Consider the following 121,184-nt stretch of genomic DNA (forward strand, 5'->3'; position numbering starts at 1 on the left):
ATTTTCGCAGGCGCGTAGCTACGTTTATGTCAAAACGCCCGGGCGTGCACGTTAGTTTTAGAGGCAAACATATTTTGATCCAAATAAATTAAAGTACGTTTTAAAGCACAAGAGCCATTGTAATGCCTTCTTCGATGAAAAGTGATTAAAGCCATAATGCTTGAGAAAGACTATTTAACTTCCAGGGGGAGAGTTATGTGTTTTGTAATTTTTAGACGGTGGAAGACCAGGATGCTCCATACTTTATATATAGATGCCTTATGTTTTGAATTTTCCGTCTGTCACATGTCCATTGTCCTAGGCCTGATTTTCATGGTTCAGTCATTACTTGATTAAAATTTGTAACGTAAATTTCTCTCTTATTATGAGTAATAGGATAACTATATTTGGCATGTCTGTACCTCACAAGGTCCTCATACCCGTCAGACAGTTTTCACTTGAACTCGCCCTCATTTCATGGATCAGTGAACAAGGTTAAGTTTTGGTGGTCAAGTCCATATCTCAGGGTACTATGATCAATAGGTCTAGTATATTAGGTGTAAGGAATGATTGAAAGGTGTACATGTCAAATTGGCAGGTGTCATCTAACCATGGCCTCATTTTCATGGTTCAGAACTAAAGGTAAATTTGAGTTTTTGTCTCTTTTTTCAATACTATATGCAATAGGTCAACTACGTTTGGTGAATGGAAATATTTTATGATGTATATGTCATTCCTACAGGTTTTATTTGACCTTGACCTCATTTTCACGTTCATTGCTTGGTGTTAAGTTTTTGTGAATTGGTCTGTTTTTCTTAAACTATAAGCAATAGGTATTGTATGGAATGATTGTAAGCTGTACATGTCTGCCTTGTTATGGTTAAACTGACCTTGGCCTCATTTGCATGGTTCATTGGTCAATATTCCTTTTTCTTGGTTAAACATTAGGTCAACTATATTAAGTGTATTTAATGATTGTAAGGTGTACATATATTTCTTGTTAATTTCATATGACCTTGACCCCATTTTCTTTGATCATGTTAAGTTTATGTGATGGTTGTAGTAAAGCTTTATATTTTGACTATCAACATAACATTAATGGTTAGTAAAGAAGTGAGACATTTTTGCGTGTGCACTCTTGTTTAAATAGAGACAGATTTTTTTTTCTCGTTTTCTGTTTTAGGCAAATCCGACGAATAATACAACTTATGATTCTGCTTCAACCCCTGTGATCAAAAGCAATAATGGTGAAATAAGTAGCAAAGAATCTTACACACAACACGGTGGTGTAACAGTTACGATAGATAACACAGAGGATGTGTCAAATACTAGTGATACATTAGAAAAAGACTATTCTCCAGATAATTCAAATAGAACTAAAGATGGACGCTTTTCCGAGTACCAATACCTTGAAAATAACAGTTTACAGACATTGTGCGTTGCGGAATTAAAATCCAAATGTTATGGACTTCAACCAAGAACAGACTTGGTCAGCAACCATGAAAGCATAACAGTTTTAGACATTGAAAATGGCACTTTTTTAAATCCAGAGAGAGTAATCATACAAAATATAGATAATATGATTGTGAAAGGAAACCCAACAATAAGTGTAGGACATGTTATTGGTATATCGGTTTCAGATTAAAGTGAAACGATTATAAATGGCATTTTTTTTTAGGAGGGGGGGGATTAAATAGATAACAAGAAAAGGTATGAGATTTGATTATAGTTCACGACATTAAATATATGTGTTTATTAGAGATTTTGGGTTCCTTATAAACGTAAGGAAAATTTGGCATGATTCAGTTGCAAAGCGCAAAAGATAATAACTTTTTAACTGTGCTAAACAAAGGACTGTAATGATGTATTATGGACTTGGAACATTCTACTGTTATGTGAAAGAATGTTCAAATTATCGAAATGAATTTTTATCGTACGAAAACCGAATTTAAGGAACACTTTATAATAAACTGTTGTGTTTTTCTGTAGAAATTAGGTTAGCTGTGTAACAAACCTTGAGAATTGTTTGATAAACATTAGACTCGATTGTTTTTGGTATAACCAGGATAATTTGGTTTTTGATTAAAGTCCATTGTATTTTGTGAAAAATCGAAATATTTACCAAGCAAACATGCCATGCAGAATGACATTCAGGTGAAGATGAAAAACTCCAGCAAATGAATATCAAAGTTATAGATATATCGTGTATCAAATATATTCAATTACATAAAGTTTATTTAACGATATAATTGGACAAAACAATCTACGTCGAAAGTAGATGAACTTTTGAGTGTTGGAATAGTAAAAAAGTTTTCAAATACATATTTTAAAAAAACTTTTAGTTAAACATGTTAAATATAGTAGATATATATATAGAATTATAGGTAGTTTCGTTTTTGATACTGACTATATCATGTGGAATATCTAGACGAGCCCGTTAGGAGTTTCGTTTTTGATACTGACTATTCTACATGATATAGTCAGTATCAAAAACGAAACTACCTATTATTCTGTTTATCGGTAATAATGACGTCACACAATGTATTGCCTAATATTTTCAGTGATACAGTCAGTACGTTGATACTCGAATATATTAGGCAGTAAGATCAAAGGGAAAATATACGAATTACCGATAATTGTAATTACTAGTCTGCAACATAACATAATGTTGTATCGCCGATAAACAGTGTATCAAGATTATAAAGAATCTGAATTTGATTGCGAATTAGACCGACAGTTACCCACCGTAATCCAAATGAAAATGATATTAACTACTATTGTAAAAGCACACTATAGGTAGCACGGTAGTATTTCCTGGCCCATAAAGGGATAGTGATAGCCTATTTAGAATTTTCACCACTTTCTAACCAAAAATTCTACATACACAGTTAAATGAAGTACTTTCATTATACTATTCAGAACTGAATTTGAATATGTATCATGACCTTTTACTTTTTGTGCTATCTTTAAAAACCTACGACCACTGGTGCTTTTAGATCTTTTATCATGCTATGAATACAATATTTAAAACAAATCTCAAAAATTCATTTTCACCTGTATCTAAATTATTTCATATTTTTCTACATCTGATTCATCCCTCAGTTTGGGAAAGTATGTTCAGTTGATACTGTATTTTTTGTCCAATCGCACTTTTCAGATATATTGACTTGAGTATGGTAAACAAAAGAGCAGCCTAAATTCTGAAACGCAAATACTAATTTTACCATGCTACCTATACGACATTTAGAAACAATACCGTGAAGACAGATATGAAAAGTCAGGAATGACAAGGTTGACACATTATGAAAAAAAAATGAAAGCAAAAAAACTTATTTTAAAAGTAATACAAGAAAAACAGTTATAGCAGACGGCAACAAATGACAACCACCAGACCACAGTTGCTGGCTTGGGACAGGCACAACTAGTTTTACTGCAACACATGCACATTTCAACAATTACTCTTTGACAATTACTCTTCTTCAATGAAGCTCAAGACCATTTTTTTTCAAAATCCGAAAAGGACATCAATTTAAAAATAAAGAGATTTGGCATGATTGCCAATGAGATAAATATCCACCAACGCTAAAATGAAGTGGATGTAAGCATTTTAAATTAAAGGAATCCATACGACAATCAACAATGTGAAAAACTCATTTCATATAGTCGGCTTAAAATGGCCTCACCATTTAAAAAAAGAAACAATTCAATTTATAAAAATAATGGCCTAATTTATTACAAAACAATTTATGAAAAACAAATATGGCAGACTTGAAACAATGACAACCACTGAAAAACAAGCTAAGTATAGCACAATCTGAACAAAACATCAGAGTTTTGCACGAGGAAGTTACATTTTTAAGTTTATTATTACTTAATTTCAAGAATTTTGGGCCTTCTTTTACTTTAGGGGTCCCAACCCATAAGGAGCTATACTAAACTTTTCTTAACCTCAAACCTAACCCATATCTAAACATAACACTAGCCCTAACCCTAGCTAAAACCCACCCAACCTAACACATCCCCTAACCCAACCATAACCATGAATGACACTAAACTCTTTAAGTATAGGGACCCTTAAAGTAAAAGAAGGCCGAATTATGTAACCGCAAAGTTCAGTCGAACAACATCCGTTTTCCATGCCAGTTCTAAAGTACCGACTAATGGAATAGTGGTGCTATTTTTTTTTATTTTGGTTAATTTGTATGTTTTGCTGAAATAGTATACATTATTGTTAAGGGGCCAATTGAATTCTGCCTTAGAGTGCTAGATTTTCTCGCTGCATTGAAGACCAATTGGTGGCCTTGTGATATTTTCTGCTCTTTGGTCGGATTAATATCTCGTTGACACATTCCCAGTTTCCATTTTCTGTTTTAATTATTAGATACATGATATTTTTATTAGTTGCTTGGTTTTGAACTAGCTATCAGTAAACTTGAGTACTCACATTTTTTGTGGCTTTTTTTGTGCTTTGTATCAATTAAATGAGTTTGGGGTAATTTAACCAAAGAAAATAATAAAAAATAAAACATGAAATATAGGTCAGAATCCGACTAAATTTCTCTGCTTATTTGCATTCTATCAGCTGATTTATGGCTACTTGAATTCAAGCTGCGAATATTAATTTCATATTCAGGATGCTCAGTAAGATGTAAATATAAAACAAGTATATTCTGTTTTGTTCAATCAAGGACGTATAACTTACATATCTGATATACTAGCTACCTCAATGGTTGATACCTTTTTTTTTAGCTCCCTGGTTATCAGTCAAGATGAAGTATTATTAATAAAACATTCTTCACCATTTTGTCAATTTGTGATTCTCACAAATGCATCAAATTAATCTATCAGGTTGAGCTAATACAGAGAGACAGTAAACATGTTATCAATGAATTTAGTTATAGTCAAATAGATAATTAAATTATTTAAATTGTTATACATTTGTCATTTGGGGTCCTTTTATAGCTGACTATGATATGTGGGTTTTGCTTATTGTTGAAGGCAATACAGTGACCTATAGCTATAATTGTCAACTTCTATGTCATATATGAGGGTTTGGATGGGGTTAAATGATTAAAGAATAATGCCCTTAAAAATTAAGATTAGAGAATACGGGCAAAAAAAATGAAGATAAGAGAAAAAAGGGGTTAATTTTTTGAAGATTAGAGAGAAAAAAGGGGTGAAAATTAAATGTTTACAGAATAACAGACATCCCGCCCCCCCCCCCCCCCCCCATCCAGACGCTCATATATTCTTATTTTATACTAACTCCTCCAAAAATGAATAACTATAAAGGAAAGGATAATCAAACTTTATAAAATTAACTGGAGGTTTGTAGATACATCTGTATAAAGTTGATATAAAAATAATATTTCTTTTACATATCGATGGAGATTTTATGTGCATGACAACATTTCTTTAATACTACAACTGTTGTTGCATCTTTACTTTCAAATTTTTTCCATTAATCATTAACCATATTTTTCTTTTTTATTATGTTTAACGGAAGATGAACTAATGAGTCCTTCTTCTTTTTTGAACTGCATAAATCTTGATTTCTTCTTTACTCAACGATTCATATACTTTTTTATAGTCACTAAAATAGCAATAGAAGATATTTTCTAGTGCAAGATAAATGACTTTTTAATATATAATCACTGACATTGCTACACATTTATCTGTAACCTTGGAAAGAAATGATGAATTCAATTACTAAATTATTTTTTAAAAATACAATATAAGGATCAGTTTCCATGAACTGTCCAAAATGTCCATTTTGTAAATGTTACAATCGTGCTCAATTATCTTGAGTTGTTCCATATTAGGATGTTTGGTGTAACAATTGATGGTAACTCCATTTGTCCCATCAACTTTGTCAGATTGGCACCTTAAGCCCAAGACACATAAAAAATGAACTTGCTGTAATGCTTTAATAAAGCCTTTGGGAATCATCTTCAAATTATAACTTTTCTTTCACATTCCAATACATTAAAGTCAAATATAAATAACCAATTAGCAACAAAAGGAAACATTTGTAATCTTTTTCTTTATTCATAACACTACACAATTCATCTTCATTTATGCAATATCTAATTGTAGCCTATCTGTTCTTATAAAATCAAACTAGTTATCATTTGCAACTATAAAAGTGTTTTTTCCTTTATAACATATTCATGACTTTTAACAAACCATTGAATCTGGGGAAAACCCATTATCCTTACAGAAAAATTCATGTATCCTCCCCCCTTCTTTGTTTAATAACAAATCAGGTAACAATGCAGATGTATATATTTTACTGTGGTAATTTTAGCAATATTCAGATGATATTTTTAAAATGTGCATTCAATTCAGATGTGTTTGGTTTGTTCAGAGTGCTAAGTATATTTGAGTTCATCAATAAATATTTCATTAAACAGGTATGGGGGGTCTAAAAAAAAGTGCCCCAGTGCCCCTAAATAATTAATTGAAAAATAGCCCTTAACAAAACAACATGACATACTAACATAACCAATCAATTTCAGATCAAAATAGTTATACTAAATGTGTAGTATAAAACCAATTTACAATGCCAGCATATAATCTTAGCTACCAAAGAATACTGTATGATTAATCTACTAGCTTGCTCTTTTTGTTTGAAAATCACAGATTCACAATGCATATAAATCTATCTAATAAGTCCTCACGATCTTAAAATAACATTAGTTTGTCTGACAGATACCAGTATTAATATGTTTAAATTTCTTCTCAAATGTTTGCTGCAAGTCTTCAAACTTCTGACATTGGAGAATAAAATAATAAAAGAAAACTTAAAGATTGAGGTGAGGCTCTAGTAATAAGTGTTATACCGTACTCATATATCATCATACCTCTTTTATTCCTATTTTGTATATATATATTTTAAAAAATCCATAAAAGAAAGAATACAACACAAAAAATGTGATGATTACTGATATCTTAGTGCCCAGTGGCATGTATTGTAAGATTATTTTGATGACATAGTATAATATGATGAATGTAACAACTTTCAGAAAATAATTTACTTTGTTCTGAAGGTAAAAAGCACTGATAAAATACACATATAAAAATTATAACTCACACCACTCATTATTTGATCCTTCATATAAACTAGCAATGAAAACATAAGAATCGAGACTCTATTACTTTATTGTTAGTTTTTTTCATCTTTGTAATTAATATAGCATCTCTTTTTCACATAAATAAGGGATAATTAGAAAAAAACCTTTCACCTTCACCTCACTAAATCACCTAGTTTGTGCAAGACATTGTAATTTGCAAAAATACTTTCAATGCCCAATACACTCCTTAGGATATTCAACTTGTGAGGTTTTTTGGTAATATGAAAATAACAAAAATATCATGTTAATAAAATTCAGAAAATGAACATATTTTAAAAGTAAAAATATTAAATATGTATTTTGTCATTTTATATAAATATCAAATTGGCAAAACATTGAAAAAAAAAAAACATGGTTATAAAAAGCAAAATAAAATGAGATTCAAACATATGCAATATTATATCATTAAAATACTGTAAAATTAATAAACAAACCATCAAAAATAACTAGTGACTCTCTTCAGAAACTTAACAGTAACAAATAAAACTTTAACAATTAAATACTTGTGATTATTATACAATGGCATAAATTATCATTTCTTCTGATTAAATATAAAAGTGTCTTCAGTTCTCCAGGAATTGTTTTAACCTTTTAAAAACTTTAGCCACTGATGATTCATTACTTTCTTTTGGTCCCAAACTTATAAATTGGGGCAGCATCTGGACTTGGAGTCTGAAATAGAAACAATATGTAATAAAAATAAACTATTTAAGTTGCATGGAGTAATATTGGATGGTATCTATACTTAAAATTTATAAGTTATAATCTTATAAAGGAGAAGGGGCTATAAGGGGCAAAATTGGCCCCACTTCAGAATCTATTGATATTTCTTTCAATTGATCTCTATGATATGGAGCTTATAAAACACCAAAAATTTTATAGTTATCTCTTGCGGTTTTCTTGTTATGACGTCGTAAAAATGGTAGGCCGACTAAGCTTAAATATCAGATTTTTACGTATTTTATCCTTTTTTTATGTATTGTGTACATTTTACAATAGATTACACCTTAAATAATCAACGTGAATACATTATTACTAGTGAACCATTGTATTAATACAATGAAGAACAAAATTGATATAAAGTGTAACTATTTAATATCACTACAATTCCAACGAGAAAACTAACGGCCTTATTTATTTTTCTTTTAACTTGAATAACCAAAAATGAGTTTGTGTGTACTTTAATGTACTCGGCTGATAAAAACACAAGAAGGTGGGACATATTACGTACTAGTATACATATAATATATGACTAAAGATCGCAATTTCATAAACTATACATTTCAACAATTACCGGCTCAACCTTAATAAAACTGAAATATTGTTAGCACATTTTTTATTTTTTGTTGTTAAGGTGTCTTTACAATATCATGATAATGTGATTTAAAAAGACAAATGTAAAAAATTACGAAACGATGAAAAAACAATTGGATTTGATGGGACTCGAACGTACACCATCATGCCCAATGCGCAGCGTGTAGGCGATTTGACCACATTGACACAACTATTTGAAGTTAATAACTCATATTGATCATTTTGATTCATAAACGGTAGGAACATTTTTTTTTTCATTTCTTTACTTCTTATTCAACTAAATTGTTTATATCAATGATATGGCCATTTCATCATTGTTGATTATGTCGTGGTCTAAATCATTTTTGTTTTACCAAACAGACGGTAATAGTGCAAAATGGAAACTGAGAATTTCGTTTGGGGTGTGTTTTATTGGTCTCTTCTGCACATCTCCAACATGGCTTCTGGTGAAGAGTAAAATAAAAATTAATTTTAACGTCTAATATAGCAGATTTTTGTTATGTTGGATGACATAAATCAAGTTTTCGATGACCTTTTTTTTTTTTTTTTTAGACATGCATGACTGTAAAAGTGTGCTCTGTTCGTTACAATTTTCTTTGTGCTTTCCTATATCTCAATTTTTCTAAACAAACCAGGCTTAATCTCCCGCTATTTGATTTTAAAGAATAATCATAAACTGCACAAAAAATCGTCAATGTTTGTCAATATGGCTGATCAAAAAGTACATCTTAGTCTATACATTTTTTTTAAAAGTAACCGAACTGGATTTTTTTGTATAAAGCTAAGATATCTGAAAGTTCTAGCTATATATCGTTTTTCTATGGTGCTCCTTGAAAAACATCTTCTGGTCCTAACTATTATTTCTAATGCACAATTTTGATGGTCAAAACCTTCGGACTACCATTTTTTCTACAACCTTCATTGTATATGGATCTATATGTAAGTATACAAGGTATACCAGACGTTTCTTAATAAATAAATCAGTTGGCCCGAGAACATAGTTATTTCGTAGTGCATTTCTTTTAGACATTAAATTCAAATTTAAAAAATCGCACCTGCTCTTTCTCAAAAAGATTTTTACAGTGTAGTGTACTACCAGTGAGACAAATAATATCAAAATTATAGAAACTTCTACCGGCTCTAACTCAAAATATTGACAATTCTGTGTTAAGGGGATGTAAAATTCATTTATCTTAGTTTGACAGCTTCAGACGTGATAAAATTTGACCTTTTTGAACTGGACCAAATCACTACTTAACATAAAGATTCAGCACCCAATTTTTTTTAACATGTAAATACATCCCCCTACTTAATATTTCATGCATTTAATATTAAGAAATAAATTGGGAAAGTGTATCAAATAAAACATGCAAGTTATACACTGTTTACACTAGGGACTATAGACAACGAAAACTAAAGGACCATAACTGTGTCCTTGGACCAGTTGGTTGTGTACTGACTGATACTTCATTCTGGGAGAACAAGATTTATCTCAGTACTAGTTGCAACTAGTTTTGAACACATTACCAGTAATTGCAAATACTCTTAGTTCAATACTCTATTGTCTTAATTCTAGTTTGCTGTTTTTTTTTTGTGTTTGTCTCGTACCGATATTTTGAGTTAATCTAATTGCAACTGATTTGTGCAGGTTGTTTTTATATTGTACTGCTACGCTACTGTTTCAGCTTCGGGGAGGGTTGAGCGCTCACAAACATGCTGTTGTGCTGTTAAACCACTGTACTAGGTTAGGGGATGGTTGGGATCCGCGGCTTACATGTTTATCCCCGCCAAATTATGTATGTAAAAAACTATATGCTTGTCCCAAGTCAGGAGCCTGTAAGTCAGTGGTTGTTGTGTGTTGCTGTGTTACTTAGGCCAAATAAAAATATATGTGTGGTTCCAGTAACCCTACCGTCCCTACTTTTTCGGCTTAAAAATAGCCTACCCTAAAGATTTTATTGTCATTTTTCATTAAGCACTGTTGAAGTCAGAATGTTGCTCCCATAGACTCAATGTAAAAAAAAAACATAAAATAAAAAAAAAATCCCTAACTTTTTTTCAGATGTAACTGGAACCATACATACTTTTTTATTTGGCCTTACTTGTTTTTCGTTCATTATTTTGTATATTAATTAGGCTGTTAGTTTTCTTCTAAAGATTTCGGGGCCTTTTATAGCTGAGTATGTGAAATGTTGTCTCTTTGACACATTCCCCATGTCCTTTCTCAATTTTATTATGCTTATTGTTGAAGAGCATATGGTGATATATGGCTGTTAATTTCTGCGTCATTTAGTCTCTTGTGAGAAATTGTCTCATTGGCAATCATACCACATCTTCGTTTTAATATCAACCCCTGCCATATTCTTTTTGAACCTGTCCCAAGTCAGGAGCCTGCAGTTTAGTGGTTATCGTTGGTTCATGTCTCAACTCATTTTTGATATTTTTTAAATTGATTTGTTATGTATAATTAAACCGTTAGTTTATTCGTTTAAATTGTTTCGCACTTTTCATGGACTTTTATAAACGGCTTAACAGTATCGGATTTTGTCATTATTGAAGGCCTTACGGTTGCCTGTAATTGCTTACATCCACTTCATATTTGAACTCCGGTGGATAGTTGCCATATTATCAATAATAACACATCTCTTCGTTTTTATATTATATATATCTGACGTTTAATCTCGTTTTTCCTGAATATGCATGAAATATGTGTCACTGTGCGTTAAAAATTAGCATCAATTTAAAGTTGTGTTAAATAAGAGAAAACCATCTGATATTTAATAACTTCGGTTGGAGTGGGGACAGGAGTATATCGTATATGAATATGGTTGCCTGCTAAGAGTTGCAAAATAGGCATGTTTAGCGACATATTAAAATGATCAATAATACACTCTTTCCTTCTTCATTCCTCATCTAATGATTTAAACTGACCACTAGCCAAATCATGAGTGTTGAAAGTAGAGTTTAACACCAATAAATCAAAATTCCTTCCCTAGAATATCAAATAGTTGGCCCTTAACTGTTATTGTCCGTGTAGTTCTTATATTCATCTAGCTTATCATCCTACAGAGATGTCCCACTAAAGCTGTCGTACCATAAAAACATGTATAACACAGCTCACATTCTAATACAATTATCTACATTCATAATAACATTGAGAAAGGAGATGGGGAATGTGTCAAAGCGACAACAACCCGACCATAGAGCAGACAACAGCCTCTTCTGGCTCACAACCAAAGAACAAAAAAAAAAAACACTCCCCTGCTATGCTGTGGAATTTTTTACGTGTTAAGTTATATATTGAAAGTTTTTTTTAATTCTGTCTGTTAATATCAAGTATTTAACGAATGATAAACTGATTTCTATTCCGCTATAAAAAGCTTCTTAACAACAGAAACCAGTAAAATTCCGTGTGTCAGTTCCGTAATCACTTACAATAAATATAGACGACAAGGGCAAGGCTGTACTTGAGAGGCTATGTTATACTTTAATATGAAGAAAAACACTTTATAATTTACTTTCTATAATGAAACTGTATTATTATCAACCATTGACAAATAACATGTTAAAAAAATACAACTGTTCCTGGTCAACCTTAGTCCGATAACGATATATATGAAAAACGGACAAAAAATTTTGGAACTTTGATGCCGGTTTTGAGCAAGTTTTTAATTAAAATTTAGTATGAGCGCAGCTTTGCCCCACTGAAATATTTCAACATAAGATGCTTTATGTTGGTATTATTGCTCTGACAAAATATTTCGTTGGGGCAAGAATGCGCTGGTACTTTTTTCGTAAAAAAAGTTGGTGAAAATGTGTAAAAAATGTGAAAAGCCAACAAATATGCACGCGAAGTGCTGTCAAAACACGGCATTATGACGTCATAACTACAAAAAAACATTTTTTTCTTAAAATGAATATGTCTAATGGAAAAAGAAAGCCATACACATACGAATAAGTAGAATTTGAAAAATTCTCGAAGTTGAGGCCAATTTTGCCCCTTATAGCCCCTTCTCCTTTGTTCTTTTGAATGCAAATTCACATTAGTTATCAGCATTCCTGTATTGAATTTTGCTAACTTGATTGAAAATCTGGACCTTAGATTCTCTGTCTTTTATCCAAGATGGCGAAAGGCACTCATACCACCTTAAATCAGACAAGATCTTAATGTAAATTAATCTCTATTTCAGTCATGTAAACTCCTGATTTGATCTTACCTCTATCCTTAGTGCTAAACGCTGTTCATTATCCTGATCTTCTAACAGTTCTGATTCCCAGTCAGCATCTTCATTTGGGTCAAAACTATACATAGGCATTAAATGGTGTCTCAACTTATCCATTCTACAAAAGTCAATAAAGTCAATATTACTGTCAATTCTGATGTAAACAATTTAAACCAGAGAAGATTTTTTTTTCAAAAGCATAAGGTATAAATGTATGTTTCATTGGCAGAAAAATATGACCATGATGACTAAAAGAATGTATATCTAAATGTCACCATTCCTCTTCTAACCCAGAGGTGGGGGTCCAGGATTGACATTTCCCATCATTTTTAGTATTTATGTTGTTTATTTTAATACATTGTAGTTGTCTTTTTGGCATTTATACAAGGTTATCTTAAAAAATTTATTAACAGTATATACATGTACATATGAATACATTGTAGTATAACTGTGAAAAAGCCTAATGTGTTTTTTTGCTTTTTATAATTATAGGCTCATGTAAAAGTCTTAAGGAGGTTCGAGGGTACAAAAATTTGAGCAAAATTTAAACATATTCTTTGTCATTACAAAGTTTATTCATTACACTATTAGTTGTTACTTTATGATATGGTACAAAAAGTAACCAAAAAATCGATTCTATTTGGTCCCAAATGAATTTTAAAATGTATATATCATTGAAAAAAATCCAAATTATCTCCCTTTGGTGCAAACATGCCTTTGACTTTGGTGGATAGTTGTCTCATTGCCCGTCATACCACATCTCCTTATATTAAATAGTTTACCAATACAGTTTGCTATAGATATGATAGAAAAATAACTGACTTTGACAACCCTAAATATCATTTTAAAATCAAAAGCAACTTTTTAAAATGCAGGTATTTTCAATACTGTTGAGTGTTGAGTCATCATTTCATAAAGCATATTACTAAGTATGTTTGTAGTACTAGTATACATTCTTTCTAATTGTAATCTTTACTAAAGATGATCAGATTATTTTTTCACAAGTTTGAATCTTGGCCACAAAATGCATTCATAATAAAAAAAAAAAATTCAAAGAAGAGTGCGACTTCATTTTATGAAAAACTTCAGCCATTTTAGTCCCTGTGTCATGTTCATACTGCATGCAGAACAGTACATAAAATACAAGAGTTTATTGTAGACTAAATAGTTTCTTTTTCTTAAAAGTTTTTGTGACTTCATATGATTACATATATATATCATGTACATACCTGTTTTTCCTGAAAATTATAACTGCCTGAAATATATAAAAAATCAATTTGTTCATTTTTTAATTAAACAAAGTTGTCTCATTTGTAATTGTTTATTAAAATAGTTGTAATTCAAAAGAGAATACATTTATTTTGAAATAAGACTGTAGAATTATACTTAAAAAAAGATTCAAACGCAACAAGTCAAACACCAATTCTTAAATGTTTAGTGCTTCATGTAAATTCTAACATAAAAACCAATTCTTTAAATTTTACTGCTTCAAGTAAATTATAACAAAAAAATCATGTCCCTCAATTTTTGAGTTATCTGTGTAATGTTTTGTTATTGTTGTTTGTCAATTCATTACTTTGCCATGTTGTTGTTGTTTATTTTTTTGCCAAAGCATCCTCTTGTTTTTGTATGACTTGTGAAAATGGTGTATATAACAATGACTTGTACTTACAATGAGAGCTAACAGTGCAACAAGGATCACAGATCCTACAGGAACTAGAACATAAGCTAAGACATGACTAGATGATGTGGAATGAGGCTCTGTAAATACTGTGGTGTGTTCCGTTATATTTTCTGTCACTATATGATATGGCACATTGTTAGAACTAGTACTACTCATCTTCAATGTTATTTACTGACCAACTAAATCTGGTCAGTTATAATTTCTAAATTCTCATCCTTCTTTTCTAATTATACGTGTATATCAACCATGCAGACAGTTGAATTTGCTTTGTCATTTACCTGTAAAAACATTTAAACATGTATAGTTTTTTACTAGAAATTGGCATGGCAGTTGATTTAAGTGTGAGGGAAACCTTACTTTCCCTATGAAAAAGTATACTCATGAGTTACATATAGAAAAGAAGTCTAACTAGAGGCTCTTAAAAGCCTGTGTGGCTCACCTTGGTCTATGTGCATATTAAACAAAGGACACAGATGGGTTCATGACAAAATTGTGTTTTGGTGATGGTGATGTGTTCGTAGATCTTACTTTACTGAACACTCTTGCTACTTACAATTTTCTCTATCTATAATAAACTTGGCACTGTATTTCCAGAGGAAAATATTTTGTAAATTTTTTTAAAAATTTACCAATTTAATGAAAATTGTTAAAAATTGACTATAAAGGGCAATAGCTTTCTACGGGATCAATTGACCATTTTGCTCATCATGACTTATTTGTAGATCTTACTTTGCTGAATATTATTGCTGTTTACAGTTTATCTCTATCTATTATAGTATTCAAGATAATAATCTTTTTTAAAAAGCGATATCACAACTATCCAGGACATTTGGAATTTAGAAAATACAGATTTCATAAGCTGTAATGAAATTTATAGGAAGCTGATTGATTGGCGAAATTGTATTTCCGAATTTTCAAAAATAAAACAGGCAATTCCTAAAGATTTCGTGCAAATTTTGAAATTTTGCGGAAACCAGAATTTGCTTTATGAAAGTAAATTAAAGATATCAAATGACCTTGAGATCATAAACTTATACAACATGTACAACCAAAAAGTCAAACCATCAAAGTTAAAACTCAATTTTATTTGTACGGTTTTAAATAAAGATATATCTCCAAAATGTCAAATTAAGTGGAACGAAATATTAGGAACAAATATACTTTGGGAAAATATGTGGTCGGGATTAAAATATTTGAAAATTGAAAATAAAGTAAAAGAATTCCAATGGAGATCCTTGCACAATATTTTATATACTGAAGAAAGATTAAAAAAAATGAAGATATCAAATGGAAAATGCCACATTTGTCATAACGACAGAAATATAGAAACTCTGCAACACTTATTTTTCAGTTGTAGTACATCACAGTTAATTTTAAAAACCCTCCAAGAAATACTTATCAAATCAAACATAGGAATAAACAATCCTTTTGGTGAAAAGGACAATTTATTGGGAACAAAGACGGGAGAACTAAAATATGATAATTTTTTAAACATTATTATCATATATTTTAAATGGACACTATGGAAAATTAGGAATTCAATAAAATTTAACAAAACGCCTAAAACACCTCAAGATATTTATAAAATCTGGAAACAAAACTTGAGTATTAATCTTAAATTTGTTGTTCTTTTGAAAGGCGCTGATATCATTGATAAGACAATATTGGAGTATGTAATAAAAAAAAAATAGACATTTAATATAGCTTGAGTCAAAGTACATTTTTTTATGGTTTATAGTATTAGAATATCGATTGTATCAATTTATATAAACATAAAAAAAGTGATAAAAAAGTGTTAGTCTATCATGTTTATTGTAGTAAATGCACATCTCTTATGTGGGTATCTTATACTTATTTACTTACTATTTTGTATTAAATTATAGAACTGTTAGATGCTTCTAACATTATATCGATATATTTTTTACACTAATTGTAAATCCAAGGTAAAAAGAGGACTATTTTTTTTTGCCTTCTATTTCCCCTGGAAAGAAGGTTTCACTTTGTAAACAGGGACCCTTAGCCTGATCCTGGACAACTAAGGTAATTGTACACAGGAAATATTTAGGAATAAAACGTTTATATGTCTTAAAAAAAAAAAAAGAAAAAAAGACAATAACCAACCAGATGCTCCGCAGGGCGTAGCTTTATACGACCACAGAGGTTGAACCCTGAACGGTTGGGGCAAGTATGGACACAACATTCAAGCTGGATTCAGCTCTAAATTTGGATTGTGATTAAATAGTTGACACAGCATAGGTTTCTGACACAGAATGAATGTGTTCTAATGAACTTAAAATTTTTGTTTTCTCTTAGAGCAATTCACTATGCTGTTGAATATTAATCCTCTCAAAAAAATGTTTGAAGAAATTTTCTTTTTTATTTATGAAATTTCAAATGAGAAAAATTGAACCCAATTTTTTTAATCACATCCCCCTTTCCCTTATTCCAAAACTAATCTCAATTAAAATTTCTAATGGAGTTTGCAACAATAACTACTCATTTAAATACATCATAAAATATTAAGATGTAAAAAAACTGCTTGTTATCACTGAATGGTAAAGATTATTTTAATTTATCAGTTGGTAGTAAAAAGTGAATATACATTGTATATTGTATATAACAAAGATTTAAGTTGTTTCTGGACAAAGAAAGATAACTCCAATTAAAAAAAAATCTTGCTATTGCACAATATTTTGCAATTAGATATTTCTTGCTTACTATTCTGGACAAAGAAAGATAACTCTAATTAAAAAAAAATTTGCTATTTCACAATATTGTGCAATTAGATATTTCTTGCCATTGCGCAATACTGTGCAATTGAAAAGACTTGCTATTGCACAATACTTAATATAATAATTTTAGATCCTGATTTGGACCAACTTGAAAACTGGGCCCATAATAAAAAATCTAAGTACATTTTTGGATTCAGCATATCAAAGAACCCCAAGATTTCAATTTTTGTTAAAATCAGACTAAGTTTAATTTTGGACCCTTTGGACTTTAGTGTAGACCAATTTGAAAACAGGACCAAAAATGAAGAATCTACATACACAGTTAGATTTGGTATATCAAAGAACCCCATTTATTCAATTTTTGATGAAATCAAACAAAGTTTAATTTTGGACCCCGATTTGGACCAACTTGAAAACTGGGCCAATAATCAAGAATCTAAGTACATTTTTAGATTCAGCATATCAAAGAACCTAACTGATTCATTTTTTGTCAAAATCAAACTAAGTTTAATTTTGGACTCTTTGGACCTTAATGTAGACCAATTTGAAAACGGGACCAAAAGTTAAGAATCTACATACACAGTCATGACAGTTAGATTCGGCATATCAAAAAACCCCAATTATTCAATTTTGATGAAATCAAACAAAGTTTAATTTTGGACCCTTTGGGCCCCTTATTCTGTTGGGACCAAAACTTCCAAAATCAATACCAACCTTCCTCTTATGGTCATAAACCTTGTGTTTAAATTTCATAGATTTCTATTTACTTATACTAACGTTATGGTGCGAAAACCAAGAAAAATGCTTATTTGGGTCCCTTTTTGGCCCCTAATTTCTAAACTGTTGGGACCTAAACTCCCAAAATCAATACCAACCTTCCTTTTGTAGTCATTAACATTGTGTTTAAATTTCATTGATTTCTATTTACTTAAACTAAAGTTATTGTGCGAAAACCAAGAATAATGCTTATTTGGGCCCTTTTTTGGCCCCTAATTCCTAAACTGTTGAAACCAAAACTCCCAAAATCAATCCCAACCGTTCTTTTGTGGTCATAAACCTTGTGTCAAAATTTCATAGATTTCTATTAACTTAAACTAAAGTTATAGTGCGAAAACCAAGAAAATGCTTATTTGGGCCCTTTTTGGCCCCTAATTCCTAAAATGTTGGGACCAAAACTCCCAAAATCAATACCAACCTTCCTTTTGTGGTCATAAACCTTGTGTTAAAATTTCATAGATTTCCATTCACTTTTACTAAAGTTAGAGTGCGAAAACTAAAAGTATTCAGACGACGACGACGACGACGACGCCAACGACGCCAACATGATAGCAATATACGACGAAAAATTTTTCAAATTTTGCGGTCGTATAAAAACGGCAAAATTTCTATAAAAATTACCAATTGGGGGCAGCAACCCAACAACCAGTTGTCGAATTCATCTGAAAATTTCACGGCAGATATATGTTAACTTGATAAACAATTCAATCCCTTTACAGATTTGCTCTAAATGCTTTGGTTCCAGAGTTATAAGCCAAAATCTACATTTTCCCCTATGTTATATTTTTAGCCATGGATCAGTGGAATATATAACCTGTCAGATTTAACTTGAATAATTTTAAGTATGCATTAATGGCGAAAATTGGAACCCATATAAATTCATATGCACACACCTTAGTCCAAGATTACTCTGAAATCCAATGGCTGTTTTGTCATACAAGTTGGGGCTGTCCCACTGTCCTAAGCTTGTCTGGCTAAACAGCCGTTGGACGTCAGAGAAATCTCAGACTACACACACCTAAATAAGTATTTTTGATATAAATATATTATCATGATTATTATGAGATGAGAAATCACATTGCAACAATCCAAGATGAGGGGTCAATAGTGAAAGCCAAAACTTGGCTTATGTAACAACCCGAAGATAAAGGTATAAAGGAATAAAGTAACACTAATAGTCAAATGACAGTGGGTTTTTTAACAGGTTGGGAACAAACCCCCTGTATGGTGATTATACCTGTATATAGGGATAAAATAATCCCTCTATAGAGGGGTATTTTTGTTTGCACTGGATTTAAAACTAATTAAGGCAGAATGACATTTTTCTAGTTATATTGGCTATAATCTCTAGCATTATATGCATCAAAATATGCTCTTTACTGAAAAATGGTAAACCAGTTTTCTGCTAAAGTGACAAAACTTGCAATCTATTGTATACCTATCTGAACACCTGGAGTCGGTTTCACAAAAAAACTTGTGATTGAGATCGATCGTAAGGCATGAACAATTCAGTATACATTTTTGTACTTACATGTACGACCAATCTTAGTCGTAAGTATTTTTGTGAAACCGACTCCTGATCAACAACAAAAGGAATAGTTGACCTTTAAATTTCATGTGAAATCTAACATCGGCAAGCGGGTATGAATAGTCAAATTGCCATTCGTAGGCTAAGTGTACCCACATCCGGTTTTATAATAGAATGCCATCAGATCGGGAATAAGACCTAAATTATATACTGAATTTGTCGCAATTAATGAATAAATTGATTAAAACTACTCATAAGTTTTATAAATATTTATATATAGGTAAGTGAACAGTTTTTCTCAGATAGTATATATTCTTAAAATGGAAGAGAGTGATCTACATGTGGTGAAGACATTTTACATGTATACAAGTTATCATGTTATAATGAATTTAATTTAACTTGCAAAGTTTTTTATGTATCATTATCTAAAATTTAAAAACATTTTGAAAATATTATTTTTCATGTTTTTCATACTCTTTACTCGTTTTACATGAAATCCTCATATTATCGATTATTTCAGTATATATATCACGTTTTATTCCCGATCTGAAGGCATCTACATTTTAAATATAAAACCGGATACTGGATGTGGGTACGCTTAGCCTACGAATGCCAATTTGACTATTCGTACTAGCATGGGGGTACGCGCAGACACTGCCTTTTATATTTGGTCAGATAAGCAGCAAACTGGACATGTGCATATTAAATTAAGTACATAAATTGGTGCATCAACTGTTCCAGGTTACTGCCATAATAAGTAGAGAATGCATTTCAGCCCTATTTTGATTTAAATCAAGTCTAAACAAAAATACCCCTCTATAGAAGGATTATCCCTCTATACAGGTATGATCACCATACAGGGGGTTTGTTCCCAACCTGTTTAACAAGTGTATATCATTTTGTATAGTGTTTTAAAACAAGTGTATATCATTTTGTATAGTGCGTAGGTAACTTTATATTTTCATTCAACTGTTCAAGGCTAATAGTTTTTTTTAAATGAGTTAAAATTCGTTTCTTCTTCTAGCAACTTGCATTTTTAAATACCAAGTTAGAACACTGTGATTTCATACATTGTTGACTTTTAAAATGCAAAATTGACTTTTCCTAATTTACCGGAAGTTGTCAAGTATATAGTAAACGGATTACAAAGCGGACAAAACGTTTATTCCGGAATTTACTAGCCTTAATTTATATCTGTTGTCCATTCGTTTCAACTTTGTTGTGTTTTATCATTTAATTTTGCCATTTGATAAGAGACTATCCGTTTTGAATTTTCCTCGGAACTCAAAAATCAAAAGCAAACAAGAATGTGTCGATAGTACACAGATGCTCCATCCGCACTATCCTTTTCTATGTTCAGTGGACCGCGAAAATGGCCCACGGTGTAAAAACTTGACATTAAAGTTAGAAAGATCATATCATAGGGAACATATGTACTAAGTTTCAAGTTGATTGGACTTCAACTTCATCAAAACTACATCGACCATACTCTTTAACCTGAAGACGGACAGACATAAGGACGAACGGACACACAGGCCAGAAAACATAATGCCCATAAATGGGACATAAAACACATCAAATGAATGGATAACCACTGTCATATTCCTGACTTAGTACATGCATTTCTCATGTAGAAAATGGTGGATTAAACCTGGTTTTTAAGCTAGCTAAACCTCTCACTAGTATGACAGTGGCGAAATGTTTAACAAAATTTTATTCTGTATTGATCTTTATATTATCTTAAAATGATAGGTATAGACAATCGGAAAGCACAACTCGTGAAATAAAATTTGTACTGGGAAATGTAACTCTACTACTAGGTTGATTCCACGGCTGAAAGAAAGTAATTTCCCGATATTGTCACAGTCCAGGATGCAGTATTTTGGTCAGGGAATGACTAAAACGGAATTTGTTTTATTTAATTTTCCTTTAATAAAACCTCAAATGATTTGAAATTCAGGAGGACATCTACCTCATGCAAAGCTCTGATTCTTCATCTTAGGTCCATGCTTTTTTTATTGGCCTATCTTGGTGTCTGCAGTACTGGTATTTGTTTTTGTTTTTTTTTTTATTGTTTTAACAATCACTGAGTCGTTGGTTTCTCGTATGGATGGTTATATATTTTGTCATACCGTGCCATTTGCGTAATAAAACTTGGCATCGAGCATCACTGAAGAGACATTAAAAGGGAGGCTAAATATATCTAAAGGATTTTGAAACACATAACTCGAAAACAAACAGACAATGCCATGGAATAAAAATTACGAATAGATAAACAACTTTATAAACAGAACACAAAACATAACATAAAAACTAAAGACTGATCAACAAAATCTGCTCCCCAAGTGGCATCCCTCGTGTTGTTCATGCCAGTCCAAAACCAGTGATACGTTTGATTCGGTAGACCTCATTTGAGGAAACAGCACTGCATTGTGGTTACGCCAATTTGAATGTACCCGTCGTCATCTATGAAATAGATGTTCCATAACAATAAACCAACTCGTGATGGGACCGGTAAAGTTTTCAAAAGGATGAAGTCAACTTCACCTCGTGAAACTCTTCGTTCAATAGCTTTCTTGTAATTATAAGTAGAAACCGTTTAAAAACATCAAGATAGGAAATGCATGTTCTGGAATATCGTATCAACTGTGAGATATACTACATACTAGTATGCAAGACGCTTGCCGGAATGGGGCTACGTAGAAATGGAAATTTCACAATTGGGAAGCTGAACTTATCTTCTTTTTGTCGGAAAGTTTTGTTCTTATCTGGCCTTAATTGTCGATTTCAAGATGCAAGTCTAGATGTAAGGCAGACTTAAATGTATTATGCAGTTGTATCCTTTATTTCAAATACGATGGGATAGATGAGTTCAAGATACAAGCAGTCACCAAACTTTGAATAATTTAGTGATCTATATAGCAGACCGTGAAGTAAAAGGATAATGTTAGCTTCTTTACATTCTTTCTAATAAGCTCCTGTCTGAAGTCAGACTCATGAGTCATATGAATAAATGAACAAGTATACAAAAGGAGCACAGTTAGTTCCCATCGGAATGTCGATTATTTGTTGAACAAATGCTTCATTTGAAGCGGAGTGATTTTTAACTAATTTAGATTTATCCCTCCCTAGGACGATATACTCGCATCTTCATTGGCCATTTTTTTCTGAAACAAGGCAGGACCAGTTCTTTTAATATGTCTTTTAATTTGGTATGATGTATACTTTTGTAACTGGTGGAAAAGTCGTTGATTTTTTGATATTTTTGAAAAGTGAAAGAGATTAAGATTGACTATGTATAGTCCATAGTTTAACAGATCTTTTGATTTTCAAATTTCCACATTTCATTCACTCGACTTCTGAGAGTAGGTACTTTCAAGAATAATTGAATGGCCATCTGACGTTGTCAAATTGGTTAAACCATTGAGTGTTAGTATCAATAGTGATCAATAGTTGGTTATTGACCATGAAAATATATATTCGACGTGATTCTCAGTTATTCAAGGTACTTTGATACATATAGCAATTACACTTTGGCTAATATATTTACTTTCTTTCGATACAGTGATATGAAGTGAAGTTTAGCGTTTGATAATTCATTGGTAACATTCTGGCGTATCATAAACAAACAACTTGTAACGTATCATTTCATTGGCCGAAAGATTCAAATACAACAGCAATGTAGTCAGTGTGCACGTGAATTGACACAGGTGACCGACAATGGAATTTACTATGTTACTACGAACGTAACACAATGATTTGTATAGTTTACAAACCTTTGGTCAAAAGAATTAAATAAATGTTTTGTTAACTTTAAATAGTGGGGTCGAAATATTATACTGAAATTTTGTATTAAGTAATATTCTAAGTTCTTTATGCATGCAGCAATTCAATTATCTTGTACCCGGCATGATGAGAAATATAAGGATAAAATAAAATACTTGTGCCGCTTTTATACGGATGAATATATGAACCACTTTTAATTTCTTTCATACTGACGATAGGTGATAATCATAACAATGTCGTAGTCACTTATAATAAGTATCTCATAATACTGATCCATTACAATAATTAATGATGGGTACGTTGCACTGACATTCCTCTTTTATTATTTTCATGCTATAAAACATACACACAGTAGCTATAATCGTACCATAAATGGAGGAGATTGTCCCCCAAAGATAGAAACAAAATAACTTTAATCGTATCATTTGTGCACCTGAATGAATTCAGTCAAGGCATGTTGTTGTAATAAACTGAAATGTTACATCGGGCAACGAAGATTATTTCTTTTGCATATATGTTGAACTAAATAATAAATTAATTCTTGTGAGAACTGTCGTAGTATATAAGGAACAATTCTCGTTTGAATTGTTTTACATTGTCATTTCGGAGCCTTTTATAGCCGACTATGCGATATGGGCTTTGCTCATTATTGAAAGCCGTACGGTGACCTATAGTTGTTAATTTCTGTGTCATTTTGGTCTCTTGTGGAGAGTTGTCTCATTGGCAATCATACCACATCTTCTTTTTTAAATATAAATGTACTCTTTTCGATTTTAAATGGATGAACATTTATCTTTTAATTTTATACTGTAAGAATAGAGCTGCATAACATTGTTGAACTATCCGCTAAAGTATATGTAGTATGCATTCGTATTTAAAATGAAATACAAAACAAAACGTGTATGATAAACTGATAAACAAAAAATTAAGGATGACTAAATGCATGTACAAAAAGAAACTCACCTTTTTATCAATACATTTAAATGATTTAATGAATAAACAGTTTTTTAAACAGTTTCTTAAAACTGTTTGTTTCTATTTACATAGATTAAGGAAGATGTGGTGTGAGTGCCAATGAGACAACTCTCCATCCAAATAATAATTTATAAAAGTAAATCATTATAGGTCAGTGTACGGCCTTCAACACGGAGCCTAAGCTCACACTGTAAAACAAGCTATAAAGGGCCCCAAAATTACTAGTGTAAAACCATTCAAACGGGAAAACCAACAATATACAATTTACAATATATAATTTACGTTCGTTTTTCAACCGAGAATAGCAAAACCTCATGAAGTATATCGTTTGAGTTTATGAACTACATTTAATCATCCCCTGTGCCATGATTGGCCATCTCCGTTTTTTCTTAACAAAGCATGGTTGGTTACATGTTATGAATTTACTTACAATTTCGGGATTTTTTTTTCTTCAAGTAAACAGAATCAGAAAAAAAATCACTATCCTATGTCGAATACCTAAAACTTGGCAAAGAATATCGGAAAAGAGTTTGTAGTAAAGTACGATTTCAATTTTCAAGTACAACATTAATTCATCGAGTCCATTGAGTAGAAGAAAAGGCATGATAAGCAACTCGGGGGGAGTCAATGAAAACAATATGTGAATTGAGTTTTTTTTTTTATCCTACATTGAACTTTAATTTGATGTCGTCCCTTGATCTAGAGGAGACCTTTAAATTGAATATTTAGATGTGAAAACTGTTAAGATTTTAAACTTTAAACTTTACTACCAATTGAAGAAAATTATAAATCCAATGAATTTCACATGCACATTTATAAAAGATAGAATTGTGATTGGAATCATTATATGCGAGTACGACAATGGAAGCTTTAACGACCTTGACCAGCTACGTGAATATTAATCAGTCCATTCAACGTTATAGTACGTGTGTTCTATTTTCGCAGGTGTGAGGTCGAAGGTTTGAATTGACCCAATGAAAACGATCGTTCCTTAGAGAGTGAATCTAATAAAGTTTGTTTGTTTGACTGATTATGTCGCACGACCTTTCGCTAAGCTTAGCCGCAATTAGGTGTAATTCTTACTCAACACATAAAATGTTTTAACGGGTAGAATTTAATAATAATTAAAAAAAGCCATGGTAAAGCATTTTTTTTTTTATTGCTATGCTCTTTTTCCCTTTGGCAGCTGAGTTAAAACATCGTTATTTGTGGGGTACATTTAGCTGTCTTACTTTTTCTCTCAGAAAGTTCAAACAATAAACAAAGAATAAACAGGATCATATTAACAGTTAGTTAGAATATAGTTTACCTAGTTAATATAAGTTGATCTGTCTAAATTTCTCGTTCCATATCATATACAGTTTTCCGAGTGCTTAATTTGGTTAAATATCTAGCTGTTAATGATGGTATTGCAAACATTAAAATAATGAAAATGTTTTAAACTATGTTCCGTCTTTAATTAAATGAGTATAAACAATGGAATCTAAATGAGTATGATTGCAATGATTTCAAACAATATAATAAATAATATTGATGTCTATATATACGGCGATACTTCAGTAAATAGTAAGTAAATCAATATCAATATACATAAACATAAAACATGTTTATCGGCATATACATATGTTCACCGTTGCAGTATGACCCAAAGATACTGTCAAATTATTGCACGGATAATTGTACCAATATCTGAATAAAGAAGTGGAGTAAAACATTTTTACAGTCTTTATCATTGAGTATCATCTTTTGATTCTGTATAGTTCATATTGAATATTTCTACTGGAGGTAACTTTCTTTTCTTTGACAAAATTATAATAAGTCCTCCACCAACTATCACTCCTACCAACAATAATCCTAATCCTATTCCAGCAGCAGCACCTAAGACAAATACATCAATATATTTATTCGTTTATTTTTGCACTTGTCCTGATTAAAAAAATCTAAATTATATAACCTAAGTAGAACTACATACTTAGTTTGTTTAAGAGTTGAGTTTCTTCTTTTTGTAACTTTATTGTGGTGGAAAAGTCTTCAACGAAGTACGTATACATTTTGTATGAAGCGGCCAAGACTTATTCTGCATTTCTAGTATTTACTGCCTAGTATTTTTTGTCCGCTGCCAATCCAAATTACTGATTTTGATTAAATAAACATGTTATGTAATATACTAGGATGACGACTTTATTATTCTGCGCGTGTACCATACATATAAAGCAAACATTTATAAATATTTATTCAGAATGTTTCAAAACTATTAACTTGCGCCTTAGTTTTATCAATAATTTGTCGTGGTTATTCACATGAATAAAGACATCAGTAGTATACGTTCAATTTTGATTAAGGAATTAGTAATCATAGCTTTAACGTAATAAAAGTTGCGAAATACGAAAAGAAAAATGACAATAAATCAACATGATAATTATTCAGATTAGATGTGATGATTGCAGAACAAAAAGATTTTTGTTCTGATATCAAATATAACATCAATGATACGAACCCGAGGAAACACCTTTGGTGCTTGACTGTGACTGTTTTTGTTTGGCAGGAGCATTTGAGTAATAAGTTCCTGAAATCGATAAGAAACTATTTTGATTGATTGCCAAGGTTTTAATGTATTTTTTTCATATAAAAATTCTAAAAAGGGAATAAAAGATTCGATTCCATGATCCATATTGGGAGAGTTTTAATTACGAATTAGTTTAAACTTTATTTGCAATTTGTGCCCAAGGGACAGGTTAGAGGGGTAGATATTTGATTTATAATTTAGATATGTTTGACTATTTTAAATATGTTTATATTTATATATGAACCAACGTATCGGATGTATTGTTTCTATAATATATTTGTATTCTGTTAAACTGTTATTACAAATGTCACCATAAACATAATTTTCTTACTTACTTTATTATATACATGAATGACGTTCATATTCATACGGTTACGAAAGTATACAAAACATATTGGTAGTATCAATTTCTAGAGTGGTATTTCAATATATCTATATTGTTGCTTTTGGGATTTAACATCACGTAATTATCAAAGCTTTTTTAAACGAAACAAGTCCAAAAAATGTTATCAGTAGTATATAAATATTAGTCTGAAACGGTCATTTTGGTTCTAAATTGCAGTCAGTTTAGTTCTGTTCAATACCTTTCAGAAAATGCAGTATTACCTTGATTTGTACATGCAAAAACATCAGACTGAGCAACGTCTGAATACAACTTAATTGACTGCAAGCCAATTGTTTGAATACAATTATTTTAAAGCTGACCCATAATGATCGCTGTAGATAAAACTGTTTACTAGTTTAAAAAATAGAAAAAAAAACAACAAATATTCGACAGTTTTTTACAATTTACTAGGATTTAAGATGAATTTTTATTGTTTGGCTCAGATAGATTATCTGCATTACAATTCAATTTCCTTCAAATATGGGAGAAATTTATCATAGGAAGCAATCGATTTACAACTGCAGCTTTGTACAATACGTATCTTACATTTACGGAGTTAGAGATGATTGCCAATGAGATCACTTAGCCATCATCACTATCCACAAAGTTCAAATGAAGTGGATGTAAAAAATTATAGGCAACCATACGGCTTTCAACAAGGAAAAAAACTAATACCGTATAGTTGGCTATACAAGGTCCAGACAAGCCAAGATACATTCTTTTATTACTAAACACCTAATTGTATTATTTTTATAATGCCAGCGGAATGGGTTAACACTTTAGTATCATTATTTTTGCTAAAATATACTTACTTGTATAAAGGTCACAATAGTCTGTTGCTATGACTCTAAGTCCTGTGACAGGATGAGCCGGGGTTAATCTACATGTTGTATCATTGCCACAGAAAGAAAATGAGTTACAAGTAAATGACTCCGTCTGGATACATAGTTGGGCACACTGGTCAACAGAAACTGCTTGTATGTCGAGCATTTGTGGAGTTACCTTTACCGTTGACCTAGATTTACGCTTAAAGTCATTTAAATAGCTTCCTTAAATGAAAACAAAAGAAATATTTCTAACACTTATCAATAAATGTGTCACATCAGTTAAAGATAACATTTGATAAACCAGATTATAAAACAGAGATAAACAAAGAATATTCTATCTATTAGTTGGAACACAAATAGTAAGTCCTCTCAAAATTGGAGCAATTTATGAATCACTTTGTCATAAAACATTTATTAATTCGTTTTTGCATAAGTGTTTATCTCTGAATTTTATTCGTCTTAACTAAAAGATGAATAGGCAGTTTACCAATTTGACTGGCATTACTCTGAAATTAATTATGTAGAAAGAAGAACATACAAGGAATGGTATAACGGTGAAAACACCTTTATTCCTAGTAACGGGAGTATATGTATTGGTAAAACTGAATGGAAATAACAATGATTAAAACTATTGTTTCACATAACTTAGTTCTTTTATTATAAGGCTATAAGGAATCTTTATTAAAGTATTCAATTACTCACGACTATAAAATGAACACATTGAATCAATATTGCTGCCGTTCTTTGGAATATTAAGATGATGTGCCTGCAGTAGAGAACACGACTGAGAAATCATACAGTAAACGAAGGATTTGCAGGTTGATGAGAAAATGCATTTCTGAGCACAAGCCTCTGCTGTGGCTGTTATTGTTGTTTGTGTAGAAGAAATAGTAGATGTCTGTCCGGGTATGGCGGTGAATTTGTCCAAATAAGACCCTACAAACAGAAATGTAGAGTTTGGGCCACAACGAATTTACTAAGAAAAGGAAATACAGACAATGATAATTACTATGTTCATATATATATGCAGGAATTTCATTTTTTTTATTCTTAAAAGTTAGATTCCGTACAAGGATCACTGAAACTGTATTTAATTTTTGTCCATTATATATAAATCATTAGCAAGCAAACATCCAAAATGTATAAGCAATGTGGTAGAGCTAGTAACAGTGAATTGTACATAAAACTTTGAATTATTTATCATTATGGTACAATTTACATTCAAGTGAAATGAAAATCATGACGACAGTAAACATATTTTGTTCTTTTCTAGTGAAATTATTATCATCAGAGGTAAATAGAATTACATGAAACAAAAGCAACTTTTATAGCTCTTCTAATGAAAATATCTGATTCCTTTGATTATGTCTTAACATCTTACTATAATATAGATCACACTTGGGTCTATCATATATCAAATCTGTCCTGTTCTGTGCATATGTGCTAGCCAACAAACACACGCCCGTTTTATAACAGTAAACAAATGAGAAGCAATCAAATTCCAATTCAGTTAAACAAGATTCCGCACAATCATCTACCGAGATTCCAGTAAGAAAACCAGTCAAACCTTTCTGGGATTTATCTTTCATTGCCTTGAAATGACTTAATGTTTTGCCTGAAAAACAAGAAAATATATATTGCAGCATTTTATACTACAAAAACACCTGGCTAAATATGCATAGTTTTTGAGAAACGAAATGAGAACCCTTTACGGTGACTTTTGTGTAACCCTCCCAGTATGAACAAATGGAAATTTTTGTTTGCTGTTTGCTAATCTAATTTGGAGGTCAATGCCAATAATGAATTCGTTTACAAACAAAACAAATTCCAGTCTTAATTGAATTGTGAAATACATTTTTATAAGGAACTACGATTTAAGATAAGTATTTACAAAAGTAAATCAACAAGTTTGTTTTAAAACAAATGATCCTTTAAAATTCACCAAAAACTAATATGCTTACGACGAAGTCGTTAAGACATCCCTTGCATGATTAATATCAATTGGTTCAATTGCAAAATACAATACCGTTCTAAATCTAACTATTTATGATTTGTGATTTTCTAAACCGCGTAATGTTTTGATTGTACTTATAGGCCAACAGTTATATTTAATGGTACCAATTTGACTAAATGTAATTTGGACAAATAATCTTTCTTCAATGAAGACTGGAAATATTTGTAAATTAAAAACCTAATAAAACGGCAAAAAGCCGATATGATTGAAAACTAACTTACGCAAGCGATCGCGAAAAATTGGAAACATCTTATAATGGCTTAAATTAACATTGTGTATCTTTTAACAAACACTTTGTGTATACAATTACCCAACAATTGCTGTTCACCTATATGCCTCTTCATCAACAATTTAAATCATGAAATTCATTTATTTGCACCATATAAGACATAAGATACTTACTTGACAATGGTTTTCCATCGTTTCTTAATATATTGTCATTGATTGCTGTAGCATTAAACATATATATCTGAAAAACACAGTTTGGAAGTTTATACAACACAATCATTATCCAATATCAACAGCATGACTGCTGACAAATAGGTTATTTGACAAGCAAAATATAATTAACTTTGGAATATTAGATTATCACTTACTATACAAATAATCATAAATAAGTTTTTTTAATTTGCTGTTATCTTTTTTTAGTAATTTCAAATTAAGGAAAGAAATTTACCCTATGCATACATGTACATATTTTTCCTAGAACGATGAAGATTTATTTTTGATCCTTCATGGTTTATTACCATTCCAACGTTTGTTTTAGGGTTTTTATCTCAAACATGAATGTCCGTTGATGACATTAGAACTAATAAATGCCCTTTTGGATTTGTATTTCTAAATTTAAAGCCACAAGATTGCATGACAATTTTCTTTTCGACAACTATTACTGGATGTTCAAATCTTAAGAAAGACAAAACTTATTGTTTTCATATAACTTGAACTTAGAATATGTATTTGTTCCAATGAAGTTATTGTGGAATATTGTAATCAAATAAGGACTAAAAACAAAACCAATATGAAATTATTTATTTAAGAATTACTAGTGTTACAAGATAGACTGTCAATATGTGCAAGCAAATAATTGTCAGAATATTTTCAGAGACAAATGAAATTTAGATTAGAAATAGATAGGAAGGAAATTTCTCTTTCTCACGAACTGCATAATTTCAAAGTTCAATGCTCTAAGAAGATGGCTTGTTTATAAGAGAAAAGAGTTTGAGAATGTTTACTTACTGATCCGTCAGTCTGTGGAACTGTTATTTTCAATAATCCTCCGTAAACATTATCATTGATTGTCTCTATAATAGTATCTATGTCGGGTTCTTGGCGATAAGCTGTCAAAAATAACGAACATGCTAGCATGGGAAAGAGAAGAATTACATTTCCTAAATACTGTATACTTGTGTACTTTTAAATACGAGCTGAATTATCAAAGAATATATTTATAAACTGTAGTTTTGATTTTTGTGAAGCAATTATTTCCCCATGATTGTCATGTTCTAGTCGTAAAATTGATATGTATTGTAATATGTTGTGCAATATATTTAGCTTACGATATCTATAGATTATGCAATCATATGTATGCATATATCGCAAAGTATCAGTATGTACGAACCATTTTGAAGCGAACCTTTTTGGACAAAATGAGATGAACAAACAACAGAACAATTGATTGATTGATTTGTTAGGTTTTTGACCACTTTCAGTACTAGTTTTTTTGTAGCGGTCGGAAGCCGGTTTGATTGGAGAGGACCACTTACCTTCGATGGGAAAAGTGTTGACAGGCTAGTGATACAGTATTTTGTCTAATTAAACCCCCGAGCCCGAGGCCCATACAAAAGATACATTTTGCGTTATATGGATTATAAATAAAATATGTAAGTATTAAACAAGTAAACTATGTGGACCTGGTTTTCCATTTGCATCTGCACAGCCAAAAAAGAAAAAAAAATCAGTTATACAATGTAAGTGAAAAAGGACATAACATTGGTTGACAAAGAAATGAAGTAATTTGAGAAAATGAGAAAATGTCTATCAAATGAGATGTTGGCTATTTTCAGTGTTGATACATCTAAAATAAAATTCCTAATATCTTTCTGGTAATAAAAGAGTTCGTATCTAACAGCCAAACGGATAAAAACTGTTCAAGTTATCGGCAGTTAGTGACACAGTGGATTATTTCTTTCCTTGACAAAAGTGTGAAAATTATAGTGCGGAACAAAACATGATCTTACCCATTACTATTTTACTAAGTTTTTCGCCGATAAGGCTCAACTTGTCATCATAACGATATGAAACAAATCTGAGATATCATGCAATATACCAAAGAAACAAATGGAAGGCAATATTTTCGAGTATTTCATTGTCCATTAACAACATTAAAGTAATATGATCTAATATTCATGTTCATATGATTTTTTTGGAGAGTAGTTGACCAATTACTTTTCAATTTTCGTGGAATCGTATTTTGTAGGTATTTGATTTCATTCTTTCGAAAACGGCCACAAACATGCCAATAGAGAATCCCTTCTTCTGTGAACATTTACATCCTTGATTTACCTATACTCGCCAAATCAACGAACACCTCGTTTATCCTACAAATAAATCAATTGCTTGGTTTACACGGAATTTTTATTTTATATTGTCCTCGAAAAAATATTGTGCTATCCATGTTTCATTATCATTTGACTAAGTTAATAAAGCATGTTCTCTAATACATACTAAAGCGTAATTTTACCTCCATCATATTGTTGAGCTGCATCTACTATTGTCATGATGACATAAACACGAGTGAGACCGTAATCAATCTCAAGTTGCTGGAATCGGATGAGTGATGCATTGGTCATCTGTCCTAATTGATTGAGAACCTTTAGCTTGAATAGTTTACTGTTGGAGACAAGATATGGAAAGTATTGTCCTACAAATAAATGTTATAGTTTGATTATACTTCGTTATATTGTTTCCAACTTACCTTGACAGACTTTACTTAAAAAATGCTACCTGCTACCTGCATTATTCATAAAGGACCAGCAGTTCTTGAATGGATCACTCTTTTCCCAATACCGGTGTCATGGGTTTCTAAACCCCATGGAACATTATTACGAATGTTTCGTCGGCATATATATATCTTTCATTCATTATACGTATTGCAGCATCATTTCTCGTAAATGTAGCTAGAACGCTGATTTAAAATGAAATTCTGACATTAAATGACAGGAGAGGATGAATTGACCATCATAAAGAAAAAAGACATATAACTAACTTTAAATTATGTTTTAAGGATGCTTTTAAGAATCTCCTTTTTTGTCATTGTATTTTTAGGCTGTAATGGTTAGTCCGTTCTTGATAATATCCCTTTAGCGTGGCTCGACATTTATACCTGCCGCCATTGTGTTATTGTGATTAAGATTTTAACACAATGTTGACTGCTTATCCCTATTTTTGTCTTTTTTCCTATAATGTCTGTTTGTTTTTCTCACACATGCTTGTTGATATAATGGTATTATATGTAACTGTCATACAAGCAGGAAGTAAGCTAGCTATAAAACCCAGTTTTATCCACCATTTTCTACATAGGGAAATGCCCGTATCAAGTCAGAAATATGACAGTTGTTTTCCATTCGATTGATATGTTTTGAGTTTTTTTTCATTTTTGCTTTCAATAAGGGAAAAAAGTTATTTTAGAAGTTTTAATTGTGCATGGTATTTTACCTCCAAGCATAGCATGGTAATTTACCTCTAAGCATAAGCAGTATACCCCCTTATAAGACGTAATTTTTACAAATTTGCTCCCATCAGTAGAATAAACCTTGTTTGCACAATTAGTTGAGCACTTTAATTTATCCATATTATTTGACCCTCCTACAAAAACATTATCCGGTTATCGAGGTGGGAGGGGTGGGTGATAGTTTTATAAACTTTAAGTATAACCCTCAGTGTCATTTTAAAACAACATGCTCTACTTTAAACATATCAAAAACAACCAATTTACTTATTTGCGACTTTGTTTTTAAACTGATAACGAAACTATACTTTCACGATCAGTGAGTACTAAAATTGTAATTAATCGAATAATAATTGTTGTCTGATATTCAAGCATATGAAATAAGCCTTTGAAATGCAGAACGTTATTTAAAAGCACAACAACAGTAATTCAATCTACAGTTACAATACACATAATTTTACTGGCACGCAAATTTTATTTACTGGTGAATTGGGGTTGTTGATGTGATTGACAATTTCAACTACCAACCTGAAAAAACGATGACAACATGTTTTTGTTGATCGCCAGTATAACATGGTACAATATTGAAATTGTTTAGATCAGGATCATTGTCATTCCAATCGAAATAGTTGTATGTCAAATATAATCCTTTCTGAAAGAAAACCAAACTTGTAGGCATGACACACATTTGTAATTTCGGTACATTTATGAAAGGACTAATATGACATCCCATTTTGATTTTCTGTTTTCATTCATCACTTTTAATTTATAGGAAAAAACTGATTCTTCTGTTGTTAGCTTGATGGAAACAATTTGACAGTTGCAGTTTGCAAACCATCTACTAGTACTTCAATTTTGAACTTGCACTTACTTGAATTGCATATATTTGATATTTGGTTTGACGTTAAGCGTGACTATTATTGTTAAGGAATTTATGGTGTTCAGTTTATTGTTATCTTCGAATACTTGCCGTTGTTAATGCTGGCCTTCAGAGTGTATTACCAAGCATTCATAGTGAAATACATTTGTTTATTTAAGCACTATTTGCTAGTTAAAAATATCTTACGGTGACAGAAAAAATATCCAGTCTTATTGGCTGAGCATGAGTCAGTTCCGATCCTGAATCAGAATTCGAAGACCAATTATCCTGAAATGTGATTGCAACATATTAAAGGCTAATAAACTTTAGGATTTGTATCGCTCTATTTTTGGTGTTCTGTGTAGCGTAAACTTTGTTTGTTTATCAATTGTCTAACATACAATCTTGTTGTTGTCACAAAGTCTTGATTTCTTTTTTCAGTGCTATAGTATTGACATCTTTGCTTATTTAAAATCAATGCACAAGGGATGTATGGATTGACTTTGCTTTACTAAGATGTTCGATGAATATTAAATTCTATCGTACATTGAATATTTTCATTCTATCTTTCAATGAATATTTTCATTCGATCTTACTGAAAATTGCAACACACGAAGAGGCAATGTTTACAATGTCACAGAATTAAAATTAATTTGCACCATCTTGATGAGTGCCATAAATTTCAAATATTGCTCTGTTTTTTTTTCCATTTTGTTTATGGCATTGTTATGCATATACTTTGTGTGGTAATGTGGTATGCTACTCTTTGGAAGCTTCACTCAAACAGTAATAATATTTTGAAAGACGTATGCTAATCAGTTACTTGAAAATTCAACTAAGACAGATTCTTTTATTGAAACAGTTTTTTTTAATTTTCAGTCCATCATTTTCCATTTTCATGCATATGTTATGCAGTTATTGACTATTTTGCTATGCATTTTCATCGAGATCGATCAACAAACGACTTACTTTCAGGAAGTAATATTGAAATGTACTGTCGAACTGTTGTGGGTCTGCTAAATCTAACTTAAAATCACTGACAGTAGCTTCAAATATATTACAAGTCATTCCACGCACAGTTTTCTGTAAAACAAACAAATACAAATAAGGGACAAAATTAAGGTCGAAAGCACAATCACTGTCTTAAACGATGATCAGAAGTAAACTTATAAACTCTAGTATGTATGATTAAAACAAATAATAAAACAAAGCTTTCATGTTCAAATCCAAATATCTTACTTTCTCATTGTTTTTTTTCTTTCTCTAGGGGATATAAAATTGAAACGACTAACAAGTTATTCATTTAGAAACTACTCTAGGTATATACTGCATTATTATAGTTTTGAATAAAATAAGAATGATAAAGATCATTCTGATCATTTCAATGTTCGAATCGCAAAAACAAAAAATACAAATACCTGCCCAATAAACTTGTATGTCTTGTTCATATGAAAGAGATCCAGAGGATTAAGCATATGGTAAGATCCATTTTTCTTTTTGTCAATGAAATTCTTTGATATAGGTTTGATTGTACAATTTTGCATCCCTGTATCAATTACATAAGCTACACCTGTAAATAAAACGAAATTAGAATCAAGATGCAAACCATTGCTATCTTACTAGTGGAGTGAAGTTAGGCAACACGTTTAATTTTTTATGCACGCCCCTAAATCACGACGAAATCATATATTATTCGAAAACAATTTTATCTTTACTATTATGCACATCGTAAAAACATTCTTACGTTTCAGTTTTTGTCAAATCTACATCAATTGTTTAGAACAGAATATCTCACTATTAAACAAATCAGGATTACTTAATATATTTTCTGAATAATGAAATATGCATAAAACGAATAAAACTTTCAGAACATGTATGAAAAGTCATTATTTTTTTTTATGCAAGCAGAACATTTTTCAAAATAATCCAATTAAAATGATAGAAATAAGTAAAACCAAAATAACTCGTTTTGATACAACTGTCCCTAAAAGTGAAAAACTTGCTATTGCTATTAATTTGTCACACATAAACGTCACTATTTCTTTTGTCATAATTAGCTGTCGTTATTGTTTGTGCGTTACTCTCTGCTGAGAGATCGTGTGTTTGTTTGTACTGTTTTCCATTAAAACAGTGTTGCCATTTTAGCGATATTAATTTACATTGCCATATAAGCAGGCCTTGAAGTCGGAAAATTTTCGAATCATTTTTTTGTACTCATACTCCAAATCCAACCAATCGAAATGCTTGATTTCAAGTTTCGAGCAAGATTTTCGTGCTCCGAGCACTGAGGAAAATTTTATGACTTCAACCCCAGGAGGTGTTGCTAGCCATAAAACCTGGTTCGAGCCATAATCTTTTCTTCAAATTTCTTGTACCAAGACAGGTATATGGCAGTAAAATACTTCGTTTCTATGTTTGTTTGTGATTGTTTTTGTTGCACTTCGGTCTTCATGTTGTTTCATTTGTTTTCCTACTATAGTTGTTTTTCCTAGGGTTTGGTTTGAAATCCGAATTTGTCTTTTTTCTCGCAATCGATTTCTGACTTTTGAATACCAATTCCCTACTGATATTCACCTTTCGTTGATTTAAAGCATATAACATGTAACTTTTTTTTATGTGTTCACCTACCTGCATTATAATCATGGATGTGTTTCAAAGGGCTATTGCTGTAATACGGTGCCCCTGTTTGTACAATGTCATACCGGACAAGATTGAAGTTAGTGTCATACCATATCTGAATTATATTATAATATAAAAATATAGAGATGCGGTATAATTAATGGGATATCTTTCCCAATACATTTCGCCGTTGATCTATAAGTATAATTTTCATAACACATTTACCTATGGATCAATGTATATAAATAAACTCATCATAGATACAAGGACTAAATTTTGTATATACGCCTGACGCGTTTCGTCTACAAAAGACTCATCAGTGACGCTCGAATCCAAAAAAGTTAAAAAGCCAAATAAAGTACAAAGTTGAAGAGCATTTACTCATTTCGCTTGACCGGGTTTTGTTTGAGTTGTAGAGTTTGATTTGTGTTTTTGTCTTGTGTCTTATGGTCATGGTGTTTTGTGAGTTTTCTTTACTGACGATATTTTGTCTTGCGATTTTGATTGTCATTTTGAATGGTCTCGTTGTTTAAAAAAAACCAAGTTATATAAAAATACAAATAAATTATTAAGCACAATACAAAAGGCGCTTTTAGCAAGATGTAATCTTTCATGATTATAAGTTATGCCGTCATCAGCATAAAAAAGAAAACACATTCTTTTATAAGCTTTCTTTATTATTAATATCTTACAAATGCACGAACTATTTATCTAGTTTTTTGTTCTTTTATTCTTTATGACACTTTCCTAATACTTACATCACTTCCATATGTATGTTTGGATCCTGGAAAGGTTACTTCATCTCGGTAAGAAAAGTGACCACTCATTGATGGCATATCGTCATATTCAAGCAATCCTTTGAAATAAGAGGATCATATCAAACGACACGACACATAACAATAACTTTTACTGCACCATATGCGCATTACGGTAATTAATGTCAAAATAGGAATTAGAACACCAAAGTCATTTCATATTTGATAATTGATAACAACAAAAACAAAGTATGAGAGAGAAAACTGCCGAAACGCATTAATTCTAGTATGTCAAGTTAAAAAAATGTTTGTTTTTTTTCCTTTGTGAAGTTTCTTTTGCCATTAATTATCTGTTTCCTACAGGTGAATAGAAAAATGCTAAGGCTGCAATGACTTATGAACCAGTGCCTTTAAAGCAGGAATGTAAATACATGTTTAGTAAATTATCTTGATTTGGATTTTTTTTCTATTTCTTTCACATATGGAGCCCATTTTTGAACAATAACATACCTGAAACTATACGTGTTGAAACGCCGTAGTAGTCTGTAACCTGTGGATAAAATTTTAAAACAACATAAATTATTTCCTATCGGAAGGAGTAAACCATTACTTTTTCGTATGGGAAACAACATAACAGTGTACGTACACAAAAAAATTAGTAACAATCGTCGTACTCGGTCTGGCATGTAAGTTTATGTGATCTCACGATTGCGAATATATGTTAATAGTTCCTCTCAAATGAATAGAGGAACATGCCGCTAAGAAAAACAGCACAATTGGATCCGATACGTTTCAATCATTATGAATAATAATTTGAAATTATTTTGGAAAAGTAATGATTTTCTACCCTAGGATAATACCATACTTGTGTTTGGGGCACCCTTTCAGAACTTTTTTTATCATCATCATCAGCTCCTACTCAGATTTTGTAAAACGTCACTAGTGTTTGAGCAGAAAATTGATGAGCCAGGGGTATGTCATAGAACGTCTCGTCCTTTTTCTTAAAAAGTTCATCGGAAGGTACCAAGACCTTGTTGATAAATATTCCGTTTCAACTTCGTACTGACGTTGTTTATCGTCCTAACGATTGTATTATTCTTTCATTTGTCTTTGTTAAATCATTAATATTACTTTTACTGTTTGGATTGTTTTCTGTGGTGTCCGTTTGACGTGACTCGGTACTTATACATCCCGTCAATGTAAAATTGAGAATGGAAATGGGCAATGTGCCAAAGAGACAACAACCCGACCATAGAAAAAAACAACAGCATAAGGTCACCAACAGGTCTTCAATGTAACGAGAAATTCCCGCATCCGGAGGCGTCCTTCAGCTGGCCCCTAAACAAATATATACTAGTACAGTGATAATGAACGCCATACTAATTTCCAAATTGTACACAAGAAACTAAAATTAAAATAATACAAGACTAACAAAGGTCAGAGGCTCCTGACTTGGGACAGGCGCAAAAATGCGGCGGGGTTAAACATGTTTGTGAGATCTCAACACTCCCCCTATACCTCTAGTCAATGTAGAAAAGTAAACGCATAACAATACGCACATTAAAATTCAGTTCAAGAGAAGTCCGAATCTGATGTCAGAAGATGTAACCAAAGAAAATAAACAAAATGACAATAATACATAAATAGACTACCAGCAGTCAACTGACATGCCAGCTCCAGACTTCAATTAAACTGACTGAAAGAATTTGATTTCATCATATGAACATCAGGCACAATCCTTCCCGTTAGGGGTTTAGTATCATACCATCATAACATATATGAGAAAAACATAACCCGTGTCATGCCAACAACTGGTTTTTGAATAAATGTGTTTAGTTCCGATGCAAAGAATATATAATATGCAATCTTTAATGACCTGACAAAAGTATCGTAACTATATATCCCTTCTTAATAAGTCTTAATAAGTCAAGGGTTTTGTTAAAATGTGTTTGTTTTATCTTTCATTTTTGTTGGTGTGTTATGTATATGCGACTGTTTGTGTTGTTTCGGTTATTATTGCGTGACTCTGTACTTTAAAAGACCGCGTCATTATGTTATAGTTTTATTATAAATAAGAATATACGTTGAACGACAAACGACAAAATTATTTTTTTAATCGCGTAGTGGTATTTACCATTTGTGGAATCTTAGAAGTTATAAAGAAATTCTGAACAATTAATAAATCTCTTTTTATTTCTGAAATTAATTCTAACATACTTTTGATTTTTTAACACTATATGCCAACACTCCCCCATTCGAATTTATGTTATTGTTTTGTATAAACATTGAACGACAAAATTTCTTCCTGTGTGACGTATAAATTTTCTGACAATAAATGTGCTTTTAATTTGATAGATGCTTTGTGTTTTATTGTAATATTGCTACTTTTAAAATTGTAACACATTGATGACTACTGCACCCATATTTTGACTATTTTATTGATTATGTCTGTTTTGTTCACGCATCGTTGTAAATATAACGGAATTTGATGAGAATGTCGTACAAGTGAGAGGTTTAGCGCTATAAAACCAGGTTCAATCCTTAATTTTCTACATTTGAAAATTTCTGTACCAAGTCACGAATATGACAGTTGTTGTCCATTCGTTTTTTTATGTGTTTTGTCATTTGATTTTGCCATGTGATTAGGGACTTTCCAACAAATTTTCCTCGGAGTTTAGTATTTTGTGTGATTTTACTTTTTGCTTTTAAACCAGGTTCAATTAGTATTTTTTGTGATTTTACTTTTTGCTTTTAAACCAGGTTCAATCCACCATTTTCTACATTTAAAATTCCTGTGCCAAGAAATATGACAGCTGTTGTCCATTTGATTGATGTGTTTTATCATTTGATTTTGCCATGTGATTAGGGAATTTCCGATTGAATTTTCCTCGGAGTTTAGTATTTTTGTGATTTTACTTTTTGCTTTTAAACCAGGTTCAATCCACCATTTTCTACATTTAAAAATGCCTGTACCAAGTCAGGAATATGACAGTTGTTGTCCATTCGTTTTTTATGTGTTTTGTCATTTAATTTTGCCATTTGATTTGGGACTTTCCGCCTTTTGAATTTTCCTCGGAGTTCAATATTTTTTGTGATTTTACTTTTTGCACTTCATTTTCGTACTTTATTTGGCCTTTTAACGTTTTCGAAAACTGGATGTGATCTCAGGTACTCCGGAAGGATAGGCAGATCCTACTCCACATGTGGCACCGTCGTGTTGCTTTTGCTATTTCAAATCCGGTAAATAGTCTAATTCGGTAGGTCACATTCATGAAAAGGGAAGGGTATTCTAGTTACGATATAAAGAACATATCCGATATCATCTGTGAAATGGTTATTCCATTAACTCGTGATGGCGTCCATAAAATTTAAAGGGATGACTGAAACTTCACAATTTGAAACTCTTTGTTTAATAACTGCCGTGTGAGCAGCAACCCTCTATCAAGAAAATCATGATAGGAAATATAAACTCGAGAATATCGTATCAATTGGGAGATATATAATCCGTATTCAAGAGCTGCTGGAATGTTGCTACATAGAAATGGAAAGTTCACAATTGGGAAGCTGAACTTTTGTCTAAAAGATTTTATGCCCCACCTATGATAGTAGAGGGGCATTACGTTTTCTGGTATGTGCGTCCGTCCGTCTGTCCGTTCGTCCGTCCGTTCGTCCCGCTTCAGGTTAAAGTGTTTGGTCAAGGTAGTTTTTGATGAAGTTGGAGTCAAATTTACTTGAAACTTAGTACACATGTTCCTTATGATATGATCTTTCTAATTTTAATGCCAAATTAGAGTTTTGACCCAAATTTTATGGTCCACTGAACATAGAAAATGATAGCGGAAGTTTCAGGTTAAAGTTTGTGGTCAAGGTAGTTTTGGATGAAGTTGAAGTCCAATCAACATGAAACTTAGTATACATGTTCCCTATGATATGATATTGCTAATTTTAATGCCAAATTATAGCTTTTACCCCAATTTCATGGTCCACTAAACATAGAAAATGATAGTGCAAGTGGGGCATTCGTGTACTATGGACACATTCCTGTTTTTGTTTTCAACTGATTCACGTCGTCGATTTCTAAATGTAAGTAAAGATATTATATGCTTGGTATCTTTGGTGAGTTTAATCAACCACTGGGTAGATGCCAATACTGTTGGATACTTGATTTAGTAAAATAAACACTGTTGGATACTTGATTTAGTAAAATAAACACTGTTGGATACTTGATTTAGCAAAATAAACAGTAACTATTTACAAATTTTGCATTATACAAGAAACAAAGGATTTTTTACCCAGGGAATAGCTTACCTTAGCTGTAATTTGCAAACTCGTCGGATTTTTAAAAAAAATCTCAAATTATCTTCTACCTCGTATCTCATTAAACCATTCATTTTTCATTCGAACGTCAATAACTGAGTTTTTTTTTTAAAAACTAAACGTCATCTGGCATAAAACATTGTAAGCTTTTTAACTTGGATGAGGCTTGACAACTTGGCTCATTAGAGTAAAGCACCAATAAAATATAGTAGATATCAAATGACCTCACGTGGATTGCTAAAATACCTTTATATGCAAAGTGTTCTGCATTATTGTTAATATATTTTTTATTCTAGTGTCATTTGTTTAAATTCTTTAAATTTTTCTGACACTATGAAGGACACGTAGACCCAAATCATAGGAAGGTTTGGCTACTAATAATTGTTTTTGGTAAAATAGATATTTGAAAGTAAGACTTACAAACCCCAATTGTCCATAAGTCTGTAGATGAACGCTTTTCTGGTTGATGGCATCTTGTAAATATCCATATGCATCAGCAACAGCAGTTTCTTGGTTTGACAAGCCATTTACTGTTCCTTAAATACGAAATAAACAACCATTGTTTTTAGTACCGTTAATATCATAACTACCACGTCCTCATGCAACGATACGGTTCCTTGTCCGGGTATAAATTTAATCCTGTTTTGCTATTTGTTGTTTTGATAAGTCTTAGACTTTCAATAGATCTTCACTTAAACGATTTATTGTCGAATATGCAAATGAAGCAAAACATTTTGTACCGTATACGTTGTCACCACCATTAGGTCAATACCTCTGTTGATGGAATGCAAGTCCCGGAGAGTACATGTATCACCAGCCACGTAACTATTTTTTCGTTACCAGCAAGATATTACAAATTTTCGTTATTTAAATTATTTAGAATCCAGTAATCTATCACCTCATGCAAAGCTCTGATTCCTTGCCTGGCTATAATTTTTGTCCTACAGGGTATATAAACCCCTTATTTTGTATAAGTTTTTTCGATTTATCAAACATAGTGACCTAAAATTTCATTAATTATATTATATTATAAAAAGGTGTCGTTAATATAATTATATCAATCTGTCTATTAAAATAAGTTTTATTAATTTCAGTTATAAAGATGTTAAATACAAGTATGTTAATTAGAGTTTTATCAAATACAGAAAACATAGGAATGCTTTCGAACAGAAAGTATATTACATGTATACGGGCAAACAAATGAAAGATATAAACAACAAATAACATCAGTGGTCAATTAAACATAAGTACGATGTGGTTTGTCAAGTAGATCAAGTAACACATTTTAGTAAATAACCCTGGTTTTAAAATGAAACTTATCCACATGGTTAACAGGTTATTGTATCAATCATTACTGTTTTTACCAAACTCGTTTTTGCATGTTGCAAATTTCATACTTACTAGATTGAGAACTCTCTTCATAATGTGGGCATAATTTACAAGTCTACATTTAACGTCGAAAATACTAATAAGGATGTACTTAGGTGAGGTTTTGGAATTTGTGTCAAATGTTCGGACTCCTTGGTTTTTTTCCATACAATACAATGTAAAATATTTTGCCCCATAACACCCATTTATTTTTTCATATAAGACTAAATAGCTCATGAAAGGTCATTTACCAAAACTTTAGAAGATTTTTAATTTGTTTTCTTTTGTTTTGACACCCAAATACTACCAAGGCAAAAATAAGGTAAAAGTCCGAGTCAGCCTTTTCCGCCATATTTTAAATCTCAAATACCTCGAAAAGGAGGTCCATGACCTATCAATATTTTTAGCTTATCTTTATCCTTAATTGATGCTCGACCAGCTTATAGTATCAATTTTAATTTCTTAATTTCTTAATTTTTACCTAACCTCACCTAAGTACATCCTTAATGTTATTTCGCAGAAGTTGACAGAAAACAAAACAAAGAACGTTGACATATATAACTGCTTCCAAATAAATATGTTTATTCCATATTGGTATTATTTTAGTAGGTTTCTCTATACGAATTGGATTTTGAATAAAAAAGCATATTCACCTGAGAAAGTGTTATTCACCGCGCTTAACGTCACGCGCTTTTACATGCAACGTTACAGTAAAATGTTTCCTGTAAAATTTGCTTTGGTATAATATGTTTGTCATTAAATACATTTTCTTCTCTCGGAATATGGAATAAAACAATTACTGTCTTTTGTTTCGGTAAATATGAGGTTTAATTGACTTTTGAAAAACTGATATTCACTTCGGCCGTCGGCCTCAGTGAATATCAGTTTTTCAAAAGTCAATAAAACCGCATATTTACCTCACCAAAAGACAGTAATTGTATAATATTTGTTTACTTCAAGAAGACATAAATTTCAGATCTTAGTAAAAAAATATAACAACGGGAATTATCAAGACTTAACCGAAGACCTACTCGCATCAAAATTAATTGAGAATAAGTAAAAATGGAGAACGTTATTCATTTTTGTTTTATATCCATAAAGATATTCATTTTTGTTTTATATCCATAAAGATATTCATTTTTGTTTTATATCCATAAAGATATTCATTTTTGTTTTATATCCATAAAGATATTCATTTTTGGTTTTATATCCATAAAGATATTCATTAGTCAATGTAATAATAGGAGTTAACAATCTTACAATACAAATGTCCAGAAATATCGTAGTGACCAAACTACACTAATGTTTACATCATGCATTCTTGTATTGGTTTGTTGTTCAGTCAATCAGTGACAATGTTTTTATATTTGAACTCTTGGAAAAGTTATTTAGAAAATAAGATATTTGTTTCTTAGATATAGATACCAAAGACTTATAGAAGTTTATGCTATCGTTATAAGATACTAATATCAAAATACATTATGATTATTTGTTTACTACTTGCTTTTTTACCGAACAAGACATTATTTACTCTTTTCTATGACAATATTCAATGGTAAAATTTATGTAAGATGTCAAAATGCAAGTGAAATATATTCATAAAATACCATGCGTTAAAAATCGAAGATATTCAAAGCTTAGTATTTTCAGCGTTTTTTCCACATAGGACCGATGGATGTACAATTTGGTTCAGATGTTATTGCTCTCTTTTAAACGAACAAAAACCAAAGTTTAAAAAAAAATTATATGAAAAATAATGTGTGGTTTGATGCTGAAAATAAGTGAAACCCATATTGCTTAATTAGATTAGATTTCTTACTCTGGTAAACTGTATAGTTGAAACAAGGTGATGTATGAGTTTTCAAATATGTTTGTATGTCTGAGCGTCTGTCTGCATAAAGTTTACAACCAGACATAAATGGCGCTTTGCAGAAATCAAAACTATTACAGATGAAACCATAACTCTGTGAACAGTATGTTGCACAATCTTGCCATGTATCAGTAAAGTCGTAGCTTTGTTTGACGTCCTTTGATGATATCACGTAAGATGATGGCCTGGTTACTGTAGTAGCTTGAGAAAATTTTACTAAACGAGATGAAAATAAGAAGATAAGCAATAACAGATTTTGTTCTTTAATAGAATAAGGTCATATTATTGAAATCAAATGCAACTTTTGATCGCATGTCGAGCACCAATTGTGTACTCAAAAGTATTAAATACAGTTGTATCGCCGTAGGCTCCATGACATCTGAAAGAACTAACATTACATTTATTCTATACTATTGAGTTGAATAGTGTTAGGGTTAAAGCTCGATAAAAGAACGAAATAATTGTGTTACACCTTTTATTGAAAAGAATCAAACCCTTTGTGATGAGGAACGTTATTTAATTCTGCTTGGGTTAACAAAAACAGTCTGTGTTAAAGGGGGTATCATTTGGGGGGGGGGGGGTTCTGATCCCGGATCCCGCTTACACTATGAACGTAAGCATACACTATGAACGTAAGCAATTCTCATTTTTTTGTAATTTCCCGTGTCCCGCTAGACTTCATTTCCCGTATTCACGGCACAAGAGTTTGACCTTCACGTGTCACGCTCACAAAAAAATCGGCAATCCCGCTTCACGCTTAGACCCCAATGAGATCCACTTGAAGAGGTGCACTCCATCAAGAAGTACTCTTCATTGTTGGGAAGCGAAATATGTGATACACTGTACATAAACAAACTTATTAACACAATTTTTTTGTTAATTTATAACATTTCAAGGATCACTATGGCAAATGTGTTAAAATGCGTGTTTTGGGCTCATCGTTAGTTTAGTATCCTGAACCGGGTTCTGATTACCCTTCTGGAGTACATGATATCCTCCCGGGTTTGGGGTTTTTTTTTTTGGTGGTTTCGTGTCGCTCAGTCTTACGTTATCTATCATATATTTGTATATTGTTTGTGTTTTCTTCGTTTTTTTTTTATGCTGTGGTGTTGTCAGTTTATTTTTATTATCCTACGAGTTTGAGTGTCTCTCTGGTATATTTCACCTCTCTTTTATGCTACTCATATTTGGATATTCCAATTATTGCTCCTAGTGTACCTTAAATTCAAACTATCATTTAATCTTCATCGAAAACAACACAATGCAGGTTATTTTACATACCATAATCAGGAGCAATATTGGTAATTGTGCAGGTAAGATAGACCGATGAAGAATCATAGTTAACTCTAACATTCTGTAGTCTTATACTGGTTATATTCATAATAGCTGGCAGTATTCTCTGTGCTTGTAGCAGTAGCAGGTCTGTATCTTGCTCTCTAAACGGCCCTGAATTAGAACAAGTCATATGACACAAGTTACTTCATATATGTGTCAATTATATTTTTGCAAGTGGATGAAATATATCAGAAACTTTCTTCTTCAGTAACTTCATTATTAAAAAAGAAATATATCTACCGATCAAAACGACATTGGTATAAAGAACTTCAGTACAGAACAGAATAATGAGCAAACACTTACCATAAAGCAAGCTATAAATTGCACTCGGTCGACAAAATTTGAAACCATTTAAAAGAGTTCGGATTTCAGCTCATTAAATTAAACAATTAACACTAAAAATGAGTCTATAGGGCTGCAGGATCGTTGTGTGTGAGAGAATTTGTCGAAATTTAACATATCTGTGAATTGCTTATCATTTTACTTTTTCAAGCAATTTTCACATGGAGAAATCATACAAAGGAGGTTTACACCTGTGAAAAAGGGGAAATAACGTTTTGTCTGGCCTGATTTTTCACTTGATTGGATTTTAGTTTGAGGAAACGGTTGAACGCAAAACGCTGTATAATAATTCTTCAAAGTAATGCTTCATGCGGAGTCCATGGAAAAATATACCGGCACATTTTTGAATGCGCTCACTAATGAGTAACACACTCTCCGCAAGTCAAAGAACTCGTGCAAAAACTGAAGGTGGAGGGGTATGTGGTATTCTGAATTCTTAACAACTTTTTAAATGTCTAGTGACAATCCAAATTTATCTTCCTTCAGATCGGTCTATTCCATATCATTGTTTTGTGTATATATTTCATAAATAATTGATAATAGTGTGCGAAATATTGAAATAGATTGTTTAATTTAACAGTGGACGATGATAGTTGAAATATAGTTCATTAGTTGTGTACCCTGGAAATAAACTATTTGGATACCACTGGGTAACAATGTATCATGAACTGATTAAGTCAAATATGATACAAATTATCAGTACTTTTTAAGGATGACAAAGATAAAGAAAATAAAACATTTTCATTTGGCCGTTCATCTATTTAACTGTTCATCCGTTTTTTTCAAATCCGACTCTTGACTGTGTGGTACATAAAAGCAAACCCGAAATTGTTATTTTATATTTGATACATACAGTTAATTTACATTTACCTGGTAATTGCAGTTGAAATGTAAGGCTTGACATGTTCCTGTAGCAAGAAGAAATGTCAAATTCTGAAACTGACCTCTTCCCAGTATCGAAGTTCAAAAAATTTACTAAAATATTCAAAGGGTCCATATCCGGCTAAATAAAAGAAAACACAAATCATTTAAGAATATGACAAGTAATCGAGAAATGGAACCAGCCTACATTTACAAATACTCCTAGTCGTCGCATTGCCTATAAAAATAAACTGTGTATTGATAATAGGAAACAAAATTGAACTTTAGAAAAGACCGATTACGTGTCCTCTAGGTAGAGTAATAAACTTACAAATTGATATTATATTGAATGAAAAAAGCGTAAAATATGAATAAAATAAATTTCTTTGGATTTTTTCTCCAGTATCCAGAGATTCATAAGCTTCATATGTGGTAATGGTTTTCCTCATTGTTGAAGACCATACTGTGGCGTATAACTGCTTTTATTTACGTAGTCTCTAATGGATAGTTGTCTCATTGGTTATCATATCATTTATACTCATTTTATATCTGGCACTCATACCACATCTTTCTATATCTTTAAACTTATATTACGTTGTTATAGATTTTAATCTCAAATATTTCTATGCCACTACTAAACTGCACAGATGTCAACGATGAGTGAATTATAGGTATGGTAACTCCTTTCATGGTTTACTGCTATAATCTCGAATATACAAAATCCTTACACGAAGTTGATAAGAGCAAAACATCAATCAGAATCAATAGCTATTTAAATGTTGCTCTACAAGTTCCCTTGACTCAAAGTAAAACAATAGTATGTCGGGTTGTATCTTACTTAGGGTTTTTAGATTGTAATTTAGAAATCTGTCACAATTTCCTAGATTGATCTTTATGTAAATTAGACACATCTTATCTGATATGTTTAATCGAGCGCAGAACTTTTTAAAGTTAAAAAACTTGGTAAAAGCATGGTATATCGGTTAAAAGATTTTTATCTTATTTTACATTGTATGTTTCTAGAAATGTACCCACAAAGAACTAATGTTTTTTTGCCAATTAGTTCCTGTGTAATGGCTGTGCACAAGCATATTAACATCGAAGATAATTAAATTTTCACGGACAGTTGATGTGAATTCAAATGGTTGATTGGTGTTCCTGTGTAATGGCTGTGCACAAGCATATTAACATCGAAGATAATTAAATTTTCACGGACAGTTGATGTGAATTCAAATGGTTGATTGGTGTTCCTTTTTTGACAAAAAATAAATGTGGTCTATCAAAAACACCAATTAACCGTTTTATTCATTTGCCGGCTCTCCAATCCAAGCTATGTTGTTGTTTGTCCGCATACAGCAAATGACAATCAACTTTCTTTAATTGCACTGTCCGTATATTAATATAAAAAGGTTAACAGAAAAAAAAAACTAACTGTGCATCTTATTATCCTTCCATCTTAAGAGAAGCAATACATATAGAAAAGTAGTCCTTTGTTTATTCATGTTGATCGTTGCGACTTTGCTTAGTTTTATTCTGTTACCTATATTAACATCGGACTCGGACACCTTAGTTGTACTGTGTGTATTACTGGGTGTTTTCTTTTCATATTGGCACGAGATATAGGGTTGAGATGTAACAAGTATTTTAAACCCGCAATATTTTTGCTTCTATCCCTGAAAACCCTAAATCTTTTTTTTTGTGTATTTTCTTTTTTATTTTGGTTGATTTATCTATTTCGGAGTTTAGCATGGCGTCAATTTCGCTGAAGTTGTATACATTATTGTTTAGAGAACAGTTGGTGTGGGATTTTCTCGATACTTGAAGATCCAATGATAGCCTTAGACTATTTTCTGCACTTTTTTCTCATTTTCCACTTCCATTCTCAATTTAATTAATCAACGTAACTATAAGTTTGAATTTTGAACTACTACATCAACGGATATTTGAATTTTACTGTCGCCTTAATTTGCAGTCAGATTTATCAAACGTATGCTCAATCGTGGTAGCAACATCATGCCAAAATCCAAAAATAAGGAAAATATAATATGTTTCTGTTATTGAAAAATTGTGTTGTTTTACATACATTTGTTCATTATAAAGTGCTAGTATTTGTATTTAGCTCATTAGTGGAAATATCTTACCACATCTAGGGTAACTTCTAATGAAAATGGTATATCTGTTGGTGATGTTGAACCATCTGATGGATATTCTTTATAGCCGTCCTATTAATAAACATCTTTAAAGTATTTCAAAAAGGTCTCTAAAAAGAATATTTAGAATGATTCTTTTTTTTTTACTGGCCAGTAAATTCGTTCGTCCAGTAAATCAGTTTTTTAATTATGTAAACGAAGTGAATGGACTAACTGGACTGAATGAAACCTTACATTGAAGCACGAATAATAACACTCTACTATTGTGATTATTCAAAGCATAATTGATACATGCATTTTCTATAAACATCTCAAACCTTTTTCTATGCAAGATAATGCAATCGTAATATAGACAATAAAAGGGATACGTTTAAAGTAAAGTTTCTACACTAAGGTTATGAATGTATACATAACTTTATCTCTTCATAAAATATGAACACCTCTAAGAAGAATATATTTGCACAATCTCTGTTTGTCAAATTACTCGAAACAAAGTTAAATCCGACAATTTGAAAGATATGTGTGTTGATATAACAAAGATTAAGAATAAATTTTGTTTTTTTTTAAGATCATGGAAACTGATTTCTGGTTTACATGACGGTCGTTCTCGTTCTGATTCCCCTAAAAAGCTGATGTTATTTTGTATAGTTTATCGATACAATTCAAACCAATATTTAACAAATATCAAGAATGAAAGGCACGCACATTAGAAATGTCAATTGTATAAATAATTCAGTCAGTGGCATAAATAATATAACACATGATTCTAGACGAAAGACATTTGTCTGCGTTAATTGTTTTCAATCATGGTTTTTATTTGGCTTAATAATTACAGAGATAATTAAATAGGAGCAAACACTTGTTGTTGTTCACAAATCTTCTTAAAAATAAATGACATGTAATCAAAAACGTTTTGAAATAATAATATAAGGAATAAATATATACACATATTAAAACATTTACACCACTAGAAGTGCATTTCAAAAAACGTCTTTCAAATAAAGCTCATGGTCATAATATTTTTAAAAAACCCTAAACATTATACAATTTTACATTATAGAGCTTGTATAACAGGAAAGGGTCAAAAGTATTTACAAATCAGGACAACTTAAAATAGATGGGCAGCCGATTTTCAATATGATATGTTTATTATTTAACCCCGCCGCATTTTTGAGCCTCTCCTAAGTCAGATGCCTCTGGACTTTGTTAGTCTAGTATGCATTTTATTTTAGTTACTTCTATATATTTCGGAGTTTAGTATGACGGCCATTATCACAGAACTAGTATATTGTTTTTGTTGAGGGACCAGCGGAAGCACGCTTCCGGGTCTCGCTGCATTGAAGACCCATTTGACACATTCCCCATTTCCATTCTCAATTCTATTTGCAATTCAGTGATTTTGTTGTTCCTGTGTTTCCCCCAGTTTTTGTTGGTTATCCATATTTGATTTTGCTTTATCCGACTATTGAACAGCGGTACATTGTTGTTGCTTTTATCTATATCGTTGGGTCCATGTTGCAAATTTGACAAGATGTAATAATGTTTGGTTTTGATAAAAGCAGTAACGTTTTTCTATGTAGTGAAGTTTTTCTTATGTAGTGAATCATGAAAGTTACTCACTGTTAAAAAGTAATAGTTCAGTGTACTATTATACCAGACGCCATTATATGGAAACAATCTTTTACCTGTAAAAACATCACAGGGAACACCCCTAGACGTTCTCTAAAACAAAACAAAAATTAATGGACGTGACATGTTTAAATAAAAAAAAAAAAACGTAAAACAGATTACACCATTTAAACTTAGTCAACAGATTTAGGAAGTGGACTCCAATTACAAATTCAGAAAAGGAAAAATATTAATGACTCGAGAGGGAAGATAATAGTACGGCTAAAATAGTCGTAGTTTATTTAATATGCAAAGAGCTAAAACTAACTCAATTTTGATATTTCTTAGTTAATGAACTTTGGATACTTTATGATGGAACTCGTGACATATTGGTGGTAAATAATAACTGTCAATATACTTAGAATGATCACTTGTGATGACGATTTTTGTTTATTTTCAATGTTTCATAATTAGAAAAAAATAATTCATAAAAAGATACCGATTATGCGGTAAAACTATTGAGTTCCTCTAACAAACAAGTTGTTTTTTTTTTTTTAAACTTACCTTTCCAGTAAATTGATAATTAGCATCTAAAAATAAAAACTGGCTTGCATTCTTTAGTTGTTCGCCAAATGGCCCCTTTTGACCATCTTCAGAAGCGCTTGTAATCTGTGATATCGTACAATTTCCTCTGGTCTTGTCAGTTAAATATTTTATTCCTGAAAAAGGTGAGTACAACTTTTAGAACAAGTGAAACTGTGAGCTACTGCTCACTGATGATACCCCCGCCGCAAGTGGATAATATTAATTAATAGTGTAAAAATATGCAAGTGTTCGGTAAACAGGAAGTTGTCAAGTGATGAATCTGAAAACGCATCACACGGTATAGCTGACTTAGATAAACCCTGAAACCAAATTTCAGAAATCCTTGTATTGTAGTTCCTGAGAAAAATGTGACGAAAGTTTCATGGGACGGACTGACTGACGGACGGACTGACAGACAGAGATAAAACAGTATACCCCCCCTTTTTTTAAAGCGGGGGTATAATTATAATATTTCAAAAACTGGTAATGTAGATGCAGCTATTGTCGTATTTCGTCATGGTAAAATCTTAATCCAACAAAATTTGAACATTTTGTCCATTTGTTAATATTTCATAATTAATAATTATATTTCATAGACGTTCATATGCGATCCGGTTTTTTTTAAATGACAGAGACATTCTTCCAGATAGATATTTTATATCCGTGTGAATAAAGGCAAGAGTAGTATACCGCTGTTAAAAAGTCTTAAATCGATTGAGAAAAAAACAAATCCGGGTAACAAACTAAACCCGAGAAAAACACATCAGCTTATGATGAAAAGAACGAAATAACAGAAGCATTGAAGTGGAACAAATAACAAACGACAATGCAACATCTATGAATGCACGTACTCTTGATGACAACGTTTAATCAATTTATTTTAAAAGAAGCGAAGGCTTGACAAAATTTCATGTTTCTGGCATTAAAATGTACTCTGAAGATAAATGCTTCCTTTCGTTTTTTCATAGGGTTTAAATTTTTTATTTGGCCATCTATCTATTTCTATTGTACTCAGTAAAAATTGTTTTTTTTTTCAACTATGAATGCGCATTTCCTTTTTTCTTGTTAGTTGTGGTTGAACACAAATATTAGAAATCTGTACAAGTATAATGTTATTGATTGAGAAATATATATATAAAAAAAAAGAAAAAAAAAGAGGACAAAACAATCAGCTAAGGAACATATGAGCAACTTATAAATACATTTAAAACTCTTTTATTTTTAATGAGTATAAAGGAAGTATCAATAGTAAGCTACATGTATCATTAAAATACAATAACAGAACCATCAAAAAATAATCTTAAATTCATTTGCAATGGTATCACCGTTGGTTGTTCCACAAATCACACGATCCCGGTGTTTAATTTAGCACACAACAAAGGTTTCATTCTAAATAGAAACAAATATATGATTATTTTGTGGAATAAAATTGCTTTTAAAAGTTCTTTTGTTAAATACGTAGTAACGAGCACATCATAAAAATCTCTAATAACGTAGGAAATAAAGTTACCAAAGCGGCCGAGATATAATACCTGTTGTGAAGTCATGGACTTCACTAAATGAATCTGTATTGTACGTTGTTCTCGAAGATGTCGTTGGTCTGTAATCCATTCTCATAAGGTTCAGCTCACTATCGTACCATATCTATATAAAAAATATGTAAATAGTACAGACGTACAGACGTAACTACTTGCTATTTGTTTCATCTTCCCCTGAGACCATTGTCAATGTGTACAACACTTTTTTTTTAAATTAGGGGATCCTACCATCTAACTAAATATATCACAGACGTAATTGTTATAATTTGAAAAGTAATTAAACCTTGGGTTTTCATGGAAGGTAATAAAAAAAAAACGTTAAGTAACAACTACTGGGGCGAATGGGAAATGACTGCCACAGTATTGATTTTCTATAGAAAACAGAGAAATGTAGACAGTGGTGACTAAACCCGTACGTTTTATGTTACAAACTTTCCCGCAAGAAACAATAGATTGGTTAATGACGGATTCGTTCGGAATGCCCTGGTGCGCTTTTTAGAAAATATTTTGTCAATGTCCACAATTGCTAGTTTGTGTTCTACATGGACCAATTTAAGATGTTTAATATTGAAACAATAATTCCTGTTACTAGTACAATTTAAATAACTTTATCGCCATTAACGTTTATAACTTGGAAAAAATCCGTGTTTATAATAAGGACCTGTACTTGTATTAGCTATAGGTACGATGTCTTACCAAATGGAGTAAGATAACATAACAACTAGTACTATCAGTAAAATGTGTTCCTCAATACAAAAAAAAAAACAATCAAAACTGCTGCTTAAATTTAGAATGAAATTCAAAACAGTGTGGCTGTGGCCATTGATTGACACATTAAATTCATCCATTGACTGGTACAATTTACATGAACGTTTGTCTGTAACGACCACTGTTCACGACGTACCTACGATAGACATTTAAACTGTGGGGTCACCAAAGGTTTCTTAACGCATTTAATTATAAAATAATTCGAAAAATTAATCAGGAATAACCTTTATGTTTTGATTTATATAATTGATATAAATCAAAATATCGTGTTATTTCTGATTAATTTTTTCGAATTACTTTATTAAGGTGTTGAGAACCTTTGGTGACCCCATAGTTTAAGTGTCTTTAAAAAGTACATAGTGAGCAGTGGTCGTTACATACAAACGTTCACCTAAATTGTCCCAGTCAATGGATGAATTTAATGTGTCAATCAATGGCCACAGCCACACTGTTTTGAATTTCATTCTAAATGTAATGATTAAAATGTATCATTTAAATCTTATTTATATCGAAATAAATGTTTGAATGGTTCCCATTAGAATAAACAGTCTAACAGTTACATCTGACAAAATAAACTCACATCTATTGAGGTGATTGCCAGGGACTGTGGGTAAATAACCTCTGCCTTGTAGTGAAAGGAAGAACTTGGCTTTGGTACGGGTCGTGTATTATTTCGCCCGGGACAATATACACCTTTCGGAGTCTGTAATAGAATAGATTATAACTATAATACATATTTATTAATTCGTTATTTAGACTTTATGCCATACCATTTTGTTACCTGTTATAATTGGTGTATTGATGTAATTAAAAATTAAAAATCTTTTACTGCCGACGGACTGACAACATTTCTGTTTCCCAAACCCTCTTGCATGTATTCTTTTTTAGAAAGGTTTGTCATAAATCTATTCTGTACCGAAGTACTTACTACTGAGCTGATGATAAAATCGGGGACTTCTACAATGTATTTAGCAACGAAATAAATAATCTGGGTTATTTCTCCTTCGGTAGATTACATAAACAGACGTTTCTTAAATTGAAAACAAATCAATTTACCTCAAAGACAGAATAGTCGCTAATATCTAATCTGAAGTCAATATAGTCATAGTAATGTTGAAACTGGTGCCTGGTTCCATTTGCTAAGATTTGTTGTCCAGTGGCGATCGCTCTAACGGGTATTTGCTGGAAAGCGATTGGTGTTTTCCAATTAGGAGCTTAAAATTAAAAATGAATGTATAATTAATGTATTGATTGATGTATGCTAAATGTTCAACATAGAAAAATAGTACATGAACATTCAGAAAGATAAAATGTTAACTAAATTTGAAAGTAACCTGTTATGTACCTGATCTAAAGATTATTTTAAAAAGCAAGTGTTCCGTGCAGGTAAATTTTATTATTTGTGTTTTTACTACAATTGGGTCAGAATCGAACCTATCGGATAACGTAGGTTAAAATTGAGTTTTTCTCTTGTTTTCTGTTCACAGCTTTATACATGTAAGTGATAGTCTATCTGGTTTGTCTACATCTATTTTGTAAAATACTATTTTCATACATAAAACAGATACATAATGTCTACAAATTAAAAAAAATCATATTTCATATTACCTAAATTAATTTTTCAAAATTTCCTACTTCACAAAATCATACCATGCTTCATACCATCAAGTTATACCATGGTATAATAATTTGTACCATGGTATAGGAATTCGTACAATGGTATAGTAATTTGAACCATCATACCATCATACCATACCATGGTACCATTCATGCATACCATAGTATAATGGTATTCGTACCATACCATCATACCATAACACATACCATACCATGTTTTACAGTATGCCATCTCAAGTCAGACGTCCGTAGTTCAGTGGTTGTCGTTGGTTCACGTCTGTCATATTTGTTTTTTCGTACTTTGTTTATGTTATTGTGTTTGGCCGTTATTTTTCTCAATTAAATGGTTTCATATTTTTCATGTCGGGCTCTTTTTATAGTTGACTAAATCGTATCTTTTTTTCTTATTGTTGAAGGCTGTAAGGTTTTCAATAATTGTCTACTACATGTATTTTTGACTTAGGTGGATAGTTCTCTCTTTATCAATCATACCACATCTCCTTATTTTCATATATGGCATAAACGTGTTCTGACATACTGTTTCCTTGGGCATTGTAATGTTGCCTACATTTTAAAACACGGTCTTACCAGCAAAAAAATAATCTAGTGTAAATGTTGAGTTTAATTCTTTCCACACCAAGCAAGTTGACCAATGATCAGAATTGATACCTCGGACAAACTGCTGTTGTTTGTAAACCTGAAATGAAAATTGTTGATATATTACACCGACCTACATTTGTTGTCCGTAAATTTGAAATATACTCAGTTTATGAATTCGCGAATCCTTTTATATTTGGATGGATTTGTATCACGTAAGCAATTTAAAGATATTTTGTTTTAATATCATATTTAGTTGTATTGTGTAAGATTTTTTTCCATATATTCATGTAATAAGTTATTGTTGTTCGACAATATCTTTTATTTCACCAAAATGCAATTAGCCAAATCGTGTGCAGTTTTGATTTACATGTGAACTCTATCAAATAACCACAATTAGAATTTCAATTTTAAATACCTGTCCACTCTGTTTCATAAAGTGTAACACACCATTCGTTGTAAGGATATGAGGAACAAGGCCGCTTTTTGCTGGAGTACCAAATATAACCGTTTCCAGGTTTGTACTTAACTTCTGGACTTTACAATGCTGAACTGTAAAAGATTGAGAAAAGTTTTAATAACTAGTCTTTTAGTAAGTCATTTTGGCATAAATGATTGATAATGCCAACAAGTTTTGTTTTACATTGTCTTATCGGGGCCTTTTGTAGCTGACTATGCAGTATGGGCTTTGCTCATTGTTTAAGGCCGTTGTGACCTATAGTTGTTAATGTCTGTGTCATTTTGGTCTTTTGTGGATAGTTGTCTCATTGGCAATCAAACCACATCTTCTTTTTTATAAGTAATGCATTTCCTGAACTTCAGGGATGAAACGGTTATCAAAAAGCATAGTGTATATGAACTTTACCAGTCCGCCAGAAAAAAAAACCCCAAAAAATCTGCCTATATAATAAGTAGCCGTTTCCATATCGAATGGGGACTTTAAACACGGTTCATTCTGTTAAAAGAGTATCGTGCCCACTTCAAGTTCTTATGCTAATACCTTTTTTTTCAAGTTGAAAGTCCAATTTCATTCAAGCCGACCCACATTCAAGATGAAAATTGAGAATGGAAATGGAGGATGTGACAAAGAGACAACAACCCGACCAGAGAGCAGACAACAGTCCAACAATGGGTCTTCAACGCAGAGAGAAACTCCCGCACCCGGAGGAGCTGGCCCTTAAAAATATCCATTTTAGATTGATTGTTTTCTATTTCTTGTCCTGAATATACATTCTATGTTAGGAATTCGAGGCTTAAATGGCACAGTCAATTTACCATTATCTTCATTTAAAATTTCTTGTTTAATCACCAGAGTCACATTTTGTAAATATCCGAAAAGTAATACTAGTTCTTAATTCTGGGTTGTCACCTTTTTTTTTTTTTTTTTTTTTTTTTGAAGCTAAGCTCAGCTTTATACTTTTACTTGAATATCTACACTTTATGAATTCTCCACAAAAAGGTTACCATTTTGAGTTTGTCGAACGATAGCTTTTGATAAATGTATATTGTAGTAATATTTACTCACCTGTATCTACTGTCAACATCTGATTATTGTTATAATCGAGCAATGTCGTAGTCTGTCCTCCGTTTGATGTCTGTTTAACAGTTGCAAAATTTCTACCATAATCATAGTATATCTCTGCAGTTATGGTTTCACCCAAGTCCTTCAAGTTTGCTTCTAATCGTGTGGAAAACGCGTCGGGTAATGTTGGAAATGCTGGATCTGAAATCAAACATGTTGAGAATTCCAATCCATATGTTTTGAAGTAGAAATGATTTGGGTTCTTTAACCAAAAGAATCGAAAAATTATGGCGGTATGCAAAAGCTCGTACGTCGAAGATAAATTGTTGAAACCATGGTATAAAAAACCCGGAAAATGACTTATATACATACAACTCCTTGTTGGAATTAAAATGTGTCATCTTGGAATATTGAGTAATGTCAAGTTAAAACTATGTTTATGTCCTCCTTACTTGTTGGCAAAAACAGTACTGGACATAAAAAGGAATTATTCTAATTCATACCTCCACTCGCTTACACACACTTTTAAGTCTGCTCTAAAGCCATTGTATATTTTCATTAAAAAGACAGGATGCAGATCATGCTGAATCTGTTGACGTCACATCCGTTACGAAGAGTCTTGTGAGAACTATAAAAACTTGCTAATAACAGAGCAGTGAGTCTTTAATGTAGCATTTGGTTTCCACCATTGCTTATCGTGCTATGATATTACACTATGCATATTGACTATCAAAGAAATTTCCTACTGGAAAGCTCAGAAGTTTTGCGCCTTGCACAATGAGCAAAATTATCGGAAACGTTAAACACATGGTGTGACAGACAATGTTAATCATCTCTTATTACATGTTTAGAAAAGAAAAGGAATTGACAATGCCAAATATAGCATTCTTTCTACACATTAATGTTCTATTCTTGAAACTCGATGTGCGAAGTATATTCTTACCATTTGGTCCTGGGGTGACGTTTGGATTTGGTATGCATTGCCCTTTAATGTTTACACCAAAATAAACTATGACCATTAGCAATGCTGGCACCGACGTCTGAAAGAAACATCATGTAATAAATTTTACACATGCTACAATGTACATAAAACTGAAATGCTACCATTAAAGAAAAACATAAAGGAAGGATGTGAAAAGAGTATAACCTAATTGTTGTATATTCATACGAGTTTTATATTCTTAAAAGGTTTTGGTTTCATAAAGGAAAAGGTATAATATGACCAAATAGTTTGCCATTTGATTTCGCAATGTAAAGTTGATCATAAATCAAGCGAATTTGATTCGTTAAAAGTCAACAAGACATTTTTTCTGTCATACATTATATTCAAACAGTTATGAAAGGTACCAGAATTTTAATTCAATACGCCAGACGCGCATTTCGGTTGACTACTTTGAATTTTTTTCTCTCACAAATTTGCCTATGTTGTCCATTATTTTGATTGTTTATTTATTAATGCTTAATGTTCAGGTGCACTACACTTTGTCTTTTTTATTTAGCCATGGCGTTGTTTATGTGTTATACATTTGTTTTTTGTTCATTTTTTGTACATAAATTATGCCGTTAGTTGTTTTACGTTGTCATTTCGGGGCCTGTTATAGCTGGCTATGCGGAATGGGCTTTGTTCATTGTTGAAGGCCGATCGGTGACCTATAGTTGTTAATTTCTGTATCATGTGATCTCTTGTGTAGATTTTTCTCATTGGCAATCATACCACATCTTTCTTTTTTATTTATGAGTTTGAATGTTCCTTGGGTATCTTTTGCTTCTTTTTTTAGAGTATGTTTGAAAGAGACAAGAATGGCACCGTACCAAATGTCCCTTTCGTACCCATCAGAGAACTGCTAAATTAATATATTTACATGCAGAGAGTATGAAAAATTTCCCTACACGAAGCATCAGATTTTACGTCTGCATTTGAGCTGGAAGCATCTGCGTATTTATACACCATGCATATCTCTTTATCATAGATTTTACAGTCGCATTTGAGAAATTCAGGGATGAATAATTTATATATATTCCAAGTCAACCATTGTAAACCCCTCGTTTTTTGTATCATGTTAATTATATTAATATATGAGCAACAGCCTAATATAAAAAATGTTTTGCTACATAATGTATTATGCAAATATTTTTGTTTGTGGAAAAATATTATTCAAAATAAGAAGCAGAACCAAAACACTCTAAAAAGGTGATAACACTAAAATTCGAAATATGAAAAGTCGGCTACTTAGTTTATGTGTTTCTAGTTATAGTTTCTAGACGTAATCTACACAGGTAAAATAGCTACGGACGTTTTACGTCCGTAAAAAATCCGTAAAACGTCCGTATTATACGGCACGTCTACGGACGAATAGTACCACGGACGTAAAACGTCCGTTGCTTCCCATCCGTAAAACGTCCGTAAAACGTCTGTAATACGGATATTTAGTACCACGTCCGTATTACGGACGTTTAGTACCACGGACGTAATACGGATGTTTTGTACCACGGACGTATAACGTCTATTATAATTATGCATTATAATATATATATATATTATAGTATATAACACACTTATTGTAGTATATATAACACACTTATTATAGTGTATAGTATAGTTTGATTTTTATGTAACAGTTGCATTGTATTGCTGAAACTTTTGATGGAACTGTCAATGATAAAATGCTATACTTTTTTTTAAGGTGATGATACTTTTTATTTGCATTTCCTTATATCATGTATATAGTCTCCTAGTGTTCTATCTAAAAAAAATATTCTGATGCAATACACATGCAAGGATTTTGACATAGAACTTTCTGTCATACAGTGACTTGTTGTTTAACAAGTTGAATATTGATGATATCTTTTTAAACATTTTACATGATATTTCAAGAGTAAATCAACAATAATCAGAAGTATTTCAGAGGTGGTCTTTGGTTCATATTTTGCTTTCATGTATTAACTTGATAAAATAAGGCTCTTAGTTTTCTCTATTTGTCATGTCCAAACCCTTTCACAACACACTATATAGTTCATTTTTTTCATTGTTGGAGGACATATGGATACCAATAATAGCTCACTATCACATCATGTGAACTCTGGTGGATATTTTTCTCATTGGCAATTCAACCAAATGTCCTTACTTTTATAAGTCCTTTTAATTATATATCAAGAGTAATTGATCTCAAGAGTATAAATTGAGAATACTGTCATGTTTCCTTTTTACAGTTTTGAATGTATCCTTTTTCTTCAAACTTTCTTAGAACAAACATAATCTTCTTCAAAGTTCAAAATTTTATTTCCAAGGATTTATATTCACATTATAATTTCTCTACTTTCCAAGTCTCTGAATGTCAAAATAAATGTCTTCTTTGTAAATTTAAACGTTCTATTTTTTTGTAAAATTCCCAAGTTTGTGAGGTAGTCTTCTGTGTCCTGTATTCATGGTATTGGTTATTCTTCACCATGTTCACTGTGATGGTAACTGAAATAAAATATTCATAAAGAATATAAATCTAACTTCCATGAATTACATAAGCTAATTGTTATATGTTTGCAAATTCATTCTGTTAATGCAAAATCATTAACTGGTCGGTTTTTTTTTTGCTTATTTGAATGTCCAGTGGCAAATATTTTATGTTTTCTAAATAACAACGTTAACTTATCAAAACATAATATTGGCCAGTCTGACTAGGTAAGTTTGTAATGTAAATGCTATGATAGTCTAAATTTCTGACATCTCAAGTGTGTGTGTATGGAGCAGAAGGAGGCGAGCAGAGTAAGGCTTAATGCATGCATTGAATCAGAAAGTAAGAAAAATAAGCAACACTGTACATGTACAATTAAACTTGAAACAGTTTTAGGTAGATAACATAAAATTATTTAAATGAACTGCAATTCTACAGATGAACTTACTTTGATATCAGGTCTGTTTTGCAGGGCATTCACACCTACATGACATACATGTTCACCAGTAATATCAATCCTTGCCAATAATGTCCTTTCCTTTCATTTGGTAACAAGCTAAAATTGTATATATATATATAAATTAATCAAGAAGTCCAGACAAAAACTATATGTAGTATGAACCGATGCTCACTAATTTATACCTTTCCTATATACTTTTACTTTTAAGTAAATTGAAACAAAATGTAAGCTAACAACAGAAAGAAGATCAAGTTTAAGCTTATAAAAAAATCCTATATACATGTATGTGCAGATTTTAATAAAAGAACAACCTTTCAATGTACCTTGGCAATTGATAAACTTCAATTGAATCATAATTTCCTGTCAATATGCACATCTACATAGTATGTCCTTATTATCTACTAAGTTTCATGAAATTCTGTTGTGTGGATTCAGAGGAGTTGCAATGACAAACTGTTGAAGTAGTAATAAAGCAAATAAGTTCAAAGGGGCATAACTCCTAGAAAATAAAATGAATTGTAATTTCCTGTTGATATGCACATCTACATAGTATGTCCTTATTATCTACAAAGTTTCATGAAATTCTGTTGTGTGGATTCAGGAGAGTTGCAATAACAAACTGTTGAAGTAGTGCATTAAACATGTTAAAGCAAATAAGTTCAAAGGGGCTTAACTCCTAAAAAAAAAAAATTGAATCTTAATTTCCTGTCGATATGCACATCTACATTGTATGTCCTTATTATCTAAAAAGATTTCATGAAATTCTGTTGTGTGGTTTGAGAACAGTTGTGATGACAAGAAACAGGACTTGACGTCAGACAGACAGGTCAAAAACATTATACCCCCAAAACTTCGTTGAGTGGGACATAAAAATGCTGAATATCATGAAACTTAGTTAAATTGTTCATATTTTTTGTTGTAAGCTCCCATTTGATTTTTATAAATTTAAGTTTGTCAGTTTCTGAGTTATAAGATTTTCTTCATACATGTCATAAGAAAAGGGGTGACTTTCAAGTTTTTGGAAATACATGTATCCTTAAAATTTCGTTAAACTTTGATGACCGATTTATAGCTATTAAGAAAACCTCCTTTTAGTTTTCTTTTTATAAATTTCTGATATACATGTGACATTGAGAAATTATTGTTTGTTTGCAGTCTGACAACAGATTAACCAATTATTGCGCAACAGCCCAGTGGATTGCACAACAGCAAGAAATCTTTAATTGAATATACATGTAGATTCAATTCTTGAATTCATATAAACTGCTACTTTTGCATAGGTAATGTTTCTGTATTTAAAATCTGTAGTACTGGACATTTACTTTTGATATTCAGTATCATAACTTTCTTTACTTAAAAATTATTGTAACATTTAGGTACAGTACATGTATAAGTCGTTCCCAAACCTAATTACAAACATTAATGTGTAAACTATGTAAAAGTTTCACAGTCAATGAACCATGATGAGGGGGTGGGGCTATATAATCTCCATGGAAACAATACTTGCAAATGCCAATAAATTTGCATACCAAATATTATTGACTAAACATAAGCAGTTTATCTTAAACTGATCTAATCACAAACTAATACATGTAAACTAAGATAAGTTTCAAAGTCATTAGACTGTGACTGAGGGGGCCAGGCCAAATATTCTCCATGGAAATGAGATGTGCCAATGCTTATACAACTGAATACCAATTAACATTGCCCAACCACTAATGGTTCCCCTTGAACTGACTTAATCACAAACTAATACATGATTATGATAACTTAGAAAAAATTTCAAAGTCAATAGACCATGACTAAGGGTGCGGAGCCAAATTATCTCCATGGAAATGAGATATACCAATGCTTATACAACTGCATACCAAATATCATTGACTTACCACTTGTGGTTCCCCATAAACTGACCTAATCACAAACTAATACATGTATGAGCAAAAGTTTCGAAGTCAATAGACCATGACTGAGAAGGCAGGGCCAAATAATCTCCATGGAAATGAGATGTGCCAATGCTTATACAACTGCATACCAAATATGATTATCCTATCACATGTGGTTCACCATAAACTAGACCTAATCACAAACTAATACATTGTTGATGCCGTCGCCTCCGAAGCTACAGAACTACATATTTTTTGGTTCAGAAATAGTACATAGATGCATAAGTAGCTGTGTAACCAATTTCAAGTTCTTTGACTACATTTATTCAGAAACATATAATATGTCAAATATTTATTTACAATCCAAATTAGGACCTGTATCAAGGAGTAAGAAACTTGTCAACATTTAAGTGAAGCACTAATTATAAGAATTTTTGCATACATGTAGCAATATAATATTTCCTACAGAAAGTAACCAAAAGTTAGTGTGCAATAAATTCTATTATTGCATAGCAATATAATATTTCCCACAGAAAATAACTAAAAGTTAGCGTGCAATAAATTCTATTATCATATACTTAGACATAATAACATATGATTTTTACCGTATGATAATAGCATTAAATTAAAGTATTTTCTATATTTTTCGAATTGGTGCTTAGCAGGCTGATATGAAAAGTTTATCACATGCTTCGATTGTTATCACATGCCTTTCCGTAACGTTATCACATGGCATTCCAGTGATACTCGGCAAATTCCGGAAAATACACCTTAATGCTACGTTTTCAGTGAAAAACATTACAAAGTAGTGTACAAAACAATTATATGAATACTGGAAAGTATATTGTGTAAAATAATTAAATTAAATTAAAAAAAAATATTAAATAAATGCATTTTTTAAGTTTTTCTGAAACATAATTTAGAAAGTTACTTTAAAAAAAGTTGACTTTTCCAAACAATTTTCATCATGTATATTGTTGAATTATTTTTTTGTCGATTCATCCATATTAAAATGTTTTTTTTTTTTTTCTCTCTGTTGAGGCATATGATAGAAAGATTTCTTATTGAATGTATCAAATTTGGGGTCCGACGTCCGTGAAATTTTTACTCTTTCAAGATCTTTTCGGGAACCACGTAGAAGGATCAATATATGAATCTGTTATTTTTCTCTACTGTTGAAGCATATGATAAAAAGATCATAACATGTCATTTTTCATATCGCATGTATTATCAGCCCTCGGTCAATATCAGCCCTCGAGCCATGCGGCTCTTGGGCTGATATTGAACCTAGGGCTGATAATACATGTATGCGATATGAAAAATGCCATGTAATAATCTGATAATATTGCACTAGTGCAAAAATCTTCAAAAAATCATGACGTTATCAATGACAAACTCTTAGTTTAAACCAATTTTTACTTTCAAATATTATATTGCTATACAATAAAAGGGTTATTGCATGAATATTGGGGTATATTGTCCCTCGTAGAACATATATATATATATATATATTGCACTCGCAAGCTTATGCAATATAAAATTCAACTCAGGACAATATTCCCCAATATTCATGCAATAACCCTATAATATTGCACCAGTGCAATACATCTTCAAAATTATTGCATGAATATTGGGAAATATTGTCCCTTGTAGAACAAAAATTGCACTTGAAGCTCGTGCAATATAAATTTTACTCATGACAATATTCATGCAATATCCCTATATTATAACTACAATTGCACAATATTAATCACTTTACCATAAGTTATTATAAAAAAGAAGATGTGGTATGATTGCCAATGAGACAACTATCCACAAAAGACCAAAATGACACAGACATTAACAACTATAGGTCACTGTATGGCCTTCAACAATGAGCAAAGCCCATACCTATTGCTTGGTGTCAAGGTAATTAAGAATCTCAAATTTGATAAAAATAATTAAGCACGTATTCTTCATTTTGTGGTTTAAACTTTCTTTAGACAAGTAAGATGCTGAAAGAATATAATATACAGATATAAACAATACCAAATATTCACATTATTTTTTCAAAATGGTCTCAAAGCTTCAAATTTGCAATTTCTTTAATGAAAAATGCACCAAAAAAAAATAATACCTGTAACTCTTCGGTTTTGTACATTTCATGAGCAGGAGATTATCATGATTATATAATTTAGTCAAATACAAACTTATAACTCCATAAAAGTATCGTGCTTAAGCCTTTACATAAATTTCAAGAAAATCAACCAAAAACTGACCAAAAAAGGACTCATTTTTGCGGAGTTATCTCCCCTTCCAATGTTAATTTCCAAAGGAAATATAAAATGCCACTTTTGAGTTTTCCTCAAGTTAGATTTTATGGGACTTTTTTCTGTGTATATAAAGGGCATAACGCTATAGATTAGAACTAAAACATTTTCTGTTTTAATTAATTTGAGGTTAACCGTTTCCTCCATAATGACGCTTTTTGACCCCACCCACCCCTTTACTCCATAATGACGCCTTTTGACGCCTGTGTAGTACCTCAGTTGAAACGCATTGACTACAAAATGTCTGCATATTAAAAAAGACTTTAAAAAAATTGTATCCAATATGAAAAGGATATTCAGGAGAATATCCGACTTGAATTTCATTGATGAAATGTTCGTTTTTACAATGCATTAATACTTTAAACCTGATGATTTTTTTTTTATTGAAAAAATCCTATGCGAATCAAGTTTGTAAAAAAAAATTCCATGGAGGAAAGGGTTAAATCTTAGTTAAATTGTTTATGGTTTTGTAAAAAAAAAAATTTGTCACTTCTAACTGTTAACATGGATAATTTTCAAACTTTCCCACAACAAGAATCAAAACTTGGAACTCTATGACCTCAAATTTTAAAATAAATCTTGGAAACTACATGTCCATGATTTACCGAGTTTGACAAGAGAGCAAAATTATCAAATAAACTAGGCATCATTTTAATATAAACATACCTCTCATCACAAAATTATTCATTGACTACTGCTCCTCTGTGCTGATATGCACATAAATCAATATAATGACAATCTATGAATCCACTATATAATCTAGACAGCAATGACCCAAATGAATTCTGTTCTGTTGCTTATCTTCTCCTACTTCTCAAAGTACTTGTACTTGTACATTCTTTGAAAATGCTAAAAGAAATAATGTTTAATGAAATGAAGTTATAATATCTGCCAAAATTGCATTTAATATTTGATCTTGCAAAATTGGCTTAGTTTTGATCTTTTAAACTAGACCAACAAACTTTCCCTGAAAAAAAAGGATAGCTCTTCTTAACCTGGTAAACATTTTAACTCCAGGTCAAATTTGCTCTGAATGCTTTAGTTTCTGCTTTCAGAGAGCCAAAAACTGCATTTTACCCCTATGTTCTATTTTTAGTCATGTTGGCATGTTAGTTAGCAAGAGGGGTCATCCGACACATATTTCTAACTAAATAAGTGTAATTTAGTGGTTCAATTTGTCTTATCTTGCTGTTTATCATATTTTTTTTTGTTCTGTTTTTTATATTTTACATTGTATAAATCAGTCTCTTAGTTTTCTTGTTTGAATTGATTTGCAAATTTGTGATTCTCATATAGGGTCCTTAAAAACTGAATATGCAGTATTGGCTTTGCTCATAGTCATTGTTGAAGGATGTAAAGTGACCTATTGTTGTACATGTTAACAGTTAACTTCGATGTCACTTGATTTCTGGTGGAGAGTTTTCTTTTCTTGTTAAGGGTGCAATCAACAGTTTTTTTCTATGACGTCATATTTTGAGGGACCATGTATAAGTGACCCTTAGTGGTGGACTGATTAATAAAGATACTTGTATAAAACTAGATATCACTGGAATCAGAATGTTCTCTAGTTTATAATGGAATAAAAAAAAGTGTACTTTTAATAGTATAAAAAAGTTTTATCCAGAGAAACTGGGAAAAACATTGCCTAATTTAAGCTTAAACAAGAGTGCACACGCTGAAATGTCTCGCCTTCTATACTAATCATTGATATTATGTTGATAGTCCTAAGTATAAAGCTAAGCTTTAATACAACTGTCACATAAACTTAACATTAACCAACATAACATGAGGTCAAGGTCAGATGACACCTGCCAGTTGGACATGTACACCTTACAGTCCTTCCATACACCGAATATACTAGCCCTATTGCTTGTAGTATCTGAGATATGGACTTGACCACCAAAACTTAACCTTGTTCACTGATCCATGAAATGAGGTTGAGGTCAAGTGAAAACTGTCTGACAGACATGAGGACCTTTCAAGGTACGCACATATCAAATATAGTTATCCTATTACTTATAATAAGAGAGAATTCAACATTACGAAAAATCTGAACTTTTTTTTCAAGTGGTCACTGAACCATGAAAATGAGGCCAAGGACATTGGACATGTGACTGACGGAAACTTCGTAACATGAGGCATCTATATACAAAGTATGAAGCATCCAGGTCTTCCACCTTCTAAAATATAAAGCTTTTAAGAAGTGAGCTAACACCGCCGCCGCCGGATCACTATCCCTATGTCGAGCTTTCTGCAACAAAAGTTGCAGGCTCGACAAAAACCTGAAATCAGGTCATGTGCACACCCCTGAAGACATGATACCTGCACATTTTTCATAATCAAAGTTGTATGAATTTCATAGATTTTTACCTGGTTTTCAAAAAATTCATGCTTCAGGGTACGTTCGCCTGCTCCATAAAGAGCTACAGTGTCTGCAAATAAGTTTTCAATTTTCACTGCCAAAAAAAAACAGACTGTTTACAGTGTTGTCTCCCCTCAAAACATGTATATTTAATCTAATTTTTTTAATTATTTTAATCATTCAACCTGCTTTAATTAAAGTTAATTAATATATCTTTACAACCAAATACAAAAAACATGATACTTTTTCACCAATTATGTTGATAAAAAGGGACTTCCCTCCATGTCTATTTTTAGTTGGGGAATAACCCCTAGTTTTTATACGAAACTGTTTATAGCAACCTAAACAATATTTTATTTTGAAAATAAGGGAGCTACCATTTGATTTTTATGGGGGGGGGGGGGGGGGGGGGGCTAGGATGAAATTTGAAAAAAATAGGCAGGACAGGAGTTTTGAGTGTAAAAAAAAGGCAGGATGAGACACTTTGCAAAAAAAATGCAGGATGACAATTTAGGTAAAAAAAAGTCGGAATAAACTAATAAAAAAAAAGGCAGGACCGAATAGAGTGAAAAATAAAAAAAATGCAGGACAGAAATTACAACTGAAAAAAAATGCAGGACAAAAATTTTCATCCTAGCCCCCCCTAAAATCAAATGGTAGCTCCCTAATTATGTAATTTAAACATTATTATCATAATTACAATATGACAGATTTATAAGTGGAAAAAAGTGAATTTACACTTTTAAAAATTCCTCTATTTTCTCATTCACTATCACCATGATCACCACATTTTTTGTATTTTTATATTATAATAACATTACATGTACGTACATGTAAAGCAGACCTTTCACCTTCTCAAGGAGTCCACTTCCCATGTACAAGAGGAGGCCCAAACAGCTTGATTTTGAGTAAGCTAAAAAAAAGTTCAAATAGATTATGATACACTAAATAAATACATAAATTACATGTACATAATAATTTAATAATTAATATGAATCCACAATCATGGTTTCAGAAATGACACATCAATTTAAATCAATAGATATCATACATCTGCATTGGCTAGAGGTACATGTATAGGGGGAGGGTTAAGATCTCATAAACATGTTTAACCCCGCTTGAATTTTGCGCCTGTCCCAAGTCAGGAGCCTCTGGCCTTTGTTAGTCTTGTACTATTTTTAATTTTAGTTTCTTGTGTACAATTTGGAGTTTAGCATGTTTAGTATGGCGTTCATTATCACTGAACTAGTATATATATTTGTTTAGGGGCCAGCTGATGGACGCCTCCGGAATTTCTTGCTGCATTGAAGACATGTTGGTGACCTTCTGCTGTTGTCTGCTTTATGGTCGGGTTGTTGTCTCTATGACACATTCCCCATTTCCATTATCAATTTTATGTATATTAAATTTTTATATCAGTGTTTTCTAATTTCTGGGTAGTCTAGTAGTCCAAATTATTATGACGTCTTGAAAGGCTATTATAATATAATTTTTTTGGACGCTTTACTCTAATGTACAGTAAGGCGTCAAATAAAAAAAATGTAATAGCCTTTTAAGAAGTCATAATTATTTGAACTAGGTAGTCTAGATAAGTACAAATTTATGTAATATGCAGACTTTTATTTTTTATATAAATTAAATAATAATTATATTCATTTGGTTTTTACCCAAGTCATGCAAGTTGGGCAAGGCCATTCTTTGCAAGAGTATATTTTACAGATTTTAACCATTTTTATATAAAGTAGGGCAATTTTTTTTTAAAGCAGGACGAGTTGGTAAGGAAGCCACCACTTGACTTTTATGGGGTGGGGGCTACGATAAAAATGTTATCCTGCATTTTTTTTTTAAAGTTGACAGAACTCCAGTTCCGCATATTTTTCAAATAACATCCAAGCACCCCCCACACAGGCACTTAATTGTCTCAGAAAAAAAAATCCTATACATGTATATATGTATGTATGTACTGGTAAATGCCTCCGATATCCGAAGAACCCCTCGAAAACTGCGAGGGTACAGTGGCATCCATGTACACTCCCTAACGGGATTAATGGAGATGTGTCACTAACGTATGTTTATACGACAATTATTTTTACAAGGACAGTCAATCCCCACCCAACACAAAGGGAGTGCTAGGACACCGGGCAGTCTGTTATTATGGTGGAGGAAGCCGAAGTACTCGGAGAGAACCACCGGGCCACTCGGTGGAAAACAGACAAACCAGAGAGATATCAGAAGATTGATCTCCAGGTCAAAGTAAGGGACAACTTTGACCAACCGAGGCCCCCAAAGTACCCATTCTAGTTTAAACTCCGGTCTGGGTACCAGAGATGTGTGTGAGAGGGTGAAAATTACCCTTCTGATGTGCTGATATTTTTAGCACCCCGAGTGAGAATCGAACTCGGGACCTTCAGCACTGTAGCCATCGGTCTTAACCACTAGACCACGAACTCACATTATATGTGCATTTGTATTAAATATGTATTATATTAAGGTATATTGGGAATTTTTTTTCTGAGACAAGTGCCTGTGACATGGTGACCCCCCACCTCCAATAAAACTCACATGGTAGCTCTCTTAACAAGAGTGGGACATTTTTAGAAAGGGAGACGTGTTGTTAAAAAAGTAGGCCGTTTTGGCAGTGGGTCGAGTTGACTTGCGTCCGTTCTTGCCAATCTTCTGATCTTTGTCAGACTGATTTTCGGGTTTGCATGCGATGAAATTTATAAATTCAAATGTTTTTTCGTGAAAAGTATATCACTAGCATCTTCTTAAATATTTGCATGATAATATTTACCTTTCGGTGCGCTTTCCAAGTACAAAATAGCGGGTATGTAAATAATCCATCAAAAAGACACACAACTTTCTTGTTTAAAACCCGTTTTCTTCAAGTTAATCGACAAGCAAACCATTTCAATTTATCTGTTTATAATAACTTGTTGATCCAACAGTTTTGAAAAACCAGAGGTCCTCGTATTATCTATCAGACTAGTATACATCTTTCCATTCTGTTTAACTGTAAAACATGAATTCAGCAGCCGACGAGCGTCCATGGATGAGTTGCGTCATAGTGTAAAAAACGGCAACGGTGATTTTTCCGGGTTTTCGTATTCCATTTGTCAAGCTTTCGAGAATACACTTTACGATCATTTACGTATATGATTGAGAGTTAGTCCGGAACCCGGTCTGGAATCAAGAATGGGGATTTAAGTATTGAAAATAAATACAAAAAAGTTCAGAAGTGGTACACTGAGTATTTTAAAATAGGCCTCTGTTATAAACAAGGATTTGTCTACAAATCAGTCACGGCCGCTTTATATAAAACTATGAAGAAATGAATCGGAGACATAGGTAGCAATACACAGTTAGGAAAAAAACTTAAAATTGACACTCATAATTTTTAAACACCCTCTTTCCCCTCCTGTCTAACAAAGAAGGCTTTATATGTGTGTTATGCATGTATATACTTGTAGAAAGAGAATCTTCCATAGATTTGATTTCTAATGGTCATAAGGGTGAAATATAATCCCTTTTGGGTGTAACCATGGCAACAATCTGCATTTCTTAGATACAAAATATAGCAAAAAAGGGGGGTGAACATGTCACAAAAGTCTCCAAAATTTAGTCTAAAGGAAAATTTCAATGAATTACAGTGATACCTTTCCTGAATCCAGAGGTTTATATCTATCAAGTGGTCCAAAAAAAATCATATGTCTTCCTGCTCGTTTTTCCATAAAATTGAATTGAAAAGATCGAGCGCAAAATCTTTGTTGATAAACACTACAATAATTTATGGACCTATTTACGGTACGGATATGAAAATACGGACTGTCAATCATTGAAATGGCCTATAAAACATGTTCAAATCAATCTAAATGTTCATATAAACCCACTAAGAAGGCTATATTATTCTTCAATTATCTAAAAATCAATTTTATTGTACAAAAACTTTCATATTTAAAAAATTCACAGGGGCCATAATGCGAAACTAAACTTCTAACTGTGTATTGCTACCATAGGCCTAAATGACATTATCATACATCAGTGGCGGATCCAGGGGGGTTGGACCCCCCTTTTTGGGACGATCAATGTATTTGCAGGGGGACATGGCCGTGAGAACCCCCCTACCCCCCCTTTTTGTAGCCGTCCCGCCGGCTAGACCACACGACCACCTGGGCCTCACAATGAATAAAGTTTTCGGTGGCCGTGTGTTACCTTTCCTCGTCAGTTTTAATCTAGCGTCGTACTACATTACATGATATATAAGCCATGGAGATGTTATTGTTCAGTACAAATTAATGCAAGATACAGTCACAGAAATTATTATATGTATAAGAACGTCTAAGTCAGTGACAACTCTACAACAGATTTATCCATCGGATCACCAGCAATGATGGTGATACATGGCTGTGTATATACATATAGTACAATCTTTATGAATTTGGTATGATATATATGTCTGTATGTTTGTCATGATGTTTGTGTATAACCAATGTGTATTGTCTTGGTATCAATCCTATGATTTTGGATTTCAAACCAATAAAAATTACTGACTTACTTACTATACACATCCTAGCTTAAATCAGAGAAGAATTAAAGTCTTGGACACTTATTATGGGCGGGGGAGGAAGGGGGGGTCACTTATGTTTTCATTTAAGTGCAATCAAAATTTTACCAATCGGACAGACCTTCAGTTAAAAATTCGTGTCAAGCTCTTTTGTAATCATGATTATTAGGAAACATCTTATAAGTTTTCCTACTGTCTCCTTGATTTACTCGATACAATTAAGATTCTAATAATAGCCAGTGCTACATTATCAGCCTGATAGATCCTTGAAATGGCTAAATTTTGGACTTGACAATATATTTTGTTTTATAATTCTCCTCCTATATTCAACGTTAAGCTCACAAGATCTTGTGGACGACATCAAAAGTTCAATGTGGAATAAACAAAACTTAATTAACATAGTTTTTTCACTGCCCCCCCCCCCCTTCTTTACTTAATTTTGGAAAAAAATGATTGAATATACATGTAAAATTGATGTGAGATAAGCAAAACTTGCAGCAGTGTTTACCCATCCACCACACCCCTAAACTATTTGATTTAATTTTTTTTATCCTACATTGATCTTTTAATGTCGTCAGTGTGTCACTTATGTTATCATGTCGAATCAAGTCAAAATTGTACTTACTAAATTTGCAATTGAGATGTAGGTTGCCAAATTTTGAGAAGCCACGGGAAGGTCCGAACTGTTCGCTAGTACATGGCATGACTAGTGGGGCCTGTTTTTTTAACAGTCAGTGCCCCCCACCCCCCCCCCCCCCACCCCCCATCCCTTTATACAAATTTCTGGATCAGTCAGTTTATGTTTAATGGTAAGTTTAAAGGGACTTTAAATATTGATATTTTTATCTTTTATTCTCTGTCTTATCTCGTTTGATTGTATTTTTTGTTACAAATTAATGTAATTGGTATCCTCTTTCCAATTTCATCGTTAACAATAGACCTACAGCAAAAGGCCCTGTACTTTAATTTTCTGTCTTGCCTAAAAATACTTTAAATAGTACCCCTTTCTTCCCATAGTCCCACAATAAAATAGAAGCTTAGCAGGTAATTTGCTCTTATTCCACACCAAAGGAGGATAAATGTATGATAACATTTTAATGTTACCGGCATTATTCTACATACATTGATTCTGAGACTACTTTAACATATACATTCTAAGGGCTTTAATATATTAAAGGGCGGGTACAAAATGTATAAGGGACGAAGGAACACCATGTGACTATTGCATTGGTTGTTGTGATTAAAACATGATAAGAGTGGTTCCTTCCCCCTGCATCTTATGATCCTCATTGAACAGTAGAAACTACTTCAGACATTAAACAATCTGAAACTTTTCAGGTACTTTCTATATGCTCATGTGCAATTTCTTGTTAGCATAGTTTTGTACTTGGACAGATAATCAGAATGATCAACAATCAAGTATATTAGACAACAGTCAGGTCTATTGCCATTGGTGAAACCTGGTATGAGGTAATTTTAATTCAGCCTTGTACAATATATACATAGACTACAGTCATTTTTGCTCAAGCATTGCAAATAAGGTTAAATGTTAGATGTTTTATATTGTTTTAACTGCTTTTATGGCAGTTATTTAACCATCCATCATTAGCATGATTAGTTGGTTGTTTGAAAGACACCCAGCAGTGGCAGATCCAGCCATTTTAAAAACAGGGGGGGGGGTCCAACTATATGTCCCAATTCAAATGCATTGATCGGCCAAAAAAAGGGGGGGGTTCCAACCCCCGGACCCCTTGGATCTGCCACTGCCAAGCACTCTTTGTATTTATAATTCAACTTAATTGTAATTACAACCTTTAGAAAAAAATATAGAAAGATTTTTTTCAATTTCTTTTTTTTGTAATTAGGTCAAATAAAATAATATCTGTGTTCATGCTATTCAGCTATTACATCTTTGAAAAAATAGGATAGGTAGGGATTTTTTTTTATTTTACATTTTACATATTTTTCATTGACTCTTTGGGCTGATGGGAGAGAAATTCTGACATTAACAGTGCTTATTGATAATTGGTACGCTATTTCTAGGCTTAAAATATAGGGTAGTTGCGAATGGATGTTCATAATGAACAAAAGTTAATTATTTTAATAATAAAAAATTATATTAGTACATGTATGTCATTTATTTACTCATATTATGCAAATATTTAAAGTTATAGCCTTGAAGCAGAGATTCACTATACATATGTATGTCTGGCATGCAGAATGTTGAAAGCAAGTTAAGAATTTTACTTTATACATGTATAAGCAGTCGTGCGTATATCATGCATGGTACTTTTACATCTTTGAATATGATACAGCCGTAATACGGATGTTGTAGAAACGTCCGTAATACGTATGTTTACGATACGTCCGTGAAACGGACAATGCGTTTTACGTCAGTTTTTACACGTACGTTTTACGGATGTATTTTTACAGACGTTTTACGGACGTAACCGTTTCATCCGTAATACATCCGTATTACGGATGTTTTACGGACGTTTATTACCACGGCCGTGAAACGTCCGTAGCTATTTTACCTGTGTACTCATGGCTTGATTGGAGGCTCTTTTTACATATTTTATTCCAAGTATCAGACACTCTCAAAGAGAAATAAATAAATTTGGTGTATTATGATTGGTTAAAAGTATTACTTTTATTTTCAATGTTGTCAATTTTTATGGTGACACGCCCACTCTGACGTTGTGTATTCATACGCCAACATGTGTGTACGTTGTTATCGTTAATATAAATAATATAAAAAGTTCTTTGAGCCTTATTTTTGATAGAAATTTATTTATAATGAATGGTAACAATTTCTTTTGAATTTATTGAACCATAAAATCAATTCGCGGATTTTTAAATGTGAAGAGTCAAAAATTAATTTTATGGTTCAATAAATTCAAAATAAATAATAGCTATTCATTAAGTATACCGCATATTTATTTATTTTTATATACAAACTTTAAACAAATTTTGATTTCAGTGAAAATGTTCTGAAGCTACCGAAATTATAACTCCTTGCATTTTCTTCAAAGTGTCTATAACAGCTATCTTAGTCGATAAACTTTTTCAAAAACATAAAATAGAGAATGAAAATGGGGACTGTGTCAGAGACAACAACCCTCCCAAAAGAGCAGAAAACAGCCTAAGGCTACCAATGGGTCTTCAATTTACGTTTGTATATGCATGGGGAAAGTAAATTCGGAAGGAAACAGTAAAATCACACAAATACTGATCCCCGAGGAAAGTTTAAAACGGAAAGTCCCTAATCAAATGGCAAATTTAAAGCTCATAAATGGATAACAACTGTCATATTCCTGACTTGGAACAGGCATTTGCTTATGTAGAAAATTGTGGATTACATCTGGTTTTATAACTAGCTAAACCACTCAATTGTATTGCAGTCGCATGAAACTCCATTATATTGAAAACGATGTGTGAACAAAACAATGGAAAAGTTTAAGTTCGACAATGCAGTTATGAACGAAACCTTAAAACACTCTTATTTGTGATTGTTTTACTGATCTGTTTCTTTAGAAATATTTTTTAATCCTTTCATTTCAAAATTCAAATTTTCTTTTTTACAAATGTCTATAAATAGCATTCTAAATTATGTTATAAGGGTCTACTTTTCAACACAAATGATACATATATGGTGCAATAAATTTATGTAATACAGGGGCAAACGTGTTAATTTAAATTGTGAATTAACAATATAAAAAGTGTCATAATAACAAATGATTTTGTTGTCGAAGCATGATATATATCAAACATACTCGATATTTCACCTCTGAACATACCTTCATTTTTATAATCTCCGTACCTATTATACTACATCACTGGGTGGACTTCAATCAATTTTTATTAATACTGTTTATTTATCTAATCATTATCAGCTACACTAATATTGTACGTGTATTCGGTATGTTCTAAGGAAGTTGATTTTGTGTAAATGTGATAGCAGATTTTCAATTATTTGTATTAATGTATTATTATGTAATATTCAATTGTCCTGTGTTACTGATAAACGGAAAATAACAAAATTACCAAATTTTTCAATCGCTTATTACATAAAGTGATATACGTACAACATAATGTACGACTGTACCATGGATATACTGGCAGGTGACTTCATCAGACGTCTGCGGTAGAACTAATTTGAAAGTAAATATTTTTCAAAAATGACTGACTAGAAATTTTCAGAAATTTGTGACAATAGTTTTTAAAATCATCCGAACAAATGCTTTTTTAAGATAAAAAGGATAAGTAAGTCTACAATTTTTTTTAACAAATATATTAGGAAAATATCGGTGAATGGCGAGACAATAAAAGAAACCATGCATTTTGGATTCAATCTTATAACGTAAAAACAAAGATTTCAATCACAGAAAAAAATAATAATATGAATTTATCTTTAATTTGTTTTTAAAATAAAATTGAGAATAGAAATGGGGAATGTGTCAAAGAGACAACAACCCGACGTCTATCTTGATATATATTATGGGTTCGAATCCCGGCGAGGGAAGAACAAAAAATTAGCGAAAGCAAATTTACAGATATAACATTGTTGGGTTGATGTTTAAGACGAGTTATATATATATATATTACACTTTTTTCATTCTTCTTATGTAAACAGCAAAACTTAATGTCCACTTTTAAGTCGCAAGGAAATTGCAAACATAAAGAGACTGTCTAGAGTCAGAAATTAACCTCACCGGGGGTGATTCTTTTATTTTGTTTCCCCTATTTTTATGTTCTGGAATGATCCGTCATGCTCCAGTATACGTGTTACCACAAACAATTGCATACAGTAAATCAGGCCCACACCCTGTATTGGTCTTGTATTATAATGTTTAGGTTTTGTTTTTATTGTTGGTCTCTAAATGTCTCTGTGTCGTTAAGCTGTCGTCTCTTTGACATATACATGCATTTGAGTATTTTTATATAGATCACATAACTAATGGAGTATACGTCAAAGAGATTTTCATTTTTCGTATTTCGTTTCTATAACGCATTCCCGACCTAATATTTTAGAACTATAAGAATAAGATATGGTATGATTACTAATCAAACAACTCCACCAGAGACTTAATAACGTAGAATTTAACAACTATAAGTGGCTATACAGACTGTAGACCCCATGAATTGTTTAAATACGTTTTTCTCAATTCGGGAATTTTTACAACTGACTATGCGGCATGGGTTTTACTCATTGTTGAAGGTCGTACGATGACCTATAGTTGTTACTTTTATGTCATTTGGTCCCTGGTAAAGAGTACTAAGACTTCTTGTTGCTACAAGACAATTCTATGATTACCCATTCGCACAACTTTTACTCAAATAGAAAATACAATAATTGTCTAACAAGCGAATTTACATGTTTTGCTGAGCGAAACATTAATTGGTCGCTTTAGTTTGAATTCAATTTCAAATCAAATTGCATCTTTTTTGAAATTATGTTTATTACAGGTTTCAAGTTATTTCAATTCAGCTAAGATTTAGTTATACAAGATTTCTATCTACTTCAAGGTGAGCAGTAAAATTGATTTAAAACTCATGCATACATAAGCACCTCCTTATGTCAGTTCTTCTTATAAAACGTAAATAAACATATACTTCTTTAACAAAGATTACCTAATGCATTTAAAAGAATTAAATAAACTATGTACTGCACCTTTGTTAATATATTTGAATATGTGAACTTTCAACAACTTAAAGTTATTTTTTATCACCAGTGAATATATTGAGGGTATAATAGACTGTTCTAAATGCGTAAGGTTTAGTTTTTAAATATATTCTGTAAGATACGCATGAATCAGACCCCCTTTACCAGAAACATATATGTAACTATTATGATCTGTAGCGATATTCACTGGTCGGTCAAGTCCATCTTTCTTCGTGTTGTGTCGATGTACCACTTTACCGGTTGGGTTTAAGACTGTAACATTTCCTTGCCTTTGGTCAACTAAAAATATGTTGTCGTGTATGTCGACGCAAACACCACCAGGCGACCAATCTTTAGTATAACTTAAGGGTTTGGCGGTATATTCAAATTTGACTTTACCATTCGTTCCCATGACAACAACGGCATTGGTACCCCAATCTGAAGCAACAATGTCACCATTACTCGTAGTAGTCAAATACGTTACCGCGCGGCTGAAAGATTTTCTAGTAGATCGCGCCATTTTATGATTTTCTACGTTAGTTCCATGCTTGTCATAAACCATGTAGATATGATTCTTGCTGTTGGCGACAACAAAGGTGTTACCATGCATTGTGGTCAGAGGATAAGACGCACTAGTGCTTTGGAGATCAACTCTATACTTTATCGATTCATCTTTGGAAAGTATAGTTACAGCAAAGTGATCGCTTACAGCAATAACATCATCAAAACCAGTAATACTAAAAGCGGCAATGTTTTGCAATGTGTCAATGTGCTCTCCTTTCAATGAAAATATCTTTATTTTCCTATTGGCATAATCGCTCACATAAATCTCATTTTTGATCACGCAAAGTCCTGTTATTTTTGGAGATGTTTCATCGTCTGATAAAAAGACATTTATCCGTCGTTTAAGATTCAAAGACAGAACTTTCGGAATATCTGATTCCTCAACACTTGGCGGAAGAATTGATGCCACTGTACTCGTTGTACCAGGAGTAAATTCAAAGAACTTTATGTTATTAACATTACCATATAGATTTCGTAACTTGACTTCAGGAAATTGACATCGTATAGTTGTATTTGGCTGTGGCAATCTATCCAAATATCGCAGCCTTCCTGAGAGCTCTGGTTCCATGTATATAACTTCCGCTTCTTTGCCATTTTCAGTAACTCTAGAACAAAACTCGCTGCCATATGTTAAAAGAGCATGGCGCTGATTTATACCATCCTTTTGACCATTTATCCGTTCTTTTTCTGTGGTCACGTGTTTCTTTACAGTATCTATCAGGTCCGTCTTCTCTTTTTCTATTCTCTCTTGTAACTGTTTAGTTGTATGTTCTACTTCATCGATCGCCGTTTGTTCTGATTTATCGAGTTCGCGAACAACAGTCTCTGATTCAACATCAGCATCAAACAGATCTTTAATCTTTATATCCAACCTTGAAATTATTTCTGAAATTTTCCCACGCTTAGATTCGTCCACATCCGAAACTGGTACAGCAGAGTGATCAAAGTGATCATTGAGTCGACATTCCCGACAAACAAGCCTGTTACAGCTTTTACAGTAATGATCAAGAACTTCTTTCTCGTGATGCTGGCAATGCATCATTCTTTTCTCGCGGATTATATCGTCATGGGAACCACGTGCTAACTCATCTAACGACAATACGCTATGTTCAATAGTCAGTCTTGTTGATGAATGAGCGCCACCGCATGCCTCGCAAAGAAAATCTTCGCAGTCAACGCATCTAAATTTGGCTTGTATTTTCTTGCTTCGTAAATCACAAATGGCACATTGTTTATCCCCTCCATGTCTGGAAAAATATACATCAATAACTGTAATAAGATATTCGTTGGATGGAAATTCTCTAGCATCATGGGCTGATATCTCGATTGTCTCTTCACAAGTGGAACATTCGATCGTATCGGCAGTTTTGTTTGTGTCTAGTATTCTCTGTAGACAATCAAAACACATGGAATGAAGACATGGTAGCATCCGTGGTTTTTGGAAAACATTGTTACATACATCACAGACAATATCTCCGGGTGGAGAATCTGGATTTGCTACTGCCCCAGACATTCCAATCCCCTGAAGAATTTAGAAAAAGGTTTAATCATTGAATGATTTTTACGGTTTAAAACAAATAAATAATTACACATAAATGAATGATGTTCGTTAAAGACCACAAGAAGTAAAGGATTGCTTTATGTGTATAGAAGTCTCTAAATATTGTCATTTTGTTAAAATAAGAATTGTCAAATCTAAAGGAAAAAGGAAATATGATAATCCACTATGTTTGTTTCTTGAAATTTATTTCAATCTGTTAAATGTATTTTTTTATAATTTAAAATAAGTTTTGAGCAAAAAAGGATAAGTAACTTCAATATAAAAGTTGAAAAAAAAACTGGTATGAAAAAAAAGGATAAGTAACTACAATATAAAAATTGAAAAAAAAAACCTTCTATGATTCTAACCATATTAGAGTACAAATTTTCTAATTCATGATAAAAAAAATCTCTAGCATTATTCTTACCTTCTAATGCTTTGAAAGTTTGAGTAACGATATCAAACTGTAGAGCTCAGCATAAACTTATCAGTGAATTCTTACATTTTGACTATTTACCTAAACAAACACTATGTTATAAATTAAATCTATGATCAATTTTTAAAAGTCACTTTAGGCTACTGAAGTTTGATGTTAGGTTTAAGTACAGTTATATATTTTACAAATAGTAGGAGACAAGGCTAAAAATGGCAAGTGCTTATGATAAGTATTGTTCCTTAATGATCTTCATTGGTGATCTCAAAAGTGTTGGGCTTTTTTAATGGTGTACAAAATATATTTTGATCTTTTTATTTTTATGGAACTGTTGTTTTCTATAAAACTATAACTTTTATTTCTTCCGCCCAAAAGTTTGACTGGGGCATAGAAATATTGTCTCCTGGAATTCTCCGATACAGCAGTAACATTCATGCTGATGGGTTGTCCTGTGACTGTGTTGGATGTGAGAATATGCAGACAAATAAAGACGAATCGGAACGTTAAATGCGATGCATGGTATATGTGGTGAAACATTTCAGTGGATTGTATCCCAATTTGTAACAAGGCAATTGTTGTGCCAATTTACTGGTCATTCAACACAAGAATATTATTTTATTGAAATGTCCTGGGCGGTTATGGCAATTTATTAATTTGGGTTTAATTTTTGGTCTTGTTAGTTCTGCATTTTGATCTTTTTTTGTTTTATACTCCCACATGATCTTTGTGGTTTGCCTTATAAACATGACATCACTATCGTGGCTGTTGAGAGTATTTCGTAAAGTACACGAAGAGTGAACAGTTACTTGGATTTTTAACGTTTTTGGGGTTTTTTTTCTTGGGAGGGGGTGTTGTATGTGGGTACCACTAGGTTGGTTATACTGCTTGCGAACAATCAGCTCTGATTTAGTTATCCTTCTAGTTTGTCGGTCCTGATTAATGTCAATAAGTTTCACTTGTTTATCTTGTCAAATACATTATGTGGCTGTGTTCAAAGTTTGCTCCTCCGTTCAGCAAAGTTGAAATACACGATATTTATTAGCTGTTCTACTCTGGCCCTTTATTCCCTCAACTGATGCATGCGCATGCAGTTCATATTTTCAAATTTTAGACTGTGACCGAGCGTAGCATTTTATTGAAAAGAGCTTGTGATAATTCCAACAAAAAAAATATTTTCTATTTTCATAAATTTGTATGATGAGTGGTTTCTCGTTTTTTGCAATTTGATTTTGAAAAATACGATTTTTAAATTGCTTAGAGTTTGGAACTTTTTGCCATTTTCAACTTCACGATACAATGAACAAATCTGAACATCACAAAGTAAAGACAGCTTTGTTAATATTGATTCAATGCACATGTCATGGTATGCATCTTTAAGTGATGTATGTTACTATGTATTATATTTTTTTTTTTAATTTAGTTTGAATATTTTAAAAAATTCTGAAATAAAATGGTTTAACATTGATATTTTTAGTGTCTAGCCTAACACATTTGTAATTCTGTCAGTTAAATACATGAAATGATAAAGTAAGAGGTGTATATTATTCAGAGTGTGTTATTTCTTTACAACTTTTCAATTGATTTGTAAAGACTTTTAATCAATAAATCAATATTTTAAACCACTGATTATGGACAGGTTATCTGCTTACTACTGAGTATACTCAAAAGCAGCATAGAAAACGATTAGATTTTGGTATCTATAAACTTTATACACCTTATTTAATCAGCGCCAATGAAAAAGTCGTCAAGTGAATATCAATTTATTCAAACGATAATTTATTACAGAGATTGTTTATAAAACAAAATTCCATTTTAACTATGTATGGTTATAGAGAAGTTTATATACTTTTTCAACAACAACAAAAAATAACGCTGTTGATCACGGGTACAGCGAAGTAAATATAAATTCGTATTCGTTGAATTGCTACATATTTGTAATGTCCGTGTTCATTTTTTAGCATATAATGAAGAGTTTAGTCATAAACAAATATCTCATAACTAATCTACTAATTATAAAAAAATGAAGATGTGGTATGATTGCCAATGAGACAACTCTTCACAAGAGACCAAAATGAGAAATCCACAACTGAAGGTCACCGTACGGCCTTCAACAGCTAGCAAAGTCCATAGTCAGCTATAAAAGGGGTGTTGCTAAACGGCGGAAACCGAACGGAATACGGAACGGAAACAGCAAGAAATAACATCTTTTCTTTTTGGTTATTTTATCTACATAGACATGTTATTTATATACATGTTCACAAGAAAAAACTCAGAGAAATGAATTAAAAATAAAAGATGTTAAAGCATAAAGACAGTATAATTGAAATACTGTACGTCGTTCGTGCAAATCAGGATAGTCTGTTCGACTTTTTTTTCTTTTTTTTTAATTTTGGTCAATGTCAATAAGATAGCAACCCAACAACATAAAAAAAATCTCTATAGGCCTTAAAAAAAGGATTGACATCGGCCTGGATTCTATAACTAGGTTGTGAAGTAAAAAACTTTTAGGGAAATCCTTTGCATCATTTCTTTCTATTTTCTTTTTTGATTGCCATGAATCAAGATTAGTGTTGCGGTGTATCTTGTTGCGTTGTTCTTCATTGGTAATTTTCGTTGTATCTTTTTTTGTATAATGGAGAGAACGTAAAAGAAAGCTAATAGGACAATGGTACATGTGGACAAAATCCGATATGAAAACCAGGGAACTAGAATAAAACTTTTATATACTTTATTTTTATGAAAAAAATTGGCAAAATCTCCACTGTACAATGAAAGCCTTTCTCACTTTTTTACAATACTCAAGGATTTGTATAGTAAATCCTTGCAGTACTGAAGTATGCTGTTTGATATTTACATAGGAAAATCATTACATCTCTTAGAATATAAATCAATAGATACGAATTGATGTGCAAAAAAGTGGCGAACAATAAGTAGTCTAGTACATGGATATATACAATTTGCACAGTACCCTCACCAAGTTAGTTGTAGTCATGTCCTAAGGTTTCCAAAATCAAATTGTCAACGCTGCTTCAAATATCATGCCGCTTAATTCTTCTCTGAAAGTTCAATTCCACTCAATTTTGCATAATCAGCTATGAAAGGCCCCGAAATGACAATGTAAAACAATTCAAACGAGAAAACTAACGGCCTTATTTATGTACAAAAATATGAACGAAAAACAAATATGTAACACATAAATAAACGACAATCACTGAACTGCAGGCTCCTAACTTAGGACAGGCACATGCGTACAGAATATAGCGGTGTTAAACATGCAAGCAGGATCCCAATCCTCCCCTAACCTGGGACAGTGGTATAACATTGCAACATAAGAACGAACTTACTATAAAAATCCGTTGAAAAGGCGTAACTTCTGAGATGGACGCAAATACAAGCGGACGTGGCCGGGTACTTGTACATCCCAATAACAAAAAGACACTAGGTACATATCTGAGAGTACCAGCAGTTAACTGACAGCTATTTCAAGTCCACTACCAACTAATAAAAGAATCATGCATCTAAGTCGTAAAGCATTAATGATATTTTAATAATCTAGACGGTAAAACATTATGTTGGACTATAATATATGCTGCAGCATTTTGCAGAGAATGCATGTTTGAGATACTTAAATTGCGGAAATGCACAAATATATCCTGTTGTCCATTCATCAGGTATCAAGCTGGTATTGATGATTGTTGAAAAATTGGTGAATAATAATCTGATAGCTGCTAATTCATTTTATATTTTATAGGTCTATTTTTTTTTACATTCTATGGCCTATTTCTTCTGGCCCTCATAATTTTTAATTATTGAATCCGTGACTGAATTAAAGTATATAACTATGTGTAAGCCTTATTTTTGCCTGGATTTTTAGTATTGGTATTGTCACCTGATAGTCATGCTGATTATAAGATGCAGAGTTTTCTCTCTTTTCAAAATCTTTCTGTTTGAACCCGTCGACCTGGAACTTGGTAATATTAATTATTTGGAAAACAAAAGGGCCTGGAATGGAGTAATTTTTTATCAACAGCATTGTCCTATATTAGTTATAAATAAAGTTGAATTCTTTGATTAGCCATTTAAACGTCATGCTGGCTAACAAATTGGAATCTGTACCTAAACGCCTTATTTTAATATAAAAAAGAAGATGTGGTATGATGCCAATGAGACAACTATCCACAAAAAACCAAAATGACACAGACATTAACAACTATAGGTCACCGTACGGCCTTCAATAATGAGCAAAGCCCATACCGCATAGTGAGCTATAAAAGGCCCCGATAAGACAATTTAAAACACTGTTACAATTCAAACGAGAAAACTAACAGCCTTATTAAGTCTAGATTTTTAGTATTCGTATTGTCATCTTATAAAGTCGTGCTGATTAAAACACTACAATACGAAACAATGTGACAATGAATGAAATTAGTAGTGTCAACCCTGTGATTATGACCTGTGTATAGGGTCCGAAGTGGTGTAAATTAAATTTTTAATCAACACCATTGTCCTATATTAGCTATATATAAAGTTGAATTCGTTGATTTGTCGTTTTTACCCCATGACGGCTGACAAATTGGATCTCGTTATTTTAGTATTATAGATATTCAGTTGATGTCTTTTTAGTTGATACAATTATAGTGAAATGTTCATTCAATATTTTTGCTCTGTCATGGTCGTTTTCTGCTGGTGCTATGACCTGCTTAAGTCTTTAGTGGTATACTTTGAGAGAGTTTTTTTCATCTGACCTGGCCCTGCTAAGTGAGTTTTGGTTAAACTTTGCAACAATTACCATAGGTGTATCTAATTCAAAAACTGTGTTGGATAACCCAGCCTGTCAGCTAAGTTAGCCGACATGGCTTAAATTAAAACATAGGGATAATAAGCAAGTGCTGTCTATTAAGAAACACTATGAATCAAAGCGCGAAAGCTCTGTAAAGGCAGTTAATTACTGGTTGTGTGTATTTCTGGTCCAGTTATATCATTATCTTCCATAGAACAGAGGTGGTTTGTAGTATTTAAGATTTAGAGTTCTCTTGTACCTAGTTCACCTATATCTATAGTCTACTGTTTACATTATATTTTCTGTACCTCGCCATGAAATGCATTTTAAGACACATAAGAACTTTTCCTTTTTAATATAAATAGACTATTTTTAATTATTGATTATATACGCATATTCAATGACTCCCATCCTATGAAAAATAGTTCACAAAGATTGACTAGTCTCTGTACTGTGTGTATTACAAGAACATCAAGTAACATAATGGTAAATGTACCTAGTAACATGTCAACTCTTTTGATGACCATACTTTTTCTACATACCCGCCAAATGTCACTATTTGCGGGGGATTTCCCCCATGGAGGCTCCAAAGTGGAAATTTTGTAAGAGCAATTTTGTCCACTATTTTAAAGAAAACAATTTATTTAACAAGGCTATGAGCTTGTTAAAGCACAAAGAAACCAAAAAACAACATTAGAATATATTTGAAGGCCCCCTTGAAGGTTTTGTAGGACTATAAGAACCATCTTTCACGTAAAACCCCCATGGGCATTTTGAAAAGTTGGCAGGTATGTTTCTAACTCCAAGCAAAACTATTTTTCAGTATAAACATGATAAAGTAATCTACCGGTATGAATGAAAAAGGAGTTTATAATTAAGGAAACAATGACATCTGGTGGCCATAAAAGCTGTCTCATTAGCATTTTAACCACTTCCCATATTTGCAATTAAAACAATAGAAGAAAATTATTCAACGCAAAAACAAAACTTACTTGTGAATATGAAATTCTCTTTACGGTATGAGTTTTCTCATTGTTTGGGATTGTACAGTAGTACCTGTAACTGCTTATACCCATTTTTTATTCACTTAAGTTTGATAAACTCACTAAATATCATGTATATACAATGTACATTGTACCACATCTCCTTATTTTTATATGCATTACAATAACATGAACAATTATAATTCAAATCTATATATCAAAGCAAAATGAATTGCACCACTTTCATTTATGCATCCTTTGGCAAAATACAAGTTCTAAAATGACACAATATATATTTATTTATATAAAAATAAAATTTAGTATACGACTCTTAACGTATAAAAAATGCAAAGCTGTGTCATGATTTGCGAAATCTGTGCTGAAAACATAGGCATTGATAGGTGTTTGAGTAATTCCATCTGTGAAGCTCAACATTAGCTCGACAGTTGGTGGTGGACAGTTAAAAATCCTTTCTTCAGGATGAATGACTTTTCAGGAAAACCAATTTCACAAATCAAAACTTTCCTCTAGATTTCTCCTACATTATTCATCCAGTTTAGTTCTTTTGGTTTAACGGGACACCGTCCTGATTTTTAATTTTGCAAACCATTCAGTCTCTTGCTTGCAAATGGTGCGTGAAAATAGGCTGGGAATGGCAGTAGACAAGTCTCTTTAAAGTGGATTTGTGCCCTGAAAAAAAGTTTTATAACATTAGCTTTTTTGAAACTTGTGAAAGACTTGTGCAACACACATACCTATATAACTATAACATAGAATAGAGCATCATTCATGTCAATGTTTTGTTCCTGTTTACATTGTCATTGATATTTTTCAAGAAAGCCTGATGCATATAGCCCATGAATTCCTGTCATTACATTTTACATTTAATTTAACATAATTACTGCTAAAATAATTATCAGTATCATACTGATATACCTCTTTTAGGAAAACCTTATTATTGTAGAATTCACCAAAAAATCTCAAACAGTTAACATTGAATCGTAATCCCAAAAATTATGACGTCTTGAATTAAACCTCCCCCCTTTTTTTATATTCTAAAACGATAATTGCGGTTGCAAACAGACTTTGGTTTAATTGCACGGCGATTATATAAATAACAGTATATATTTCTTAAAGAAAATAAAGTTTTACCATGAATAGTTTCCTCAACGTAGTCGTTTTCGGTAAAATGTGCCTTACAAACAACAGCTGATTAAGATGGACTCTACGATTTCATCGTGACAATCTACGTATGAGCCATGGCGTTGATCCAACTTTTCCTTCTTATTAAGTCATTTGGAAATGCATGTCCTCCTCTTAAATGACACTCAGGTACACAACAACAAGGATCGTTAATTGTGTGGTTTGCAGTGCAGAAACGGAAGTTAAGGACGGAACTGATCGGTCTCACTAACAAGAGACAAGAAGAATTTTAGCGACAAACAGTGACAAGAAGAATAATTTAGTGACGAAGTGACAATAACAAACAAGGGACAAGCGAATCGTTATTCTCTCACGAGGCTATTCTCATTTGGTGTGATATTGTGAAGCCGGCACACCTATTAAATATGTCCCTATGAAGAACGACGAATTTCACTGTTTATTAAATAGAAAGGAAATGATATTGCATGGTTTTTATTCAAAAAATTCTTTAAAAGGAAATTGGAAAATCTTTGTTTTGATTTCAAATTTTTAGCGTTTGCATAAAACATATTCTTTATATCTAATAAAAACTAGACAATCCCTTTCTTGTTCATAAATTTTTTTTTATCTATCAATGTAATATATAAAAAAAAATGTTTTATAACCGCCCCTTTTATAAAAATAACGCATTTTTTTTAATACCTATTGGGAATAAGTTGTTACAATGATATTTTTTCATTTATGTATCGTCGCTAAATGTCTTCTTGACTCTTCTTATCGCTAAATTTATTTTATTGTCGCTTCTTACCGCTAAATTAATTTCATTGTCGCTTCTTATCACTTTTTGACGCTTCTTGTCTCTAATTAGTGAGACCCAGATTCAGGATACTTTGCAACTTATATAAGGATATAAAGTACTAAATGGTGGCCTCATTGCCGGCAATGCTATTTTTAGCAATTATCTCCTTAAAAGGAGCTTTTAATAAACTAATTAAAGAAAAACTGCTGTTGTCTAATTGAAGCTCGATATCTATTTGCGATTTTACCGCACTCAAATATATATATGGTCCCATGGCTTTTCTTGGTGAATTTTGGGGTTTTTCACGATACCCAGGCGCGTAGCTGCCTTTACGCAAAAAATCATTTGCTTGCACATGTTTTTCACAAAAAAAAAAAAAAAAAAAAAAATCCTGAAATTGAATTTTGGATAGTCTTTAGTCTTTCCGGATTATCGTGTCTGGCGGTGTCTGTACTTGCAACTACAATCACGACACAAAGTTTAACCCCGGTAGAAATAAAAATAAAAATGAAGAAGCTAGATTTTTATTTTAGCAAGAAGGCAGCGGATAACGAAAGCCAAAACGTTTTATCTAATTCGCCCAGCAAAGATGTAAATGAGCCATGTACATCGTTTTCACAAGACGTTACTGCAAATCCTAGTTACAATGCCAGTAACTACGTCAACTACCGAACGGTCATTTAGTTCATTACGCCGACTGAAAACTTATCTCCGTTCAACCATGGTACAGGACAGACTATCTTCGTTGGCCCTCATACATGTTCACAGAGAAATGGATATTGACACCGAGAGAGTTCTGAGATCATTTGCCTTGGCAAAAAAAAAAATATATGGACTTTGGATATTAACTAGTCTATACTTTAGTTTAAGTCTTACATGCAGTATTAACATTTAATTATACAGGCTCAATAAAATCACCTTGAAAACATCTTAGATTTATTTCCCTTACTTATAAGTCAAGACTTAAAAGTAGCCGTTCGATTTCGTATTCCCATTGTCATTTCGTCCAAAAGACTATTGATTCACCTAGGGTATCTGTGTTACAAATGACCTTCTACCGTTGTCGTTGAAACCTCTCATTTGATTTTAAAATGACCCTCGTGAGAAACACCACGGGTGTCTTGCAAGAAGCAGGACCTGGTTACCTTCGGAGCACCGGAGGTCGCCACATTTTTTCGGGGTCCGTGTTTTTCATCTGTAGTTAGTTTTCAATGTTGAAAGTTTTTGCTTGTCATTTTGTGTCTTATCTGTTCCCGGGTTTCCAAATTACGAAACCCACTAGGATGTTACTATCGTTTCTTGAAATATGGTATAATAAGAAACAGATAGGGTATTTATCATTTTCATCATAAAATGGTCCAAAAAAATTTTATAAATGCTTGCACTTTATTTCAACTCAGCTACGCCCCTGATACCTGACGATTTCGGAGAAAAATTTGCCTAATTTTGAGCAACATAAAAAAAATATTTCCGGCCCTTCATACTATACATTTAAGGACAAATTTGTGCTTGCATGAAACTTCATTCATAATGCTTTCCAGAAGAAAAATATATAAAAGATATAACAACCAATCACAGAAAGCCATCTATTTTTATCTCCATGTCATGTTAAATGGCTGCGCCCATGTAATTTTATTTGGTACATTGTAACCATAACTGAAACCGAAATAACTATAACGTCATACGGCTTCACGTACAGAAATGCTTTAAATTGTATAATATGCAATATAATTCATATTCAGTCGACTTTTAATTGTAATATCAACGACTGAAATGATTTTAAAATATCGTTAGATCGCAGATAGTACTTGGGGTGTCGGACTATTGGGGTGTCGGACCAATGGGGTGTCGGACTAACGGGTTGTCGGAATATCGGGGCGACCCCCTCGAAATTGACCCGACCTCTTTCCACACGGAATTCAAATAATGATAGTTTGTAATCAGGTTGACTGCTTATAATGCAAAATACACATTAATAATAAGTTGTTTAAACGAACAATACACACTGATCGTTTCTTTATTTCCCAATGTAAATGAAAGAAACAAAAACCATTTCATACCACTAAAAGAAGAGGAGAAAATTAAACATTTCCGGATCTATTTCTGGCCAAATGACCCCCAGCATAGATTTGTTGGATGTCGCGTAAGGAAAGATGAACCTCATGACTTGAAAGTCAGGCCTTAAAGCACTGCCTTTAAAAACGAAAACCTGATGTGAAAAATATATCTAATCTAACATCGGACTCGGACTTCTTTTAAAATGAGTTTTACTGTTTATATGCCTCATATATGTGTTTCTTTATTCTACATTGGCTAGAGGTATTGGGGAGAGTTGGGATCTCACAAAACATGTGCAACCCCGCCACATTTTTGCGCCTGTCCCAAGTCTGGAACCTCTGCTCTTTTTAGTCTTGTATATTTTCATTTATATGTTTTGGAGTTAGGTGTGACACCCATTTTCACTGAACTAGTACACAATTTTATTTAGAGGTCAGCTGATACCACCTCCGGTGTGGGATTTTCTCGCTGAGTTGAAGACCCATTGGTGGCCTTTGGATGGTGTCTGCTCTTTGGTCGGGTCGTTGCCACTTTGACATATTCCCCGTTTTCATTCTCAATTTTTTTTAGAATGTTGAGTTCTACCTTATGTCCATTCATGCACGTAAAAACAGTCAAATGTAATCTTACAGGAGTTATCGAATCCGGGTCCAACTTCGCCCTGATTTTTTTCTAAATGCTGTCTAGTCGCATTATTTTAAGTATTTGAACAAAATATGTTAAAGTTTTTGAAAAACTGACAGAATATTTATATTGCCGCAATCAATTTATCATTTTCCCTTTGAATTGCATAGTAGAATACTGGAATACAATGTATTTATCTTTATTGATATTTGTTAACAAAATAATTGTATTCAGTCAATCACGAATGTATGCAGTATGACTAGTCTTAGAGTATAAATGAACTTGTAAATCCGTTTCATAATTTACAGTTCGTACATCATTGTTTTTATTAATTTCAAGCTGAATATTTTATCAAAATAAAACGTTTGTTTTTTTATTATTAATCCATCAAAAGACAAGTTTCACAATAATCAGTTATCCGAATTATTTTTTCATTTAACAATTAATGATCATAAACAAGCCATAAACTTTTAAATATTTCAATGTTTCCATAAATTTCAAGAATATATATGATATATATACCATAGAAATATCTGAATAAGTTTATTCAACTTCAATGCCCTGAATATCAAAATTTTCATAGTAGGGCGAACGAACTCAGAGCGAATGGACTTAGGGCGAACGGTCCCGATACCGGAGTTATCGACCTTATATGAAAAATTCTCTTGCTTGCCTGTTCGCCTGATATATTGAAATATATGGCAAATAGATAAAACTTTTAATAGCAAAAATTATCAGCAAGATATAATGATTTTCACAGTTCTTTTTCCCCTCCAAAACTGCAAAATTCCCTTAAATTCCGTCTATATAAAAGTTTCTTTCAGTTTCCGTTTCCGTTCCGTTTTCCGTTTTCGCCTTTTAGCAACACCCGCTATAAAAGGCCCCGAAATGAAAATGTAAAACAATTCAAACGAGAAAACTAATGGACTTATGAATGTACATGTACAAAAATTAAACGAAAAAAAAAAAAATCTGTAACAAATAAACAAACGACAACAACTGAATTACAGGCTCATGACTTGGGACAGACACATACATACATGTGTAAATAAATGGAAACATGCGAAAAATGTCAATGAGATATAACCAGAAATAAGAAAGGTTCTGAGTTCGGTAAATTTTGTATGTGTCCCTTTTCACATAAGAAATACATGCATACGTCTTGTTTAAGTTATTAAGTGCTTCTCTGAAGAAAAACAACCATAGACGATGAAAGAGATAGTGTTTCAGTGTGCATGCTCTCATGTCATATTTTGGCCCTAAGACCATGTTTACCATTGATGTCATCGCAACGATAAGGCATTATTTGTTTCTGCGCAATTATTAAACAGATTTAAATGAATGTGTGAAGGTTACTGGTGAAGTTTTCTATAAAATAAACAATTTTGGGTTCTTTCATATAAATAATTATATGTTTTATGTGGTAAGGAATATCTTTCGAAAGAGGTAGGGTTTTAAGTGTTATTTTTCAGTATAGGATATTATACATTGCACTTAAATTATGTTAATCTTTAACAGTTAAACAACTACACAAAAGCGATCATCGCAATAATAAGCAAAACACTAAGATTCTACTTAATATATTTTAAAAAATATAAAACGACTTTTCTCATAAAGAAATAGCCATTTGTTAACTACCGCAGTTTATGATTATGTTTAACAAAAACTAAACATAATTATGTCCAGTCTGTTACAAGGTCTATATATACGATAAAAAAGATAAGAACAAAAATTGCTTCACTTTAGTAAGAAATGCCTCTACATAGCATAAATGAACAGTGTTTATTCATTATAAGGCCATTTCAATTGATATTTTATAGTGTGTCTTTCTATGATGTAAAGTTACACAATTGTTTCAGGTAAGGTTGAAGATTGGTATCTTTTAAAAGGTTTAAACTCGATGCATTTGTTTCCAACTGTCTTATTAAGTCAGGAACCTGATGTTCAGTTGATGTCGTCACATTGTTGATGTGGTTCATAAATGTTTCTCAATTTTTATATAGATTAGACCGTTGGTTTTCCCGTTTGAATTGTTTTACGCTAGTCGTTTTTTTTTTTTTTTTTTTTTTGGGGGGGGGGCCTTTATATAGCTTGCTGTTTGGTGTGAGCCAAATTGAATGCTCCGTGTTGAAGACCGTACTTTGACCTATAATGGTTTACTTTTACAAATTATGGCTTGGATTGAGAGTTGTCTCATTGACACTCACACCACACCTTCTATATCAGTGAATTTAAAATATGTTCTAAAATGCAGCAGCTTGTTCCATTCTTTAGTGTTTCGTCTAACTGTAAAGTTTGATTTCCGTTTTGATGTTGTACCGTCTTGATGTAAACACTTTAGAAAATCTTGCTCTGTCACTTTCACCATGAACTGTCAAAATATGCTTAATTGTTCGCATGTATTTTGTATTGTACTCATATTATAAGTAAAGGTGATAGTCTCTCCATTCTAAACAAACCATATGAAATTCTAAACAAATAATATGAAATTCTAAACAATAATATAAAATTCTAAAACAAATCATATATGAAACTAATAGGAGTGGATACACCAATTATTGGGTGCCTCTTTTAACACGCAACAGTTAAAACAATAGTCAAAATTTATGTTTTGTCTGTATATGTAAAAACCTACTTCTGCTTATTTGTCTGTACATGTATATACAAAAGATATAAGTGTGTGTATTTCCGTTTTTAGCAAGTTACTACTCCACTATCTAGAAGCAACATTCGACTCATATCATAATAGACTATGAATGCATTTTTTGTTTGTTTGCCAGAAGTCTGTGGTTCTGTTATAGCACACTAGCTTCCTCCGCTTATAAAATGACTATCATAATATTGCCTAGCGAGCGTTTAATTCATAAATAAGTTAATCTCTTATGTACAATATATCTGTTGTATAACCTCTTTAAAGTCGTACTTGCATGTATATATTATATCTGTGTACATGCATTCTTTATGAATGTTATTACTTTTCAGCTTAAATATGAAAGTCGCCGTAATCATCGTCTGTCTGGTTATTTTGAACATGTGTGAAGACACAACATGCGCTACTGACCAATGTACCTTAGACTGCATACTTGGTACCAGTACCTGTATTGGTGGTTGTGCTGGACAAGACATATTTCAGATGCTGTCTTGTCATTCAAACTGCAAAACTCAATGTATACTATGTACCACCAAGTGCCCTAACCGTGCAGGAACAGCTTGTCAGTTTTAACTTATAAATCAAAGATTTTTGTTTTAAAAATGTTACAAAAAGTATTTCTAGTTCATTAAATTATGTGCATGTCAGTTTGATAAATAATTAATACAATTGAGATTAAAATGGGATATGTGTCATAGAGACAACACAGCGAGAAAACTTCGCACCCGAGACGTGCTTCGGTTGTCCCCAAAACAAATGTGTACTTGTTCAGTGATAATGGAGGCCATACTAAACTCCTAAACACAAAAATGAATTACAATAAAAAAAAATCATGCAAGATTGACAAAGGTCAGAGGCTCCCCACTTAATTGTGAATATTTATAGGATATCTTATGAATTATATGATACCTTGTGGAGTTTTCTAGTATAAGATATCGTATATAATCTAAGCTTTTATAAGATATCTTATAAACTCCACAAGGTATCATATAATTCATAAGATATCCCATAAATATGTTTATACATAAGATATCTTATAAACTTTATAAGATATTTTATAAAGACTAAGTTAATAAGATATCTACAAAGACATATAATAGTTTTAATATAAGATATCTCATTTTGTTTAGAAGAAATCGGATTTAATTCTAAGATATCTTATTAAAAAAATTGTAATATGATATCTTATAAAATATATAAGATGTCTTGTACAGTTTATAAGATAGCTTAAAGAAATAACAAATAGTAAAACGGCTTGCATTATCGTCTCCCAACTTCCGACATGCAAATTACAAAACTGCTTTGATGTTTGTTGAGTTGATGTGTACGGATTGATAGTTTAGTCTTAGTTGCATGATTTTTTTATTAGTTGTTAGTGGCTTTGAACTAGCTGTCAGATAACTGCGAGTAATCTCAGATCTGTTCATTGTGTCTTTTTTGTGTCGGGATGTATAAGTACCGGGCCACGTCCACTTGTATTTTTGTCCATCTGATGAGTTAAGCCTTTTTCAACTGATTTTTATAGTTCGTTCTTATGTTGTACTGTTATACCACTGTCCCAGGTTAGGGGAGGGTTGGGATCCCGCTAACATGTTTAACCCCGCCACATTATTTTATGTGCCTGTCCCAAGTCAGGAGCCTGTAATTCAGTGGTTGTCGTTTGTTTATGTGTTACATATTTGTTTTTCGTTCATTTTTTTACATAAATAAGGCCGTTAGTTTTCTCGTTTGAATTGTTTTACATTGTCTTATCGGGGCCTTTTATATCTCACTATGCGGTATGGGCTTTGCTCGTTGTTGAAGGCCGTACGGTGACCTATAGTTGTTAATGTCTGTCATTTTGGTCTTTTGGTGGATAGTTGTCTCATTGGCAATCATACCACATCTTCTTTTTATATTGATGTAAAATTGAACTGTCCATAAGTAGCAAATTGCAAACATTGCAAAACAAATATGTGCTATAAATGACTTATATGCCTTAAAGACGAAACAAAAATCAAAGAATATCTACGTAAAGACTTATTAATTCAATAATACCTGTTTCCATTTTCAAATTAGTTTTAAAAAATACGTCGATACAACGATTATCGAGGGGTATCATGACGAAAAAGAAAGAGATAGTATTGTAGTGTACTTATGTATGTTCTCTTGTCAAGGTCAAGACCTATTTTGAAGGTCATACACCGAAAGAATGTATTAAAGATAGCGTTGTAGTGTACATAGATATAGGAAGATGTGGTTTCAGTGCCAATGAGACAACTCTTTACTCTCATGTCGAGTTCAAGACCTATTTTGGAGGCAACACCTCGAAAGGACCATTTCACGATTATTTTAAGTCAGTGTTTTAACTGTTCAAGATATAGCATTTTAGTCAATCTAATTAAAAACCGATCTCTCATCGCTCCCGTTTTCTGATATGTCGCGTGGGAGATCTAACGAAACCCGCTTTGAGGTCACATGTGAGTGACCTCGTAGGTGTGTCTTTTCGACCAATGAAATTGAGTCTTCCGCGATCTTGAAAGTTTATCGTAAGGTAAAGGGATGTAACTCATTTTATATACGACGAAATCGTCAGTCAAAATAATTCATAAAACTTTTTTGATTGGCTTATTAATAGGTCGTCAATCCATTTGCATATCATTGTAAATTCGTAACTTCTAGTTCACTAACATGTGACCTCAAAGCGGGTTTCGTTAGATCTCCCACGCGACATATCAGAAAACGGGAGCGATGAGAGATCGGTTTTTAATTAGATTGCATTTTAGTATGTATTATCTCTTGTGAAGATCAAGACCTATTTTGGAGGCCTCACACCGAAAGAGCCTTTACACGATTACTTTTCGTCAGACTGAGTGTTTTTCAACTGTTTTTTAACAGAGTGTGACGTTCCCTTGTGAAGTTCAAGACCTATTTTGAAGGCCCAAACCGAAAGGACGCATTCACGATTTATTGAACTTTTAATATTGTAATAACAAGAATAAAACTAGTCAGTGTGTTAACTATCTAGGAGATAGTATTGCAGTGAACATGTTCTGTTGTCAAGTTCAAGGCCACACACTGAAAACACTACGATTATTTTTCGTCAGTAGTTTTTGTCTAAGAGACAGCGTTGAAATGAACTATAAAAAAGAAGATGTGGTATAATTTCCAATGAGACATTTCTCCACAAGAGACCAAATCAAACAGAAAATTAACAACATTATGTCACCGTACGGCCTTTAACAATGAGCAAAGCCCATACCGCATATTCAGCTATAAATGGCCCCGATTCGACAAACGCAAGATAATTCAAATGAGAAAATTAACGGCCTAATTTATGTACAAAAAAATGAACGAAAAACAAATATGCAACATATCACCAAACGACAACCTCCTGACTTGGGACAGGCACATACATACAGAATGTGGCGGGGTTAAACATGTCTTGTCATGTTTTGGCCCTTAGGCAATATATAAGCTTCTGGTAATCAAAACTATCAGGAATAATTGTTATTTGTGACATTATAAAGATCCAGCCGTAATTTATGTAGGACTTAGGTGACGTTTTCTGTGTAGGTGTGGTATTGACCTTTTGCCCTTCAGTTGTTATTGTAAAGTCTTTAATTGCCAAAGGCAACGGTTTGATATTACATAACTTTAAATCCGTTTGTTTGCGTACACATTATCTACATTTTCTATACTGTAGTGAATATTACTTGTATTCTCAAGAGGTAAGCTATAGAAAATGTTATGGGTATAATTTGGAGGCATTTTTAAGGTAACCAGAGGCTTTAAGGAGTCTGTGTCGCGCACCTGAAATTTTGAAATTGATGTATGAAATAATACAATAATTATAGATTATCGTTGATCATCTCAACGAGATTGATATTCTCGCTTGAGCCGGGACGGCGAAAGCGAGAAAGGCAATCGAGTTGAGATGATCAATGATGATCTGTTTATCGCTATTTTACCTATGACGACGTTGTCAATTTCATGTAAATTTCGTTAGCAACACCACGTGACTGCTTAGTTTCTAGCGATAATTTTCAATCTCAAGTGAGTAGCATGATATGAAAATTATCACAAAAAAAAGATCACAGGAAAAATGCACAAAATAGCGATAAAAAAGGAATCTGTGTGGGTCAAGTTTGATTTTTAAATGCTTTAATCTCAATTATCATTTTAAGTTTTCAAGGTTAAAACACACATTTGAAGTATGTCGTGCTGCTGAAAAGAGACAGTAGGTAGATCCCAACATTCTGAACATTTTTGCCCAAATTAGACTTTTTCTACTCATAGCAGTTTTCAAGAAAATAAACACACCTTGCATTTTACCCCTTTGTTTTACTTTTAGCTACGGCGGCCATGTTGGTTGGCAGGCTGGACTTCAAACACATTTTCTTAACAAAATACCCTATAATAAAAATTGACAAAAACTCCGTATAAAGGAGTCAATTGAAAATTTGGTCATGTTAATTATCTATAATAATCATCAAGATAACCAAAAACTGCAAAATGTTCTTAAACTTACATGTCAAGAGACAGCAATCCAACAACTTGTTGTCTGATTCGTCTGAAATTTTGAGAACATATAAATCTATACTTGATGAAGAAATTTTACCCTTGTCATATTTGCTCTAAATGCTTGTAAGCTAAATATAAGCCAAAACTGCATTTTATCCCTACATTCTAGTTGAAGCCATGTTGGTTGGCAGACAGGATCATCGGAAACATTTTTTTATAAGTTCCCCATTGATGACTGTGGCCAACTTTGGTTGAACTCGTATATGTAGTTTCAGAAGAGACGATTTTGGTAAAAGATTACATAAATTTACGAAAAATTGTAATACAATTGATTATAAATGGAAATAACTCCTTACGGGGTCAATTAACAACTTTGGTCATGATGACTCATTTGTAGATCTTCCTTTGCTGAACATTATTTTTGCTTACAATCACTATCTATAATAATATTCAAAATAATAACCAAAAACAGCAAAATCTATCTAAACTTACTTATTCAAGGGCAGCAATCCAACTACAGGTTGGCTGATTCGTCGGAAAATTCCACGACAGATAGAATGAAATTCAAAACAGTGTGGCTGTGGCCATTGATTGACACATTAAATTCATCCATTGACTGGGACAATTTACATCAACGTTTGTCTGTAACGACCACTGTTCACGACGTACCTACGATAGACATTTAAACTATGGGGTCACCAAAGGTTTCTTAGCGCCATTAATTATAAAATAAATCAAAAAATTAATCAGGAATAACCTTTATGTTTTGATTTATATAATTGATATAAATCAAAACATCGTGTTATTTCTGATTAGTTTTTCGAATTACTTTATTAAGGTGTTGAGAACCTTTGGCGACCCCATAGTTTAAGTGTCTTTAAAAAGTACATAGTGAGCAGTGGTCGTTACATACAAACGTTCAACTAAATTGTCCCAGTCAATGAATGAATTTAATGTGTCAATCAATGGTCACAGCCACACTGTTTTGAATTTCATTCTAGATCTAAATCAATCTAATTAAAAACCGATCTCTCATCGCTCCCGTTTTCTGATATGTCGCGTGGAAGATCTAACGAAACCCGCTTTGAGGTCACATGTGAGTGAACTAGAAGTTATGAATTTATAACGATATGCAAATGAATTGACGACCTATTTATAAGCCAATCAAAAAAGTTTATGAATTATTTTGACTGACAATTTCGTCGTAAATAAAATGAGTTACATCCCTTTGCCTTACGATAAACTTTCAAGATCGTGGAAGACTCAATTTCATTGGCCGAAAAAGACACACCTACGAGGTCACTCACATGTGACCTCAAAGCGGGTTTCGTTAGATCTCCCACGCGACATATCAGAAAACGGGAGCGATGAGAGATCGGTTTTCAATTAGATTGGATCTAAATCTTATGTTTTTTTTTTTTTTTTTTTTTTCTCTGTTGGATTTTTAGTCATGGCAGCCATATTGGTTAGCAGGCGGGGTTGTCGGACACATTTTTTCTAAAGCTAGATACCCCAATATTGATTGTGGCCAAGTTTGGTTAAATTTGTCTTAAGTTTTAGGGGAGATTTTTGTAAAAGTTAACGGACGACGGACGCCAAGTGATGAGAAAAGCTCACTTGGCCTTTCAGACCAGACGTACGAAAAACTGACATTGGGTTGCGGAGTGTACTATAAAATTGAATCATTTTTAATTACTTTGGCTCACAAAGAAAACTTTAGAATACAGACAATTTATAACCTAAAAGTAAACACGAGTTGTGTTATATTAACTTTACAATTTATGACAAAAGATTTGATTTTCTAAGATACTGCTAATCAAATTTTTGACTTCGGACAGAAGTTTGAAAATGCTACTCGAATAAAGGCATCAATTTTCCTTTTAATCTATATATGAATAACTTGAAATTTCCCAGAACGAGTAATATTTTTTTTTGTCAAAATAAGTAGCAAGATAGAACTATGCGTTTATTGTTGTCCTAATTAAATAACGCTTGCAATATTTTTTTTTTAATTTTCAGTTTTTAGTTCTCTATGTATTTCAGATGTCTTTTTTGTGCATTAGATTTACACGTTCCTTTTTTTCCTTTACACGGAGATATAATTTATATGTTGCATACCTGTTTTCCTCTTAAGGGACCGGTAAAATTTATCGTCACATATGACCGGTGCAAAAAATAAATTTTAAACATTTAATAAAAGTTACAACCCTTTGGTTTTCAAACTGAAAAAAAATGATGTCCTATGCCAACTTAGTAATAAAAAAGTTGGTGTCCTTTCCTACTTTTCCAATGTATTGAAAATGAAAGTATACTTATAATCATGTTAAAAGAGGCATTTAATATATGTTGTCTTTATAATATGATCAAAAGCAACAAACTGTAAATCAATGTTACATTATTTTGTGAGACTTCAATTTGTAATAGTTTGATTTCTGTTCCTATTTTTTGTTTATGCTTACTACATGTAATTTATTTTTAGTTATAAATTTAACTGTTTTCATGCAATATACTGTACATGTATGTTTATACATTATGTCTAGTCATACACTATTGGTTGTCCTAAAGCAAATCCAATCCATCACATTTCAAATTATTAAATATACAAATGTACTTTACATTTTAATAAGATGATTTAATACAAAAAACAATATATGTAAACTAAATGTACATGTGTTCCTTCATTTTGTACCCTGTTTTTTTTTTCTGCTTTAAATAACTCAGCTAAATTTTTGCCAAATGTGGCTTCATATTCTGAATTTGTGTTATGCACTATTTTTACAATATTACATATAAGTAAGAAAATCTGTTGTACTGTATTACAAAAAAGTCTATATAATTTATAAAACATTTAAAATAAATTTAGAAAATAAATACATATCTGATTCTGGTTACAATTGGTTGAAAAATTTGGTAGGGAGGTTTAGAAGTTATGTTTCTATATACATTGTTGTATCATGTATTATGTTACATTTTTATGATTTTTATTTACTAAAGAATTTTTATTTTTATCTTGCATGTTATTATTTTTTGTTATATATTTTGTTTGTTGTTTTATCAATTTTATTTATTTTTTTATTATTTACATAAGAATTTAACTTGATTTTATGATTTTTCTGATTCTAGTCATTACATGTAGTTAAAAATGCATAACTTTATTGGCATTATTTTTTTAATTCAATTTATTAAAACATTACTGTTTACATGTACATAGTTATTCCAATTTCATTAGATAGTTATATTTTCTTTTACATTTATATGTTATAGACTGTTATTTCAAGTTTTGTTATAATGTTAATAAAAATTATTTCAAAGTAATCGTTTGAAAAAAAAACTTGTGTCATATGGATATTATATTATCTGTAAAAAAAGTGATGTCCCAACAAAAGCGATTCCGGAAAAAAAGTATCTGTCCTACTGCACTTTTAACCGGTCCTATGGGTAGATAAATTTTGACTGGTCCCTTAAAGTCTATTTATCTATGTTTCTGTATTTATAACCATACATGTTAGAGTCATAGCGGAAACGAGTAGCTGATGAAAAATAATGTTTATCCAATTCTTGAAACAATGCATGTATATATCATAAACATAATCTTCTATGCATGATTTTATCTTTTTTTACGTATCCATATCGTATATTTGTCAAAAACAAATTTCTCTCGCTCTGTTTTGATGTGAAAATATGGCAGCTAATTAATTGTCGTGTTTTGAATCTGTAGTTTACGGATTGTCATCTAAGTACACAATCAACAAAGAAGCATGGATATTGAGCTCGTGTATAATATGTACAATAAGATATTAGTTTACTTCAATGACAGGTCCATGCGTTTTGGGATCACAAGACTTGTACAAGAAAGGTCACGATGAGTTTGTTGCATTTGGAAAACATATCGGCGGATTGTTTACTGAAAGCAAGCAATTAAAGAAAAGTAAATTTCTTCTAAATTTGGACAAATTATAGAATTTTCCTGAGAAAAAATAATATGTACATTAGTTTTATTATACAAACTAGCCATTTATTTATGAAACAGAAACATATGCATATTTTGTTTTAAATTTGAAGTTTCATATGACTCTAAGAATTATTTTATTTGGTATTTTCAGCTTGTTATGAAACTCGCCTTTACAATCTTTTGTTTGGTCGTTTTGAGCTTATTTGGAGACACAGCATGCGCTACTAACCAATGCATCAGCAATTGCATAGATAGTTCCAGTAGCTGTATCAGGGGTTGTGGTGGAAAATTTATTTTCCAGATGTTGTCATGCCATTCAAGTTGCAAAAATCAATGTGAACTATGTACCGTCAAGTGCCCTAACAATGGCAGTTCAGGAAAAACTTGTAAATTTTAAATCATAAATAAAAAAAATTATCGTTTCGTGTTGTAATAGTTTTTTATGTATATTTCCTATTTTCAATAATCGAGAATTTAAATGGTAACACGTAGTCAATAATCGAGAATTCAAATGGTAACACGTAGTCAAAATCGAGTATTCTAATTTTAACACGTAGTCAATAATTTAGTATTCACATGTGAACACGTAGTCAATAACCTAGTATTCAAATGTGAACACGTAGTCAATAGTCGATTATTCAAATGTGAACACGTAGTCAATAGTCAATTATTCAAATGTGAACACGTAGTCAATAATCGAGTATTCAAATGTGAACACGTAGTCAATATTCGATTATTCAAATGTGAACACGTAGTCAATAATTGATTATTCAAATGTGAACACGTAGTCAATAATCGAGTATTCAAATGTGAACACATAGTCAATAGTCGATTATTCAAATGTGAACACGTAGTCAATAATTTAGTATTCAAATTTGAACAGTGAGTCAATAATCGATTATTCAAATGTGAACACGTAGTCAATAATCGAGTATTCAAATGTGAACACGTAGTAAAACCCTTTGACACTTTTGTAATTAATTTAATTTTCGCCAATTATTGAAGCAATAGAAAATTTCAAATCACTAGATGTCGATTTAAGCTTTTCAGTTTTTAAGTAATTCAAGTCTGGTCTGTGATTTAAATTTGAATTGTCAAAACATTCTTCTTTTTTAACAGACATGTTGGTAAATCGTGTAAAAACTCCACATCTTAAGTCGTTAATAGCACCGTCAGACTGCTCCTGGACTCCATCTTTTCCCGTAAATAGATTGTTATCAAAGGGTAATATATATACGTCGATATTTTTGCTACTACGTTGACTGTCTGTGTAATCCTGTTGTCTTAAAGTTGTAAGTTTTAACTGATATATTGCAGTATCCAAGTCTCCATGACAACTCTGTAATACCAATTCTAAAATGTTTGAATTGCTCCAAGGAAACATACGACGAAGGATACTGATCTTTGATGGTAATACTTTAATGAAATTCAAACTTGAATCATTTCTTTTTGTATTCATTGGTTCACTGAATTTTGTTATTACTCCAACCGAAGCTGTATCCAAATCTTTATCAGCAAAGCAACGCCGTCTTCTTATTCGTTCATCTACTAGTATTTTGTCGTTGTTTTTCGTGGGATTATTCTGAAAAATTCTTTGATTAATATCTGAAATGAAAGTAAAAAATATAATAAAGTACTTTGTAACTTTTCCGTACCTATCGTCTCTTTCGTTCATACTTCCCTCTGCTTTTTCAATATTTATTGAAATTTTTCCAAGTATAACATTAAAATATTCCACAAATGTATTTATTTTATGTTAATACGGAATATAACTTAATTTCCTATGTATGTACAGAAACATATAACAGTTTATAATTCATCAAAATAAATTTGACCACAAAACCTATACTAAAATACATTATGGTTAAAAAGAAGCAAAAAAGTATGTCTGGTGCCACCCAGTTTTAGCATATAATAACAGGTAAGAGTAAAAAAAATATCCTTTTAAAACTAAAAAAAAATATATATATATTATAGTGAAGAAATGAGTGTTGGCTATTGGTGTGATAATAGCCAGAAATGTGCGAGAAACACTGTGATTATAAATATTTACTGCCAAAAAATAAGCAAGTAGTGTTCTTTATACATACTATTTCGAAAATTCCGGAACCATGAAGTATCATTAAAAATGCATTTTTTTTCTATCAAAAAAGGCAGCGGCACCATGAGTATTGCAGTTTTAATAACACACATTTGATTAAGAATTTCCGAATTTGATAGTTTTTTCATCGTATTTTTTAAAGTGAAAACCCAGAACCCTAAAACAGCTTGTTCATTATTGAAGGTCAAACGCTGACCCATAGTTGTAAATGTATGTGTCATTTGGTCTTTCGTGGAGAGTTGTCTCATTTGCAATCCTACCACATGTTCTTACTTTTATGCCATTGTTGCCTATGTAAATAATCACTTCATTTTAACTTTATGGATACATCAATTATTCCACCAACATACTTGAAATTATGTCACGTGATACAACACGTTGTTGCAGATGTCGTAGGCTTCTGTGCATCATCCTCCTTTCTTGAAGCACACGCGTAGCATTCACCACTTTCTGAGTTACTCTATTTGGAGACTCTGTCGACTGGTGCCTGCAGTGAATATATATAGCTACTTAAAGTTGTGCGATTTATCATTTATTAGATTTGGCGTTTCCTTTTGTCTACGTCCAAATGAATTGTACAGAAATAGACACTGTTTAGTTTTAAAAGGTAATGGCTTTCCTAAAAATGATCCGTTAGTTGAGAAATGCATCTACCTATGTATTGCTATGTCATTATCTACATGTAGCTATCAATAACATTGAGAATGGTAATGGGGAATATGTCAAAGAGACAACAACCCGACCATAGAAAAAACAACAGCAGAAGGTCACCAACAGGTCTTCAATGTAGCGAGAAATTCCCGCACCCGGAGGCGTCCTTCAGCTGGCCCCTAAACAAATATATACTAGTTCAGTGATAATGAACGCCATACTAAACTCCAAATTGTACACAAGAAACTAAAATTAAAATAATACAAGACTAACAAAGGCCAGAGGCTCCTGACTTGGGACAGGCGCAAAAATGCGGCTGCGTTAAACATGTAAACTTGTCGCTCCTTAAAATAAACTTATTCTTAAAGGTTACCTATTCAACACTGTAATAAGATCATTGAATATTGCTTTTATTGGTATAAATATTGATTTTGTTATCAGTAAATTAAAACCTAACTAAATATTACTAGTATGTTATATGCATATACATATTCATGGATCTACAATCTGTCGATACCTGTAACCTGGCATTGCACAAGGTCATGTTTTTCTCTGGCTGTTTATGACGTCTTTACACTAAATCCATTGGATGTTGGATGTGCACGGATAGTTTAGTCTTAGTTGCATGATTTTTTTATTAGTTGTTAGTGGCTTTGAACTAGCTGTCAGATAACTGAGTAACTCTCAGATCTGTTCATTGTGTCTTTTTGTGTCGGGATGTATAAGTACCGGGCCACGTCCACTTGTATTTTTGTCCATCTGATGAGTTAAGCCTTTTTCAACTGATTTTTATAGTTCGTTCTTATGTTGTACTGTTATACCACTGTCCCAGGTTAGAGGGAGGGTTGGGATCCCGCTAATATGTTTAACCCCGCCACATTATTTACGTATGTACCTGTCCCAAGTCAGGAGTCTGTAATTCAGTAGTTGTCGTTTGTTTATGTGTTACATATTTGTTTTCGTTTTTTTTTTACATAAATAAGGCCGTTAGTTTTCTTGTTTGAATTGTTTTACATTGTCTTATCGGGGCCTTTTATAGCTGACTATGCGGTATGGGCTTTGCTCATTGTTGAAGGCCGTACGGTGACCTATAACTGTTATTGCTGTGTCATTTTGGTCTCTTGTGGATATTTGTCTCATTAGCAATCATACCACATCTTTTTATATGTTTATGAGATCTCACCCCCTAATACCTCTAGCCAATGTAGAAAAGTAAACGCATAACAATACAGTTCAAGAGAAGTCCGAGTCTGATGTCAGAAGATGTAACCAAAGAAAATAAACAAAATGACAATAATACATAAATAACAACAGACTACTAGCAGTTAACTGAAATGGCAGCTCCAGACTTCAATTAAACTGATTGAAAGATTATGATTTCATCATATGAATATCAGGCACAATCCTTCCCGTTAGGGGTTTTAGTATCATACCATCATAACGTATATGAGATGAACATAACCCGTGTCATGCCAACAACTGGTTTTTGAATAAATGTGTTTTGTTCCCATGCAAAGACCCTATAAGTGAATCAATATTAACGCCAAAATATGCAATCTTTAATGACCTGACAACAGTATCGTAACTATATCCCTTCTTAATAAGTCTATTTAAAGGTTTTGTTAGTTTCTGAGGTAAATACTGACATTTTTGTGCTTTATAAAGAATATTTCCTTAAAAAATTGGATGTGAAATACCTGAACGTATATATATAAGAAGTCTGCATGTTGAGCTATATTTACTAATGATGTCCTTATACCGATGATAAAATTTAGTAAATGTTTTGACTAGTTTGTGATATCAGAAACCCTGATATTTGATGAATTTTAATCGTGGAAAATATTAAGAACTCAAAAACAATTGATACGTATATTTTAGTAACCATGACTGTACTCCTACCTAGTCCGAGATTACTCTGACGTCCAACGGCTGTTTTGCCAGACAAGCTGGGGCCGTGGGACGTCAGAGCTCGTCTCATATCAAAAAGTGGATATTTGCCCACCCAAAACAGATGCGCTGCTTCGTCGCTTCTGGTGCCGACTGACGGCCTTGGAATTATATAAATCAGGCATCAATCTGTTCATTTTTCATTTATCTCTTCATTTATGTAAGTTTCACTTACCTGCCAACCTTTATTTTCTCATTAGACAGTTTTCACAGTGACCCATCGATTTCGGCATTTTGCCTTTCATTTTCAAAGATTATCACGTGACCACGAGAAAACAGTGATGATTTATGCAAATGACCATAATGTAACACCTCGTTCATTTACGATGCAAGTTATCTAAATGTCCGAGAGCTTCCAATTGTAACGTGGTCAGAACTAAATGCTTCATACCTATCTCCTGTAAAGAAGGTGAAAAATCATGGTTGGCTACTAAATGTTAATCATCGATCTATAAAGGAGGTGAAAAAATATAAATATTTGCATAATTTGAGTCTCGAGACCACGAACTCTCTCGTAACTTGACGTCCATTTGAAAGTGAAAGTCAAAATGCCGAAATCGATGGGTCACTGTGAAAACTGTCTAATAATGAGAAAATAAAGGTTGGCAGGTAAGTGAAACTTACATAAATGAAGAGATAAATGAAAAATGAACACATTGATGCCCGATTTATATAATTCCATGGACGTCAGTCGGCACCAGAAGCGACGAAGCAGAGCATCTATTTTGGGTGGGCAAATATCCACTTTTTGATATGGGACGAGCTCTGACGTCCCACGGCCCCAGCTTGTCTGGCAAAACAGCCGTTGGACGTCAGAGTAATCTCGGACTAACTCCCACCATGATAATAGTTATCAAAAGTACCAGGATTATAATTTAGTACGGATAAACTTGATGATAGCCTAACTTTTTACTTTATAAGTAAGTATTCAGATAATATTTATTTCTTTCGACATAATTTTTTTGCTGTATGTTCTTTGGAATCAACTCTAGTTGTACTATGGACCTTTAATCAAATGTCCGCATTCACAGCTTCATATGATGGATAAACACTTGTCTATTGTTGAGGACCGTATAGTAAACCTCTAGATTTTCTTTTTAAAGTATCTCTCATTAATACATCCCGAAAATCTCATCTTATATAGCGAGGTATTTCATGCGACTACAGTACCGATGTATATTGTACATCTGTGTTTATTTTCAAATTTGACAGTATTGTACTTTTGGCGATATCTAAATCAATTTAAACTGTTTCACAATTTTTAACTCATTTATAACTTCTAGGCAGATCTCTCCCTTGTGAGCCTTCTACTTTGATAGTAAAATTTACTAATTTGATAAACAGAAAGCCACAGAAATCATGTTTTTATCTGTATCAATTATGTAATGCACGTACATGTAGGCAATTAATCATTTAGATACGATGTTCTCCAGGACCTTGGTACATGTAAATATCAACAACATTTATAAATCATGATAATAAAAACAACAATAAGTAAAGTTTTAGAATTATTTAGTTACTACATGCACTTACTTGGATATATGAAATGAGGAAGGAAACGAAAGAGACAAACATTATTTTTTATTTAATCGATGGGAAAAGATACATTTTCAAATAGCAATAACTCTATAGTTTAAAAACTTTTAAATTAGCCTCTAGAATTATAACGAATATACATATGGTCCTTTTTGGTTTTCTTCCGACATGCAGTAAAAATTTATATAAGAGGGGCGAAAGATACCAGAGGGACATTAAAACTCATAGATCCAAACCAGACTGAAAGTAAATTTTGACGTCTGTTAGGTTGTGCTGGATGTATAAATACACAGCCACGCACAGGTTTGTAAAATTAAGGCGCTAGCGTATCACAGCATTAAGTTTTAAACTGCTTTTGGTCAAGGTACAATATTTTTAAGCCATCGGAGTTGCTTTAAATTGTTAGGAATATTAATAAAGGAAGACACAAATTGCATTTGCAGTTAACACAGCAATCTGCATTAAATATCTACTATTTTAAGGTAACAAATATATATACATGTGAAATTACTAATTTGTAGCTTTGAAAGTACAACTTATATACATACATGTTACAACACATTCTTATGTGATGTGACCACATATTTAAAGGAGAAAAAAAACATGGTGTAAAATCTTAAATTATATATCGATGCAAAATTTCTGATACCAATCAAAAACATAATAAACACACAAAAGGACTGTGATATGTAACACAATATATCAATATAAACATTAGTGAAAATGATATTAACAAATAGCAAAAGGGCGTGCTCGACTTTATTATTTCACAGAAATTAAATATACTGTTTCATTGAAGATCTTACAAAATTATTAGATATAGCCTGTTAAATTCCATTACACAAATAAATACGATTTGATTAGTTGATAGGGAACACGTTTATTTGATCTTTGAGGTATTAATATGTTCTATGTGGTATACAATGTTTGTACAATTATCTATAAATAAAGAATCAAAACTGAATAAATCTAAAGGTATCTATTTCTTTATAATAATAAGAAGATGTGGTATGATAGCCAATGAGATAACTCTCAACAACAGACCAAATAACATAGAAATGATTGCAGTTATGTAATGAAATTAATACAATTGTTATTCATTTTGACTTCCAGACTTCGATATTTTTATTTCTGGGGGAGAATAATTTAAAAAAAAGGTCCGAAAACAAACAACAATTCAAGAAACAACTTAAACATTTCTTGCATCTGAAACTGTTGAATTACAAGTGTTTACTGACCGATAATATATAATTATACCATTTGTACCATAGTTTTTAAAATATTTCCTCTCATTCATATCTGAATAAAAAAGAAGGACGAAAGATACCAGAGGGACAGACAAACTGGCTTAAAATGAAAAAATACAATCAGACAAACAATAGTACACATGACACAACATAGAAAACTAAAGAATAAGCAACACGAACCCAATTCATAAATTTTGGCCTCCCGAGGGATAAGGAATATACATATGGTCCCTTTTGGTTTTCTTCCGACATACATTAAAACATGTAAAAGAGGGACGAAAGACATTCAAACTCATAGATCACAAACTTTGATTATTTTTTTTTAATCAATTACATTATATGATCATACAATTTTATCAAAACATTCCAGCGATTAATTTTACTGTAACATGCAATAACTACGTTACTTCTTACCTTCGGAGGGCTACTTGTGCTGCCATCACTTTTTGTCGTTCAACCACTAATAGACAATTTGGACATTGACAATCTTTCCAACGACAAAATCGTTTGTGGCCTTTTAGGCAGGAGACGACGCCATGATTCCTACACCTAGCACACTTTGGTGTTCTGAGTGATTTTGATCTAAGTTTACAGATTATTTTATTTCCTTCCATCTTAGGTGTAATGGCTACAATTAAAATATTAGTATATTTATCACTATTCATTATATAAAGTGTTGTGTTCTGTAGGCATCACTTGTTAGTTAAAAAAAGAAAACAATGAAAAAGGTTAAAATATAATTATCTATAAACTTTTATGGTTTTTATTTGCATATACTAAGTAACTCAATTTATAATCAAAGTGTACATTGAACAAGAAAATTAAAAAAAACAAGAATGTGTCCCCAGTACACAGATGTTCCATCCGCACTATCATGATCTATGTTCAATGGACCGTGAAAATGGGAGGAAATCTCTAATTTGGCCTTACAATTAGAAAGATCATATCATAGGGAGCAATGTGTACTAAGTTTCAAGTTGATTGGACTTCAACTTCATCAAAAACATTAACCTAAAGCGGGACAGACGGACGACGAACGAAAGAATGAACGAACGGACACACAGACCAGAAAACATAACGCTCATAAATAGGGCATAAAAATAGTAGTGGTTGAATCATTTACATCGCAAAATACCAGACATCGTTAAAATAAAGTACACGTAGTTTCAAATCAAATTACATAATATATATATCGAAATATACAACCAAAAGTTTATTTTCATCACTAAACGTATAAGTGCAGCATACTAAAAAGAAATTTGCATTAAATGCACATTTGTACATGTAATTTAAATTTGACATTAAACTTCGGATGGATTAAGACCTTCATTTGCCCTAAACGTAAACTGATAAATAATAAGTAAGACCGACATTTATCTGGCCAAAATAAGACAAAATGAAAAACCAGCATAGGACATTAGAAGGGACAACCCTAAGACAATAGGAGAAGCAAACATAACAATAAGAGACGAACATAAGACAATAGGAGAGCCAAACATTAAACGAAATAATAGGAGAGGCAAACATAAGATAGGACAAAAGGAGATGCAAACATAAGACAACAGAAGGTGTAAACAGAATAATATGAGAGGTAAATATAAGATAATAGCGAAGACTCGCTGTGTCATATATATGACAATAAAAAAGATAATCACTAGACAATAAAAGAGAACAACTTAGGACAATAGGAGAGACAAACAGAATCAAACATTTGAATAGAGGTGAGGTAAACATATGACAATATTGTAGTGTTTATCTGATGTAACTGGTGAGGGTCATTGAAGAAAAATGTCAACGTTTTCTATGTATGACAAGTTACCTGCAAGTGTCTGATTTCCCTTTTTGTTGATAAAATATAAATCAGCTCTACGGATTTTTTTACTTCATATTTTACGGGTTTGAAATGTTTTAAATTGCTATTTTCTCACAGACTAGAATCGCTAACAAATTAGCAAAATGTGTATTAACACGGCTGATTTTTCTAAATGATGAAAATTCAAAAGAGAACGTTTTCTCTTTGTACAAGATATGTACTTTCAGATGTGTGTTCGCAAGAGTAGGTAATTATTAAATCGTAAAACGTTTGCCACTATTATTTTTCTAAGAAGGCTCTCATTTCAAAACTGGCCATCAAAAGGAGTCGTCCAACCGATATCCGTTTTTCAAAATAAAAAATGAAAATATAGACGTCGCGTACGGTGTTGGTGTTAGTTTTGGTAACGTTAGTTTGACGTTATTTTCCATGCATTGTATAAATAACGTCGTACTTTTTCATTTCATGCAGCTCAATCATACAGCATAATTTATATGAGCGGTTTGCTTGACTTGTTACGTATAGAACCGAAATGCAAAAGCGGCACATATTTTTGAAGTACAGTTAAATTAAAACAGAAAAATAATATTCATTTAAATATAGTATTGAATTTCCCTTGGAGCAAAGATTTTTTTCTCTTTCTTTTGATTGTAACAGGATATTTTTAAACTTTGAAAAGTTTAAACCACTGTCTGTTCTGCTGCTTTTTCTTTTAGTTTAAACATATTTATTTATAGTGGATTGGGAAACAAGTTATTACAACTTATATTAGTAAACAGATACAGATATTAATTTTGATTAGATTCGATAAAAATCTGTTGAGACATTATATCAAAAAAAATTATAAAAAAAGTTATGGTTTTGCATGATGATATTATTTACAGTAGTCTTTGAGGGTCATGACAATTTACTTTTTTCAATTGCATTGTTTATGTTCCTATGTTCCTAGAAACACAAATATCTCAATAGAACTATCCATTTCGTTCTGACTTGAAAATGTGCAATATAAATTGATCCTTTTTTCTATAATAATCGTTCGTTCTAAGACCCCAGGTCCCATGTACTGAATAGAAAATTTTCAAACTAGTCCCCAAAACTGCCTCAAATAATAGATAAAAGGGGAGGGAAACATTTAACCTGTTTAGAAAGTTTCGAATAAGCATTCAATGACATATTTGTCGCTGGACGTCAGATAAACAATGAATCAATACACAAAAAATGCGCCAATTTGGGTTACGCAATGTTTCAATCAATCTCATTATTATAATTAAATCATACTATTGGTAGAGAAATTCACAATTTGTTATATCAAACTGACAATTTGTTATTTCTAATTGATAATTTGTTATATCAAATTTGATAATTTGTAATACCACATTGATAATCTGTTATATCAAATTGATAATTTGTTATATCAAATTCATAATCTGTTATATCAAATTCATAATTCGCTATATCAAATTCATAATTCGCTATATCATATTGGAAATAGTTAATTAGCATGGCACGTAAAGGCTTCCGTAATTTGCGACGTTAGGCACTACATGTCACGTTTTACAGAACGTAACGTCAAAACAAGTAAAAAAGCATCGTGTGACATTATGACTAGACAAAAGTAGTCGCTGACTGTGTCGTTAATACTTCCGACATGTGATCGAAAATGGGTTCAAAAAAATCCCTGAACATTAGATTTTAATGTTATATAGTATTTTTTTGTGTTATTGTAATTTCAAATTTTCCCCGTCCAAAACTGTTTAATATGACTTATCATACTTGTAACAAAAATGTAAAAAACGTCGTTTTGTGACATTTTGACTAGACACAAACAAAAAGATCGCGTTTATTTTTTTTTTCAATATTTTCTCTTAAAACTTCGACACAATTTTTTTTTCATACACTTAAAAAAAAAGTTTTCACGTTTGAATAAAATTTCATATCGTAGAAAAGACTGCAACTGCCTATTACTTTCCATAAGACACTTAACAAATACGCCAAAACGTCAGAAAACGGAGAGTGTGACATTTCAACGGATTTAATAAAATGAACAATTCAGGACTTAATTTAAACAATACTTACTAATTGAAGACATAGAAAGTTGTATATGTATTGTATAATTTTGACACAAGAAGGGTGGATATGTAAATTGTGGTTTGGATCTGCAGCAATTGCTCGAATTTTAATGAGCTCCAAAAAATATGCGAGATTTGGGTTTTGTGACAGAAATGCAAATTTCAAAAAAATCATTAATTCTGCCACGATCTTTTGAAATGTTGTAACAAATCTTTTTATTTTTGTTCCTTATTATATACGGAATAAAAAGATATATCATTTTCGGAATAATCTATTTGAATTACCTTTTAAAATCAGTCTTAACTTCACCCTATTCATATTTTTTTTTCTATTTTCGGCTTGACCACAAAACAAAGTGAACTTTTCGTCCTGGTCAGACGCGTCCAGTTAACGATGACGTCATAAATAAAACATACACCATTTACACCAAAGACTACTCTTGCTAGGAGTACAACTTTTTTTTAATAAATTTTAAAAATGACAAGAATAACTTCAAAGCAACGCTGATCATATGTCGCGGTGTTACTTGTCTACACGCTCAAAATCAGTGTTATTAGGGGTCATTTGAGTAAAAAATGAATAAAAATATTGATTTTAAGGCATATTCCATTTCTACTTTTAATTACGCACATTTTGATATATACATTTATATAGTTATCAATTCCGAAACTTCTAACAAATGCAATAAAGGCGAACTGGAAAGCAAACCCCGTATTATCACCAACACCGTACGCGACGTCTAAGCATTTTATTTTTTCTCCGTTTATGGCAACACCAACCGTATAAAATTCATTGGTTTTTTTCCAACTTAATTTTAATTATTTATGGTTTTTATACATCATTCCCGATGATCATGAATTGAAATCAGAAGTAGATGTAAAATTATTCACTGAACGTTTAGGTAAAAAGTAAGTAAGTAATGACTTTATTTAAAGAGGGTGACTCAATTAGCTTTCGCTAATCTACCTTGAGGCCCTTGTTTTTTGCTCTTTGGGTTGTTGACATATTCTACATTTCCATTCTCAATTTTATCATTAAATACAAAAATGTATTAATACAATAAGTCTTGCTAATGAGGCTGCCTCTTCTCTTTTAATAGCATGCAGTTGAAAAGATAATGTAACAAAAGGTAATATGCATTTGATTAACAAAAATCTGTTTTTGAATTAAATGTATATATAAAGCTGCACAAAAATGTATTTTTCGATTGATACATGCACTTTTACTTACCTTCAATTTCTAACCAGTCGAATCCTCAAGTATGATTCATAAAGACTGTAATCATACACTATATTTCAATATAATGTTCAGAATCAGATTATAGTGATGTTTAATATCTGATTGGGTGATCTATTGATCTTGTCACGCCCTTTTGGAAAATCGTCAAATTATATGATACCCTAAGCATATGTTTCGGGATATATTTCTTCGATCTATCTGCATAAAATTAAGATAAGCTACACTCTCTAGAAATCAAATGATAAAAATGTCAAATTAAGCCATTTGTGTTACCATTCAGAATAGATCTTTCAAAGTAAATTAAGATTATGTGTTTTTTTTCTTTATCGCAAGGCTTCCAAATTATTAACATATCTTACAATAATTATTCTTACTTGAACATTTAATCCCTTTTCTTCTCAAATAGATTTTCTTTCATATGATTATAGACGAAAAACAAAATATGTGATGAGAACATTTTTTGTTTCGATTTATATTTATATTTACATTTTATGATCTAAACTGGCAGTTTAATCATGATTATTCACATTCATTTGTACGATTTATTAACAGAAACACAAGATGCCGCGTGATATTTGCAAAAGTAAAGCGATATATATGTAGTTCTATTTATTATATATGAGGTGCAATTTTATGGAGAAAAATAACTGTTATTGCTATGCCCCATTTATGGGCATTATGTTTTCTGGTCTGTTCGTCCGTTCGTCCGTCCTGGCGGCTGCTTCAGGTTAAAGTTTTTGGTCAAGGTAGTTTTTGATAAAAGTCCAATCAACTAGAATCTTAGTACACATATTCCCCATGATAATATGATTTTTCTAATTTTAATGCCAAATTAGAGTTTTGAAAAATGGATTCATTAGATATAGGAAGATGAGGTATAAGTGCCACTGAGACAACTCTCCATCTAATTAAAATAACTATTTATAAAAGTAAACGATTATAGGTCAATGTACGGTCTTCAACACGGAGCCTTGGCTCACACCGAACATCAAGCTATAAAGGGCCCCAAAATTACTAGTGTAAAACCATTTAAACGGGAAAACCAACTGTCTAATCTACGAACGAGAAACACGTATAAATAACATAAGGTACATCAAATTCCTGACATAGGACAGGTGCAAACATTTGTAGCGGGATTAAACGTTTTAATGGTACCAAACCTTCTGAAACAATAGTATAACATAACAACATAGAAAACCACACGATAAAATATCAATTGGAAGGCTTAACTCATCGAAAAACGTAAATTAACACACTGTAAACGAATAAATTTGATCTGCGATACCTGAATGCAAATACATAGTTAATAAAAATTATTTTGACCAAAAGCAAACAAACTAGTCCAAACACCACCGCGAAATATTTAACAACCCTTAGAAAATCATCACTTTTGAAAAAGAAACGGTTTCATAATATATACAGGTAAATGAATAATGAATAAAATCCCATTACCAAACCTGGAATACTAGCATTTCATTTAATGATGTATGTAGCGACTTTGTTTTATAAACAATAAATGTTTCACGGTATTGTATTTAAACTTTATTTTGTTTTGAAGTTTAAGTATAAACAGTCAAAACAACACAAATTTGCATTGCATAAAAAAATAATGAAAAATAGATTCCATTTTTTTTAAATGACTGCCTTTAGGAACCTTTTCATTTTTCAAGAGATCTTGGCCAAAACGCTTTGAGATGCGTCTTGTCGTGCTGCATACTTTTTTTTTCATTAAGCACACTCAAATATTCCGAAAGCTTTCAATCGAAATTCATTATCCATGAAACAGTACTCGTGTGAAGCAAACAGGACACACAGGGAGATAAACATGTAAATAAACTTGATATTAAAACAAAATTTGCAACATTTTGATAAGATAAAATTGGAATGAAATGTTGATTAATATCTAAGTGAAAGTTAATTGAAATAGCATGAGTTCCTGACTGACGGATACGAGTAATTATATGATCTATCTGATCTTGGCTTGTCAAAACAGTTACAATATGATCACACAGTGAAAACATCTAGCAGTTGTTCGGTGATTATTTTGATAATATAGTCAGTGATAGGTGAAATAAAAAATCTGTTTACTTTATAGGCTCTGATAAGAACATTAACATTTACATTTTTATCTAAAAAGACGGAATCATTTACAAATTAAATAAATTAACACGTATATTACAAAATACAAGGTTTACTTACAATATCTATAACATAAATTAAATTACAAAGCATCATAGAGGGTTTTTATCTTGATATATTCAACATCTTCGTAAATAAAGAAATCGTCCAGGACTAATACCCTTTTACTTTACAATTTTATATGATGTTGTATTATTTAATTTACTTTAGTAGACATTTTTAATAACTGTTACCATAGATGCATAGATGGGTATTACATCTATGCTGTTACATATCAATTAGATGTAATTTGCAAAGGCAAAGTGTGTGAATATAAAATTTTAAAATCAAACTTATGGAATTCTATTAGACATAAGCTGTCTGCCACAGTGACTTCTGTCTCTTTCCTAATGCAAAACTTGGTACCGTTTGGAGAAAGCTGGATACAATTAGGTTCTTAATTAAAAACCTGTATGAATCATTTTGAAAATCGTATTACAACAAACTTTTAGGAAGTAGATTTTTTTTACAAAATCATTAACCTCTAAAACAATACTTACACTGGACACAAATTGTAAAAACACTACAGAAAAACGAGTTTGTACCGATTGAGAAGGCACCCAAAATGCTGTCGTTATTGCATGTAAGACGTCATTCCTATAACTTTAACTGCATAAACTATCGTTGTCATCGTTGTACGAAAGGAGAAGAAATTCACATGTATGGAATCTGGTCCAAGTTTTTAAGGCATAATCGATCAAAAGATTTATATACTAATGTTAATACAATGGTGTTTCCTCCGACCACAATTGCAAATATGTCATACCAAATCAGGACGAAAATTAATTAAAAATAAAGCTAATAAATTGAGTCGACCTACACTAAGTCATAGGAAACTTGTGCTGCTAGAAAATGAAGAATTATCGGACATCTACGCACCCCTCACAGAGTTGTTATAAGAGTAACTCTTCGCATTTTAGATCCACAATCCTATCATACGTGTCTTTCTAAGGCTAATACTAAGGCTTTTCTACATCAGGAATAGATTACCTTACCTCAATTTGGCAAAACTTTTCGGATTTTTTTTTTGGTCTTCGGTGCTCTTCGACTTCGTACTTTATTTGGCCTTTTTAACCTTTTTTTATTCGAGCGTCATTCTTATGGTAACGAACTGAGTGCCTCTCCCTTCCCACCTCTTATTTTCGTATAAGTCAGTTTCTTTAGAAAATTTTTAAAAACAAGAAGATCAAACAAGTCAGATCATTTAATTTCACATTCAGATATATCGATGCTGTTCTTTCCATTTCCAGACTTTTCTGATTGGGTTCCATTGATATATTGTTACGACGCTTTTTAATTAAATAGCGGACATATGGAACAAGGACCAAGAAATGTTCTTATAAAACAATCTAGTGTAGAGAAGGTAAAATACACTAGAACAGGGAGGTTCTTCATTACAATATACATTATATTAGGTTGCAGTTGAAGAAATTAAAGCAGAAAGCAGATTTGCGTAAATAGAGAGTTAACGTGTATATGGCAAATAGAGACGCATATCATGGAATTACAGTCCGCAAGGTTTTAAATGCACGGTGTGCAAAAAGATGTTTGAAAAGAGAACGACAGTACTGTGTAATTCCATGATATGCGAATCCCGAGAAAAAAAAGAAGTTTCGTACAAGTTATTTCTATTTGTTTGGCTTTATAAATATTTTGATATGAGCGTCACTGATGAGTCTTCTGTAGACGAAACGCGCGTCTGGCGTACTAAATTATAATCCTGGTACATTGTACTTTTGATAACTATTAGCCATGGTGTTGTCGGTTTATTTTCGATTTATGAGTTTGACTGTCCCTCTGGTATCTTTCGTCCCTCTTTTACATCACCTTATGAAAATAGTTTTATTAGTATCTTAAATTGAACTACAAAATGTACATCAATCAGTATACATAACATATACGCTAAAAAAATAGAAAAAAAACTTTCGTTAAATAATTGATCATTATACTTCAAACACATGTATCAAAGTAAATGTGTATTTCTTATTTGTTTCTATTGTTGTAGGTAGAATCACATTTAAATATATGCAAGGTATCCAGCAGTCTGTATTTGATTTGCATCAAAAAGATCGACAGGGAGAAAAAGTTTAGTATTGAGGATGGTGTCAAGAATGAGCTGTGTGTAATTGCACACGTGAGTTGGGCTACAGGGCTCAAGGCTAGTATGGATGTCTATATATATATATTGCCATCTTGGGTTCTAAATGACAGAGAACCAATAAGTTCAAAAATTCCTATCAAGTAAACATAATTTGACGAGTTATGAAACTAATTAAATTGACTTTTTATTTAAACGACCAAATTTATAAATATTTGTATTTTACAAGCGTAGATAATTTTTAATTGATTTCATACGTTTTAAAATTGATATTTTAAGAAGAGCTAGATAACTATATTGTAATCGTACATTTTCGATAGGAATCATCATAAAACGTAATCCTCACGAGAAGAATAACCGTGTTTATTTCCATATCCTTATAGGGTCCCCAATATTTTATTCGCTGAAAAATACGTCGTGCAAGAGGACCAGGCAGCTACCAAGAAATATATTGACTTTATAAGACATTTTAATGTGTAAAATATCATAATTATTTCTTATATATGGTCAATAAATTATAAAGTATATCCAACTTTCTCATTTATATTCACCAAAAGCCAGTGACTCAGCGATCCCTTATAAGTAACAAAGTGCATGGCTATAAGAATAATTCTTTCTACATTCAATATTGTTGTGTTGATGGTGAAATCCTTTATTGTGAATTGACTGTTTATCGATTTACTAAGTCCCACTTTAATATATAGGGATTGTTTAAATACAGTTAGAGGTAAAGAAGAACAGAAAACACAGCCCTATGGCGTAACAATATCCCCCAAAACTAGAAATTAAAGAAACAACAACCACGGATCATTTGTCATTTTTCTAGACTTATACCTCAAATTTGAAATAAGCGGTAATCTTAGTAGTAGAATCGACGTCAAACGAGATGATTTTAATTTTGAAATTATTAATTCCCCAACTTCACCTGTATATTGGATATGTTCCGGACCATCTGAGTATTTGGACCATACGCGTATGGTCGTGACCATATGGGTATATACTCATATGGTCCGACCATACGCGTATGGTCGGGGTAATTAACAGGTACATTTATGCTTACCTCTTTATATAACCCGTCTAGTTGTCACGTCATTAAAAAGACACTACCAAAGGTCATTTTTTTCATTACAAATTAGTAATAACAAGATTAACAAAATAAAATAAGCAGTTTCACACAGTAAATTTCATCACTAGACAAAACTATAGTAAACACATTTTTTTTTTC

General features: G+C 32.0%; 4 protein-coding genes and 3 long non-coding RNA genes across 7 annotated transcripts; 2 read left to right on the forward strand and 5 right to left on the reverse strand.

Annotated features, from left to right (window-relative positions):
• Positions 1 to 7,122: 7,122 nt before the first annotated feature.
• LOC143044625 (small integral membrane protein 29-like) lies at positions 7,123 to 20,509 on the reverse strand. Its single transcript, XM_076216688.1, has 5 exons — positions 20,441 to 20,509; positions 14,322 to 14,611; positions 13,879 to 13,904; positions 12,644 to 12,767; positions 7,123 to 7,784 (listed from the first exon to the last, which is right to left on the reverse strand). The coding sequence occupies exons 2-5, from the start codon at positions 14,487 to 14,489 to the stop codon at positions 7,731 to 7,733; spliced, it is 372 nt and encodes a 123-aa protein (XP_076072803.1). The 5' UTR covers positions 14,490 to 14,611; positions 20,441 to 20,509; the 3' UTR covers positions 7,123 to 7,730.
• Positions 20,510 to 25,563: 5,054 nt separating this feature from the next.
• On the reverse strand, positions 25,564 to 77,255 carry LOC143044643 (uncharacterized). The gene is made up of 30 exons (XM_076216704.1): positions 77,186 to 77,255; positions 59,305 to 59,401; positions 58,365 to 58,562; positions 57,258 to 57,391; positions 56,831 to 56,939; positions 55,682 to 55,839; positions 55,206 to 55,328; positions 53,852 to 53,963; positions 52,299 to 52,453; positions 51,747 to 51,848; positions 50,118 to 50,198; positions 47,986 to 48,118; positions 46,720 to 46,884; positions 45,388 to 45,654; positions 42,621 to 42,736; positions 38,394 to 38,433; positions 37,887 to 37,984; positions 37,138 to 37,243; positions 35,928 to 36,079; positions 35,479 to 35,592; positions 34,717 to 34,797; positions 34,179 to 34,302; positions 32,664 to 32,843; positions 31,160 to 31,260; positions 30,326 to 30,392; positions 29,291 to 29,524; positions 28,612 to 28,845; positions 27,895 to 28,131; positions 26,629 to 26,697; positions 25,564 to 26,009 (listed from the first exon to the last, which is right to left on the reverse strand). The coding sequence occupies exons 1-30, from the start codon at positions 77,189 to 77,191 to the stop codon at positions 25,861 to 25,863; spliced, it is 3,942 nt and encodes a 1,313-aa protein (XP_076072819.1). The 5' UTR covers positions 77,192 to 77,255; the 3' UTR covers positions 25,564 to 25,860.
• LOC143044637 (uncharacterized) lies at positions 61,620 to 72,168 on the reverse strand. Its single transcript, XR_012968744.1, has 5 exons — positions 71,619 to 72,168; positions 69,656 to 69,737; positions 67,129 to 67,311; positions 62,259 to 62,366; positions 61,620 to 61,827 (listed from the first exon to the last, which is right to left on the reverse strand). It is a non-coding gene; the product is annotated as an uncharacterized LOC143044637 (long non-coding RNA).
• A 1,567-nt stretch (positions 77,256 to 78,822) lies between the features above and the next one.
• Positions 78,823 to 81,671, reverse strand: LOC143044652 (E3 ubiquitin-protein ligase TRIM56-like). The gene is made up of 2 exons (XM_076216716.1): positions 81,582 to 81,671; positions 78,823 to 81,136 (listed from the first exon to the last, which is right to left on the reverse strand). The coding sequence occupies exon 2, from the start codon at positions 81,125 to 81,127 to the stop codon at positions 79,172 to 79,174; it is 1,956 nt and encodes a 651-aa protein (XP_076072831.1). The 5' UTR covers positions 81,128 to 81,136; positions 81,582 to 81,671; the 3' UTR covers positions 78,823 to 79,171.
• Positions 81,672 to 93,291: 11,620 nt separating this feature from the next.
• Positions 93,292 to 95,271, forward strand: LOC143049435 (uncharacterized). The gene is made up of 2 exons (XR_012970262.1): positions 93,292 to 93,420; positions 94,957 to 95,271. It is a non-coding gene; the product is annotated as an uncharacterized LOC143049435 (long non-coding RNA).
• Positions 95,272 to 98,216: 2,945 nt separating this feature from the next.
• On the forward strand, positions 98,217 to 103,502 carry LOC143044659 (uncharacterized). The gene is made up of 2 exons (XR_012968748.1): positions 98,217 to 98,334; positions 103,231 to 103,502. It is a non-coding gene; the product is annotated as an uncharacterized LOC143044659 (long non-coding RNA).
• A 551-nt stretch (positions 103,503 to 104,053) lies between these two features.
• LOC143049511 (uncharacterized) lies at positions 104,054 to 115,732 on the reverse strand. The gene is made up of 4 exons (XM_076223152.1): positions 115,675 to 115,732; positions 110,976 to 111,189; positions 105,531 to 105,667; positions 104,054 to 104,684 (listed from the first exon to the last, which is right to left on the reverse strand). Exons 2-4 carry the CDS (start codon positions 111,173 to 111,175, stop codon positions 104,062 to 104,064), a joined length of 960 nt encoding a protein of 319 aa, XP_076079267.1. The 5' UTR covers positions 111,176 to 111,189; positions 115,675 to 115,732; the 3' UTR covers positions 104,054 to 104,061.
• Between the last annotated feature and the right edge of the window lie 5,452 nt (positions 115,733 to 121,184).

This window comes from Mytilus galloprovincialis, chromosome 1 (genome assembly GCF_965363235.1).
Source record: "Mytilus galloprovincialis chromosome 1, xbMytGall1.hap1.1, whole genome shotgun sequence".
In the NCBI taxonomy this organism is placed as follows: Eukaryota; Metazoa; Mollusca; class Bivalvia; order Mytilida; family Mytilidae; genus Mytilus; species Mytilus galloprovincialis.

Coding starts and splice junctions, on each gene's coding strand:
- LOC143044625 (XM_076216688.1), bottom strand. CDS start 14,489: ATGAGTAGTACTAGTTCTAACAATGTGCCATATCATATAGTGACAGAA. Junction 13,905..14,321: donor TTGCACTGTTAGCTCTCATT/GTAAGTACAAGT, acceptor TATATATTTCAG/GCAGTTATAATTTTCAGGAA. Junction 7,785..12,643: donor GTTTAGCACTAAGGATAGAG/GTAAGATCAAAT, acceptor TTTCTATTTCAG/ACTCCAAGTCCAGATGCTGC.
- LOC143044643 (XM_076216704.1), bottom strand. Junction 57,392..58,364: donor GATGTTGACAGTAGATACAG/GTGAGTAAATAT, acceptor AATCTTTTACAG/TTCAGCATTGTAAAGTCCAG. Junction 28,132..28,611: donor AATGTGTTCATTTTATAGTC/GTGAGTAATTGA, acceptor TTTTCATTTAAG/GAAGCTATTTAAATGACTTT.
- LOC143049511 (XM_076223152.1), bottom strand. CDS start 111,175: ATGGAAGGAAATAAAATAATCTGTAAACTTAGATCAAAATCACTCAGA. Junction 105,668..110,975: donor GCACAAGTAGCCCTCCGAAG/GTAAGAAGTAAC, acceptor TATTCACTGCAG/GCACCAGTCGACAGAGTCTC. Junction 104,685..105,530: donor ATCACGTGACATAATTTCAA/GTATGTTGGTGG, acceptor CTTTCATTTCAG/ATATTAATCAAAGAATTTTT.
- LOC143044652 (XM_076216716.1), bottom strand. CDS start 81,127: ATGTCTGGGGCAGTAGCAAATCCAGATTCTCCACCCGGAGATATTGTC.